Raw genomic sequence first — 121896 nt, forward strand, 5'->3', positions numbered from 1 at the left:
CTAGAAAGTTAAAAGGAGAGATGTTTTTCCCTCCCCTATTCAGTCCACTTCCTGAGCACTGCCATGGGCCAGTGCTGTACTAGGTGCTCCACACATACGCTCATTTAGCCCCGACACCATGCCGTGGGGAGCTACTGCCGCTCCCCCAACTTTGCAAGGTTAAGAAACAGAAGCCCTGACTGGGTGCGGTGGCTCACGCCTGTAATCCCAGCACTTTGGGAGGCCGAGGTGGGCGATCACCTGAGGTCGGGAGTTGGAGACTAGCCTGACACAATATGGTGAAATCCCATCTCTACTAAAAATACAAAATTAGCCTGGTGTGGTGGCGCATGCCTGTAATCCCAGCTACTCGGGAGGCTGAGGCAGGAGAATCCCTTGAACCCAGGAGGCAGAGGTTGCAGTGAGCTGAGATAGCGCCATTGCACTCCAGCCTGGGCAACAAGAGTGAAACTCCGTCTCAAAAAAAAAAAGAAAAGAAAAGAAAGAAGAGAAATGGAAGCCCCAAATACCATAGTGAGTAACTGAGCAGAGTTTGAACTCAGATCGGACTGACTCCAAACCCAGGCCCTGGTAACACCACCTTCTTTTTAAATGAGGAAAATGAAGCATGGAGTGGCCATGCCACTTGCCTGGTCACCTAGCAAGTCAGCAAAAAGATGGCTTTCAGTTCCTTCTGAAAAGCCCCCCATTCTACAAACAATCCCCTTCCAACCCGCACCCACCATGCCTGGGGTTACCCTGCATTTTGTCAGTTTGCTGTGGGTCAATGGACCCATTGCCCAACCCTCCACCACTGTCTAGGGCTCCTGTGAGCCATGCCAGGGGCAGGCACCAGGGAGGAGGATCCTGCAAGAGGAAGCACTGAGCGCAGCCTGCATGGAGTCAGACCTGGAGGACCTCGCCCCAGGGCAGCTGATCTGGGAGGAAGCCTGGGGAGAAACAGAACAGGTTATGGATACCCCATCCTGTCCCTGTCAGCCACATTCCAGGTCATTCCACATTGCATGGGTGGCACTTTCTCTCCAGCCCCCACTTTGCTGGGCAACTTACTCAGCATCTCTGTGCTACCCAGTCAGGGCAGCCCACCCATACAGCAGACAGTCAACCAGCACCTGCCCTCACCTAGGAAAGATGCCTTTTTCCCTAAACCACAAGTCAACAAGTCAGAAACAGGGCTTCTTTCCATTCTTTATCTTTATGGTGGATTCCTCCCAGAGCTGGCATTTACTCCTACTCATTAAAAATGCAAAGAACCAAGTACAGCAACAGGGAAGTCTTACGTTATGACTTCCTGTGGGTTACAGGCCAGAGGAGGAAACAATCAGCTCCTTTGTTGTGCGAGTTGCTGTTTGTCACTGACAACGGCATTCTTAAGGAATTATGATATTAAGGATTTAATAACCATTTGGTATATGCAGTAAAACATTTCAATTATGGTGTTTCTGGAAAGTACTGTCCTCATCTGTTGCAGGAATTTACAAAGTGTCTTTTAATTAAGTCGGTTCTAAACGAGGCACCTTCTCAGTTTTTGAATGAAACTGCCCTGAAGTACTAAGTAGTTTGTTTTTAATGCTTGATTTACTCTGCCAGCGTGGTGGCTAGGGCGGGGCTGCCCTGCTGGAACTGGATGAATCTCACAGGCAGGAACAAGGTGCAGCGGCTCAGGGCTCTCCTGGCTGGAGAAATGGAGGTAGTTCATTTCACCCTGGCAAGCTTCTAGACTCTCCCTGTTGAGAACTGACCATAGTCTGTCTTTCTTTTCTTTCTTTCCTTCCTTCTTCCTTCCTTTCCTTCCTTCCTTCCTTCCTTCCTTCCTCCTTCCTTTCCTTCCTTCCTTCCCTCCTTCCCTCCTTTTTTTTGTGATGGAGTCTCGCTCTGGGCAATAGCAGTGGCGCCATCTCAGGTCATTGCAACCTCTGCCTCCCTGGTTCAAGTGATTCTCCTCCTCAGCCTCCGGAGTAGCTGGGATTACAGGCACCCACCATTATGCCCAGCTAATTTTTTTGTATTTTTGTAGAGACAGGATTTCACCATGTTGGCCAGGCTGGTCTTGAACTCCTGACCTCAGGTGATCCGCCCACCTTGGCCTCCCAACATGCTGAGATTACAGGTGTGAGCCACCTCACCTGACCAGAACACAGTCTTTCAACCAAACTGGGAAGTGCCTCAGTTACTGGCCCTCCTCCTGATTAACCCAACGAACCACTTACCACAGGAAGCTGGGACAGAGCTGCCTGGGAAGGTAGTGACTGCCCCATTGCTAGAGGTGGTGAGCAGAGGGCATCTGGGCATCGGGTAGGCAAGTGGGCTAGGTGACCTCAGAGGTCCGTCCCCACCCAGTGTCACACTGGTGGTTCCTTTATTATTCAGTCATATGTCGATCACCAGACATTGATTGAGGCCCCTCTCTGTGCACATAAATGGAAAGCAAAGAAGGGCAGGATGGCTGCCCTGGTGGTGCCCACAGCTCAGCTGCATGGGGTGGGGATGCTGGATAGACAGAGTGGGAAGCAGCCAAAAAGAAGACAGGCTGGCAGCTCTGGGAGATGGGGTGGGTGGCCCCCAGGAAGCCATAGGAGCACGATGGAGGGTGGACATGGGATGTCTGTTGCTTAGGAATGGCAGTTGGACCCCGCTGTGGTGGCTATGGGGTGATTTGATCTGAGGAAGGGTGGCATGGGAACAGTTTTCAGCCTTGGGGGAGACTCCCCCGTGTCTCAGGCATGCACAAATACATGTACATGCATTCTGGTCGTCATGACACGTGAGGATGCCTGAGCTGCTTTTAATTGTCTTTTTTCTTTAAAAAGATGTAAACTATTTAGATTAAAAAGTGAAAGTCTCCCATTATCTCCATTATTATCAGCCCCTCCCAGAGACAAGCACCATTAACATCCTTCCAGACCTTTCCTATGGGTGTGCAAGCACACATGCATGCACACACAGAGAGAACTAGCTTACCTAAATACATCATATTAAATTTGGTCACAGACCGGCTCACTTGCAATCCTTCAAAGTACTTTGGGAGGCAGACGCTGGTGGGTCACCTGATGTCAAGAGCTGGAGGACCAGCCTGGCCACACACGGCACAGAACTCCCCATCTCTACCACAAAGATACAAAAATTAGCTGGACGTAGCTAGGAGCCTGTAATCCCAGCCACTGGGGAGGCCGGGAGGTAGGAGAAGCAAGAACCTGGGAGGCAGAGAGGTTGCAGTGAGCGAGATCGAGTGCCATTGCACTGCTTAGGTAACAATGCAGCAAAACTCCATCCCAAAAAAAAAAAAAAAAAGATCTCGGGGTCTGTGATTTATTTTCACATTACAATATATGATTTTTGTATAAGTCAGTACAAAGATATGCAGCTGTGAGTAGCCTAGTGTTTACATCACTATATTGATGAACATTAAAGCTGTTGCCTTTTTAAATTTTTTACAATTGCCAACAAAGTTGCTGAGACAGGGTTTCTCTCTCTGCTGCTCCAGGTTGAGTACAGTGTGGTGTAATCATGGCTCACTGCAGCCTCCACCTCCTGGGCTCAAGTGATACTCCAGGCTCGGCCTCCTGAAGTGCTAGGATTACAGGCATGAGCCACTGCACCAGCTCCAGTGAACATTCTTGAACATAACTTTTTGTGTTTTCTGTTATTCTTGGAATTGCAAAATGGTGTTTTGTTTTGTTTTTGAGACGGAGTCTCGTTCTGTCGCCAGGCTGGAGTGCAGTGGCGATCTTGGCTCACTGAAACCTCCAACTCCCAGGTTCAAGCAATTCTCCTGCCTCAGCCTCCCAAGTAGCTGGGATTACAGGCGTGCGCCACCACACCCAGCTAATTTTTGTGTTTTTAGTAGAGATGGGATTTCACCATGTTGGCCAGGATGGTCTCGATTTCCTGACCTCGTGATCTGCCTGCCTCAGCCTCCCAAAGTGCTGGGATTATAGGCGTGAGCCACCACACCGGGCCGTTTTTGTATTATTATGTAAGTTTTTCTATATGAAGTGTTCTCAGAAGTTTCCTGCTGGGTCTAAAGTATATGTGTCTTTTGGCTGGGCACAGTGGCTCACGACTGTAAAATTCCAGCACTTTAGTAGGCCGAGGCAGGTGGATCACCTGACATCAGGATTTCAAGACCAGCCTGACCAACAAGGTGAAACCCTGTCTCTACTAAAAATATAAAATTAGCCAAGTGAAGGCTGGGAACAGTGGCTCATGCTTGTAATTCCAGCACTTTGGGAGGCTGAAGTGGGCATATCACTTGAAGTCAGGAGTTCGAGACCAACCTGGCCAATATGGTGAAACCCCATCTCTACTAAAAATACAAAAATTAGCCAGCCGTGGTGGCACAATGCCTGTAATCTCAGCTACTTGGGAGGCTGAGTCTGGAGAATTGCTAGAACCTGGGAGACAGAGGTGGCAGTGAGCCGAGATCATGCCACTGCACTCCAGCCTGGGCGACAGAGCAAGATTCCATCTCAAAATAAATAAATATATATATATTTATATGCCAAGTGTGGTGGTACCTGCCTGTAATCTCAGCTACTTGGGAGACTGAGGCACAAGAATTGCTTGAACCCAGGAGGCAGAGGTTACAGTGAGCTGAGATTGCACTGTTGCACTGCAGCCTGGGTAACAAGAGCGAAACTCCGTCTCAAAAAAAAAAAAAAAAAGGATATGTGTCTTTTGAATTTTAACAGATACTGCCAAATGGCCCTTCAGAAACAGGGTTGACCCCTTTGCCCCTGCCATATTGCAGTACCCATTTCCCTACATTCATTTCAACATTGGATATTTTTAGTACTTTAAATTTTTTGCCAGTCTGATGGGCAGAAAAAAACAAAAGGTGCTTCTCACTGTTTTTTTTGTTCTGTTTTCTTTTAGACAAGGTCTTGCTCTGTCGCCCAGGCTGGAGTGCAGTGGCATGATCTTGGCTCAATGCAACCTCCGCCTCCTGGGCTCAAGCAATCCTCCCACCTCAGCCTCCCAAGTAGCTGGAATTACAGGCACCCGCGACCAAGGTCGGCTAATTTTTGTATTTTTAGTAGAGATGGGGCTTCACCATGTTGACCAGGCTGGTCTCAGACCTTAAATAATCTGCCCGCTTCAGCCTCCCAAAGTGTTGAGATTACAGGCGTGAGCCACCACGCCTGGCCGCTTCTCACTGTTTTGACTTCTGTCCTTGTTTTGTAAGCTAATAATGAAAAAAGGCTGAGTGAGTGGCCAGTGGGCCCAGGTCAGTAACCGGGCTGTCCCTGGCCAGCCAGGGACTCTGACTCCTAAGGTCACCTGAGAGACCTTAGGCAGACCATGCACTGCACCAGCCTTGATCATGCAAACTGCATTCTAATCAGGGCCAGCTAGGGAACAGAGCAAAGAAGGAGCCTGTCATTGCCAGGGACTGAGGGGACCTGAGCAAGCAAGGCCTTCCTGAGGCAGAGGGTGTCTGAACCTGACACAGCAACGTGACCTGCGCTCCAAGGCCTCTCCACAAGCCTCTGCAGGGAGCTGCAGCCCCAGCAGACAGCCCCTGGCCCCACGTTGCCCTCTCCCCAGGAGCTGAGCCCAACTCCACCCAGCCATCAAGGGTGGGCTTTACAATACCCGCCTCCTCATGCCCGCGTGCCAGTGCAGAGGCTATGCACCCTGCATGCCAGCAGAACAGGCAAGCCAGAGTGATTCAGCACTGCCTGGAGTGTGGCTTGCCAACCCATGGTCGGCGACAGGCCATGAGTCACAAATTACAGGCCTTCCGTCCTAGCAGGCTTTGCCAGCCTATGGGGCGGCAACACTGGCAAGCAGTTCCACAGCTCCAGGCTTAGGGCTGTAAGGAAAGAAAGGCCCAGACAGGAGCAGCAGACTGGGCACTCTTACAGCTTCCCTCCCCACCAGCCACCGTGAGGCTCCCAGGCTCCCAGGACAAAGCCAAGGCACAGTTTCAGTGATGTGATCCCAGGAGAGAGGCCTGGACATGCCCTGACCCAGGTATTCCTTGGCTCCTGACCAAGAGGAAGCGGCTGGCATCAGAGCCTAGCGCACTTTCAAAGTCTGCATTTTTCAAGTGAAACTATGGGAGAGCCTCCCACATGCTGAAGGCAGTATCCCCAGGGAAGTGGTTCTCTGCCCTCTAAGACATCCCCACACCCAGGGAGGGCCTGGAGCAGCCTTGTTCATAGGGCCAGGAAGCTAGAAGCCTGTCGCACGGTTTCATGAGCTCCCACCAAACAGGAGCTGACCCCACAGGCTTCTGAGCATCAGCACACCCCCGAGCTATTTTGGCATCCTTCTCCATGACAGCAGGGTTTCCAGAATTTTCAGAGAACTGGGTCATTATTTTGTGCTAGTATAATGAAGCCAACCACACCCTATACCCTCCACCTCAATCCTACCCCCAACAAAATTCCTTTTGGTTCAAGAACTGATTCTCAGTAAAAGCAAACTTAAATGCTACCCGAATTTGATGTCTTGTTTGGGTTTCTTTGTTATACATGTTTGATTGTGTGGCTGAAGGTGACGCAGAGAGGCCCAAACAGCAAGGAATGAGAGCCAAAGCCAGGCCTGGGCAGAGGCCCAGGGAGACTGTGTGTCTCCTTCAGGAGCAATCACACCCACCCCCAGGACTCTGAGCATCTCTAAAATCCACAGGCCTTCTGCACCCTGCACGCCCTCCAGGGCTGCTCCACAGAGGGCCTCTCCCACACCCCAGGTCCCCTGCTAGTGATGCTGGCTTCATCAAGTGCGTGGAACAAGCCAGATGCAGACTCTAATGAACACATGTTGGGCACAGTAAAGCCAAGGGTCAGAAACTGATCCTGATTTTAGCAGCTGGAAACTTTGTGCCATTCCTTAGGAGCTAATAATAATAATACTGGTCACCATTGAGTGCAACTGTGCTCCAGCTACCACGTTGATGCACTGCACACACCTTATCCCAGCCGGGGATCAACCAATGCAGGTGACTGCATCCCCGGCACCTGGCACAATGCCTGGCACCAAGAATGTGCTCAGGAAATATGAATGACTGAATAGTAAGGTCAGTACATGTTAGGAAACCAAGAAGCTCTCCCTAGTCAACCTACTCTTTCCAAACATTTCTTTTCCAATAATCGTGTTTCCTCTTAGAGATATATGATACACTTGTGACTAGACATATTTTGCAATTTTTAAAATTTGGAAGCATTTCAAACACATTGAAAAGTACAGAAAATAATATGATAGCTCAAGCCCTATTTTAAAATATCAAATAATTTATAACTGCGACATTCAGAATAGAGCTTGCCTGTAGGCTGGAAGATGAAGGATGGGGAAGGAGGACACAATAGTAAAATGGTCTTCGTAAAATTCTAGTTTTTAAGTTAGTTGTAAGGGTCATGAGGCTCATTTTGAAATTATACCTTATAAATCATATATATGTTGCATATATCATTCTATATGTATTATGTATATTACATAGAAACAGTCAACAAATGAAAAAATATAGTAGATATACTTGTGCTTTATTTGTTGCAGATCTCTTCTTCTTCTTCTTTTTTTTTTTTTTTTTTTTTTTTGAGACAGGGTCTCACTCTGTCACCCAGGCTGAAGTGCAGTGGTGCGATCTCAGCTCACTGCAACCTCCAGCCAGGTTCCAGCAATTCTCCCACCTCAGCTTCCCAAGTAGCTGGGATTGCAGGCACGCACCACCACACCTGATTCATTTTTTGTATTTTTAGTGGAGACAGGGTTTCACCATGTTGGTCTCGAACTCCTGACCTTAAGTGATCTGCCCACCTGGGCCTCCCAAAGTGCTGGGATTACAGACATGAGCCACCACACCTAGTCTCCTTTTTTTTTTTTTTAATTTAATAAACAAACTACACCTATGGCTAAAGCCCTGTCCTCCATCCTGTTCTTCCTGTTCCTCATCTTCCCTCCTGGATATAATTGTTAAATTTTTTTATTTCACATTTGTATATTGACTTTATATCCAGTCACCTAACTAAACTCTTCTTAGTTTAAACAGCTCACTTGTAAATGTCCCTGATTTGTTGTTGTTGTTGTGTGGAATAAGTCTCACTCTGTTGCCCAGGCTGGAGTGCAGTGGTAAGATCACAGTTCACTGCAGCCTCAACTTCCCAGACTCAAGCAATCCTCTCACCTCCACCTCCCAAGTAGCTGGGACTACAGGACCACCATACCTAGCTAGTTTTAAAATTTTTTTGTAGAGATGGGGTCTCCCTATGTTGCCCAGGCTGGTCTTGAACTCCTGGGCTCAAGGGATCCTCCTGCCTCAGCCTCCCAGAATGCTGGGATTATAAGCGAGAGTCACCGCACAGAGCCCCTGAATTTTTTATGAAGACCATCATGTCATCTTACATATAAAATTGCAATTTTTTCTTCCATTGTAATGTTTATTCTTTGAATGTATTTTTCCCATCTTACTATGCTAGCTAAAACATCTAGCACAATGTTGAGTGGCATCAGTGGTAGCAGGTAGATTTTCCTCATGTCAGATTTTAACGGAAATGCTTCAGATATTTTGCCATCAAGGATATTGTTCGCTGTAGGTATTTGGTAGATACCTTTTCTCAGGTTTGGGAAGTTTCCTTCAATTCTGGATTGGTCAAGAGTTGTTTTGTTTTGTTTTGTTTTTTGAGACAGAGTCTTGCTCTGTCGTCCAGGCTAGAGTGCAGTGATATGATCTTGGCTCACTGCAACCTCTGCCTCCCAGGTTCCCGGGTTCAAGCGATTCTCCTGCCTCAGCCTCTTGAGTAGCTGGGACTACAGGAGCCCACCACCATGCCTGGCTAATTTTTGTATTTTTAGTAGAGATGGGATTTCACCATGTTGGCTAGGATGGTCTCGATCTCCTGACCTCATCATCCACCCACCTCAGCCTCCCAAAGTGCTGGGATTACAGGCGTGAGCCACTGCACCTGGCTAGTCAAGAGGTTTTACAATGAGTGATACGAAATTTTTATCAAATGTTTTTTCTACTTGCATCTATTGAGATGATTGTTCTTCTTTACTCTGTTAATTTGGCAAATTACTTTAGGTTTTCTACTTTTAAACTGTTCTTCTATCCCTGGTGTGTGCATGTGTATTTGTATATGTGTATCTATATACAGTTTGCTAATACTTCATTTAGGAAGTTTGCCTTTCTCTTCATAAGTTAGATTGCCTATAATATTCTCATATTGCCCTTGACCAAACAAGATTATACTAACCTCATAAAGTTAATTAAGAAGAATTCCTTCTTTTCCAATTTTCTGAAACAGCTTTTGTTTGTTTTTTTTGTTTTGTTTTTGTTTGTTTGCAATGGAGTCTTGCTCTGTTGCCCAGGCTGGAGTGCAGTGGCTTGGCACAATCTCGGCTCACTGCAACCTCCAACTCCCAGGTTCAAGCGATTCTCCCACCTCAGCCTCCTGAGTAGCTGGGAGTACAGGCGCCCACCACCATGCTCAGCTAATTTTTGTATTTTTGGTAGAAATGGGGTTTCACCATGTTAGCCAGGCTGGTCTCGAACCCCTGACCTGAAATGATCCACCCTCCTCGGCCTCCCAAAGTGCTGAGATTACAGACATGAGCCACTGCACCCGGCCTAAATTTTCTGAAACAGTTTAAATAAGAGAGGGATATCTGTTCCTTGAATAATTTGGCAAAAATCACCCATAAAATTACCTAGGCCTATAGTTTCCCAGTATGTTGGAAAGTTGTTGCTTTTTTTACAATAAACTTTTAGCTCTGGAATAATTTTAGACTTACCAAAAAGTTTCAAAGACGGTAAACAGAGTTTCCCTATACCTCTCATCTAGTGTCCCCTCAAGTTAATATATGAATATATAACCATGGTATATTTGTCTAAAGAAGTTAACATTGATATATTACTATTAACTAAACTCCAGTCTTTGTTTGGATTTCACCACCACCATTAGTTTTCCCACTAATGTCCTTTTCCTGTTCCAACATCCAGTGTGGACTACCACATTGTATTTAGGGAGGGTTGATTTATATGTTTACTTAACAGTCTTGGTTGATTGTTACAGTAACAGCCTCCCTACCCCCCTTGAATCTCTATCCCTGTATCCTTACCTATGCATAATCCCTCCCACATTGATTCTGTGACTTGCTTTGGCCAAGATTTGTTATAATTTGGCCAATGAGACATTAGCAAGTGTGACGCAGAGGCTTGAAAAACTCCTGTGCACTGGGGCTTGCTCTATTTTGCTGCTTGCTGGGAATCCTTCTGCTAACACAAGAAGTCTGGAATAACCTCATGGAGACAGGTGACTCAGCTGACAGCCAGCACCAACTGCTAGACATGTGAGGGAGGGCATCCTGGATTGTCCGGACCCAGAAGAGCTGCCAGATGGCTGTCACTGCCAGAGTGACCCTAGGTAAGACCAGCAGAACAACTGTCTAGATGTGCCTGGCCTGAACTGCTAACCACAGAATCATGAGCAAATAAAATGATTGTTGTCTTATTTTTATTTATTTATTTACTTAGTTATCTATTTTTAGAGACATGGTCTTTCTCTGTCACCAGGCTGAAGTGCAGTAGCACAATTGCAGCTCACTGCAGCCTCAAAGCCCTGGGCTCAAGCGATTCCCCTTCCTCGGCCTCCCCAGTTGCTGAGACTACTGGCGCATACTACCTGTACTAATTTTTTTTTTTTTTTTTTTGGTAGAGACAGGTTCTCCCTGTGTTGCCCAGGCTGGTCACAAACGCCTGGGCTCAAGTGATCCTCCTGCCTCAGCTTCTCAAAGTGCTGGGATTACAGGCAAGAGCCACTGTGCCCAGTCCATGAATTTTTTATGTAGACAATCACATCATCTTGAATATAAAATTGCAATTTTTTTCTTCCACTGTAATTTTGGGCAAGCGATTCTCCTGCCTCAACCTCCCAAAGTGCTGGGATTACAGGTGTGAGCCATCATACCCAGCTGACTGATTATTGGTTTTTTGTTTTTTGTTTGAGAGAAAGAGAGTCTTACTCTGTCACCCAGGCTGGAGTGCAGTAGCGTGATCTCAGCTCACTGCAACCTCTGCCTCCTGGTGCAAGTGATTTTCACGTCTCAGCCTCCCGAGTAGCTGGGATTACAGGCATTTGCCACCGCACCTGACTAATTTTTGTATTTTAGTAGAGATGGGGTTTCACCATGTTGGCCAGACTAGTCTCGAACTTCTGACCTCAGATGATCTGCCCACCTCGGCCTCCAAAGTGCTGGGATTACAGGTGTGAGCCACCAGGCCTGGCCTGATTATTGTTTTAAGATACTATGTTTTGGGGTGATTTGTTACTCAGCAATAGATAACTGATACAAGGGATATAGAACTAACATAGAACTATTCAGTTTTTCTGTAACTTCTTTTTTTTTTTTTTTTTTTCTTTTTTGAGACAAGGTCCGGCTCTATCACCCAGGCTTGAGTACAATGGCGTGCTCTCGGCTCACTGTGACCTCTGCTCCCTGGGTTCAAGTGATCCTTCCACCTCAGCCTCCCAAGTAGCTGGGACCACAGGCGTGCAACACCATGCCCAGCTATTTTTTTGTATTTTTAGTAGAGACGGGGTCTTGCCATATTGCCCAGGTTGGTCTTGAACTTGTGAGCTCAAGCAATCTGCCTGCCTCAGCCTCCCAAAGTGCTGGGATTATAGGCATGAGCCACCATGCCCGGCTTTAGTTTCCTTTTTTATTTCCTTTCTTAATACTTTCTTCAGGCTATCCTGTTACTCTTTTTCTAATTCTTAAACTGGATACATCGGCTTATTAATTTTTAGTCTTTTTCTTTCTCTAATATGTTCTTTAAAGGATATAAATTTCTCTCTAATCATTGTTCTAGCTGATTCCAAAAAAATTTTATATGATGTTTTAAGGACCTTCACTTCCAAATGTTTTGTAATTTTCTTTGTGGTTTCTTCTTTTCCCTATGAATTATTTAGACACACATCCAAATATAATGGGGTTATTTTGGTTATCTCTTTGGTTTTAATTTTATTTATTTATTTATTTATTTATTTATTTATTTATTTATTTTTTGAGACAGAGTCTCACTCCACCATCCAGGCTGGAGTTCAGTGGCACATCTCGGCTCACTGCAACCTCTCTGCCTCCTGGGTTCAAGTAATTCACATGCTTCAGCCTCCTGAGTAGCTGGGACTACAGGCGTGCTCCACCACACCCGGCCAATTTTTGTATTTTTCGTAGAGACAGGGTTTTGCCATATTGGCCAGGCTGGTCTCAAACTCCTGGCCTCAAGTTATCTACCTGTCTCAGTCTCTCAAAATGCTGGAACTACAGACATGAGCCACTATGCCCTGCCTCTTCAGTTTTAACTTCTAGTTTTATTTCATTAGGATGAAATAATATAGTCAGTATGATAGCTATTCTTTGATATTTGTTAAAATTGCTTTATGAATTAGTACAGGGGTCATCAAACTTACTTTTTCTGTAAAGGGCCAGATAGTAAATTTTTATTTTTATTTTTATTTTTTGAGACAGAGTTTCATTCTTTCATCCAGGCTGGAGTACAGTGGTGCCATCTTGGCTCATTGCAACCTCCGCCTTCTGGTTTCAAGCGATTCCCCTGCCTCAGCCTCCCGAGTAGCTGGGATTACAGGCGCCCGCCATCACACCTGGCTAATTTAGTATTTTTAGTAGAGATGGGGTTTCACCATGTTGGGCAGGCTGGTCTCGAACTGCTGACCTCATGATCCACCTGCCTCAGCCTCCCAAAGTGCTGGGATTATAGTAGTGAGCCACCGTGCCTGGCCGATAGTAAATATTTTTATCTATTTATTTTTTTGAGACAGAGTCTCGCTCTGTCGCCCAGGCTGGAGAGTGCTGGCTAATTTTTGAAGTTTTAATAGAGATGGAGTTTCACCATATTGGCCAGGCTGGTCTCAAACTCCTGACCTTGTGATCCACCCACTTCAGCCTCCCAAAGTGCTGAGATTACAGGTGTGAGCCACTGCACCCAGCCAGATCAAATGTTGTTATCTTTATATTCCCTAGCAGGTTAGAAGTTATATATTCTGTTTTTTATACCTTTAGCAGTTGTCTTTACATTTTTAACTTATAGAACTGTCTTAATAAAGGCCAAATATAAAATATTAATGGTACCTCAGAGACAGATCCAGGTTTTATGGGATCTGAAGCTTATTCAATTTGGAGGCTCTCTTTTTTTTTTTTTAAAGAAGAAGGAGAGGGAGAGGGAGAAGGAGAGGGAGAAGGAGGAGACAGAAATTACTCTTGCAGCTTATACTTCCCTAGCTTCATGATCAATTCACTTTCTGTTACACTGTCTTTCAAAACAACGAAATGCTTCACTTCGGCTGGGCATGATACCTCAGGCCTGTAATCCCAGCACTTTGGGAGGCCGAGGAAGGTGGATCACTTGAGGTCAGGAGTTCAGGACCAGCCTGGCCAATATGGTGAAACCCTGTCTCTACTAAAAATACAAAAATTAGTCGGTCATGGTGGTGTAAGCCTGTAATACCAGCTACGTGGGAGGCTGAGGCAGGAGAATCACTTGGACCTGGGCAGTGGAAGTTGCAGTAAGCAGAGATCATGCCACTGCACTCTAGCCTGGGCGACAGAGGGAGACTCCATCTCAAAAAACAAAAACAAAAACAAAAACAAAAGCAGAATGCTTCACTTCAATTACTCTACTCCATCTTCTTAATTACTGTTACCTATCACTTTATTTTTTTTCTCATTTTAAACCCTCCCAATTAGTTGCTGTCATTATTGTTGTTGTTTTATACACAAGGATTATGAGATTTACCCAACATATTCTTTTTCCCCTTAGTATTGTGTCTTCCCTTCCATTCCTATCAGAGTTTTTTTTTTTTTTTTTTTTTTCTTTTGAGGAATACTCTTCAGCAATGTTTTCAATGAGGGGACGTATGTGAAAATGTTTCTCAGTGTTTTTTTTTTTTTTTTTGTCTGAAATGTCATTATTTTGCATTCATTCTTGAACAACATGTATTTTAGTTTAGAATTTGGGGATAACAGTTATTTTCCCCCAGTCCTTTGAAGATATTATTCTGATCTCTTTTGTTGTTAATGAGAAGGCTGTTTACTTATGATTTCTTTGTAGGTAATTTTTCTTTTTTCTGTGGTTTCTTTTAGGATTTTCTCATTGTCTTTGGTGTCAAGAAGTTTCACTACAACGTGGCTAGGTATAAAGTGATTTATATTTTCTCTGTTCGGAAACCACTGTGCGTCTTCAGCCTGAGGAGTCACAGACCCAACAGTTCTGGAAAATTATTAGCTGTCAGCTCTTTGCATATTGCTTCTTCCCCATTCTCTCCATTGTCTTCTGCCGAAATTAATAGTAGAGGTGTTTCTTCTACTTACTCTGTCCTCTGTGCATCTTGCTTTTCTTTTCACATTTCTTTTCAGTCTTTTAAAAACCTCTAGGCCGAATCGGTACACTTACCTAAAGTGAATTTAGAACAGAAAAAGACTTCTCTGGGAGGTGACTCGTGTGTGTGTGTGTGTGTGTGTGTGTTCACACGCCCATTTTAGTAAAAGCAAATTTTACTTAGTAGCAGCCCTCTCTGGGAGTCCCAGCAAGACTCCCACCCACACAGCCACCCCCAATGTTTTACTGTGCTTTCAGAAGAAAAAAAATGAATGTTAAAGAAATCAGAAGCACAAAATGACTTACAGTAATAATCTGCCAAATTAGAAACAAAATCTTCAAAGGATCACCAGAGTTGACTAGAGATAAGGGAAATTTTTTTAGTGCTCTCTAAACCTTATGGTGCAGGATGGAGGGGCCCGTTTCAATGGGCTGTAGCCCAAACCCTCTGAATAAATCCTGGGAGAATGTAGTTCTCAATACTTCTCCACCAGCCATCCGCTAATAATTCAGGACTGTTCTTAACCACAGGAACGTATGAAGGTGGGGCAGGGCAGGAGGAAGGAATGATGACCCCCGCAGAGGTGAGGGGTCTCTCCCATAGCCAACTGATTACCACCTATTAGGAAGGAAGCTGAATGTCTGACAAGTCCTGGAAGCTTCCTCTACCACCCAGGCCTCCTGAGTGGCATCGAAGAAAGGATGAATCATCAGACCCAGAACCTCTGGGAGACCACACTATGGCCTTTGGGGAGTGAGGGGGTCTCACTCCTGCTTCTCAGCGTTTCTCTTTATTTCTCTACCTTTGAGGGTTCGGGTTGGGTTAGGGCTGGTTTGCATGCTGATGGGTGTGTCAAAAGTGTTCGGACCAGAGCAACTCCATCTTGAGGAAAATGAGGCTGAGACCTACTGGGTTGGATTGCCAGATGGTTAAGGCATTCTAAGTCACAGGATGAGACAGGAGGTCGGGACAAGATACAGGTCATAGAGACCTTGCTGATAAAATAGTTTGCAAAAAGAAGCTGGCCAAAACCCACCAAAACCAAGCTTGGTGACAAGAGTGACCTATCTTCATCCTCACTGCTACTCTCCTACCAGCACCCTGACAGTTTACAAATGCCATGGCAACATCAGAAAGTTACCCTATATGGTCTAAAAAGGGGAGGCATGAATAATCCATCCCTTGTTTAGCATGTAATAAAAAAATAACTGTACAAATGGGCAACCAGCAGCCCTCTGCTCTGTCTATGGAGCAGTCGTTCTTTTATTCCTTTACTTTCTTATTTTTTTTTTTGGAGGTGGAGCCTCACTCTGTTGCCCAGGCTGGAGTGCAATGGCGTGATCTCGGCTCACTGCAACCTTTGCCTCCCAGGTTCAAGCAATTCTCCTGCCTCAACCTCCTGAGTAGCTGGGATTACAGGTGCCTCCTACCATGCTCGGTTAATTTTTTTATTTTTGGTAGAGATGGGGTTTCACCACATTGGCTAGGCTGCTCTCGAACTCTTGACCTCAAGTGGTCTGCCGGCCTCAGCCTCCCAAAGTGCTAGGATTAGAGGCTTGAGCCACCACGCCTGGCTGAACTAAGGTTTTATCTAAATAACATTTATTTTTAAATACATGATTATGGCATAGAGTATTAAACATTTCAGAAACGCCTAAGATAATTACAGTCATCCTTTAATCCCAGCACCCAGAGAGAACCACTACTAAGAATGTGTTGTCTTATTTCCCTCCAGTCTTTTTTCCATACAGGCTTATATAGTTATTGGATAACAATGTCAAGAGCATTTTTTTTGTTCATAGTAAATATTCTATGTCATCATTACTCACGATTTGAAGTCTAGGATTTTCTCCAATGCTGTCTGGCTGTGGTAAACTATTAGTTAATTAGTGAATGTAACAGTCTCTACTGCTGAATATTCCCATGGTTTCCCAGTTCTAAGCAATGCTCCAATGTGTCATAGCACACACCTTTTTGCACGTATCTGCGATTATTTTCTAGGCAGCAAGGAGGTGCTGGATCAGAGGTCGGCACAGTTTTAAAGAACTTGTACAAATTTATTGCCAAAATGGCTCTTAGGATTTTCACAGGAAATTGGTCTCCAGCCGCTTCCCAGGGGCGTAAACCCCGCCCAGCAGAGGAACCTAGCGGTGGGGGCTCTGCCGTCCCACCCTGAGTCCCGAGGGCTGACCAGTCTTTCAGGAAGTGTTAGGGGTTAACCCAACACCCCTCGACCCCGCGACCCCGAGGCGGATTCCCCCGAGGGACTCCTCAGCCCAGCCTTCCTGGGGGATGACTTTACAAAGAGTGCCCAGCGGGTGCCACCCGCCCCTTCCCTTGGACAGCGCTCAGCCACTGCCAAGGTGCGGACGCAGCGGGGGCGGCGCCGCGCGGGAGGGGGCAGCCAGCGCGGCCACTTCAAAGCGCTGTGTGTGGGGCGGCAGGGGACTGGCTGGACTTGGAGGCCCACAAAGGGACTCGCCCCTTCCCCCCAACCCCGGGCCCAGCCGCGCCAGCTGTGCAGGTGGCGACATCCTCCTCGCCCAGCCTCGAGGGAGCGCCCTTCTCCACGCCCCTACCCACCCTGTCATTCCCACCTAGAGACCCTCAGCCTCAGGGCTCAGCCTCAGGCACTTTTGGCTGAGGTAAATGCGGATGACCAGCCTCACCCAGACCAAAAGTAACACCTTGAGCTTTTCCACCACGCAGAATTCCCCTTAGCCTTGACTTTCGTTTTTTGGGTGAGGGGTGAGTGTCTTGAAAGAAATGAGAAGTTAAGTTTTGAGTCTGAAAGAATTAAAATTCTCTGCCCCCACCCCCACCCAGTTCCAGTATTAGTGCGGCGTTGGAGGGTGGCCGAGGGTTGAGAGGCGGGGTGATGGATCCTGGACACAGCATGGCCTTGCCCTTAGCCCGTGTGGGTGGACCTGGGGTCTGCGAAATGCTGACATAATGGTCACAGATCCACTCCACCCCTCCTCCTTGGGAAGGGAGAAGCCAGTCTCCCCTCTCTGTACACTCTCCTCTCTGGTGGGCCTGTCCCAGGGTAACCCCTGCATAGGAGGCTGGAGTTTCCCCCCAGGGCTCCTTTGGCATCTGAGGTTGTGTGGAAGTTGATTCTGGCAGTGGAACCCAGTCCCCTACAGCAGCAGCCATGTAAAGGGGTTCTCAAGCAGCTGAGCAGCTCACCCTAGGGTCTGGCCCACCGATTCCAGGGAATGTAAAGGCTAGTCCATCTTGCAGACACCTTCTAAGAACTTCATCTCGGCCGGGCGCGGTGGCTCAAGCCTGTAATCCCAGCACTTTGGGAGGCCGAGACGGGCGGATCACGAGGTCAGGAGATCGAGACCATCCTGGCTAATACGGTGAAACCCCGTCTCTACTAAAAATACAAAAAACTAGCCGGGCGAGGTGGCGGGCGCCTGTAGTCCCAGCTACTCGGGAGGCTGAGGCAGGAGAATGGCGTGAACCCGGGAGGTGGAGCTTGCAGTGAGCTGAGATCCGGCCACTGCATTCCAGCCTGGGTGACAGAGCGAGACTCCGTCTCAAAAAAAAAAAAAAAAAAAAAAAAAAAAAAAAAGAACTTCATCTCATCATTTATTCAACAGGAGCTGTTAGGCACCTACTATATATTAGGTGTTGGGCTTACAACCATGAACAACAGCCAGTCAAGGCAGACAAGAATTTATATATTACCCAACCAGAGAGAGAGGGTAACCCAAACATTACTGCCCAGGATTATAACTGGAGCCAGACTCTGTCCCACTGAAGGGGCAGGACCTGCTGCAGCTCTCAGGAGCTCCAAAGGAGCTCCCATCCATCTCACAGGATTTGTGGTCGCTTTGTGGTAGGTAACAGAGCCTCCTTCCCACCTCCCTTCGCTACCTGCATCAAACAGAGGAGCCTGCAGTTGACAGGAATCCTCTTTCTCATGATCAAGATGGCTGATGTTCATGGACAGCACACTGGAGAGAAAGGACCAGGAGTTCTGTGAACTGCAGGGTGACAGCTCTGCTCTGGGCAGAAACACCGGACAAATGCCCATTGGGTCTGACCCTCAGCCTGCAACTGGACCATCCTCAGGTGCAGAAGTGTCCAAGCCACCAAGTAAGCCCAGGAAGGGCAGTAAGTCTTTCTGATGGTCTTTAGTTCCAAGGGTCCAAGCTCCAGTTTCCTCCCATCTCTGTCCCAGTGATAGTCTCCTCCAACCCCATTGTGACCTCCTCCAGTCCAGCTGAGAACAAAGAGAACATCAAGATCTTGAAACCTCAAGACCTTTAGAAGACCTTCTCTGGGGATGTGGTCTCCTATTGTTTCTGTTATGAAAACCCTAGAGCACTTCCCAATCATGTTGTGTAAACAGCTCGCCGCCAATCTCAGAACCCTTCATTTGGCTCCAAAGGGAAGAACGGGGAGAGTCGCTCACTGCACAGGGGTGAGCGGTTGTGTGCCTAGAAAAGGATGGTCCTGCAGGCTATGTCAAGAGTCAAGAGGTCCTAGGCTTTTAGGCCTAGCTGGAACATCTGACGTGACAGCCCTGCTAACCAGACCTCTGGACCCATCACCAGTGCCCTGAAGGCCCTGCCTCCCAAAGGGATGCCAGCTAGGGTGCCTACCTCTTAGTAGAGGGAGGGGCACAAGATTAATTCTCCTTGAATATTGCCTTCCTAGGATGATGCGACTCTTCAAACAAGTAGAGGCTGAGCAGCTAACACCCTGAAGCAGCGATTCCCAAAGTCAGGTCCTTAAACCAGGGGCATCACATGGGAACTTGCTAGAAACGCAGATTCTCAGGCCTCATCCCAGTCCTTCTGAATTAGAAATTCCAGGGGTCTGGCCCACCAATGTGTAGCTTAAAAAGCTCTCCAGGTAGTCTCCATACCCAACAAAGTTTGAGCATCACTGCTGTGGGTTGAGGAAGACATATTATTTCACCTTTTACTTGAATACCTCCTCTGATGCACACCTCATCACCAAACAAAACAGCCATCCTTGAGTTGAGCTAGGCTGAGTTACATACAAGAATGTTTGCTACAGTGTTGCTTGTGATGGTGACAATCTGGAAACAATGTGAATGTTAATCAGAGAGAGAATGGTAAATAACCCATGGAATACACACTGGAGAATACTAAGCAGTCATTTAAAAAGAAGGAAGTAGGTTTACATACATTGATGTGCAAAGATCTCCAACATGTACCAGTAGCTGAAAAAGGAAGCTGCTGAATAATACGTATACCTCAGACTTGTGTGTGTGTATGTGTATCCCAAACAAAATTCTTTTTGTATCTACACACTTGTCCGTGAAAATGCATTTTAAAAAGACTGGAAGAAGACACATCCAACAGATAACCCTAAGTGGGGGACAGAGATGGAAGAACTCTAACTTTAATCACGCTATTTTTTCCCCATTATTTGTATTTATATGTCATCGAAAGTCAACATAAAAATGAATAAAAGCTGACTAGGCACGGTGGCGCATGCCTGTAATCCCAGCACTTTGGGAGGCCGAGGTGGGTGGATTACGAGGTCAGGAGATCGAGACCAGCCTGGCTAACATGGTGAAACCCCATCTCTCCTAAAAATGCAAAAATTAGCTGGACGTGGTGGCAGGTGCCTGTAGTCCCAGCTACTCAAGAGGCTGAGGCAGGAGAATGGCATGAACCCGGGAGGCAGAGCTTGCAATGAGCCGAGATCCCGCCACTGCACTGGGTCGCAGAGCCAGACTCTGTCTCACAAAGAAAAAAAAAAAAGAATGAATAAAAGCTTTGAAAGTACATCTACTTTGAAAAAGGACATTAAACTTGGGAGCAAGCATGCTAGCATGGGGGTGTTCTGTAACCTCATGTCAGACACAGAGCCTGGGTGGAGCTGGGCCCCAGGGATCTGACCCTGACTCACCAATGCGAGATCACCCTGAGAAGAGGGAAGAGGGGCTCACAGTGCAAGTCCAGAGCAGAGGTTTTGTTGCCAGATAGCAGCCTTACCAGTCAGGCCTGGTCAACCAACCTATGAGGTGCCTGTGGCAGCCTCACCCTTCCCGGGCCTCTTCTCCTCCAGGTTTAGCCCACCCAGCCCCAGTCACTTGGTGGTGGGAGGACCATTGGCTTCCCTTTCCCAATAGCGCTTAGAGTTTTAAAAAGAAACCTGAAGAACAATGCTTACCCTGCCCAATAAGGAATCATGGACCCATGCAGGGAACTCCAAACAGATGAAGGGAGATTTGGTAATGATGGTCCTCACATGTGCCATGAAGACATCCACCATCAAAGGCTCCTTTCCCAGGAAAACCTAGACAGAGCAAATGGCACAGTCAAATGCCACAGTGACTGCCCCAGACCCCAGACCTGGGTCCTAGCCCTCCTCTCTGCTCATAACTTTGCTCAGTGGTGCAGCTCCTCCAGCCATTTGGCCTCTCAGCAGGCCACAGAGCTTTTTCATACACTATGTACACAGTCTGGATACACTATTCACACTACGATTTGCACACAATTCACATGCGATTCATACTACCATTCATAATTCTCTTCACACTACCATCGCTGCTACTATTCACAGTACTGGCCACACACTAGTTACACTGCTATGCACATGCTATTTATATGCCATTTGCACACAGTTCACACCACCATTCACACTTCTATTTGCACTGTTTGCACACTTTTCAGGCTATTACTATTCACACGATTCACACTGCTATCTGCATACTACTCACACTGCAATTAACTGTGCTATCCACACTGCCTTTCCCACTACTTTCACACTGCTATTTACAATACTATCCACACACTACTCACACTCCTGTTTGCACACTACTCACACTACTATTCAGACTACTATTCACACACTATTTACACTGCTATTCACTGTTTTTTGTTTTTTGTTTTTTGTTTTGAGGTGGAGTCTTGCACTGTTGCCCAGGCTGGAGTGCAGTGGTACGATCTTGGCTCACTGCAAGCTCCGCCCCCTGGGTTCACGCCATTCTCTTGTCTCAGCCTCCCGAGTAACTGGGACTACAGATGCCTGCCACCACACCTGGCTAATTTTTTGTATTTGTAGTAGAGACGGGTTTTCACTGTGTTAGCTAGGATGGTCTCAATCTCCTGACCTCGTGATCCACCTGCCTTGGCCTCCCAAAGTGCTGGGATTACAGACATGAGCCACTGCGCCCGGCCTTTGCATTGTTATTTACACTACATTCACAATGCTTTCATACTGTTATTCACGCTGCTATTCACACTACTATTCATACACTACTCACTACTATTCACACACTATACATGCTACTGTTTCCATACTATTAACAGTACTCTTTACAACACTACTCATGCACTACTGAGCTTGCAACCCTCTCTCTCAACCCCTCTCATGGTTTTATTGGGTTTTTTTGTTTTGTTTTGGTTTTTGCTTTTGAGATGGAGTCTCCCTCTGTCACCCAGGATGGAGTGCAATGGCATGATCTTGCTCACTGCAACCTTTGCCTCCTAGGTTCAAGTAATTCTCCTGCCTCAGCCTCTCAAGTAGCTGGGATTATAGGCACATGCCACCTTGTCTGGCTAATTTTGTATTTTTAGTAGAGACAAGATTTCACCATGTTGGTCAGGCTGGTCTCGAACTCCTGACCTCAGGTGATCCACCCGCCTCAGCCTCCCAAAGTGCTGGGATTACAGGCATGAGCCACCGCGCCCAGCCCTCTCTTACCTTGGTAACTCCTATGCACCCTTCAGATCTCTGCTGAATCCTCACATTTTGTGGAAGCCTTCCCGAGTCCCCCAGACTCACAGGTCACTTTCTGCAAGGTCAGCCTTCACTGTTACCTCAGACATTTCCTTTGTTGCCATATGTGTTTTGGTGTGTCTAAAGTTTGTGCATGTCTGTCTCCCCATCTCCCCTCCCAGACCCTGAGTCCCGTACTGGCAAGGCTGAGTCTGCTTAGCTCACTGCTCTCACCCCAGCACCCAGCATAGCCCGGTACCCAGTGGATTCAGGTCCCAGGAAGATCTATGGTGTGTGTGAGGGACTCCATACCCAGGGAGGCTCATCCTTGGCTGAGAGTTCTTATACCACACAGCCTTCAAAGGGCTCAAGACACGGCCCTCCTCCCAATGGCTGTGTGCATCTGGTTGTAAGGCAGGAGGCTGGATCAGATAGAATATCATCCCATCCAAAGACTCCAGAGGCCTTAGGTACAGGAGGCTGAAGAGGCAGGAGAGACAACCACCTGGCTCTCTGGGAGCGGATCAGGTTATTTTAAACATGTACAGTTTGCCTGCTCTTTACCTGACATGGGCCTCTGTGGGTACCTAACAGGAGATCCGGAGGCAGGTCTAATTTAATGGCCAGATAATAATTATTACTAATTAGCACTACTCTGGTAAATAAGCACTTTAAGTATTTGTTCTTTTAAGAAGGCCAAGCACGGTAGCTCACACCTGTAATCTCAGCACTTTGGGAGGCCGAGGCGGCCAGATCACTTGAGGCCGGGAGTTCAAGACCAGTCTGGCCAACAGGACGAAACCCCGTCTCTATTAAAAATACAAAAATTAGCCAGGCGTGACGGCGTGCACCTATAATCCCAGTTACTCGAGAGGCTGAGGCACAGGAATTGCTTGAACCCAGGAGGTGGAGGCTGCAGTGAGCCAAGATTGCAGTGAGCCGAGATTGCACCGCTGCACTCCAGTCTGGGTAACAGAGCAAGACTCTGTCTCAAAAAAAAAAAAAAAAGCGGGGGGAGGGGAATTAAACATTCATCTTTAAACCTCTTTACTCTCCCAATTGCCTACTAAAGCCTTTCTTCCCTGGCACAGGAAAAAAAAACTTCAGCTCAGCCTGGTCTGAAAATCATTCAACAAACTCTTACTAAGGACCTACCATATGCCAGATGCAGCCTCTGCCCTCATGGAGCCTACTCCTCAGGAGAAAGGGATCTATGAATTGGTCTCATATGCCTGGGACCTGACCTTCCCAAACTGTGACTTGCACAGTTCCCATCATGCTGGGATGCCCCATAAACCATCATCATCAGAACTATCGTGTGTCCAGCTCTGTTTCAGAGCTTCGTGCATACTCGCTCATTTAATCGTCATCATAACCCTATGAGACAGGTACTTTCCATTGTACAGAATGAGAAAACTGAGGCACAGAGAAGAGCTGGGCCTCCCTTTTGCCCTGCAAGCACCTACCTAGCCCGGGGTGGGGAGGGCGTTGCTCTAGGAGTAATATGTTCTTCACAGCTCCACAAAAATGGAATGTGGTTGCTTGAGTGTTCCAGCCTTGGCCACAGGTCAGCTCTCCTACTAAAACTAGAGAAGCATATGAAAGGTATTCCATATTCAGAGAAATTCCCCGAGAAAAGACCCTTCCCTTGGCCCTGCCCACTAATTATCAATGCCACGGGACTTTTTCCTTATTACAGCAAGACACATCAGGGAGCCTAGGACGCAGGGGAGAGGTGGAGTCTGTCACATGCTCCAAGCTGCTTCCAGGCCCAGTCTGATCCCTTGAGGTTATGAAAGGCACAGAGAGGTGGCCATCCAACACACACTGCCCAACATCTGCTGTATGCCAGACCCTCCTTGCCTGAGCAAGGCCGGGCTGGGCTGGCCTGCAGACACAGAGCCAAATTGGACCCCTGCCCTCAGAGAGGCTAGAGATGCCCGTGGGAGATGCATGCAAAACTGAGCTGCACACACAGACAGAGGAGGGAGACCCACTCCAGCTGTGGTCAGGAAAAGTGAACTGGGTGAGGCAGGACAGGGGAGAGGCGAGGGATTCAGTTGAAAGGTGAGAGTTGGTACACTGTGAGGTCCAGGGGCAGGCAGCAGCTGGGAGCAGGTGCCTATTCAGAGCACTGCACAAAGCCCAGGAGGACAGGAAGACTTGGGGCTTGTTTAGGGACCCCCTACCGCAAGGCACCTGGGTGTTCGCAGAATGAGCAAAGAGAGCACACTGGGGAGCAAGGATGAGTTCTGACACATGGAAGGCCACCCTGGGGCCAGCAGGGCCTTTACATTTGCCACATAGCAGGTGTGTAAGATAGTAAGAAGGTCCATTTGTGATGTCATCCCTCAAGCATCTTTTTTTTTTTTTTTTTTTCTGAGACGGAGTTTTGCTTTTGTCACCCAGGCTGGAGTGCGATGGCACAATCTCGGCTCACTGCCTCCCGGGTTCAAGCAATTCTCCTGCCTCAGCCTCCCGAGTAGCTGGGATTACAGGTGCCCACCACCACATTCAGTTAGTTTTTGTATTTTTAGTAGAGATAGGGTTTCACCATGTTGGCCAGGCTGCTCTTAAACTCCTGACCTCAGGTGAATCGCCCACCTCGGCCTCCCAAAGTGCTGGGATTACAGGCATGAGCCACTGCACCCGGTCTATTTTTTTTTTTAACCTTTTTTTTTTCTTCTTCTTTTTTTGAGACAGGGTTTCAGTCTGTGGCCCAGGCTGGAGTGCAGTGGTGCCATCTCGGCTCACTGTAGCCTCTGCCTCCCAGGCTCAATTGATTCTCCTGCCTCTGCCTCCAGAGTAGCCAGGATTACAGATACATGCCACCATGCCCCGGTAATTTTGTTAATCTTTTTGTAGAGAAAGGTCTCACTATGTGTGCCCAGGCTGATCTCCAACTCCTGTGCTCAAGGGATCCTCCCGCCTCAGCCTACCAAAGTGCTGTGATTACAGGTATGAGCCACCATGCCTGGCCCCTTCAAGCATCCAGGAGAGATGCTCTGGCCACTGTGTGGCCCATACATAGAATGGGACCAGGTGACACAGTGAGGAGAGAGTGGCATCACCATCTGAGGGGGACCAGGGGTCTGGACTGAAACCATCACAGAGAGCAGGGGGAGGAGGGGAGGATTTGGGAAACACTGAGGGAGAAGGACAGATGGACTTAGTCTCCACTTGGGGTGGAGAATGAGGGAGCAAAATAGCCTGGGAGGTGCCTTCAGGGTGTCCGGCTCAAGGGAGCAGGTGGAGGTGGTATGTGCTGAGCCAGGAATCTGGGAGAAGTGGTATTTGTTTTGGGACATGTTGCATTTCAATCTAAATCAGTTGGAGCCCTACTATGCGCCCAGCCAGATCCCCCCTTTGTTTGCAAAGCCTTAGATTGCTAGATCATTTCCAAGACTTGGTAGCACAAAGCCCCCAGGCCTTCCCAGGTGAGTTGCTTTTGGCAGAGGCATCTGCTGGTGGGGCCTCAAGGGCCACTGATACCCTAACTTTCACCCCAAGAAACCCACTCCATGAGGGAGCTCAGCAGCCAGAACAGAGAATACAGGCTGTTGTTGACATAAGAGGAAAAACCGGGCTTCCTGTTTGAACTTATGCAGGTACTGGAAGCTCTGAGTAATGCTGAATCTTGGCCTGCCCCAAAGGCGGCCTGCGGTGGGGGCTTCTCACAGTTGCTGTCAAGAGTGGCTTTCAAGCATTTGCTTACAGGGGATGTGAGGCCTGGCCAGTGAGTGCTGCATAGAGGAACGCTGCATCCATGTAGAGAGGCCACAAGATGTGTGACATCAAAGCCGGCCGAGCATCGGCCTGTCTCAGGCCACTCATTGTGGTCAATTGTCCTTGATAAGAACCCATCATCAGACACCAAGGATTTCTCACACAGCCGATGGCCACTTTCACAGTCTCCAGTGGCCTTTACTCCCACAAAACAGACTATTTCTAGGCCCCTGGACACTGGGATTGTCTCCTTTTGCCCAGCCTGGGGTCAAGCCAGTGAGAGGTGCCACGGGGCCCAGGACTCATCTGGGCCAGAAAAGCTGACATGAACTCCCTGTGGGACCTGGGGCACAGCCCTTGGTCTCTCCCAGCCCCAGACCCCTGTCTGTAATGGGACCTTGTAGTGGAAGTGGAACAAAAACTGCAAGACTCCACAGAGGTACAGTACCACGGGCAGGCTGAGCCGCGGCGGTGCGGTACCACGGGCGGCTGAGTGTTGGGGCACTAACAACATGAGTTGACATTTGTGGTGCTCTTACCACCCACCAGACTGGGCTAGTGCTGGATCTCATTTAAGTCCCACAACAATATTCCTGGATATGGTTCTATTCTAAAACAAACATTTGTTCATATTTTTCAACTTTGTTGAGGTATCATTGAAGTCTACTGAGCTGTACATATTTAAAGTGTATACTGATAAGAGGTTTTTTCTCTAGATATTAATTTTAATTATTTTAAAACTACATAAATTTTTAATTTTATTTATTTATTTATTTTGAGACAGAGTCTCACTGTTGCCCAGTGCAATGGCGTGATCTTGGCTCACTGCAACCTCCGCTTCCCAGGCTCAAGCGATCTTCCCACCTCAGCCTCCCAAGCAGCTTGGATTACAGTGTGCACCACTATGCCTAGCTAACTTTTTTTTTTTTTTTTTTTTTTTGAGACAGAGTTTTGCTCTTGTTGCCCAGGCTGGAGTGCAATGGCGCGATCTCAGCTCACTGCAACCTCTGCCTCCCAGGTTCAAATGATTCCCCTGCCTCAGCCTCCCGAGTAGTCGGGATTACAGGCATGCGCCACCACACCTGGCTACTTTTTTGTATTTTTAGTAGAGACGGGGTTTCACCATGTCAGCCAGGCTGGTCTCGAACTCTCGACCAGTTGATCCCCCTGCCTCAGCCTCCCAAAGTGCTGGGATTACAGGCGTGAGCCACCACACCTGGCCCTAGATAACTTTTTGTATTTTTGGTAGAGACAGAGTTTCACCATGTTGCCCAGGCTGGTCTCAAACTCCTGATCTCAGGCAATCTACCCACCTCAGCTTCCCAAGGTAATGGGATTACAAGTGTGACCACCCTGTCCAGCCAAAACAACACAATTTAGTACCAAATGTTTAACAAGCACCTATTTTAATTGCTAAAATCTGTGAAATAAGTATTATTTGTATTTGACCTGCTATACAAAACTCCTCCATTTTTCTTTTGACAAAAGGTAGTAGAAATCCCAAACAAATAAGAGACTACTCATTAAAGGTCATGTTTACTAATCTAGCACCGTAATTCCAGTCTTAGAACCTCCCACTCAGCTGGAAGAAGGAGATAGCAAGAGGTGAGATATCAGAAACCTAATGATAGTTCTCAACTTGGGGCCTCATTTTGCTTCCTCTAAGGCAAAAAACACAGGGTCTAGCAAGGAAGAAAATCACTGAGGCTGGAGATAAAAACAAAAGACTTTGGTTGAGATGGTAAAGGAGGCCCTCAAGAGTGGTGGAATCAGTGTATCCAGAAGGCAGTGCTAGAGTCGGCCTCATCGACTAGGGGGTTTCTTTCTTCCTGGCTTCAAGTCCTTTTTTTTTTAGCCAGGTTTGGTACATCATAGTTCTGAGCCAGATACATTCCAACCACGTTGGCCAAAGTGAATCCAAGTAGGAACTGGAGCATGATTGTTAGCAGGGAGGTTAGGGAGGGCATGAAGGGTGGCTGCAGCTCTGCAGGCTGGTCTGAGCCTCCATTCGGTAAGTTTGAACATGTTTACACCCGTGCAGCTATTACTACAATCGATATGACAGACATCTCCAGCACTCCCAACAGTTTTCTTGTGCTTCTTTGTAATCCATTCCTCCTTCCTTCTACCCCAATCCTCAGCAACCACTGATCTGCTTTCTGTCAATAGAGATTCCTTTACATTTTGTAGAGTCTTATATAAATCAAATTATATAGTATGAACTCTCTTTTGTCTGGATTTTTTCACTCAACATAATTATTGTGAGATTTATCCATGTTGTTGCACATACCAATAGTGAATTCCTTTTGATCGCTGAATACTACTCCATTGCATGGATATACCACCATATCTTTATCCATTCACTTATTGGTAGACCTTATGGTTGTTTCTAGCTTTGGGCTATTATAAATAAAGTTGCTATAAACATTTGTGTAGAAATCTTTGGGTGGACATGTTTTAATTTCCGTTGGGTAAATATCTAGGACTAGAATGTCTGGATCATATAATAGATACATGTTTATCTTTTGAAGGAGCTGCCAAACTGTTATCCAAATTGGTTTTATATTCATATCAGCAATATAACTGCTTCACCTCCTTGCCAACCTGGTGTGGTCAGTTTAGGTTTTGTTTTGTTTCGTTTCATTTTGTTTTTCAGCTATTCTAATGGATGCAGTAGTGGTACCTCATTGTGGTTTTAATCTGCATTTCCCTGATGACTTGACTAATGATGTTGAGTATCTTTTCATGTGCTTCTCAGCCATTCATATATATATATATATCTCATCAGGGAAATGCAAATTAATATTATATCTATATATATTAAAAAATTTTTTGGTGAATGTCTGTATAAATCTTAGCTTCTCTGAAACTGAGACGCATCTTACAATCGATGGCTTTTATAGCTAAACTGGCAAGGAGTGCTTTACCTTTTGTGGTACAACATAAAATATGATATACCTTACAATGGATGCAGATTTAGATTTATGAAATCCATAAGATTCAGATTTATGAAATATATAAAGTCACTTGCCTTGGGTCACACAGTGATGGAAAACAGTGTCAAACCCTGAGCCTGTGTTTTTTTGTTTTTTTTGAGATGGAGTCTCACTCTGTTGCCCAAGCTGGAGTGCAGTGGCACGATCTCATCTCACTGCAACCTCCACCTCCTGGGTTCAAGCAATTCTCATGCCTCAGCCTCCCAAGTAGCTGAGATTACAGGCACCTGCCACCATGCCCAGCTAATTTTTGTATTTTTAGCAGAGATGGGGGTTTCACCATGTTGGCCAGGCTGGTCTCAGACTCCTGACCTCAAGTGATCCGCCTTCCTCGGCCTCCCAAAGTGCTGGGGTTACAGGCATGAGCCACTGTGCCCAGCCAAGCCTGTGCTTTTAAATGTCGTATTATCCTGCACGGTTAGAAGAATCATGACCAAGTTTGTGGTCAGTGGGGAAAACTGTACTTCTGTGTTCTAAGTGCTATGTCAAAGAGTTCTGGAATGTCCAGGCTCCAGGCTTCCAGGTCTCAGCTGGCCTTGGTATCCCTCTGCACGGCAGATGTGTCCACTATGAGCCTTCAACTAGCAAGGACTTACCAAGAGCAACTATATGACAGGCTAGGGTGTGGAGCAGACAGGATGCAGTCTCTGGCCTGTAGGACTCAGAGTTCACAGAGGGAGACAAGAGAGACCCAGAGGACAGACACTTAGCAGAGGCTGGGAATGCTCCAGTGGCCACGGGCCCGAGCAGTCCTCCAGTGCTTTGTGACCTGGATGAAGAATTCAAAGTGGAGTGGTGCAGAGGTCCCAGGTTTTTTAAGCCCTGAGGCTCAATCCTGGCTCCATCCTTTATGAATTGTGTGACCTCAGGCACGTGGCATGAGCCTCATTTTCCTCCTTGGTAAAATAGGGGGCAAATTATGCTATCACGAGTATTTTTATTCTTACTTTAGAGATGAGAAAACAGACTTAGAGATGATTAAATAACAAAATGTACGTAGAGCACTTGGCTCAAACACAGGGTCCTTGGACTTTAAAGGATAGCTAGGAATCAGGTTGGCAGGGAGGAGGAATGAGAGGATCCCAAGAAAGGAAACCTGTGTGATCCAAGGCAGGGAGTGTGGACACAGAGGGGAGTTGCCGAGGTAGGAAGAGTCTGCTGGAGTAGTGATTCCAGGGCCTCCTCCTCTGAAAGGACTTTGCAGGGGCCTCCGGGAGCAGCTCCTGAATCCTGCCCAGTGTTCTATGTTGGGCCGAGAGCCGAGCAACTGGAGCTGCGTGGGGTAAGGAGGCCCAGAGGGCCAGACACTGCAAGCCAGACCCTGAAACTGGCCCAAACTTTGGTCTCAGCAGCTGTCATGGCCATGACAATGCTTGGCCCTCCAGGGTGTCATGGTGGGGATCCCTGTTGATGAGGTTGCCCGCAAGACAGTGGTCCAGAGGCCCCCACATGCCTGCTCAGGTCCTGGCTACCCCCAGCCTGCTGTGGTTCCCATGGATAGCCACTTCAACTCTCTGTGCCTCAGTTTCCCCATCTCTCAAACGGGAATGGGAAAACATGGCAGGCCTGCCTGCCTCCCCAACCCACAGAGCTGTGGTGGGGACTGAATGAGCTGCTAAAAGCGCGTGAATGGGCTTCAAAACCTGCCAGGTGTTAGGATGATGCAAATCCAGGGCAATCCAGGGAATAACAGAACCATCAACTGTCACACCTGGCAGGGACCCTAAAGAGATTTTACTGTGACACTGGCATTTTCCTGATGAAGAAATTGAGGCCCAGAGATCTGAAGTAGCTCACCTAGTGTCACACAGCTAGTAGGCCAGGATTCAACCCACGGTTTGACTAATGTAAGCCAGCTCTCACCTCTCTACCTCACAGGCCTGGGATCTCTGGGGTCCTTGGGCACAAGACAAAGTGAAAAATAAAATCAAGAGCCAAGATGGTCTCTCTTAAGAAACCTGGAAGCCACTGATTTCAGTACAAAGCTTGGACGTCTTTGAACATGCCTGGTCTCTTCAGACACAATTATGGGACCTCCCCGAGAAGCCTCCTTTGGCTTCAGAGTTCTTTCTGCAGCTGCTGCTCAAACTGTTCTTGCCTTATCTGTAAAATGGGCATAGAACACCTCAGGGGTTTGCATGGGCTGCCATATTGGTCAACCTTCTCCACAGGGCCAGGCGCAGTGGCTCACGCCTGTAATCCCAGCCCTCTGGAAGGCAAAGGTAGGAGGATCACTTGAGGTTAGGAGTTTGAGACCAGCCTGTGCAACATAGCAAGACCCCATTTCTAAAAAAACCCAAACATTTAATTAGCTGAGTATGGTGGCACATACCTCTAGTCCTAACTACTTGAGAGGCTGAGGTGGGAGGATTGCTTGAGCTCAGGAATTTGAGGTTACTATGAGCTATGATCGGCCTGGGTAACAGAATAAGATCCTATCTCTGAAAAATAGAATAAAAAATAAGGCTGGGTGCAGTGGCTCACACCTGTAATCCCACCACTTTTAGAGTCCAAGGCGGGCGGATCACTTGAGGTCAGGAGTTCAAGACCAGCCTGGACAATATGGTGAAACCCTGTCTCTACTAAAAATACAAAAAAATGTAGCCGGGTGTGATGGTATGTGCCTGTAATCGCAGCCACTTGGGAGGCTGAGGCAGGAGAATCACTTGAACCTGGGAGGCAGAGGTTGCAGTGAGCCAAGATTGCTCCACTGCACTCCAGCCTGGGCAACAGAGCAAGACTCCATCTCAAATAATAATAATAATAAATAAAAACTTTCTCTATAGGAAGGGAGATAATAGACATGAAAGTGCTTTAGAATGAAAAAACAATCATTGCTTACACAAAGCAACACAGGGTCTATTCCTATTGTGATATAATGGCTCCAAGGGTAGTCAGCCCTTGGGAGATTGCAAATATTGATGAACAAAGGGAAGAGCTTAAACATGACTACAGGAGATGCAACAGCTGAGGAACCTGGAACCTGGGCGGCCTCCCCAAGAGTACTCGGATATTCACAAGCTCTTAGAGGCTCTGGGCCACTTAGCATCAATTTTGCAGTCTTTTTAATTAAGGAAAACAGATGGGCACGGACATGTAGATTCTTGACAGCTTTTGCCAAAGGAAAAACAGCTGTTTCTAGGACGTTTCACACCATTTTCCTCCCGTCCCAGGACCTCCTTCTGGTCAGTGCCTGGTGCTTTATTTCTTCTCCTTCTTTTTCTTCCTTCTTCTTTCTTCTTTCTTTCTTCCCCTTCCCCTTCTCCTCCTTCTTCTTCTCCTTTTCTTGGGGGTTGGGGGATGGCAAAATCTCCAATACGGGCAGCACAGAGGAGAATTTCACAGATTCAGCACATTCCCATCCCACTACTCAAAAATTCAGGTGCCTGATTTTCCCTTGTGACGTGCATCTTAATGGTGAGCACGAGGTACAGTGAGTGGTTTTGAAGGCAGGTTCCTTATCATGGAGCGTTATCTTCACCATCAAAGTACACTTGAAGAAAAAAGCAGTTTCAACATCAAACCTGAAGGTTTGACTGTTAAAAGGAAGAGCCGGGACAAAGCGACCACAGCTTTTATCACAAATTCATGAGGGCGGCGTGCGGTGGGAATACTACATTTTGGGCCTGCTGCTGAGAATGCCTCCATGGCCTTTGAACAAAAAACAAACCATGCTGTGGAAATTGCCGGTAATTGTCTTTACCTACAGTTTCAGAGGGCGCACACCGGGCCTTGTGGTTGTGGGCGCCGTTTCATGCTGGGGTTCGCGTCCCTCCTCTGTTTGGCATAAAGAGAGTGGAACAGATCAGGGCCTCAGATCTGTGTGCACCTGCGGTCGCTGCAAGGAAGAGAGGCGGATTGCTGAGATAAGGCAACAATGGAAAGTTTCTCACCTGAAAGGTCCGGGGAAGAGCCAGGAGGCCTGGGCGCTGGGGAGATTCATCTACCCCAGAAAAATAGGGAGTGGGGAGGAAGCCAGCCCACAGCCCAGCCCCCTCCACCCAGGAACCCCAACCCCACAAGCCTCACTTTCTCAAATGGTTTCTTCAACATCAACACCCAGGGATTCCTTGCACCCACCGAAAGGCAGTACTCGCCTTCATGTATCCATAGTTCTTCTCAAAAACAAAAAGAGCGGCTGGGCATGGTGGCTCACACTTGTAATCCCAGCACTTCGGGAGGCTGAGGCGGGCAGATTACCTGAGGTCAGGAGTTTAAGACCAGCCTGGCCAACATGGTGAAACCTCGTCTCTACTAAAAATACAAAAATTAGCTGGGCATGGTGGTGGGTGCCTGTAATCCCAGCTACTCAGGAGGCTGAGGCAGGAGAATGACTTGAACTCGGAAGGCGGAGGTTGCAGTGAGCCGAGATTGCTCCACTGCACTCCAGTCTGGGAGACAGAGTGAGAGAGACTGTGTCTCAAAAACAAAACAAAACAAAACAAAAAAACAAGGAGCTCTGACAATGACTTGATGAGGGAAAAAGCAGAAAATCTCTGAGCAAGGGAACCCATCCCCAGAGCCCCCAACGAAACCCATCACAGGTCCCAGTGCTGGGCTAGGCACAGGGCGGGCCAAGTGCTACTAAAAAGGGGCCCCCAAGGCCTGCTGAGCTTCCAAGCTCTCTGGGGGTCAGGAAGCCCCACTAGCCTGTGGCTCCATCAGTCAGGGCAGGCCTAGGCCTGAGCCAGGATGGGAGAGACAGCTGGAGGGGGGCTGACCACAGGCATGGAGGAGTCAAGGGAGAGCATTCCAGGGGTACCAGCAGGCAAAAAAGAGAGAAGGAGGCAAACTGGGGAAGGTGCCAGGCTCAATCATTCAATGCTTCCGTTTTTGTTTTCTTAACCCTTTTTATTGTGAAAAGTAAAACACTCAGGAAAAGTACATAAAGCATAAATGTATAACTTAATGAATTATGACAAAGTGAACACTCATGTGGCCACCTCCAGGATCAAGAAATAGAGCATGGCCTATCCCCTGGAAATGTCCCACCTACATCTTTCCCCTCGCTCCTCACTGAAGGTTACCACTATTACCACTATTCCAACTTAGGGTGATCGCTTGCAACGTTCAAAGTTTTCCCCAAGCTTGCCTCTCCCCAAACACCACGGAATAGCTTGTCCAGTTGTGAACTTCATACAGATAGGCTCAATCACACACATCCTTTCAGCTTTTGCTCCACACGTTGTACTCAAAGTTCATCCACACTGTTGCATGCAGCCATGGTTCCTTCATCATCATGGCAGCTGGCCCCTTTGCCTACTTTGGTGCCCTAATTCTCAGTTTGCAAGAAGCCAAGACTGCGGGAGCCCAGAGTTCTTGCTTGCCTGCACCAGCCAGGGGTGCCCAGCCTGCCACAGGCTCTGGGGCTTTGCCTGGACTCGCTTTTCTCCAGATGGCCACTTGCAGGGATAGGCGAGGACAAAGAGCAGAGTGCTCCCAACTGTCTCTGCAAAGCTTTGCGTGGGGGCGCACCCCAGGCTCTGAGCTGCTTGCCCCAGCCTCAATGCAGATGACTGATGAGGACAGTAATCTATGACTGCTCTGCCAGCTCCGAAACCAGCTGGGCACTGGGACCAAGCAATAAACCGGGCACATCCCAAATGAGAAGCAGGTGGCTTCTTAGGACCATATTTCTCAACATCCTGCCCTTATTGTTTGCCCTTTATCCAATGTGGTTCCCATTTGAAGGAGCCTATAACCCATATGAAAAATGATAGAAATTACAGCTCGCCATCCCAGCCTAGCTGTTTAGGATACTGGAAGAAACATTAAGGCAGGGCTGCCATGATTATAAGGTAGAGGCACTAGGGAGAGGTGGGGGGAGCCAGGCAACCCCCCAACATGCCTTTCCCTGCTCCCTTCTGCATGCAGAGTAGCCAGTTCACTTCTCCGAGGTACCTTTGAAAACGTGGCTCATGACCAGCTGCAGTGGCTCATGCCTGTAACCCCAGCACTTTGGGAGGCCAAGGGGGGCAGATCACTTGAGGTCAGGAGATCGACACCAGCCTGACCAACGTGGTGAAACCCTGTCTCTACTAAAAATACAAAAAAATTAGCCAGGCTTGTTGGCGCATGCCTGTAATCCAAGCTACTCGGGAGGCTGAGGCAGAATGGCTTGAACGTGAAGGCAGAGTTTGCAGTGAGCTGAGATTGTGCCACTGCACTCCAGCCTGGGTGACAGAGTGAGACTCTGTCTCAAAAAAAAAAAAAAAAAAAAAAGGAAAGAAAATGTGGCTCAGTAGGAATTAGTGAGGTGGGCGCCAAAGTGCTCATCCAGTCTGAGGAGGACCCAAATTTCTGCCCCATTTTTTCCTTCCATCAGTCCCCACATTCAGGCCAAGCTAGGTCCCACCTCCAAGTACTACCCATGCTGCCTGAATATCCTCTCACCTACCCAAGGTTTGCCCTTCCCAGGCCCCAGGAGCTGCTCTAATTCTTCGTGGACTATTCCTGGGTGGTTGGTTCAGAGACCCACTGATGTCCTGCCCCCAAACGCCTGGCATTTCTCCTCTTCTGAACCACACCAATTAGCCTTGATTACAGAATGCACGCATTGTTCTCTAACAGTTTCATATGTGCAAGCCCCAAATCCCCAGATGGGGAGGGTGCGTGGATGGTGGGGGTGGAGCTAAGCCAAGCCTCTGCTCCTCTCTGGGCCTCAGTTTTTCCATCTCTGAAAGAAGGAGATGGCACAGAGACTCCATAAGCCCCCTTCCCCACAACCTGAAATGCTTTGGCCTGGTTCTCTGGTCTTCAGGAAAGATAAGTGATGATTGGCTGTCCTCCCACCCTCAGCCTCCACCCTTGGGCCCCGTGCCAGGAAACCTGCTCCCACCAACCTCCGCTCAAGGTCGCAGCCCTTGGCCTCCACCCCCAGCCCTACCCCCTGCCACTGAAAGGCAGCATTGGGGCAAACATCCTAAACCACCGAATGCTTCTAAAAATACGATGTTTTTGTCAGAGAGCAACCTTCTACTTCCTTCAGGCTTTGATCTCCATGCAACCCACAGAGGAGAAGACACACTTACAATAACAGTTGAAAGCCTTCATCTTCCTTTGGGGTCTACCTCTCAAGGATTCTGAATCCCCAGCTGGGTGGTGGTAACCTGTGGTCCTTCTGAGCATGCTCAGATCCAACTGCAGTGGCTCAGAGACTTCACACAGCTGGTCCCACCCCAATCTATGGTCAGGAAGAAAAGTCCAAAACAGAGAGGCTGCCAGGGCACAAACTGGCCACGGAACACTATGCAAGTTTATAAGGCCCTTTACTATCTGCACTCTAAGGAGAAAAATTAATGCTATAGGGTAGGGCAGAATAAAATCAGTGCTCAAGCACAGAAATGGGCTGTGAAAAGGAACGGAGGGTCTAACTCTAGCACAGTCCCTGGACAGCACAGACAACAAGTATTTGTTGAAGTTTTCATAAAGATTAAGAAATAGAGCATGTCTTGTCCCCTGGAAATGCTCCCTGTCCCACCCACATCCTTCCCCCTTCCTCACTGAAGGTTACCACTATTCCAACGTAGGGTAACCACTTAGAACTTTCCAAGTTTTCCCCCACCTTGCCTCTCCCCTGACACCACAGAATCTTTATGCATGGTCAGATCAGATCTGACTGGGCAGATGGGGAAAGTTCTTCACACAGCCTTGTGAACTGGACATTGGAAGGATGTCGATCAATGGGGACAGAGAAGTAAAGGGAGGTCCTGGCAAAGGGAACCGCATGGGCAAAGACCGGGCCACACTGAACAAGAAAAGCACAAATGCACACCATATTTGGCAGAAATAGAAGTATGGAAACTCTCCCACTAGGTCTGCAGACACACGAGCTCTTGTTGCCCTGCTGGAAACACAGGTACAAGCAGAAAAAACAGAGACAGTGATAAAAGGATCATCTATAAACACCGACTGTGTACCAGGCACCGTTCTAAGCACTGACCACATGGGTCCTGGCAACAGAACTGAGTTGTCATTGTCCACATTTTTCCTGGAGGGAAACAGAGCCTCAGAGAGGGGACGTTCTTTGGCCCCAGATTAGTGACAGAGCCAGATCTGAAACCATGCAACCCAGCTCCTGATGAATAAGCCCACGCAGGCTGCACTCAAGCCTTCATGCAGGCTGGGTGTGTGCTTGATAAGTCAGATCCTGGCCTTCCTGCTTCAGCAGGTGTCCAGGGAATAACCCCAGTGCCATGTACTCAGGTCTCCTTTGCACCATTCTCTGCTCATTGCTTCATTTAGTCTCCCAGCAACCCTTGAACTAAGTCCTGGTGTTTGTTATCAAAACCAGATGAGGAACCAAGACTCATTGTGATTAACTCACATAGTTACTAAGTGGTAGAGTGGGGATCTGAACCCAGATCCCTCTAATCCCAAATCCTGTGCCCCTAACTTCTGTATTCTAAGGCCTCTCTAAATATCACCCCCTGCCTGGGAATTCCAGACTGTGAGTAATTCAAACATGTCTGAAAAAGTCAAAATCACTATAATTTCCTAAAGACTTTAATAGAGGCAGAACATCTCACTTCAAAACAAAAAAATTATCAGCAAAACTGCCAAGGGGGCTCTGAGTCACCGTCTTGGGTTTCTCCTTGTTTTGGAGAGGGAGGTGTGTGGAAGAGCTCCAGGGCACAGGCCAGCCTTGAAAGAATAAGGGTGGGGTCCTGGCTTTGTCCTTCATGTGCTGTTGAATCCTGGGGTAATGTCTTGACATTTCTGGATTCATTAAATTAGCCGGGCGTGGTGGTGGACACCTGTAATCCCAGCTACTCCGGAGGCTGAGGCAGGAGAATCGCTTGAACCTGGGAGGCAGAGGTTTGCCGTGAGCTGAGATCGTGCCACTGCACTCCAGCCCAGGCAACAGTGCAAGACTCCGTCTCAAAAAAAAAAAAAGATGTGTTGGTTTCCCTGGGTGACCTCTGATACTGATTCTGAAATCACTGGTGTCAGATTACCCCAAAACCCCAGCGATCCCCTATACAGAAGGAACAAAAGTACTATACTTATAGGATTGACACACAGTTCAGTAAATTCACTGCTAGGGCTTAGGTTACTATAGATTTGCACGCAAGTCTTCCCTCTCCATTGCACCCCTTGCCACTTCTCAGGGACCAGTGGAGTTGCTAGAATTTCCTTGTCTGGTGGTTCACAGCTTTGACCAAGGTTTGCCAAAGACACCTGCAGCAAAGGCCTCTTTCAAGCTAATGCACAACCATCCTTCCAGGGGGATAAAGGTGATTTATGGATTCATGACCCTGAGTCATAAATCTACCAGCAATCTGCTATAGTTGGGAACAGCAGCTTTCTGGCCCTTGGCAACCCTGCATGTACTTGTGAGTCATCTAAGCACAGGTGCATTTCAATTGATAGAGCTGGATATGGGTCCTGAAAGGTTAGATGTAAAAAGAACCTCATTTCAAATGCCCTGGGGGAAGCCCTTGGCTTTCTATAATGGATAATACCACTGCCTGGCTTTTGAATGCAGTTATATACTGATGTATTGGGAGTATGAGGTATGGTGAGGAAGGTGTGTACAGTGGCAAGATTGACACACACGCATTTAAGTGTGTGTGTGTGTCCAGAATGGCCCAGGTTGTGTTCCTTTAGAGCGGTGTCCCAGAGTTGTGCAACATGGTAGCCATGCATATGTTTATAGCGTGTCCACAGGAAAACAGACCAGGCCATGCACTCCAGGCCAGGGCAGGCTGTCCCCTCATGATGCAAAGCTGAGAATCCCATCTCCAGCCAAGCCCAACAAACCTGTAATTGCCTAGCTGGCTGGTGATGTCTTTCCACAGGGTCTGACCAGGCTTCCCAGATGTGACTTCAGATGTGCACTGGTGTTAAGAGCGTGAGTCGGCAGAGAAGCATTCCAGTTCTTCCGTCCAGGCTCTTCGATCAGGCCCAAAGCAGTGGGCTGGGTACAGGAGAATGGGCCTCCTGGGTCAGCCCTGAGCATACATGGCTCCACCTGTACCCACAGAGTTCTGGGGGTGGTGGGGATGAGGGTAACACTCTCTGCTGCCCAGAGAGGACTGAACCCAGGAAGAAACAGGCTGCTGAGCTGATACTCCCCAGACAGGGATAGAAAGTGGCAAAGGCAGCCCCTCTCTTGTGGGCCTTTCCCTGTTCTGGGAAGCACTGTGGATACCTCTGAATGTCCCCCAGCTGTGAGTATCCCGTCTACCTCATCTGAGAGTAATTGTTACTTTCCTGCAATCTGTAGCACCAACCCCACTGAAATACCCAAGAGATAAGAGCTGTGTGATCCTGGACTCCATGAGGTCAGTGAGGGGGTGGGTGGAAGGCAGGTGCCCTGCTTCCTAGCTTAATGCAAAGTCAACAGGCTTGAGCACTGCCTCATCCAAGCAAGCACGAAGCTATTCCAGCCGGAGCACTTGGATCCTTCCTGCAGGTGCAGGTCGTTCACATTCCAGGCAGCTCTGGGCCCTGGCCTCCACACTGTGTACCTGGACAGTCAGAGGGAGTGCCTGATGGATATCTGCCCTGCCTTGTCTGTCTTCCCATCAGGGTCCAGCCCAGGTACTGGAACGACGACAGAGTTTCTTCCAGATCAAACCCTGGTCAGTTAGAGGAGCGACGGATTGAAAAGACATGAAATGGCCGGGTGCGGTGGCTCACGCCTGTAATCCCATAACTTTGGGAGGCTGTGGTGGGCAGATCAATGAGGTCAGGAGATCGAGACCATCCTGGCTAACATGTTGAAACCCCCGTCTCTACTAAAAATTTTTTTAAAAATTAGCCAGGTGTGGTGGCGGGCGCCTGTAGTCCCAGCTCAACTCGGGAGGCTGAGGCAGGAGAATGGCATAAACCCAGCGGGTGGAGCTTGCAGTGAGCTAAGATGGCGCCACTGCACTCCAGCCTGGGTGAAGAGCGAGACTCCATCTCAAAAAAAAAAAAGAAAAAAGAAAAAAGAAAAGAAATGGGGCAGCTGCCTTTGTGCTCCCCAGTGAGAGGCCCTAATGCCAACAGGCAGCCTGCAGAGTAGGGAGGAGCTGCCCTGGGCCCCACAGCTGCCATGTCCAGGGCAGAGTACACAGTGATGGGGCTGCCAGGGCCACTGCTGGGCTCCTGCCCAGGCTGCAAAGGCCTGGGGAAACCCAAGGAAATGTCTTCAATTTAACCAAGAGCTCTGAGTTTCCCACGTACACGCTGCAGAACCCAGGAGTCACCCCACTTAGGAGCATCAGTTCCTCCACATGTCCAGTTTCCTTTTCTAGCATTTCCCAAGGGGAACTCCACAAAACGCCAATAGATGTGCCATGTAAAAAAGGTGGTGTAGTCAAATACATTTGGAAAATTTGAGATTAATTAAAGTGATTGTTTTCTGAGCAGAATATCTCAGTGCCTTTATTTAACATGCAAATATGCATCTCAAAACTCCAAGAGGAGGCCGGGCACAATAACACACACCTATAATCCCAGCAGTTTGATAGGCTGAGGCAGGAGGCTCATCTGATGCCAGGAGTTCGAGACCAGCCTGTGCACTACAGCAAGACCCCATCTCTACAAAAAATTTTAAAATTAACCAGTGTGGTGGTACGTGCCTATAGTCCCTGCTACTCAGGAGGCTGAGGTGGGGTGATTGCTTGAGCCCAGGAGATTGAGGCTGCAGTGAGCTATGATTGCATCACTGCACCCCAGTCTGGGTAGCAGAGTGAGACTCTGTCTCAAAAAATAAATAAATAAATAAATAAATCCAAGAGGAAGACAGAGTGGACTGTTTGCCAGATGCGATCTAACTTTTTCTCATAGACTATCACAAGACTGGGATTTATTGGAATCCTTGGTGGCCTTCTTCTATACCTAATGCTACCATCCCCTCCCACTGCCCAAGGATCCTAGTGAGCTGGGAGAGGTGAGCTGAGGCACAGCACTCTAGCACTGCACTGCCCAGTTTAGCAGCCACCAGCCACACATGGCTATTTACATTTAAATTAATTGCAACTAAATCAAATGTAAAGTGCAGTTCCTTGGTCACACCAGCCCCACTGTAAGCGCTCAATGGCCACATGTGGCTAGTGGCTACTGTACCGGACAACACAGAGAACATTTCTGTCACTGCAGAAAGTTATGGAGGAACGGTGCTCATCTAGCTTCTAGAGAGGCTGGGAGACAAGCCCAGAGCCACAGAAAAATTCTAGGAAAGAGCCAAACCGGCTTCACCCTCCCGCTCTTGGCCTCAGAATCTGAGAACCAAGCTCCCTTGAGACCGATAAGCCATGGATGCCAGCCACTGAGTCAGACTCTACCCAGTGCGCCAGAGGAGTTTCACTGAAACTGCAAGGAGGTGCGTGTTTCCTTTCCCCAGGGCCCGGGATTGTGCGGGGCAGCCCCTGACTCCCACGCCTCGGTTCCCTCCTAGGGGCTTCCTCCTCAGCCCTTCCCAGGCCCCACTGACACTGCCGAGAACAGTGAGTCCTGAAGAGGGAAGGGAGGGGTTGCGCTCCTCTCTCCAGTGTTCCTCTGAGGACTCCCAGTCCCAGAGTGTCCTCACCCTCCATGCCAGGTGACAAGGCATCTAAAAGATTGCCTCTGCCCCCAGCCAGGGACTGGGCCCACAGCTTGACTGAGCAGCCCTGGCTGCAGGATTTGGGCCAGGTTCTAGGAGCTGTCTCTGCCGGGGCTCTCGGCATGATCCAATCCCAGTCTAGGGGAGGGGGCTGTGGGCCACCCAATCTCTCCTTTATCTAGTCTACTAAGGATGAGCTGCTCCCACACCCCTGCCTTCCTCCTTTCTATGCTTATCTGTATTTTCTTTTCTCTTCTTCTTCTTTTTTTTTTTTTTTTTTTTTTTTTTAACAGGGTCTTACTCTGTCACCCAGGCTGGAGTGTAGTGGTGTGATCAACCTTCACCTCCTGGGCTCAAGCGATCCTCCCACCTCAGCCTCCCAAGTAGCTGGGATTACAGGCGTGTGCTACCACACCTGGCTACTTTTTGTATTTTAGAGAGAGGGTTTTGCCATGTTGCCCAGGCTGGTTTTGAACTCCTGAGTTCAATCTGTCTGCCTCCTAAAGTGCTGGAATTACAGGCATGCGCCACTGCACCAGCCCCATCTTTAGACAGACAGTTATGGGCTCTCCAGCAGGCAAACTAAGGCCTAGCTAAGGGGCTTGCAGCCCCCTCTGGGGAAGCCGTGGATTTCCTGGGACTCAGCCCATTGCTGGAGACTCGTGGTCCCGGCGCACATCCCCACCAGCGTCTCCAGTGTTGCCCTTCTCAAAGCACAAGCCCGTCTCATAAAAAGATATCAGCATTAGTGCTGTCAGGACCCTTCACATCACTGCAATTAATGAACCCCCACAGTCTCAAACATCCTGTTTCCAACATTTTGATAATGGCATCCTGTTTTCTTCTGGAAGGAAACCCAGGTTGGATTGATTAACAAATACAATCATTATTTAACCTCAGAACTTGGTTTTGAAATTAATTTACAATAAAAGAAAAAGTCCTCACTAAATAACCTCTCTAATTACATGTTAAGGGCTCAGAATGGAAAACATTCAGGAACACAAAAGACCCAACCAAGCTCATTAGCTCTGTTTGCCTCTAACTTATCTCTATGGCAACTCACAGAGGGTCCAGGGAAAAAAAGGTTTTTAAAATTAGATCATCAAGAACTTCATCCAGAACAGCCACAACACATAACTCTTTCAAAAAGCCTTTGGTTGATGAAATGGTGAGGGTATGTTTCCTGATCACAGATGAGCACAGGCATAGGGAAGCCTCTTCCTGGAAGCCCTCGGCCACCTCGGTTCACCCTGTAGAGGTCATTTCAATGGCTGGAAGGTGCTCAGCCCCGCAGCCCACATCCACAGTGGAAGGGCCACTGGTGAAGGTGGTGAAAACGCTCCTCTGGGTGTGGCGGGGAGAATAGGAGACTGTGTATTTTCTCAAAATGAGGCCCACAGACATAGAAGGAGCCAGACATCTAATTTTTCCTGCAACTGCAGCTCAAGATTCTGCAGGTTTTTACACTGGGACCCTCACAGGACAAGTCTTGCCAACACAAGGATTCCTTTCTTTTTCTTCTTCTTCTTTTTTTTTTTTTTTTTTTTTTTTTGCGAGTTTTACTCTAGTTGCCCAGGCTGGAGTGCAATGGCAAGATCTTGGCTCATGGCAACCTCTGCCTCCCGGGTTCAAGTGACTCTCCAGCCTCAACTCTCCTGGAATAGCTGGATTGTGCCTGCCAGGACTTGACTAATTTTTAGGCCTTTTTAGCAGAGATGGGTTTGACCTTCATCTTTTGTAGTTCAGGCTGGTCTCTTTAAACTCCTGACCTCAGGTGATCTCGGGCTAGCCTGGCCTCCCAAAGCGCTTGATTTCAGGGTGTGGAGCCACATGCCCTGCTTCTTCCTTCCTTTGTCTCTCTTCTTCTTCTTCTTCTTTCTTTGAGACGGAGGTCTCGGCTTGTCGCCCCAGGCTGGAGTGTGGCCGGATCCTCAGCTCACTGCAGCTCCGGCCCCTGGTTTGCGCATTCCCTCCTGCCCCTCAGCCCTCCCAGGCAGCTGGGACTACAGGCCTCGGGCTTACTCACCAAGCAGTTTTTGTATTTTAGTAGAGACGGGTTTCACTGTTAGCTTGTGATGGTCTCGACCTCCTGACCTCGTGATCCGGCCTGCCTCGCCTCCCAGTTGGATTATAGGTTTGAGCCACCAAGGCCTGCCTCTTCTCTTCTTTCTTTCTTTCTCTTATTATTTGAGACAGAGTCTTGTTCTGTCACCCAGCTGCATGCAGTGGTTCGCTCCAGTTCTCCACTGCAACCCTCCATTGCCTCCTGGTTCGCAATTCCTCCTGCCTCAGCCTCCCAAGTAGCTGGGATTACAGGTGCCCACCATCATGCTGAGATTGCAGGCACCCACCACCATGACCGGCTAATTTTTGTATTTTTGTAGAGATAGAGCCACCATGTTGGCTGGGTTGGTTCAAACTCCTGACCTGGTGATCCGCCTGCCTCAGCCTCCCAAAGTGCTGGATTAGCAGGCATGAGCCTCACCGCTACTCCGTCAAGGATTGATTCCTTTCTTTTGGACCAGTCCTCTGCTAACCTCTGACAATGCTGGACAGGTGGTGGTGTCCTGGTGGCCCTGACCACCAGCTCCATCTTCTGGGTGACAGAGCAAGATCCTGTCTCAAAACGTAAAAGTTAAAAAAGAAGGTGGTTGAGAGAGGTGAGAGAGTCCGCCTCCGGGAAGCCGTGCAGCATGTTCAACATGACTCCGCAGACATGATGCCCTGACCCTCTGCAGCTGTGCCAGACTATGCCAGGCTGGTCAGATAAGGAGCATGAGCCAGAGGAGGAAGTGGAAAAGAAGGGGATGAGAGGGACCCCATAGGCTCCAGCCTCCTCTAGCATCCCCAAACAGCACATTTAGGGCCCTGAGAAGCAGAGGGGCTTTCTGGGAATGTAAAAGGCTGGTCCCATTGAGGGGCAATTCTGTAGCGACAGAGGGTAAGCCGGAGCCACCCTCCCCAAGCCAGACCCAACCAGAAGCTGGCTTTTTCTGATGGCCTAAATCACAGTCCACCCAAAGCCCTACTTCTAAGAGGCTGCGCTGGACCTGAAGTACACAGGCTGTGAGCTGGTAAGTTTCGATGAGTTCTGCCTTTCTTGCCTGTCCACCTCTCTGCCTGCCTTCTTTCTCTCCTGCAGGGTCTCTATGGGTCTCCATTTCTCCTCTGTGTCAGGATTTTACCCATTATTTGTGCAGCCCCCGTGGCGCCTGGTCTCCCTGTTCATTGCTTCTTCAGGATCGGAGCCTGGAGTCCAGCCTGGCTTGCCCACTTCTCTTGAACAGGTTCGGCCTTCGAAATTACAGGCCTTCAAACATGACTTTGAATCTAGTGCAGCTGAGCTTGTTTGTTTTCCTACCCATTGTGGACTAGAACTTGGACCCTTTGCACTTTGCTTCCTCCCCAAGTGACTCAGCCCTCTGGGAGAGCCCCTCAGGTTAAGAGTAGGAGCTGCGTGGGCCCTGGTCACGGTGGCCTTAGCCCCCTACCTGTGCAGGCTGCTCTGTCACCCAGTCTGGAGGGCAGTGGTGCAATCACAACACGAAGCAGCCTTGACCTCTTTGGCTTAAGCAATCCTCCCAGCTCAGCCTCCCAAGTAGCTGGGACTACAGGCGCATGCCATCATCCCAGCTAATTTTGTTTTTATTTTTTGTGGAGACAGGGCCTCCCTAAGTTGCCCAGGCTGGTCTCAAACTCCTGGGCTCAAGTCATCCTCCAGTCTCAGCCTCCCAAAGTGCTGGGATTGTGGGTGTGAACCACCATATCTGGCCCCAACTACCTTCTTTATCTCCCCAGAATCCATTGTCCAGGCCCAGGGTTGAGGCAGAGTGGGAAGGGGTCTGTCCCACATTCCCCAGGCCTCGCTGGTACAGCCTGGCCCCTTGGCTGGTGTGGGGTGAATCCAAACATGCCCTGTGAGCCCAGCCTCGGGTGCATAGGCACAGGCAGCGAAAACAGAAGCAGCAGGATGCTTTTTATTTGTTAATCTAGCTTGATGCCCTACCTCCTTCTCACAAGAAGTGGAGGCCCCTCACCGAGTACTAAGTGCCAGGAGTATAGACTCTAGCAGTGGCCTGGGCTGGTCTCCAGGAGTCAGGGATCTCCCTGAAAGCAAGCTGGGGTTAAATATTTTTAGGGCAGAGGAGGCACAAACCAGCCAGAACTACCTTCCTTTCAAATCTTACCCAGCCACTAAGCTTTGAGAGTATCCCCTCATTTACATACATTTACATTTGATTTGCATACGATATAAAGAATGGAAAACTCCCCCGTGCTTAGCTCCAAGATTACAGTCTCTAATACTTTATTCCCACAGCTGCAGCACCCTGTGACAGGGAGTCCTGCCTGTGATCTGGATCTCAGCTCCCTGCAGCCTGGGAGCCAGCCTGTGGCCTCCTGCCTAGAGGTAGCAGCTCCTGTGAAGGGGGTGGCAGCTGCAGACACAAGCCTAGCAAAACAAGGTACTTTCACATGTGACTCACACCAAGGACCAGAAGCAGAATTACAGTGTGAAAAACCAGTGCCGACTGAGACTCCATCGGGGAATCCCCTCCAGCTCCCTCTCTGTTTCACTCCTTTAAAAAGCCCTGGCCATGCCCCAGCACTCTAGAACCCTCCAAGAAAGTGCTGTGCCTCCCATCCAGGATGGGCAGGGGCCATGGCACCTCAGCCAGGCCCCTTGACTTTCTCTCTGGGTTCTTGGGCTCAGAAATTACATCTAAGCAGAGAAAGAGGCAGAAATGGATTCATCCCAGGGGCAGAGCTGGAACTGGACCTGGGAGCAGTTGCTGCCTTGCAGGCCCCAGGGCTCCATGCTCATATTTTTCTTGGCCTGGCTTCCTCCTTCTGATCCATTCTCTGAGCTACCCATACACATGTAGCAAACTATTCTGCAAGACCACCAGAGCTGATTTCTGTTGCTTGCAAGGAGTAATCCCAACAGAAACCAGACATTCTCTGTGAAGGCAGGATGCCCCGAAGTCCTTGTCAAAGGCCACGTTCAGCTCCTGACACATGTCTGGATTTTCTGCCACCCTCAAGGGACCAGCATGGCTTCAAGTCCTGCTCCTCTCAGTTTCCAGGGGCCTGACCTCGGGCACTTCCTTCCTCCAAGCCCCTAATTCTCTCACCTGGAAGATGATGCTGTTAATTAAGAAACACAGGATTGGCAGGGCGCGGTGGCTCATGCCTATAATCCCAGCACTTTGGGAGGCCGAGGCAGGCGGATCACCCGAGATCAGTAGTTCAAGACCAGCCTGGCCAACATGGTGAAACTCCATGTCTATTAAAACTACAAAAAAATTAGCCGGGCGTGGTGGTGCATGCCTGTGGTCCCAACTACTCGGGAGGCTGAGGTTGCAGTGAGCCGAGATCCACCATTGCACTCCAGCCTGGGCGTGCAATTTGAGACTCCTCTGTCTCAAAAAAAAACAAAGAGTCCTGGACTGTGAGCTGTTGTGAGCTTCACCAGTGTCGGCACAGGAGGTATTCCATAAATGTGAGTTAACGTTGTTCCTGTCACCGTTGTTATTGCTATTGTCCTACCAGCCTGAGTAGCTGAGCCACAGTAGGGTCGAGACTCCTGACCGCTGCATCACTCTCAGGGACACCTTGTGCCATCCCTCACTGGGGTCCTCGCCAGCTGTGTGTCACACTGAGGTAGGGCTCCAGCAGGAGTCTCAGAACTGCTGAGCAGCTGCCAGGGCTCAGATGCAGCCTGGCCCTCCCATTAGGCCCCGTGTTAGCAACTTCATTCCAAGAGACACCCTTCTAGGAGTCATGGGAACCAATATGCGGGCAACCAGGCCAACTTCGGAGCCCAGGCGAGAACGCTGTCGCAACTCCCTGGTGACTGGAACGAGACCGCGTGCCCATCCTCCACTATTCAGCGGCAGCAGCTGTGACGGTAGGCACCGGGGAGCGGTTTCCTTTTGAGGGTCCCGGGGTCCAAACATCACCCTGGTTACTTCCCACTCCTGCAGTTCAGAGGCACGGCCCCTTCCAAATCCAGCCACCAGGGGGAGTCTGTGAGCAGCCCCCGCCACTCTGCGGGGGACTCCAGGCCTCCCCTGGGCTGAGAAGGGAGGAGGCTGCGGAACCAGCCACCCCACCGGGTAATCCGGGGCCAGGGCAGTGAGTGCACTGGTGGTGTGAATGGAGCAGACTCCCCAGCTTCCCCCGCGGACCCCCTACCCCAAAGATTTTATTTCCACCTGTATTTTAAAAATAATATTAGGCTTGGCGCGGCAGCTCACACCTGTAATCCCAGCACTTTGGGAGGCCGAGGCGGGCGGATCACCTGAGATCGGGAGTTCGAGACCAGCCTGACCAACGTGGAGAAACCCCGTGTCTACTAGAAATGCAAAATTAGCCAAGTGTGGTGGCGCATGCCTGTAATCCCAGCTACCTGGGAGGCTGAGGCAGGAGAATCGCTTGAACCCGGGAGGTGAAGGTTGCAGAGAGCCGAGATCATGCCATTGCACTCTAGCTTGGGCAACAAAAGTAAAACTCTGTCTCAAAAAAATAAAATAAAATAAAAACATTAAATATATATATATTTTTAATTACAAAAGCAACTCATGGTCAATTCATGACGTGGGTGTTCTGGGTTTTCTGGCTTGTTTTACTTTGCTGTATGTTTCAAGATTTCCTGAGTTTGGGCTATGGGGCCGAGGAGGGTCCCTGCCTCTGGGTTTCAGTTTCCCCTGGGTGCTTGTCTGGAGGTCCTAGTGTTCTCTTGAGTCTCCCTGAGTTCTCAGGGAGTTGTTAGAGTCTCTTTCTTTGATGCTCAAGGCTGGTTCCAGGAAAGGTGGGACAGAGAGGACCAAACCCCAGCCTCTGCTCCCAAGGCCTCTGCCCCTCCCGCAGGAGCCCTCACTGTCCTCCCTCCCCTCTGAGGGCAGGCTCAGCTCAGAGTCTCTGCTATTCCGGGCACATCATGACCCCACGCCCTGTCCAGACGGTATGATTCTTTTATTTATTGATTGATTGATTTGAAACAGGGTCTGGCTCTGTCATCCAGGCTGGAGTGCAGTGGTGCAATCTCAGCTAACTGTAGCCTCCACCTCCCAGGCTCAAGCCATCCTCCCACCTCAGCCTCCCGAGTAGCTGGGACTACAGGCATGTACCACCATGCCTGGCTAACTTTTGTATTTTTTGTAGAGATGGGGTTTTGTCATGTTGCCCAGGCTGGTCTCAAACTCCTGGGCTCAAAGTGATCCACCCACCTCAGCCTCCCAAAGTGCTGGTATGACAAGCATAAGCCACTGTGCCAGGCTGGTGTCATCCTTTTTTTTTTTTTCTTTTTTTTTTTGAGATAGAGTCTCGCTCTGTTGTCCAGGCTGGAGTGCAGTGGCCGGATCTCAGCTCACTGCAAGCTCCGCCTCCCGGGTTCATGCCATTCTCCTGCCTCAGCCTCCCGAGTAGCTGGGACTACAGGCGCCCGCCACCTCGCCCGGCTAATTTTTTTTGTATTTTTTAGTGGAGACGGGGTTTCACCGTGTTAGCCAGGATGGTCTCGATCTCCTGACCTTGTGATCCGCCAGCCTCAGCCTCCCAAAGTGCTGGGATTACAGGCATGAACCACCGCGCCTGGCCTGGTGTCATTTTTTAACTTCACACCAACTGACACCTTTGGTTCTCTGGATGCTCTGGCACCTGCCGTGGCAAGAGAGGTCTACTCCCCTCTGCACGAGCCTCACAGTTCAGCTCCCCGCCAGCCTTCGAGCTGGTGCCCTGAGTACTTCGAGACTTTCTGTGGGCGCAAAGGAAAGGCCCAGACAGCATTTCTCACGCTTGAAAATGCAGACAAACTGTGAGCTTGTCTCAGGTATAAGTCCCAGCAGCTAAAGGGTTGTTTTTAAGTGCTTCCCCCCTGCAGATTTGAATCTCATCCTCAAACATAAAATGAAATGTTTACCAGCGCGCCGCCACACAAGCGTGAGTAGTTCAGGCACAGGTCAGAATACCACACTATCTTGTAGCAAGAGGAGCCGAGGCAAAAAGCCTTGGGACTTCTGTCCCTCCCCAGTTTGAGGTCCTAGGAGCAGGGCTGAGCAAGAGGCACTAGGAGCACTGCTCAGCTCCTAGGTAGAGGTAGAAAGGCAGGCTCATCTCTGAGGGCCTGGGGCTTCCTCAGGTCCTCAGTTCCCACCTTCTCAGAACCAGGCACCAGGCACCAGCCCCAGGGGTAGATTGGAGGGACCCTCCCGGCCCACCGTGAGTCCTGGCCTGGGTCCCGAAATCCACCACAACGGGCAAGTTACGTCACTAGGGCCCAGCCTGCTGCAACTGAGGAAACCCCCGCCCCAACCAAGGGGCTGTGAATTTCAGAAGGGGAGTTTTTGGCCACAGAACCAGTCCCACAATGAATCAGGGATGAGGAGAGAGGCCCCATGAAAGCCCTTCCCCTCATCCCTCATCTGTCTCTGCCAATATGCCAATTTTCCCAGGCCACTACAAGCCCCAAGAAGGGAGGTGACTTGCTTACAGTCAACGGGTGCAGGGGTGCTGGCAGCTGCCCACAGTGGGCGCGCATCCCTGAGCGGGTGAGAATCCTGGAGGGAAGGAGAATGGATGGATCACCGCACAAAGGGTCTTGTACATGCAGGGCGAGAAGCACCAAAGCTCCACATAGAACATGAACAAGAATCTCCAGTTTATAAGGGTGCCCTCTCCCCAAGATGCTGCCCTCCGAGCTAGGTCCACCCTGGGGGCCCCTCAGGCCTGTTGGGGATAGGGACAGGGAGGCAAGGGATGCAGGGTGGGATTGCTTTTAACACCCCCGTCCCCACCTACCTCCTGCTTCAGCTTTTTCCAAAACCATGGACCAGGAGGAGAAAGAGGAGAAAAGGAGAGAAATTCTAAAATTCTAAAAACAAAAGACCAACTTGACCACGACGGGGAAACCCTTTAAGATGTCGGTAATAACAGAGCAGTGAACAAAGACTAAAAACAGCAAAACTGACAAGGAAAACCGCAGGGGCCCACCAGTGACCCCAAAGCGAGGAGATATACTTTCACCACTTACAACGGATGCACTCGGAGGAGCTGCCCTGCCACGCCCGATCCCAGACAGCTCTGAAGTCTGCAGGCATGGGGGCAGGGGTCCCAAGCGCTTCCTTGATGCTGTCTCCCATAAACAGCATGCTATTCCCCGCAAGTGAGGCAGCACTCTGATGCCCCCACCTTGGGACAGTGACTTGGACCCATCTAGCCTACCTCCCGAGAGCTCCTGAGAGCATGGCCCTGTCTAGCCCTGGCACCCAGCAGAGGCTGGGAAATAACTCGCTCCATGAATGGATGACCATCAGCAACCCTGAGATGCCCCACCTCCACCAGAAGCTCTGCAGCCCCAGGCTCTGTCCCCCTGCTGGCTGATAACACCACCCCCAGTGATCTCCTAGGAGCTCCTCTGTGTTAAATGAGGCCAGGGGAGGCCTCCAATAACTTGGGGTTCCTGCTGCTCCCCACTATCCTCACAAAAGGAACAGGGCGAGCTCTCTGTAGGTTGCAGAACTAGAGTCAGTTTGGAGCCCCAAAACTTTGGAGCCCAAAAGTTTGAGTTGTATGACCTAGGCGAGTCACTTCCGCTCTCTGAGCCGCAGTTTCCACGTCTGTAAAATGGGGTTAAAAGACCTACCTCTCTGGGCTGCTGTGAGGATGAGATGCGATAACACACAGGAAGGTGTTCCCACTGCGTGAGTGTTCCCAGTCATTCTTAGGGCCAAGAGGTATTTACTGGACATCTGCTCTCTGCCAGGCCCTGGCTCTGCCCAGGGGACCCAATCATGAGTAAGACGGCGGAGTCCTGTTGGGACAAAACAGAAAATGAGAGTGAGCAAAACACCCTAGGCTGCAGCCACCACCCACACCCAGGGAAGCTGCACGGGGACCCGGGTCTCCCAGCTCCTGTGCCTTGGTCCTGGAGGCCATCTGGGGTGGCCCTGCTCCCTTGGCAGTGCCCCTACCCAGGCAAACACAGTCAAGCCCTGATCTGGCTTTGGGAGCTGCCCACACCAGAAACCCCCTCTCTCTAGAACCCCACAACGGAGCTTACTCAGCTGGAGGGAACAGGGCTGCAGTTTGCCATCGGAGTCACCCAGTAAATTAGTCAGAGGAATCTCTCCGGCCTGAGGGGGAAGGGGCCCTTCTTGGTTCACCCCTCATCCCTCTGCCGGCTGATGCGCTGTTGGTCAAAAGTGATCCAGTAGACGCTTCACCTCCGTAGAGAGGTTGCAGCCCTGGAATAGGCAGAGCTGAGTGGTGGAGAGCCCCAGTCCTGGAGACAGACCATCCTGAGTTTCAACCTTCGCTCTGTCTTTTACCAGCTGTGTGACCTCAGGCAAGGAACTTGACCTTCTTGGGTCCACTTTCCCTAATAATAGTCATTCTAAGCTCATGAGGATGTGGTAAAGACCAAACAAGGTAACTGATGTGAAGCCTCTTGCATAATACCAGGCATAGGTGAGCTGGGCAGTTAATTTGTATACATTTAACAAACACAGGACCACAAACTCTTCCAAGTACGTTAAAAACAGTAACCAGTTTAATCCTCACAAGAATCCAGTGAGACAGGCAGTGTTGTCATCCTATCTTTTTTTTTTTTTGAGACAGAGTCTCGTCCTGTCGCCCAGGCTGGAGTGCAACGGCGTGATCTCGGCTCACTGCAACCTCTGCCTCCTGGGTTCAAGCAATTCTCCTGCCTCAGCCTCCCGAGTAGCTGGGATTACAGGCATATGCCTCCACGCCCAGCTAATTTTTGTATTTTTAGTAGAGACGGAGTTTCACCATGTTGGCCAGGCTGGTCTCGAACTCCCGACCTCGTGATCCACTAGCCTCGGCCTCCCAAAGTGCTGGGATTACAGGCGTGAGCCACCATGCCCGGCCCGTCATCCTATCTTACAGATGATACCGAAGAGGGTAAGTGACAAATAGGGTAAGTGACTTACAAACAAAAAAAGGGTGACCTGCCAAAGCCACAGAGCTACCAAGTGGTGGGAGCAAAATGGAAACCCAGGCTCTCTTCTCTTCTGTTTCTTCCCATCCTTCTCCTTCCAGTTCCTGGTTTTAGAAAAAGTTGAAGCCCGTGAGGGGCATCTGGCTTAAGAATAACCCCTCCCTCCGGTCTCTGTCCTCCCTGGCCCCAGAAGGCCTAAGGCTACCAGCCACTACACTAGGCTGCCTCTCCAAAAAGAAGGTGATGTTGTCGGTATGAGGCCCCCCTGAGATCAGACTCTTACAGTGACCACCCCTGCTCCAACCTCCTGCCCCAGTTTGGAGCCAGAGGTGTCCAAACCTTTGCCCTCACACTCACCTCAGAGCCTGCAGCTGGTCAGATGCCTGCAGTAGGCTCAACTGGGCCAAGCGATGGGCAGAGCCACACAGGAAGTAGAAGGGACTGCCCACAGCCTCAGAGGGGCGAGGAGGGCAGACAGCCCCTCTGCAACTTCCCTCCCTAGAGAGCCCCCAGCCTCTGCTCACACACCTCTGGTGACAGGGAGCTCACTGCCTCTGCTGCAGCCCGGGCGGGCCATGGCTGGCCAGCTCTGACTGCTAGACGTGCTTCCTCAAGCCGAGATGAAATCTCTCTGTGTAATTTCCTCCCATTAGTCCTGTCTCTGCCCCCAGGCCCCCACATGGCCAGCCGGCTCCTCCGGCCTGCAGACATCTGGGGATGGCCATCTCTTGGCAAGAGGAGTCACCACTCAGGCTGAACGTCCTGGCAGCCTCAGCCTGGCCTCAGAAAGCAAGATTCCTGGTGCCCTCCCACCCTGGTCCCCACTCTCCACCCATGACCCTTGCAAGATTGCAGGATTGCAAAGGCAGCTGCTTGCTCAGGCAACAGATGCTAAGCACCATAACAGGCCTGGTTCTGAGCTTCAGCCCTGCTGCCTGGGAACAATAATAATAAGTGACAACAGTCACCACTCAGCAAGTATCTACTCTGCCCTAGACATTGGGCTAAGTACTCTACAAGCAGGAACTCATCCCATCTTCCCAGCTATTTGAGACAAGTATCACTCTTACCCCCACTCAACAGATGAGAAAAAGAAGGCTCCAAGAAGGAGGTGGCTTGCTCAAGGTCCTGCTCACACTGAGTAAGTGGAGAAGCTGAGTTCACACCCAGGCTGTGAGTTTCAAGCTCAGCTCTTGACCAACAGAAAACAAAGACACAGCAGCAGAGGGACAGGAGACTCACTCACAGGAAACAGAGGCCAACAGCTCAGGATATGATGGTGGCTTCAATTCTAAAGGCAATGAGGTTCCTGAAAGGAGAAAGGATCTCTGTGGACCTGGGGAGGCAGGGAGGCTTCCTGGATTAGGGAGAGACCAGGGATGGGCCTTAAAAAGACAAAGACGCCTCTGACTGCAGAATGCCCAGCTAACAAATGAACTGGAAACCCGTCCGTCCCCACTCCCAACCCCCACACAGTGAACCATTATGCAACAGCCCTATCCCCTGGGCAGAAAGCATTTATTAAGTGCCACAGTATGCTTGGCCCATGTTAGTATTCAGCAAGGGCACAGATGAAGGTGCCATGATCCCAAGAAGTGAGAATCCATTTGGGCAGGAGGGAGGCCTGGTTAGAGGTGTGGTAAGCAGTGACTACAGGATCTGGTATAGGTCCTCGTCAAATTTATCCTGCCCACCACATCCTGTTGCTCCTTCCCCTACTATGGTTGTCCTGGGCTGGAGAGGGGTGAATATGGAATAAGAGGGTGAGCTTTCCTTGGGGCACTGAGCCAAGAAAGTCTTGAAGCCCCATGCAAGGCTGTGGGTCACATACTGGGAGGTAGTCTATTCTAGGAGAGGGGGCAGACAGGGAGAGCCAGTGTCCTGGGGAGGGAATGCTTGGAGGAATTGTCCCAGGTGGCAGGGATTGGAGGACTGCAGGAACTGAAAAGGTGCCACTCTAGGCAAGGTTCATTGGATGGCCACACTCTCCCCCAGGACCTAGTTCACCTAGGTCCCAGGGACCCTATGGGGTCAAAGTCCACCATCACCCAGAGTGTGGCTTACTGCCCCACCTGAAAAAGGCCACATCATCTTTAATCCCTCTTCTCTCCTAGGCTGACCTAGGACCTCCTTCCTCCAGGAAGTCCTCCCTAACTGCCATGTTGTGTGCCATGACATGCATAAAACAGCCAGGAGGGTTTCTGAACCCCTGGCTCTCAAAGCCTCTTTTGGGCCTGATGTCTTCCACAAGATGGTGAGTTGCCTGACGGCAGGTAGGGGGCCTGCTAACTACTCCCTGGATTCTAAGTGATCACTGCTATGGATGATCCATCCTTCCATTCAGCCATCCATCCAAAAACTTCTGAGCACTGCAGGTTGCCAGTTCTGTGCCAGGCCCTAGGGATAAGCAACAAAGCCCTGTATAGCCCTGTCTCAAAAAGCAATATTGATAGTTCTTTCTCAATAAGACATTCCTCTCTCAATGTGTCTGAGGCTGTCTCCCCAGCCCGCATAGGATTTAGTGCGGGCGCATCCCTCTGTGAAACTGCAGGCGACTCCCATGTGAACACTGGGCTTTGGTGTGCTCCACCTCCTGCTGCATTTGTGACGCCTCTTGTCTCTCACCTCCAGTTTCAAAGCCGTAAGCTCTTCATGGCATCCTTAGAACTTAGAGGCACCTGGCCAGACACAGTGGCTCACGCCTATAATCCCAGCATTTTGGGAGTCCAAGACAGGTGGATCACCTGAGGTCAGGAGTTTGAGACCAGCATGGTCAACATGGGCAAAACCCTGTCTCTACTAAAAATACAAAAATTAGCCAAGCGTGGTGGCGGGCGCCTGTAATCCCAGCTACTGGGAAGGCTGAGGCAGGAGAATCACTTGAACCTGGGAAGCAGAGGTTGCAGTGAGCTGAGATGGTGCCACTGCCCTCCAGCCTGGGCAATAAGAGCGAGGCTCCATCATCTCAAAAATAAAAAATAAATTAAAAAAAATAAATAAATAAAAAGAACTTAGAGGTATCTGCAGTTTCCAGGTGAATTTGGGCCCAAAGAAGGCAGAGGACTGACTTGAGTTCACTCGGCAAGCCAGTGTTGGGTCAGGGACCAGGACATAGGCTGGCACTCCCAACCCCTAAGACAACGGGTACACCTGGCAGCCTAGGACCTGGCACACAGTGGCCACTCCACGCTTGCCTTTGCTGTCGCCACCTTGGTGTCTCTGACTCTAGACCCCTTCCTGGGGAAATTCAAGCCTAATTTTTCCTTCTGGTGAGGGAACCCCAATCCCATTCATCAGGAACAATGGCTGGCACAATGCGGGAAAAATAACCCATGGGAAATAGTCCTAACAAGCCCTGTGAACCTCTGGGGCAGCTCTTCTCATAATTTGCCCGTCACCTCTCAAGCCAATTTGGCCAAATTTCCTTAGGATTTCATCAGGAAATATGAACTGCCAATTTTGTTATTAAGTCTTTATTTTAATAACAATTCTTGGTTATTGCATGAAGTCCGAGGGATGGAGCAGGAGGGGAGAACCCACAGAAGAGTCCTTCCTTCCTTACGAAGAAAGAACTGACCCCAAAGCCCAGTTGCTTCATTTTTTTTTTTTTTTTGAGACAGAGTCTCGCTCTGTCGCCCATGCTGGAGTGCAGTGGCGATCTCGGCTCACTGCAAGCTCCGCCTCCCGGGTTCACACCATTCTCCTGCCTCAACCTCCAGAGTAGCTGGGACTACAGGCGCCCGCCACCATGCCCGGCTAATTTTTTTTGTATTTTTTAGTAGAGACGGGGTTTCACCATGTTAGCCAGGATGGTCTCGATCTCCTGACCTTGTGATCCGCCCGTCTCGGCCTCCCAAAGTGCTGGGATTACAGGCTTGAGCCACCGCGCCTGGCCCTCTTTGCTTCATTTTAAGGGCAGCTGCCTGGTACCTGATGCAGAGTAGCAGCATCCCAGCAATTGTGTGTGCTTGCTTTTCTGTAGGTCACAACCACCTACATGCACACACACGGACACATACGCCTCAACAAACAGTGAAAGTACACAAAGTTTCCAGAAAGCAAACTGTGTTTCTAGTAACAAACCACAGTCTACCTCTAGGACCTGTGACCGGGTTTTGCCCTGAGAGGATGCTCCATGGGAAGTGCTCCTGCCCAGAGCCAGCAGCCCAACCTCCAGGCGGCTTTGGGCAAGCCCCAACAGGATGCCAGGTGGGCTGGTGAGACGCCGCTCACAACCTCTCCTTGCTGTAATTTACTAAATCCATCTGGGGCTCCTTTGAGCCGTTTTCTGGAAATGCCACATTTCAAGGGTCTCCCTGTTAGAAAAGGTCAGAGAGTTTATGCGAGCCTTTCATGTTAAAGGAGCTTGGAAGAAAAGGAAAGGAAATGTATATTTTCAGCTTTAGCCATGATTAAGTAGGCTCAGGCCATGAGAACATTCAGATGATTTACATGATGTTACATGAAGAGCCAATTAGCCTAACAACTTCCAAAAAATATCTCCTTCAAGAGCACCCATTAGACACTTGGAATGCACCACGCGCTGTGCTAAGCTCTTCACTAGGGTACAGTGATTCATCTCAACTGCACTCCAACAGAGCAGGGCAGGCCCGCATATGATACCCATTTAACCTATGGGGAGACTGAGGCTCAGAAAGGGTCAGCAATCTGCTGGGGGTCCCACAGCTAGTAAGTGGCAGGGCAGAGATGGAAACTTAAGACTGCCCAAATCTAAAGCTGGAGCTCTTTTGCTCCAACAGCCCTCAAGCCTTGGGAGTCCTGACTTAGTCCTGTTCCCAGCATCTGAGTAGTGCAAGTTCATTAGAATGAAGATGAAGCCTTATTAAATCACCAGCTCTGGCCTGGTCTGGATGAATCCAGAAGACTTTGGGGCCTCCTTGCAGCTGGTCCTGGTCCTGAAACTCCCTGGTCACCTCCAGGGGGGCAACTACAGCAGATTCCACTCACTACCCTGTGGAAGAACCCCAGTGTCTATCATCTCTGTATGTGATCTGAGTCAATTCCCAGAACAGGTGGCCTCGGGTGGACTCAGGAGAGAGACGGTACACACTGAGATCTGTCTGGCTCAGGGGAGAGATTCTAGGCCCTCTCTGCCAGCAAAGGTCTTGGGCCACCCTATACAGACCACCAAGATGATTCCCTAATCTTGTAGATGGCCCCCCTCATGCAACATGAGCCACCCAGAAAGTCAGGGTTCCAGATTAGTGACAGCTTATTTGTCAGCATTTATCTGCCAAGACCACAAAGCAAATAAGGACTCCCTCTGGAATTTTAGGGATCATAATGGAACGCTGGAGTGACAGGGTGTGGGCTCAGGAGTCAGACTGCCTGGGTTTCGAATTCTGACACCTTTATTTTCAAGCTGTGAGAACTTAGGTGACTTAACCTCTCTGATCTTCAGTTTCCTCATTAGTCAAATGGGGATACGAGTCCCTATGTCATAGGGTTGGTGTAATGACTAAATGAGATAATGTGTGTGAAGCTCTTGACAGGATGCCTGGCACATAGCAATCACTCAGTATATGAGGTTGGTCATTGTGCAGATGATGGCGAAGGAATCAGTGCTGCCTGGACAAGGGGCTCCTGCGGGACTGCACCAACTTCTGGGGAACAAGTCAGAGCTCTTGTTCCTTCCCAGCTTTCCAAACCCTCCTAAGCCATCCAGGCCCACATGAAATCTACCTCCTTCGGGAAGCCACCCTGACTACTCCAGTCCACGCTGATCTCACCATATCTGAGCTCTTTCTGTGCACTATCTGTATAGACTACTCTAGCACCTAAATTGGCTCTAATAACTCTTTAGCTTCTCAAAGCAACCAAAGGCTCCTGGAAGGCAGACACCTCTAGTCCTTCCCTCTCCACAGCCCAAGCCAGGGCTAGGTACACAGTAGATGATCCCTTAGCAAGCCTTCAGACTGATTTCAGTGTGGCTGTGGATGCCTGTGACTCAGCCTTTCTCTCCCTCACTCCTCCTCACAGCCCTACTCTCCCTACTCACCCACCCTCTCCTCTGGTTCCAGCCAGCAGGGTGGGGAGTTGGAGCTATGACCCCATAGGACAGTTGTTCCCAGACTATAAAATGTCCAAAGAAACTTGAGGGTGGGGGAGTTAACAGATGGGGAAAAAAATGTTCCTTATTTTCTTTTGCCAAATAAGGACATGAAAAAATAAACTTGTCCCACCATCATTTTAGTAAAGAAAGGATGTTTTCACACCAATAAATAAGGGCATAATCCTTGATTAAAGGCTAATATCAGGCTGGAAAGTTTTAACTTTATTGAGAAAACAAAACAAAACAAAAAGAACCTCACTGTTGTTCTGAATTCTCTCCTTTCTCCAAGGACTGGGGAACACGTCAGCCTCCACTGGTCTGTGTCGGGGGAACTCATGGGTCTGGGGACAGCTATTCTGGAGAAGGTTCCTGCAGAACCAGGGTTCCCTACAAACACAGGACTCCTAAAGCCATTGGGTTGGGCAGATCCGGATTCCCTTTCAGCTGTCCCAGAGGAGGCTCACCCCAAGCCAGACCCTACCTATAACCTTAGGAGCTGAGGTGGGGGAGGCTCTGAGACCCTGTCCCTGTGCCTCTCCCCTCCGGGCAGGGCCGAGCCCCCCCTTCCCTGCCAATCCGGAGCAGATGAGGCGAGACTGAGCGGCAAGACCACCCTGGGAGGAGGCTGGGGAGACCTCTCCCCCTCATCTCCATCACCAAACTGAGCACTCGTGCCCATGCCACCCCCCAGCCCCGGCCTGGGGAAAGGAGGAAAAGTGGGCACCCTAGCCCGGAGGTGGCGGGGGAGGGGGTTGTGGTGTCCGAGGTACCCCGCTGGGCGGGCACAGATAGGATCTGAACACAGGGAAGCATGCCCTGGCTCTTTGATCCGCAGCCAGCCACGCCTGGCCTGGACCCGGAGGGAGGCACGGCTGTCTTCCGGCCCGGCTTTGCACCGCTGCCAGGGGTCCTGTGGGGCCCTCAGCGGGAGAGGCGTCCAATACCCCGCCCTGCCGCAAATACCCTCTATTCCAACTGCTCTCAGAAGAGGCGTGAGCGTCTACACTGAATTCAGCACAGAAACCTGCTAGGGGGGCTGCGGTTGACTGCATCGCGATCCAAAGGACCAGCGTCTTTTGTAGATTCAGTGGCTGAGCCAGGCCAAGTGTGCCGTGGAGGCCCGCGTGGACGCAGACCCGGGTGCTATGCAGATGCGCTGGAATCCAGGCACTTTCCGGCGCTCCGCAAATCTAGATGTTTCAGCCTGGATCGAGCGAGGGTTAGAGGATTAGTCAGGCCAGGGTCAACTTGAGAGTCATGTGCTCCCTAAATGCGACTTCTAGGGTGGAGTTGCTGTGGACGAGGGATCCACGTCGGAATCCCGCGCCCACGTGGCTGCCCAAAGCTCTGAGTCTCCGGGATGCAGGTTCTAGTCATGGAACCGAGTTGGGAGAGTAGCAGGGGCTGGGACTTGGAGGATCGGCTGAGGTCTGATGCTCTTGGCTGTGTTCGCGGCTCAGAGCCGTCGCCTGCCCGAGGGGCCCGTCACAGATGTGTGATGTACAAGCTCTGCATGCAACAGGAGCTCAATAAATGTGCGAAGGGGGGTATGCTTGTGTTCGCGCTGTATGCAGGCAGCCTAGAGGGAAGTCTCTGATTGGCACAGGGATGGAGGATGGGGCAAGAGCCGCGACAGCGCCGCGGAGTCCCAACACTGCCGGTTCCCTGGGGTCCGAGCACAGCCTCAAGCAGCCCCAAGCCCTAGGAAGCCCCCAGTTCAAAGCACAGGGCGCACTGGAGGCTGAGCACCATACAGTTCAAACCAAGGCTGCAGTGGTAAGCCACGCCCAAGTCCCAAGGGCCTAGGGGACTCCCGCCCACGGCAGCTGGAGGAGAAACCTGGGCGCAGGAAGCAGGGGGAATATCGGTTGTAGCTGAGTAAGGGGGGCGTCAGGAGTTCCCTTTAGAGTCTCTGCGTTTCGGAAGAAAGGTGATCATTCTCAGGCTCGTCCGACTTCTCGCTCTGGGTGCGCTCCGGGAGAGAGAGCCCTTTAAGGCTACGCCCAGTGGGCGCGTCCCGGCCTCACCCGGGAGAGGAGGGGCGGGGCGGACCTGTGTCCCGCCCCCGGCCGGGCCCGCCCCCACCGCCCGCCCCGCCCCCGGCACTCGGCCGGCGGCGCCTTTGATGTTCGGACCCGCCAGCTCTCGGAGCCGCTCTGCCCAGCGCCCTAGCCCGCGCCTGCAGCCCGCCCAGGCGGAGTCAGCCCGCGCTCCGCCCGCCACGATCCGGGCTCGGAGGTTCGGACTCCGGGCTCGCCGCCCCCCGGGCCGGCTGCGCGCCCCGCACTCCCCGCGCCCAGCGCCCCGCGCCACGGCGAGCGGAGCGCACCATGCCGCAGCTGGACTCAGGCGGGGGCGGCGCGGGCGGCGGCGACGACCTCGGCGCACCGGACGAGCTGCTGGCCTTCCAGGATGAGGGCGAGGAGCAGGACGACAAGATCCGCGACAGCGCCGCCGGTCCCGAGCGTGACCTCGCCGAGCTCAAGTCGTCGCTCGTGAACGAGTCCGAGGGCGCGGCCGGCGGCGCAGGGATCCCGGGGGTCCCGGGAGCCGGCGCCGGGGCCCGCGGCGAGGCCGAGGTCGGGGCCGAGGTGAGCCCCCGCCGGCGCCGGCTCCTCCCCCGCGGTCGCCGCGCCCCGCCGCCCCAGCTGCGCGCGGCCCTCGGGGTCTCCAGCGCGCAGGGCGTCGCTGCCCCGGCGTCTGCCCCGATCCCCGCGGTCCCACCGCCCCTCACTCCCCTCCGGTTCTCCCTCCAGGCTCTCGGGCGGGAACACGCTGCGCAGAGACTCTTCCCGGACAAACTTCCAGAGCCCCTGGAGGACGGTGAGTTTCGGCCCGGCCCGGCCCCCCTTCCTCGCTCTCAGGCCCTGGCCTCGGTGGGACGGGGACGCCGAGGACCGCGGGAAGCCGGGTGCCTCCTCCACGGCTGCTCGGGAGGCGGCAAAACCCAGGGGTGGGGAGTGGGGGGCGGGCTTCCCGGGCGCCGCCGGGTCGAGTCACTTCCGGTGCCCTGACCTTTATAGGAGTAAACAGACCCCCGCCATCCCCGCCTCCCCTCCTGCCCAGGTGACTGACTAATCCGCCGTCTTCAGGAGACAGAACTGGCCAAGGTTTCTTGGTTGGAGGGCGAGGGGGGCGGGGGGAGGTCAAGTAGTGGCCGCCTCGGGGAGGCCTGCACTCCAGGTCCTTCCCCTACAACTTGGCACTGCGGATACTCCCAACCCGTACCTTCCCAAGTCAGGAACTTGAAGGGGGCCCCTTGGCAATTGTTTTTCTCTCAAGAGCAGACAGCCTTCAGTCCCAGCCGCCACCAGGGCTGGTGTGTCTGACCCAGCTGTGGTTTTTCCAGGCCTGAAGGCCCCGGAGTGTACCAGCGGCATGTACAAAGAGACCGTCTACTCCGCCTTCAATCTGCTCATGCACTACCCACCCCCCTCGGGAGCAGGGCAGCACCCCCAGCCGCAGCCCCCGCTGGTAAGTGGACCCCGCAGCCAGTGCCGCCCTGTGCTTGCAGCCTCCTTGACCAGGTAGGTGAGGCACCGGCAAGAGACTTCTACCTGGAACGAAATAGACGAGACTCCTGTGCTGGTCTTTCTTCCCATACACACCCAGTGGGATCTGAACCAAAAGGAGAACTTTGCTGAAGGAAGGAGAGGCCGCCCTGGGGCACCCCCTTGCCCTCTGGCTCTTGGCTTTTGTGTTCCCAGCTTGCTCATAAGCGGGTGCAGTCTCTGTCCTGGTGCTGGGTGATGCCAGGGTGGGGTCTTCTTAGAGAATTTTTGAGTCGAGACCACCGTCGCTCCTGGCTGCTCTGATCTGATCTCAGAGCTTTGCAATTAACTTTCTAACTAGCCCAGGAAACCCTGAGCCTCCTTGGCGCTTGGAGGAGTGGGCAGGAAAGCTGATCTGTTCAGGTGCCCTGGTTGTGCAGGAGAAACGTGCTGTACTCGGCTGTGTCCTTACTGGCGTGAGTGCACCCTTGCCAAAGAAGGACCCTGAACACCATGTGTGGAAAGTGGGTTCTTAGGAAACTGGCTTGGTCTCAGACACACCAGGAAGGGTTGGCAAAGGTGCTACAAATCAGGGATGTTGAGAAGGGACCAGTTTAATGAATTCGGGAATTAAGTATTTTTAAGTCCCAGTGCTTTGAAAACATTTCATGATCATTACAAACCATGCCCATTGGTGCAGATGACCTAAAGTGCGAAGAGCCTATTCTGAGTGCTTTGGAGCAGTACAGCTGTGCTTTTAAAGAAATTCCTATTCGTGTTTCACACTCTTCTCAGTTGGTCCAAGTTGGGGTGAAGGTACGTGGAAGGTTTGGAGACTGTGGTAAGCGAGTGTTGGGTGTGAATGTAAGCCCAGTGCAGGTGGGGCTGGCAGGCTGGAGGCTCACATGGCTACAGTGGGGTCACCAGAGGGAGGAGAGTAACTGCTAGGCTGTTTCAGACCAGGAGTGAAGAGGGTGGTTCTGAGAGCTGCTGGATGCCAAGTCAGTGGGAGTGAGAAGACATACAGGCTTTCCAGAAGCCCAGGCTGGAAAACCTGTTATATGGCCAGCTCTAGAAATGAACTCCTTGCCCTTTGGGCCCCTATTTCCTCATCTGTAAAATGAGCATGTTTTCCAAGTAGTCTCTGTATCCGACTTTCTGCTCTGGAGTGGCTTGGTATATGAGGTGGTTCACTTCCTTCCAAGTCTGTGAGGTGAGGGGCGTGCCCCCCAGCATTCCCGCCCGATACAGTGACTATACCCAGAGAACTCACCCTGCATGAGCCCATGCTTAACGAAGATGCATTTTGGATCCCTACAAGATGTAAACCCTTAGATTTGGGACCAGGTTAACATAACTTACCAGTGCCAGACTTCTGACAGGTGAGCCACTTGCATGGGGGCCGGGGTCACCTTGGAACCATGATTAGACAAAAGGCCTAGGCCCAAGGCTCCACTCCAGCCTCCTGGGGCTCCACAGCAGCGCAGGGAAAAGGCCTCCTTTCGGAGGTCATCTAGTGGTGTGGGCAAGTGCTGGGGGAGTATCTGGAGCAGGGAAGGCCTTGTTCTGCTGTCAGGGTATGGGTGATGGAACCATTTGGTGTCCTTTGGCCCACATGGGTCAAGAGTGGGCTCTAAAAGTCAGGACAGTGGGGGAGGCACACCACCACTGACCTGGGTCATTCATTTTTCACCTTTCAGTCTTTCTCAAGCTACAGCAGATACATTTCTATGTATCGCACCTGCTCCTATAGGTACATATCCCCTTGCCCTCCTCCCCACGCAGCCACAGTCCCCACTGTGTGGCTTCTGGGCACACATGAGGAGAAGAAGGACGGGCTCTGACACTGGCTCTCTGTGCCCTGGCCTCAGCTGCTCTGTGGGGCTGCAGAAAAGGACAGAGGCAAAGGTGTAAGCTGGAGTGACACTGGGTGAGGAAGATGTATGTGAATGTAGGGGAACCTCTTTTAAGCAAACCTGACAGTTATAAACACATAGCAAGTCAGAGTATTTGCTTGCATTACCTGAAGACGTGTGGGCATTTAAAATGTGATTGGGTTTTACCAAGCAAAGTGGATCCACCCCCACATTTTAGAAGCACATTTATCATTGGATTCAAGGTTCATGTGTCTGGAACCCGGAAGGATCCTCTTATCTTGGGTCAGGAGCCCCTTGCAAGGGCCCTGAGGAAAAATTGCCTTTGGAAGATTTTTCCAAAGCTGGTCACTTTCCCAAGCCCATCTTTAAAGGACAGACAGCTTGCTGCTCGGGTCCTGCCACAGGCCTTAGATCCAGGCCCCCATGCCCTTTGCCTGGTCTTCTCTGAGGGCACCCATGTGGTCAACACTTAGCTGAGAGGCTTGAGGCCAGTCATTGGACCTCCCTTGGGAGCGGGGAAAGCCTGTACCGGGGACCTGCTCTGCCCATGTGGGTGGGATGCCCATGCGGCTGCTGTGTTAAGAGACCTCGAAACAGGCCAGCTCGAACCTTGCCGGGAGCAATGGGCTGAATGACCACCCCACAGCCAACTGCCACGGGGCATACTTTTTTTTTTTCTTCCGAAAAGGTTCCTTCTTTTTGGTAGTTGGCTTCTCTTAAGCTTGTTAGAGGAAGAAAAAATTAGGTCAAAGTTTATTCCATGAACACTGTCAAGCACCTAATGTAGGCTTGCAGGCAGTTACTGGCCTAGACCAGTAACCAGGGTTTTTTTGTTTTGTTTTGTGTTTGTGTTTGTGTTTTTTTAGAGACAGGGTCTCACTCTGGTGCCCAGGCTGGAGTGCAGTGGTGTGATCTTGGCTCACTGCAGCCTCGAACTCCTGGGCTCAAGCGATCCTCCCACCTCAGCCTCCTGAGTAGCTGGGACAACAGGTATGCACCACCATACCCAGCTAAGTTTGTTTTTGTTTCTGTAGCGATGGGTCTCACTGTGTTGCCTGGGCTTTGGTTTGGTTTTGTTTTCTCTTCTCTGCTTTGAGACCTGAGAGTAGGTGGAGGTGGTGAGTGGGAGGATAGTGAGCTGATCTTAGGCTCTGGGATGAGTAAGGCATCGTTCCTTAGGCAAACTCAGGTTCCTGGATGCATACAGCAGTGTAGTCAGTCTTGTCATATCCAAAAATGATGTGAGGCCGCGTTGCGCTGTGGCTTCTTCTATGAGCTCCACTTGGAGTCTGTAGCTTGGACAGATGCCGAGCCTTTTGCCATTTTGATGAAATATCCAGAATAGACACATCCATAGAGACAGAAAGAGGATTCGTGCTTGCTAAGGGGCTGACGGAAGAGGGGCCCAGGGAGCAACTGCGCATGGGTATGGGGATACTTTCTGGGGTGATGAATAGGTTCTGGAATTAGATAGTGGTGGCAGCTGCACAATCTTATGAATATACTAAAAGCCACTGAATTATATACCTTTAAAACAGCGTATTTTACGATATGTGAATTACATCTCAATTTAAATAAGAAGGCTGAAGCCTTTGGCTGTTGCAGGCTTGGGGCCATGTGTCCCTGTCCCTGATCTCCACAGCCATCCAGATGCCTAGGGATGCCCCAAGCCAGGGGGTCAGGCGTCAGGTGTCAGGTCCAGCAGAAGGAGCCTCACTGAGGCAGTGGACTCATGTTGGGACTCCCGGCAGGTCCAGAGCGTGCCCGGGGGAACAGGAGGTGAGGGTATGAGCAAGGCTCCAGCAGAGGAAGGAAGTGCTGCTGACGCATGGCCAGCCTGTCCGAGGAGCTCTGCAGAGATGAGTAGGTGCAGGAGCACCCACCGGCTTCCACATGCTGCAAAGCGAGCCATGGGCCTTGCTGAAAAGTGTTAGTTATTGGTGTTGAGCGCCAGTCCTGGTTGGAGTGAAGCCTATTAGGTGGGAATTTGGCACCAGGCTGGGTACCAGGTACTGGACCCCCAGACTGGAACCAGGCTCTTCCCCTGGGAGTGCCCGGCTGAGCAGAGGAGACAGATAGAGACCTGAAGCAGAGCTGGCCAGAGGAGTGCTGTCACTGAGGTGTCCCGGGCAGAGCCAGCCCCAGCCCCGGCTGTGAGGGAGGGCCCACTGAGCAGCACTCTGAAGGCCACAGGGTTTGGATGAAGACAGAGGAGGGACTGGCAGGCCCCAGGCTTCCCTCTGAACACATCCCAAACCTCCCTACTTCTCTGCAGTCAGCACCCGAAGTCCCAGCCATCGCCATCTCTCACCCAGACAGCAGCAACAGCCTCCAGAGGACCCCTCCCTCACCCCCTAACCCCCATCCTAACCCACAGTCCAGGCTTCATGTAGCAGCCAAAGGGGTCCTTTAAAAACAGAATCAGATCACATCTCTTACCTGATTAAACCCTGCATTAGCTTCCCATTGCTCTTGGAGTAAGGTCCAAGCCACTCACCACAGCTGAGCGCCTGGGTGGTCCCCACCAGCCGCCCCTCATCACCTGCACCAGCCTCTTGCTGTCTCCCTGACGGCAGTCCCCTCCCTGTCCTAGGGGGTCTTACAGCCAGGAACTTCTTTCCACCCCAGGACTCCTACACTGCTTCCCTCCGCTTGGAAGTCTCTGCCGCAGCCCTGCACATAGCCGCCACCTTTTCATTCCTCACTCAGGGCTCAATTCAGATGTCTCCACCTCAGGGAGCCGCCTCTGACCATTCCCAGTGGGACCCTCCTCATCCCTCGACTCTGGCTGCCTTGCCCGCCCTGGCAACTCTTTAGGCTCAGACGGTTGGCACTGCTTTACAATGCACTCACCACGCTTAACCCAAAGAAAGCCCGGCTGTTCGTTTCCTCCTCTGCACAATGGGAGTGGTGAGCCCTCCTCCCAGAGTTGGAGTGAGGACCAGCAGCAGTGCCAGGGAGGGGCCCAGAGAGGTGCCAGTGCAGCCTGGCCAGGGGGAGTCAGCCATGACTGAACCCTTGTCCCTTGCTGGCCTGGCTCCCAGGGGGCCAGTGGTGGCTCACTCATGGGCCCCACATGGACTTGGGCACGGAGGGGTCTGGAGGTCTGAACCCGGGGACTGGGGACTCAGGTGTACAGGCCACCTACTCGCTACCCTGCCTGACCCAGAATTCTTAGGAGGGAAAGTGCTATCCCTGGGGCCACCAGGGAGCCACAGCCACTCATTCCTTCCTCAGAATTCTCTCCTGCCACCACAAAGATTGATCTGAAAGAGACTCCCCTTCCTTGTCATGTAAAAGTCCTTTACATGAGACATTAGAAGCTTAAGCTGTTTTGTTTAAAAAAAAAAAAAAAATGGCGCGGTGGCTCATGCCTGTAATCCCAGCACTTTGGGAGGTCAAGGTAGGTGGATCACTTGAGGCCAGGAGTTCAAGACCAGCCTGGCCAACATGGTGAAACCCAGTCTCTACTAAAAATACAAAAATTAGCTGGGCATGGTGGCACACGCCTATAATCCCAACTCCTCTACTCGGGAGGCTGAGGCAGGAGAATCGCTTGAACCTGGGAGGTGGAGGTTGCAGTGAGCCCAGATCAGCCACTACACTCCAGCCTGGGCAACAGAGCCAGACTCGTCAAAAAAAAAAAACCAAAAAACTTTCATGGCCATCAGCCTGGGAAGCCATGGCCACTCTGTGCGTGCCCCTCATTCTTGCCATGATGCCACAGGTGTGGGCAGCCTCCTTGCTCGCAGCCTCCCCTGTGGCTCTCGCTTGCTCCCGGGCTGCCATCTTTCCCAGGGTGAGTGATGTTCTGTACACATCACTCCTTCGTTTCCACCTTGACTTTTTCCTGAAGCATAATACCCACACAGAATTATGGGGTCAAGGGGCAGGAAGAGTCAAGGCGTTTGCTTCCCTGGTGCCCCAGTTCGCTGTAGGTTCTGAGCTGTGAGTGTCCCGTGCTTACAGTGGCTCAGCACAGCTGACATGGAGTTCTGCCTTGTTTGCTCTGCATTGAATAGGTTTGTGGTGGGCAGTGCGACTGTGAGCTATTTTGAATTACATTTCTTTCCTTGGAAGGCTGCCTGCGTAGTATTGGCTATCACATTTGAAAAATCTGCAGCCTCTTCTCCGCTGCTCCCAAGGTGGGACTTTGAGGGTGGCTCCCTCAAAGCCTTGATGCCTTTCAAAGCCAGGAGAGCACCATGAAGGGGGCCGATGCTGCAGACCCCTGGTTAGAGCCAGGCTTCCTGCCCCACCCTGTCCTGGGAGCAGGGAGGGATGGCTGGGAATTCAGGGTGGCTTGCCCCTCCTCTGGAAAGTTAGGGTGAGTACCAGCTCAGCAGGGCAGAAAAGACCTTCCCAAGACCCAGGGCTGGCAAAGAGCCGTGGATTGGTTGCTGAGACCTGGGATCCTTCCCCCAGCTCTACCAGGTTCCACCAAGCCAGTTTCCACAGCAGCACTCGGGAATATTCATACCAGCACTGCCACCTCCTCAGCTGCTCTGAGACTCAAGTGAGCGGGGCTGAAGCAGATGAGGATGGGCCCCTTTCTGGGTCTGTGGAGACCATACCCCATCCCCTGCCCCTCCAAGGAGGGAGGTTTAGCTGAGCTTAAGCAGGGCTCTGGGGGTGCTGGTTTAAAGTCACATAACTGCTGAGGTCAGGTGGGTCAGGGGTGGGCCCAGAGCCTCCTGGAGGTGCAAGGCAAGCCACAGCCCCTCTGAGCCTCCACAGGCTGTTGCGGTCCCAAAGCCATACAGTCACACCCCTCACACCTTGTGACTGGTGCTTCCTGCTGCTGTGTACAAACAAGGCTCCGTTGGAGGAAACAGGTGTTTTATCAGGTCACAGGGGCCCCCACCCCCAATGGTACAGTGCACAGATCCTCCTGCTGCAGGTGGGGACAAGGAGGCCAGATCAGGGAAGGGACTTATCCAAGGCCCCTTAGAGGAGTGGACAGAGGGAAGGTGTTGAGTCTGCGCGATGCACCCTCTGATACTGTATCTGCCATTCTTTGGGTGGCCCTGGGTGAGTTACTTAGCCCTCTGGGCCTTAGTTTTCTTATCGAAAACTGAGGATAATGAGGGTTCTCACCTGTTTGGGTCAGTATGGAATGGAAAGAGACAGTGTATGTGAAACCCAGCACACAGTAGGTGCCTCCTGAGTGGCAGTGGTGGTGGAGGGAAGGCCTCTACTAGGAGTGTGAGTGCTCCGAAAGCTGAGGTGGGACTGGGGCCTTGGCTGCACTTTCCTTTCCCAGCTCCCCCGGGACAGTGTCCTCTGGCCTACCCTACCCTTGGGCCCTCAGCCTGTCAATAGACTACACTTTCTCCGCTGTAATCTGGGGTCCACACCCCGACTGAGTCCCTTCTCTATACTTGGCCTGGGTTAGCACGTGGCGGGCTCCCTCTGCCCTTCCAGAGCTCAATCCTGGGAGACAAAGAGACTTTCACTGGGAGCCTCTAAGTTGGCTTTGAGGTTCTGCTGGAGTTGGAAAAAGGGCACAGGGGAGGGAGAGGCCAGTGGGGGCAGCAGGGGAGGCTCCTGAGAGAGGGGCCTGCACAGGTGAGAGGGGGAGAACACTCTGGGCGGGGGCCCTGCTGGAACAAAGGAGGAGAGAGGCAGAGGCTGGCATGCTCCACCAGCAGAGGGGCAGACAGAGGCCCAGGATCTGTGAGGGATGTGCGGTGACGCTGGAGAAGAAGGGCTCAGCCTGTGACCTTGGTGCTGGGGCAGCACAGGTTCCAGAGCCTGGGAGAGGCTGATGGGCACATGCAGCATGTTGGCGTCATGGTAGGGCAAGGCGGTGCCCACCTGCAATGGTGTGAATTGGACACGGAGGACAAAGGCGGGGAGAGCCAGCTGCTGGGGCAGGGTGCATGCTAGGAGGCATGGGGATCATGGGAGGAACTTGAGCAGAGCCAAGAGAGGGGTAGGCTTTGGGCGGAGAAGACCCAAGGGTGTTGGGCAGTGCAAGGCAGGGCTACCTCAGAGGTGAGAAGGTTCCATTTTCCCGTCCTTCCATTTGACTCTCATGCTGTCTCGGGGTTCGGGAGCCTAGGGTCTGGCCCCCTGATTACTGAGGGGAACTCTGCCCCACAGGTCAGTGGCTTGCTCAGGTCCCAAGGCCCATTGGTGACTTAGCCATGGTGTGGAGAGCATCTCTGACCAGCACTGTCTCTAGCAGAGCTCCAGGGTCCCTGGGGCTTTGGCAGGGGTGGAGGGCGGGTGTCTCTGAGAAACCAGGATGTTGTCAGCTTCTTCATTCAGACAGTTTGCTGCCCTGTTTCGCCAACCTGTCATGCTTGGGGTCTGGACCTGGGAAACCGCCTCCCTCCCTTAAAAACGTGTGGCGCGCTTCCGCTGCTGCATGCAAGCTGTCTGCCGCCTGGGTGGGCTTGTCCTCCGCAGAGGTGCCCCCTTCCCCTGCTTTCTGCTGGAACATGGGGCTCCTCTTGGCCAGTTCCCCAGGGAGCAGAGGGCCTCCGTCCCTTGCTGGTTAGGGATTCTGGCCTAGGGCGTAGCTGGGATGAGCCTGAGTCTGGCCCTCTTCTGGGAGGAGGCCACCTGCTTGGGTTCTGCTAGCAGACTACCCTAGTGCCAGAGCAAGCCTGGGGACACACAGCCCTCACTCCGCAGCCCCGACTCCACAGCTAGAACTCCCTGGAGATCAGAGGAGCAGACTCTGTGAAATAAGCTTCCTCCTAACCCCCCCACCCTGCCCCCCATTAAAACCACCAGCTTTCTCTTCAAGGGCAGGAAAGCTGTCTGGGCCCCACACCATGTGCTTCCAAATGATGAGTGTGCGGCAGAGGCTCCAGGCATGGATGGACGTGGCCCCAGGGAACAGTGGGTGTGGGCTTTGGGAGTTTACATGGTTAGGGCTGCCCCCACTCCATGTCTGAGCTGGTTTGGGTGCCAGTGGTGGCAAATCATCTCCTCCCAGGAAACCCAGTTTTCCCATAAGGGCAGGGAGCTGTGATGGGAAGGAAGCCATCCCTTCCCCTGCTGTGTGACCTCACGCAAATCTGTGAACCTCTCTAGGTCTCAGTTTCTTCCTCTAAAACGGGGTGGGAATCCCTGGCCATGGAGAGGCCTGTGTGCTGGGTGGGCCTCAGCCGGGGTCTGCTGGGCAGCTCCCTGCAAGTACTGCTCCAGAGCCAGCCTCCCCATCAGGCAAGAAGGGGTCGTGGGGAGGGAGGGACAGGTGATGGGAGTCTAGGCCGAGGGATTCTGACTAACTCTGACCTGGCTCTGGTGGCAGCGGGCCCAGCCTCCTGGCCTGCTGGGCCGCCATCTGAAACGCATTACTGATGCTTTGTAAACTGCACATCATTTGGCCACATGAAAGCCTGGGACCTAAAAATAGCTGCTCCCAGAGGACGCCCCGCATTGGTGGGGCTCAGCTGACCTCTGCACGCACACCCACCCACCACCAGGCCACCTCCCTTGCCAGGGAGCCCCGACTGGCAGGGCCCCACCCACTCACCCTCGCAGTGTGGGCAGCCACTGCCTGGGGCCAATTTATCTGGGCACAGGTCTCACTTAGCTGGTCAAAGCTTCAGGCCCTGTGGCTGTACCCAGGGCAGAATGTCTGGGAGAGCCAGGAGGAGGCTGCTGAGGGTGAAGTGGTGGTCTCAGGACCCTTCCCCAGACTTGTCATGCCTGGAATGCTGGTGGGAAGCTTATTGGAAAGCTAGTGGAACCATCTTACAGAAGAGGACACAGCAGCCCCAAGGAGGGGGAGCACTGGGAGGGCAGTAGTCTGATGTTTATTTGGCCACTGTCCAATGTTGGACGAAAGAGTCACTGCCAACGTGCTTGTGAGAGTAGGGCACGGCCTGCCTGGGAGACCCCAGTGTCCAGTGGAAAACCCACTAAGTAGGAGGCAGGGCAGCACAGGCCTCCGAGCTGCTAGGGTTGACTCTTTGCCCTGCTGTCTGTGGGTTCCCTCTTCTTATGGTCTCTATGACCAACTGCAAACCACTCTTTTCCCTAAAAATAAACATGCTTATGGGATTGGGGGAAGCTTTGTAGCTATCAAAGGAAATAATAGGGTGTTTTAGAAAATTACATTGTGTTTTAAATAACCAGCATGAAAGTCATTAAGTTTGAAGTTTCATTCAAATCAGATGGCTCTGTGGCTGGCCCGGTGGCCAGGCAGGCAGAGGTGGGTGGGCCCTCTGAGATGCTGAGAGGCAGCCTGTGGAGAGCCTTGCGGCGGTGGCAGCAGTGAGGTCTCTGCTGGCTGGGTACAGCCAGGGTCCAGGCTGGCTGGCCACTGAGTGCGTGCCTGGCTGCAGCAGCCACCCCAGAGCTCGCTGGCAGCCTTTGAAGCAGTGGGCAGCCCCATGGGTGGGGGTGTGGGGACAGATGAACCTGGAAGAGCCAAGGCCACAGGGTTGATGGCCATGTTGTGGGGGGTGGTGTCAGGGATGGAGTTGGGATCAGAAAGGGCTGGAGAGGATCTGTGGGGCCCAGGCCACATCTGTTCATTTCACCACTGGATTCTCAGCGCCCACCCTAGGGCCTGGCACACAGTAGGTGCTCAGTAAGCAGTTGTTGAAAGAATAACAACAACTACAGTAGTTCATGTGTCAAGCACTTCCCAAGCACCAGACCTGTGCCAGGGGCTTTTACTCATGATGGTATCAAGATGGTACAGGTCGACAGGGCGTGGTGCCTCACGCCTGTAATCCCAGCACTTTGGGAGGCCGAGGCGGGCGGATCACAAGGTCAGGAGTTCGAGACCAGCTTGACCAACATGATGAATCCCCCCTCTACTAAAAATACAAAAATTAGCCCGGCATGGTGGCGCACGCCTGTAATCCCACTACTCAGGAGGCTGAGGCAGGAGAATCGCGTGAACCCAGGAGGCAGAGGTTGCAGTGAGCCGAGATTGTGCCACTGCACTCCAGCCTGGGCAACAGAGCTAGACTCTGTCTCTAAAAACACACAAAAAAAGATTATACAAGCCAAGAAAGCAGGTACTACTGTGGCCTCCCTTTTGCAGATGAGGAAACTGGGGCTCAGAGAGGATAAGGAATGCGCTAATACCTGGCAGGGTCAGGATTTGAACTTTGGTTTGTTTTACCCTGAAACCCATGCTCCTCCCTGCTCTGTCCCACTTGCTGTAGAATGTGTGGAGATGGGGGCACGGTGGGCCAGGAAGCTGGGTGGTACCCCCAGCACACTGCCAGATTCATAAGCTGGACCCAGCTGGATTCCTCTGGCCCCAGAGAAAGGCCATTGCTCTCACTGCCTCCCCAGGGGTACCTCATAGCTCTGGGCCTGGGTCGGGGATGACCCCTTTTCTCCCCAAACACCTGGCAAGTTCAGGGCTCCCAGGGCCAAAAGGGCTGTCTTTCTTACTTGAAAGGCAGATGCCCAGGGCTTCCAGAAGAAATGCTACGTGGAAAAGTATCCGCAAATGACATTAGGATTGATTCTGATTTGGTGCGTGATGGAAGGACAGTTAAGGCCTGTCTATAGGTGGATCACTTTCTCTTTCTAGTGTTGGTCCTGATGCAGCTCAGGGCCTGCTGTTGGACTCCTGGGCCAGGCACCCTCCTCTGTATGGTCCCGGGCTGGGCTAGGGGATTTCCTAGGCTGAGTCGTGCAAAATGCTGGATTGAGGCAGCTGAGGGAGTCCCAGCGTATGGGTGCGCCCGCCCACCTTATTCCCCCATGGGAAAGCTGCTTAGGAACCAGAGCTGCTGCCAGCCCCACTGGGGCACTTTGAGGGCAGTTTCTTCTCTCGCTGCCCCACCGCCTCCCACCCTCTCACTCTGGTCATTGTGGGCCAGCCAGGAGCTCAGTGATCTGGCCTGACAGGAATCAGGCAGTGGTCCAGAGGAAATCAAGGGCTGGCGGCCCCAACCTGGCACAGTGCTGGCGTTCCTGAAAAGCCTTTTTCTTGGGACATACTTGCTTTTGATTTTTCTCCTTTTGTTTCACTTTGTTCTTAAGTAAAAAAGGAATATTAAGAAAAAAGCACAAATATTAATCTAATCCTCACAGCAACCCCATGAGACCTGGATGTTTTACAGATGGGGACCCCCAGGCATGGAGAGACTTGCGCCTAGTGGGTACTGGAGGAGGGATTTGAACCCAGACATCTGACTCGGCATTCGCTGTCCCTCCCATTACACTCCGTTGCATCTTTGGCCGCGCACATGTGTGTTGCAGCCGCAGCTGGGTGCCTGGCTCACCCGTCGCATCCCTTCCCACTCCTCAACCCCAGGAGTTTGGTATTTCGTCCTCTGCCCTGGTTGCGTAATGCTACACCCAGGTGTGTTTCTGAGAGCTGTCTGGGGCAGTTTTGTGTGACCCTCCCCTACTCGCTTCATGAAGGGCTCTCCTGAGGCTCCCATGCAGCTGGCACAGCCCAGCCTCCTCCCTCTGCTCACACTGGGTGTGAGGGCTCGGGCAGCAGCACACAAGGGCCTGGCACCTCCAGGACCTCCTTTCCATGCCTTGTTTCCCTTTGGATAAATGGCTAGACAGTCCAGACAGAGCCCCAGGGGCCTTGACTGGCTGTAGCTGGGGGAGTGAGCGCTTCATGACCATGGCCTCAGGGCAGGACTGTCCTCCTAGGGCTGGTGCAGGCTGCAGGACAGAACACATGACTTGGAGACCCTTGTTTTGTCTTTGCTCCTCAGAGGCTGCTAGATTAAATTGGGGCAAGAATGCAGGGCCGAGGCTGGGGAGGCGATCTCCAAGGCTCTGTCCCTCCGCCCTTGAGCCCCTGCCTTTTTGGGCCTTGCCTGGACTCTGTCACTCCTGGGCTTGGAGCTAGACAAGCCGCGGTGAGAGTACCCCAGCCTCCGGGGGCTGTCCCACCCCTCCTCACACGTGGGGCCAGGGAGCACCAGCCAGACCCTGTGGGAGGGATGACCTCTTGCTTTTCTTTTGGTCATTTATGACTGAGAATCAAAATCACTTCCTTCAAGGACAGAGTGCCCTCACCTAGGGCTGGGGGGAGGTCAGAGCCACACTACTAGCCAATTGATTTCAAGGAAGATGCTTGGCAGGCTGCTGCCAGCAGAAGTGCTGCCTGTTGAGGCCTGTCACTGAATGGTAAAGATCTGTGGCCAGAAACCCCAATGGGCCAGATTCCAATCCAGATCCATCACTGCTTGCTGTGAGACCTTGGGCAAGATTCTTAGCTTCTCTGTGCTTCACTTTCCTCGTCTGCAAAGTCCGTATGCACAGCACAACGTGGTTGGGAAGACGTGGGATTCCGGCAGGGGTGGAGCTCTGCAGACTGCGAGACACTCAGTTGGCTGTTACTAGTGGGGGCTGCCATCTCTAAATCTGCACCTCTGGTATTTTCCTGCCTTTTCTGGAAAACAGCCTGAGAACTCCTCAAACACCTGCATCCCCAGATCCCTGTTTTCCATTCCCTACTGCCAAAGACAGCGTAGCTATGAGGTTGTGCTCGGTCCACAGTCCATGCTGGGCTTCTGGACGGCTGGGCACTGATGAGGAGCTGCATGAGTAACTGCCTGGGCTGGGGGTTGCCCAGCCTCAGGGCTGCTGTGCAGTCTCCAGGCTGTGTTGGTAGCATCAACTAGCAGCTCAGTTGCAGCAGCTCCCGGAAGCTTATATTTTCCTCTAAAAACATCCTGTCCTGAGGGGCGTTCACCTCAAAGTGGAGGAAGGAAAACGCAAGTAAACGAATGCATAGAAACCACTGGAGGCCATGGGCCAGGCCACTCGGCTAAGTGGGGCTCAGTGAGTTCCGAGGGTGCCTTGGGCCGGGCTGGGCTAGAGCAGGCCTGTGGTTTGCCAAGGCTGCATGCAGGGACTCCAGTCCCCACCTCCGCTGTGGCAGGCCCCTTTATCTGATGTCAAGGTCAGGCGGTGGGTGAACTGGCCACACGCACCTAGCAGAGCTCTGTGCAACTGTGGCAACAGCCTTGTGCCAGCAGGTGAGACTGAAGCCTCTTGGTCCAGGAGGGTGTGGCCTTGCCATCTCCCACCCCTTCCAGCTCAGCTGGCCACGCAGCCACACTCTGTGCTTTTTTCTGTGCTTTGTGGTGGGCGTCTGGCACAGGGCATCCAGCACGCTGTGGGCAGGGAGCTTGCGGGCCGTCCTTTGGAGAGCACTGTGTCCTGGGCAGTGGTGCCTGGAGCGGGGGCTAGGGATAAAAGGGCATGAGCAGGGGCGCCTCCAGCCTGGCTGGCATTCTCGGCCCTACTGGAGTATTATCTGCAGAGATGGGGTCTGTGAAAGCCCACAAATCGAGGCCTGGTCCATATGCAGGCAAGCCTCGTCCCACCCCCCGGGCAGTTGATTCTTATAGTCTGAGGCCTTGAGGGGCATCCTGCTCAGCAACTGGACAGACAGACTCCTTGGCACTAAAGTGCCACTGGTGCTGGACAGTGGGGCTCCAGCTCTAGACACAGACTCCTGGGGAGCTGTAGGGCTGACTGGTGGGCCCTAACAGTGCAAAGAAGGAAAGTGAGAACTGGAGGGGCTGTGCCAGGGGAGCTGGGCCAAGGGCTGAGACCAGCCTGCACTGTGCTTCCCAAGCCACTGCCCTGGCATGGCATGGCCCGCGTGTCTGTACAAAAGAAGGAGTGCTTTTTCTAATTAGCACAAATGCCCTATGTAAATTAATGGCAGCCCTGATATTGACTGGTCATTCTGACTCCCAAAGTATTGCAGGCAGGAGAGGACAGGGGTAGGAGGAGGCCAAAGGGTCTTAGGTACCAGGTAGGATGTCCTGAGTCCAAGTAGTGGCTCTAGCTCTTCCCAGCTTCCTAACCTGTATGCTGCAGTGACCCTGTGCCCAGCCCCAGCCAGGGTGCCTTATTTAGTGCAGCCACATTCTCCCTAAACACTGGCTCACACACACCTCCCACCCTACACTGGACTCAACTTCAAGGGCCCTGTTCTAATACATTCCATATAAATAACTTAGGGCACAATCCCAGACCACAGGAAGGACAGGACAGATGAACAGTCAACTATAGCATAGTGGATCGGTGCTACAGAAGGAGCTGGGGATGAGGGAATGGCAAGGGACCCCTCCTCAGATAAGGAGGGTAGGATAGACTTCTAGGAGGAAGTCTCATTCATATGAGTCCCGAAAGATGGATAGGAGTTTGCCAAGCCAAGTAGTAGAAGAGTGCTCCAAACAGAGGGAATCATGGCCCTCAGAGCCAGTGTCCCCACGTGGCTATAGCACAGAGTGAGAAGGGGAGAATGAGGCTGGCACCACTGAAGACCTGGAGAGCCCATAAAGGGCCCTGGCACTGACCTGGTAGAGGAAGGGCTGTGGGGCCACGGCTGACTTTCTCACCTCACTGAGCCCTGCTTCCCACATGTGTGAAATGGGAAGAATACATCATGCCTGCCTCAAGTGGGTTGTCACACGTGGCATTTATGTTAGTCAGTGTCACCTCTGTGTGCTTGGCAAACAGAAGAGTAACCATAGCAATAGCCCACCTTTCTGTCTGGTCAGCCTTTGCCCTGGAGGCAACACAAGGCTCAAGGTGGGGATCTGCCCTTCCTTCCATCGGCTTTTCCCCAAGGCCTCTCCCAGCTCCGGACCAGGCTTCAGGAGCAGCCTTCCGCTTGAGGGACCTGAGGGAAGAAGTCACAGCCCACAGCCCTGTGGCTGAGGACAGGGGCATGCACAGGTTCTGGAGGCACCGGGATTCTAGAGGTCTTCATGCAACAAGCCTGCTGAGTGCAGAGCCCAGACAGACAAAGAGATGCTAACAAGCAGACCCTGCCTTCCAGGACCCCCAGGCTAACCTCTGCTGGCTAGGCTGGTGGCACCCCAAGCCAGGTCACAGGCCTTTCCACAAGGTGACCCTTAGACTGAAGTCAGGATGAGAGTGGGCCAGCCTGGCCCAGAGCAGGAGGAAGTATGGAACATTGCAGGAGGAAGGCACCTGGGCCAGAGGAGCAGGCCGGCATGGCTGTGCCGTGGTGAGCAGGGGCCATGGCTGGGGCCTTGGGGCCATGCTCAACTACTGCCACCAGACAGGCTGCCAGTGTAGGCAGAACCCCCATCCCAGGGGTCCTAAAACTTGTTGGAGCATTTTTTGGGTGAGGGAAGCACTGGTTCCGGTCACCCTGACCAGCCAGGCTGGGAATGGGAGAGACTGAGTTTAGAACTGGGACAGTGTCCTGGGCACAATAATCATAGGCCCTTTGCACTGTCATGGGTGTCCTTTGCAGTGTCGTGGGTGTCGTCCCAGCTCTGCCACTTACTAGCTGTGTGACCTCATGCCTCAGCTTCCCCATCTGTCAGGTGGGCATATTAGTTGTACCTAAATATCAAAGGTCTGTGTTAGGAGTATCTGAGTTCAACTCTGCACGGTGCTCAGAACTCTGCCTCACACATGGGAAATGCTCCGCTCACATTAGCACATGCTTTTCTCTAGGCCTGAAGCATTTTTTTGCCTGGCACATAATAGGAGCTCATAAATACACCCTGACCGAATGGTACCAATAGTGACCAGCTGAGCATCCTGATCTTCTGGGGGGCTGTTTCTGCTGGCACAGTCCCCTGCCACTGGGAGGCGTTCTTGGGAGGGCCTTAACAGGCCTCACCTATCCCCTACCCCCACAGGCTTGAGGCCAGAGGAAACAGCAACTTTCTTCGCTGGGAAAGTGTTGTGGGGCTCAAGCATTTGGGGGTTTTCAGAGTCAACCGTCAGAGGCGAGGGAGTTTCTCTGCTGGCGGTGGCAAGGGCTGTCAGCGTGCGCACAGCCTGCGAGCAGACCGCTGCGGTCTGCAGGGAAAATGCCGACTGTGTTTATTTTTCACCTGAGCCTGCAGGAAGTTGGGGGGGTTGGGGGTGGTGGTGAAGGGGGATGCCAAGCCAGGCCCAAGCTCGACTTCAGAACAGAGGAGAACTACCTCAGGAGTCTCCCGTTTCCACTTCCTCCTGCCTGGCCCTGCCTGGCTCTCTTCTGGACTCCCGCCTGGCAAACAAGAGGGCATGCTGGAGCACCTGAATGAGGAATTCCTAGCCATGGGCTAAGGAAATAGTTCAAAAGGGTGAGGAGCCCCTGTGGGACAGTGGACTGGAGTGGCCTGAGGAAGTCTTGGAGCAGTAAGAGCAATGCAGTGGCAGGAAGGACCACCTTTGCTGGGAGTGAGCCCTGTCACCAGGCATCCAGTAGAAGGCTGGACAGGCACTGGTGGGACAGAGATGACTCTCAGGGTAGCCCTGGGGTGTCTGGGATGGTGGGGGAGACAGAGGGGCAAAGGCAAAAAGCAGGAGTCTGGGGTTTGCTGATCAAGCAGTATGGACTGCTGGTGAGGCATCAACACATTTAAACATCCCAGCATGCTTTGAGCACTTACTGTGCACCCAGCTCTATGTTTGGTACTCTGCCCTCAGAGGGTGAGGGCAAGATGAAGGTGTGCCATTGAGATGCTCAGGGCCTGGTGGGGACAATCACCCTAGGCCTGCCTCCTTCCATTGAGGGCTGGGCACAGTCACCATCAGGGGGAGCAGGGGAGGGGGCCTCCAGTCACCGGGTTTCCCATATACACGCCAGGCCCCAGGTGACCCCACCCTGTAGTCTAGGCAGCCTGGCCCTGAGACAGCCTTGTGCTGGGGCCCTGGAGTGGGACGTTCCACTGGGTGAGGGGGGACATGGGTGCCAGGCCATGTGCTGGACGGCTTCCCCTGGCTCCTACCACCAGGCACAAAGAGGGCTGGAGATGGAGGCTAAGAGACAGCCTGCATGAATGTGGGAGGGACTGGCCAGGCCCTTGATGCTCTGCCCCACCCCTGCCCATCCAGCACTTCTCCTGTGGTCTGACAGCAGACTTCTGTTTAGTGCATTTTTTCCCAGTTCCCAAGGAAGGCTGGTAGACAGAATGAGACCACAGCCTGCCAGGCAACACCCCGTAACACTGCCCATCACATGCATATGTACTAGGCCAGTAGCTGTAGACTGGTCTGGATTCTCTTGGAGGTTTCCTAGGCCCAGCCTGAGCTGTGCTGCAACCTGGGGCTCAGGTGGCAAAGCTGGACCTGAGCCAGGCCCAGCATGGCCAAGGAGGGTCAGCTCTGGCCTGCCCGCTCCTGGCAGGAGGGCTCTCCATGGCTTCCTGGCCAAAACTCCTGCGGGTAGTTTCTCGGTAAACCACCCACTCACAGGGGAAGGGGAGTTTACTGAGAAACTTGCCATGGAGCCATGCTCTCACTACCTTGGATCAGAGCCCCAACTCTGGGCAGAGCAGAGACTCTGGGACTGTCTTCCAAGAGCTGGCACCATAGACCCCTGGCTCAGCTCCTTAGGCTTCCGTGCCTATTCTGCTAGCCAGGCGTTTGGTCCATCCCAAGGGTCAAAGAGCCAGAGCCAAGGCTGGATGGCAAGGCCTCCTCTGAAGCAGGAGCTTAGACTCGAAAGCCCCCCATACTCCAGGCATTTGTGCCCTAAGGTGGTGAATGGTGGAATGCTTTCTGGCAGGATCCAATGTTCCTGAAGGAGTAGGCCCTGAGGCTCAGTCTCCGTGCCCTCAGCTGTCACGAGGCCTGGTCAGGGCTGATGCTGTCTGGCTGGCTGGTGCTATTCTAGGAACCTGTTAGGATAAAAACACTCCAGGGGTTTCCAGGAAACTTCCTACTTTAACAGGCCCTTGGCTCCTTCTCCCTGGAACTTTAGGACAGAGCAGAACTTTTGCATCTGTGACCAATGAGGTGAGTAGGACTGGTATTCTCATCTCCATTTTACAAGGAGAGAAAATGCAGCTCCAGAGAAGGGATGAGACTGGCCCAGGACCCTCTAGTAAAAGGTCAGTGAAAAGGTCAACAAGCCTAGAGCTGGGCTTCCCAACCTACCTCACATCATGGCACACTTTCAAAATTATCACTGGAGTAAATGAAGAAGGATGCTGGAGACTAAAGCACCCATGGGAAGTCCCAGGCATTGTGAACAAGGAAGAGAGTAGAAGGTGCTGGGGTTACAGAGGCAGCAGGGGCCAGATCATGTAGAGCTTTATTTATTTGAGACAGCATCTCGCTCTGTCACCCAGGCTGGAGTGTAGTGGCACAATCACGGCTCACTGCAGCCTCGATCTCCAGGGCTCAAACGATCCTCCTGCTTCAGCCTTCTGAGTAGCTGGGGCTACAAGCATGTACCACCATGCCCAGGTTAGTTATTTTTATTTTATTTTCAGTAGAGACAGGGTCTGCTATGTTGCTCAGGCTGGTCTTGAACTCCTGACCTAAAGCAATCCTCCTGCCTCAGCCTCCCAAAGTGCTGGAATTACAGGCATGAAGCCACGGTGCCCAGCCCACAGAGAACTTTGTAGGCTCCAGGTCAGGAGATACTGTGGGAAGCCACTGGAAGCTTCAGGCAGAATTGACACGATCTCATTCCTGTTGCTGCTGGATTGAGGACTGGCGGAGGGACAGGAGAGAAGCAGGGGTCTAGGGAGGGGGCTGCCGCAGTCATCCAGGTGCAAAGTGATGGTGGCTTAGACTGGGTGGGGGACAAGGAAGAAGGAAGAAGTGCTGGGATTCTAGATACATTTAGAAGGTAGAGCATTAGGATTTGCTGACAAATTGGATATAGAGTATCAGAGAAGAAGAAGTCAAGGATGACTCCAAGGTCTTTAGTCTGAGCAGCTGAAAGGATGGAGTTGCCATTAACTGAGGAAGACAGGGAGGAGTGTTTGGGGCAGGAAGTCAGAGGTTCTGATCTGGATATGTTGAGTTTAGGGGGCATTTCAGACCACCAAGTAGAGTTGAGTAAGCATTTGGAAAGTAGAATTCCCAGAAGTGGGGCTGGAGAAGAAATGTGGAGTCATCACATGAAGATGTTTAAAGCTGTAAACCCAGATGAGAGGAAGATGGGAGCCAGAAACAAGGTCAGGAAGGAGTGGTCCATGAAGCTGGAGGAATACCAGGCAGTGTGGCATTCTGCAAGCCAAGTGAAGAAACTCTTTCAAGGAAGTGGGAGAAACCATTGTGTCTGATGCTGCAGAGAGGTCGCGTAAAATGAAGACTAAGAACTGACCATTGAGTTCAGGATTGTGGAAGTCACTGGGACTTTGACAAGAGTCATCTGGTGGAGGGATGGGGGAAGAGACTGGCTGGGTTGAAGGCAGAATGAGGGCTGAGAACTAGGGGCAGTGAATGGGGACAGGTCTGCTGAGGTTTCTGTAAAAGGGAGGAGGTGGTAGCTGGGGGAGGATTTAGAGATGGGAGAAATGGCAGCCTGTTTGTACCCTGATGGGAAAGATAGGGTTTACAAAATGCATGACACAGTCCCTGGCATGTGGCAGGTACCAGATGCCTGAAGGAGTTCACATGTGTTCACACACCTGCAGCTGCCCCAGCCTCTCCTCTTCCTTGCTAGCCATCTATAGGGACATCCGCCCCTGTCTGCCTGAGGAAAGGAGGAAGCCTGGGAAGCCCTGTTATGTAAGGCTCCTCCTGGTGGGCAGATGGATGAGCAGGGCCCTGACAGGTGGCAGTGTCAGCACCTTCCCCAAGACCTGAAGGGAAGGGTGAAGCCTGTAGCCCGGAGGCAGGAATGTGAGGAAAGATGCCAGCAACAGGGCTGTTGCAGGCAGGTGTGGGAGCCTGTGCCCAGCTGGGAGCTTCATTCCTTGGCTACAGTGGGGCTCATACCCAGCCTTCCATCTAGGCTTGCCCTGGGCTTCTAATAACCAAGTGCCAAGGGACTGTGCCAGGCCCCCTCACCATGAGCCACCCTTCTCCAGGCCTGGTAATAAAGGGGCCATGAACCCTATTCACTACTAGGAGAGATGCCTGAAGCTCTTAAGGAGTCTGGCTAAATTCACCCAGTCAGGAATTGCACCCACAGAGTGGGGAGGAAACCAGGCCACAGCCCCTTATTACTGACTTGCCCCAAAGACGTCTTGTTTCCTCTGTGCCAGGGGTCAGTGATCACTCATCCATGCTCCCAGCCAACAGCAGCCCTGCAGATGGGCTTTTCAAAGTGGGAAGTTGAGCCTTGGTTGCAGAAGATGTCTCCAGGGCCCTGACCGGTGCAGATGTACACTGAGAATACTGTAGAGCTGGGCCTTGGCCCTGGCAGCGACTCCCTGCAGCCAGGTCTCCCTGGGGAGCCCCTCCTTCTCAGTCTGCTGACTGAGTCATCTCTTGATAGAGCAATGCAACTAGTGTTAAGAGTCTTGGCCAGGCGCAGTGGCTCACGCCTGTAATCCCAGCACTTTGGGAGACCGAGGCGGGTGGATCACTTGAGGTCAGGAGTTTGAGACCAGCCTGGCCAATGTGGCGAAACCCCATCTCTACTAAAAATACAAAAATTAGCTGGGCATGGTGGTGGGTGCCTGTAATCCCAGCTATTCGGGAGGCTGAGGCAGGAGAATTGCTTAAATCCCCAGGAGGCGGAGGCTGCAGTGAGCTGAGATCGTGCCAGTGTACTCCAGCCTGGGCCACAGAGCGAGACTCTGTCTCAAAAAAAAAAAAAAAAAAAAAAAAAAGAGAAAAGAAAAGAGTCCTGCGGTGCTGAGGAAGCAGGAAGTATGGGGGCTGGGCAAGGTTGGCCCTGGAGGAAGCCAGGCCCCATCTCCCCTGAGTTAGGCGATTGAAGAGGGCCCTTCCCTGTGTCAGAAAATCCTGTTAGGCCTGAGCTAAGACAAATGGTCAGACTCAGAATCCCCAGATTGGGGGCTAGAGGAGGAGGAAAAGAAAGCTCCAGGCTGTGCTGGGGTAGGCCTGGGTCCTCAGGCCATGCCCTGCTTTAGAGGGCTGGAGGCTGTAAGCAACCCCCAGACAAGCCAAACCTGAGATGAGGAGGCCAATAAGGGTTTTCTGGACAGAGGAGATGCACCTCCAGGAACTGAGTGCCCAGAAAGACCAAGAGGCTTTCTAGGGGGTGGGACTGCTTGGGCAAAGTCTTAGGGGCTAGTGGGCAGGGGCACTGGACATGGTGACTTGAGTGGTATCCCCTTCCCTGAGGCTTGTGGTTTTGGCCACCACTACTTTTCTTTGACAGCTGGGCTTTCTGCACACCCTCACCCCAGTGCCTTCCCTCCCTCAGGACTCTCCACACTCACCCACTCTCCTTCTCATTTTTCAGCACAAGGCCAATCAGCCCCCCCATGGTGTCCCCCAACTCTCTCTCTACGACCATTTCAACAGCCCACACCCCACCCCTGCACCTGCGGACATCAGCCAGAAGCAAGGTACAAGCCTGGGATGGGGAGGGGCCCAGTGAAACCAGAGCCTAAGGGCCAAGACCCCGGCTTCTGAGATCAGGTAGCTGGGTCCATTTTATAACTGGAGAACCTGGGGCTGTGCAAACTAAGAGCCCAAAGAAAATTCCAGAAAGGTGGACTGGGGGTATGAGGGCACCAGAAGACTGGAAAAGGGGGTGCTAGGTCAAACTGTGAAGGCTTCAGGTTGAACTACAAGCCTAAATCTCATGGGTGACCTCGCTGCCAGTATTGCAGCATTGCTGAGAACTGTAAAACTGTAGCCTTTCCTCCCCTCAGTGAGAAAATGGAAAGTGGTGGTTGTGACGGCTGATTCACCTCAGCCTCAGGCAAAGTCATTCTGAAATCCCTCATTGTCAGCTGTGGGAAACCTGCTGACTCAACCCTGGGGGGCAGGTGGAGCCTTGGCTCCCCAGGCTGGGTTCCCCTAGACCAGGGGCCTGCCTCCTGCCCAGAAAGCCAGGCTGGAGTCCCCCAAGCAGAGATGCCCCAATGCCTCCATGCCTGAGTGACTTCAGCTCTGCCTACTGGCCCCCTAACGTCTTAGGCAAGTCACCCCAGCCCTCTGCCCTGGGTTCCCTTGTCTGTCAAAGGGGCACTATTATCACACTGGGATCCTCCTGAATAAACCAGTTTATGTCCGGTCCTCTAGCAAAGCTGGTGGGATCTTAAAGGCCCCTGTAGGAGGCTCTAGGTTGCAGTAACTGCTGATGTGGCCTGCCGGGTCAGGCTAGCCCACTCACTCAGCCTCTCTCCTCTGCAGTTCACAGGCCTCTGCAGACCCCTGACCTCTCCGGCTTCTACTCCCTGACCTCAGGCAGCATGGGGCAGCTCCCCCACACTGTGAGCTGGTGAGTGGGGGTCCAATGGGAAAGGGGCACCGTGTGCTGGTCAGACCAAGACCTGCCTGCCCTTCCATTTCCTCCTCCATCCCTCTTGGCTGGCCACCCTGCTGCCAGCTCTGTTTAGATGCCAGAGGCTGGCCAGCAACTCTGTCCTAACCTGGCTCCGAGCTAGGGGTCTTCATGTACCCCTGGCCTGCATTCCCCAGGTAGCCTGACATACTCCCTTTGGGGAGGCAGGAGAGCTGCTCCCTGGTCCCACCCAGCCCTGTCTCCCTCAGTGTCCAAGAGGTCCCCTTGGATGGGAGAACTCTGGGCTGCTAAGGGACCTCCAGGGCCATATGCATATGTGAAGAAGAAAGTTGGGCCCGAGCAGGGCGGGGACAGCATGAGTGGCCACCAGAGAGGCTGCTGCTTCTCAGCTCACTGTCCTCAGTGCCTACTGCTTTTGGTCCTTTCCTTGGCTGGGCTGGTTGAGGGGCAGTGTCCCTCCCTGTGGTGCCTGCTTGAGCCCAAGCCTCTGACCAGCCTGCTTGGAGAGTCTTAAGGCTGGGCCAGGAAAAGAAAGCCTGGCCTCCTCAGCCAGTAGGCCTGACTATGGGCCAAAGGACCTGTCCTCAGCTGGAGCTGGGCCTTGGCAGGCTACTTGGCCCTTTACTCATCAACGATAGTGTGAGCTGTGCAGGTCTATAGCCTATTTCAGAGAGCTGGACTGCGGCAGTCACCCAACAGCAGGAAAACTTGACTTCCCAGGGAGATCATGCAGGCCAAAGGCCCAACCTGCGGCCCACTTGCCCTTCACCCATGGTCAGCACCCTCCTCTGTTCCAGATTCTCCTTGGACAATCCATTCTGAATACAAATCAAGACTACTCCCATGAATACCCCTAGGATCAAGGTGTAGCAAGATGCTCAAGAGCCCAGCCTTACTGGACTAGACCAGAGTTCCGTGGATGCAAATCTTTAGGCCAGCCTTTCCAAAACATCCCCTAGGCCAGCAGTGCTAAAGTCTAAGAGACTTGAGTAGATTTTACCTACCAAGGCTGTAAGGAGGCGACTTTAGGCAGCCCTGTGCTCTCGCTTCCACCCGGTAGCACTTGGCTGTGAGGAAAGAAGTGGGGGTATTTTCGCCATCTTTCCACTGAGCCCTACTGTGTGCCAGGCAGGGTTCTGGGCACCAGGGAAGTCGGCACTGCTGAAGCTGACTGATCCTTAGGTCCCTGCCCTCTCAGAACTCAGTCTACCTAGTGGGCAACCCAGGCAAAAAACCACACAGTTATAGGGCACTCTTGGTAGTGCTCTGGTTAGGGACTGTAGGAGCCCAGAGGGGTACCTCATCCAGCTTGGAATCTCAGGGATTTCAGGAGAAAGGGTCACTTAGCCATGGAAGACCTGAAGGATGACCAGGAGTTGAAGCAGGCAAAGTGGTGCAAAACAATCCAGTGTTAACAGTGGCTGCAATGGCCCCAGGACAGGTGTCAGCCCTATACCGTCAAAGAAACAGAAGCAGGCTGGAGGGGCCCAGGGGCCTGCTAAGGTGGGCCCCAGAAGGATACCGTTTCCATTCCTCAAGCACCCATACAAGTTCACAGAGGGAAACAGGTGCAGCACAAGCTGCCCTCTGGTGGCAGATGCTTGAAATTCCAGCAGAGGCCCATCTGTCTCACAGGATGGGTCAAGGCCTGCCTAGCAAGGTAGGGAAGTCCTTCCCTGTGTCTGGCCAGCAGCCAGACTGCTAACAGCTGTCTCTCCCAACCACAGGCCCAGCCCTCCTCTCTACCCCTTGTCCCCTTCCTGCGGATATAGACAGCACTTCCCTGCCCCCACTGCAGCCCCTGGCGCCCCCTACCCCAGGTGAGTCCCCTACACTGCAGCCAGGCTCCTGCTTCCTGTTGCCCAGGCTTCAGTGCCCACACAAGGCCATGCCCGGGCCAGTGCTTGCCCTGTGTTAGTCGTTTGTCCATCTGTCCGTCTGTCATTTTGTAGCCCCCTGCTGTCCTGTGCCTGAGAATGAAGCTAGTGCAAGTGCCAAGAGGCCTCAGCCCGGGCCACACCATGCAGCAGAGCCCCAGAGGCCAGGACAGTACATGCATACGTGGCTCACCCCTTGTGCAGATGTGTGTGCACTCACCTCTGTTCATCCCTACTTAGGACTCTCCTGGGAATCCCCTTAGCTCTGCCCCAAGCTGAGACAGCACCTTTTACATAAGTCCCCAACCTCTGACCCTTAGGGGCTGCTGGCTCAGGGATAACACCTGTGCAAGCAGTAAGGGGCAGAATAGTCTCCACAGAACAGCAAGAAAGTGAAGTGGGAGGTGTGTGTACATGGATCCCTTCACTTAGGTCGCTCCCTCAGTGACAGACTCAGGGCCAGATATGCAATGGCAGGGCATTCCACAGACATTTCTAGCCCACTGGAGCTCACAGCCCAGTATAGCAAGTGTAGACGTGGCACCAGCAGCTTAATGGGCCAGCTGAGTGATGGGGAAGCAGGCCTGATGGGTCAGGGAGAGCTTCATGGAAAGAGTAATACATCTTTTGCAAGAGGAAGACAAGGGAACAGCCATTATTGGGGCTGACCGGGAGTGGAAAGGGACAGGAAGCAGAGGGGAAGAGAAGGGGCTAGAAACAGCAGCAGGATGCTCATGCAGGGCTGTGCAGGCCCTTGGGAGCAGCCTGGGTTCTATTGTGTGGATGCTGGGGGAATTTCAGCAGGAGCAGGTCAGGAACATTCAGGTGTTTTTAATGGTCACTCTGGCTATTGGGTGGAGAGAGGCCTGGAAGGGTCAAGCAGGAGAGGGATGAGGCCTCCCAGGGCAGCCACAGGCTCCTGAGGCTGGGTTGGTGGGGGAAGGATGTGAGAAGGGGACAGATTCCAAAGCTACTTGGGACCTATGTAGTAACCACCTGAATGGCAATCTATGTAGATTTTTACAGTGTGTCTGTGTAGTGTGCTGGGAGCAGGTATTTGTATTTATCTCTGTGTACTTATGTCTAGGCCAGTAGGGGTAGAGTATCTGTTCACCTGTGTCCTCCAGTCATGTACTATGCAGGGGCCTCCGTGTGTGTCCAAAGGTCTGGCCCATAATTCTTGGCTCAGTGTTAACTTTCTTCCTGCCTCCAGGTTCACCCACCCGTCCTTGATGCTAGGTTCTAGTGTACCTGGTCACCCAGCAGCCATCCCCCACCCGGCCATTGTGCCCCCCTCAGGGAAGCAGGAGCTTCAGTCCTTCGACCGCAACCTGTGAGTGAAAAGACAATGATGGCAGGGGGTGTCGTCAGTCAGGATACACATGCCTCCCCATCAGGCCTGAGGACTGCCGCCAGCTCACTGGCCAAGCTGTTTGTGCCTCTGGCTACATGTTTTTGATCCTCAGAAGTAGGAGGGGGTGGGTGGGATGGGGAACAAGGATTTTTCTGAGCCAACAGAGGAGGGGCTCAGAAGTCCTTAACACATGCTTTTCCCACTTGGCTGTAGTATTCCTATAAGGAACAGTTACTTAGCTGTCTGCTCACCCATTTGGGGGCAGCTAGAAAAGATTCCACTTAGAAAACTCTGGTATCATACACTTATGCACACACTAGGCCCACACTAGAGGAGGAGGCTGCCATTAGGTGGGCACTCAGGGGGCTCCTCAGCAATCTGGATTTGTGCTCCTCAGGAAGACACAAGCAGAGTCCAAGGCAGAGAAGGAGGCCAAGAAGCCAACCATCAAGAAGCCCCTCAATGCCTTCATGCTGTACATGAAGGAGATGAGAGCCAAGGTCATCGCAGAGTGCACACTTAAGGAGAGTGCTGCCATCAACCAGATCCTGGGCCGCAGGGTAAGACCATGGGCAGGTGGGCTGGCAGGGATGCTCCCTGACCCTCTTCAGCCTGGTGCAGCCTGCTGCCTCCCTGATGCACCCCACCTGTCCCCCTTCCCTGTTGCAGTGGCATGCGCTGTCGCGAGAAGAGCAGGCCAAGTACTATGAGCTGGCCCGCAAGGAGAGACAGCTGCACATGCAGCTATACCCAGGCTGGTCAGCGCGGGACAACTATGTGAGTGGCCAGTGACACACAGCAGGGGTGGGCAGGGGACCCTTCCAGATACCATGCCCCAGGCCACAATCTCAGCAAGGAATGCAGAACTACTGTCCTGAAGGCACTGATGAGGAAGGGCATGGAGGGTCTAAGGCCTCCCATGGCTGCCTCAGAAGAGGACAAGCCCACATCCTATTCTCCACTCCAGTATATGCTCACACATGGGCTGTTACCCAACATTTGATTGGGCCACATGGGCAGAAGGGGAGAAAAGGGTCTGGAAGTCACCTCACCTCCCTCCATTCAAATTGGAGACCAGAATGGGGTACGGGAAGAGCTTCTAAATGCACTCCATAGCAGCCTAGCAAGAACAGCAATCGAGAAACACCAGCATCCCCAAGGTAGGAGGGGCCTGTATGCCCAGAATCCCAGAGGTACCAATGCTAGGCAGCAGGCTGTGGGTATCCCAGTGTCTGCCTCCCAGATCTGAGCATCCCTCCTTTTGTTCCCTGCAGGGGAAGAAGAAGAGGCGGTCGAGGGAAAAGCACCAAGAATCCACCACAGGTGAGACCTTCCCTCAGCAGTAGTGGAGGCTCCTCTCCATGTCCCCATTTTAAGAGCAGCCCTCCTCTGACCCAAAGGGAGGAGCACGGTACCCAGCCAGGAGCCTTCAGGGCCTGGGGCCTATGAAAATAAGACCTGCATCTCACAAGTCAAATTCCCATGCAAGAAACAGCTATATTATACTAAGTCCCAGGGAAACTCAGCAGAACTGGCTTCTGCTGGGTAGAATTGGGTAGACGGTGTATTCCTCTGCCTTGCACCCATGACCTTTGCTAGCTCCACTCACCAGAGAAACTAGCAAGGAACTGACTATGGTTTGATGCTTAGCCCAAACAATGTCCTGGCTAGTTCTGCTGAGATTGGGAGAGGCTGAGCTAGGCCCCATGACTAGGCCCAGTAATCACACAGCCTACTGGCTGGAGCCTGGCAATTTATCACCCCTACTTCAACATTTTTCATGGCAGTGCAAAGTGCTCTATGTAGAGAAGCCCACACACTGCTGCAGGCCTCCTTCCTGTGGGTGAATTCCTGCCCCTCTGGTAACTTAGACTCTACATCCCTGACCTTCTCAGATGTGCTGTCCCCATACAGGGAAGCTGGAGGCTAGGACTGGGATAGAGCAGGGCAGAGTTCCTAGCCCTTTTTCCAAGGTCAAGAATGGGCCCTTCCTTCCATCTGCAAGTGAACAGGCATAAGGTATAGCCTTCAGCCTTATCTCTTGAAGGAATGTAGGTCAAGAATGAAGCAAAACTGGATAAAATGGGTAGGGGGTTGGGGAGGAGGTGGGTGGCCCTAGGGCAGAAGAGGCTGGATCTCCATGGTCTTCCTTGGGCTCCTCTGCAGCCTCCATGCTGCAAGGGCCCCATAAGCCACAGAGATAAGCCAGACTGACAGGACTCCCTCCCTCCCATTCTTCCCACTGCCTCTACTGCGTAGCTGGGTGCCCACTTTTCCTGATATCTTGGCTCCGGGCTCTTGGGCTCCCACTGGGGCTGGCTGTGCCATGGAGAGGCCCACTCTGCCTATGGGGGCTGTAGGGTGTCTATAACTGGCTAACACTGATGTCACTCTTCTTTCTGGGCCCTGCTCTGCCCCGCTGCCTGCTCGCCCTCTGCCCTGCTCTGCCCCTCTGGCATGGCTGTGAGCAGACCCTGGCTCGCCTAAGAAATGCCGTGCTCGCTTTGGCCTCAACCAGCAGACGGATTGGTGTGGTCCGTGCAGGTGGGTTTGTCCCCACCATCGTTCTCCCTTTGCTTTAAGCTGCTTCCCTGACTCTGCACAATTTCCACTGGGCCTGCAGCCCACTCCTTTGGCCCCTCAGCCCACTAGCATACTCAGCAGACTGGGGAGCCCAGGCCTCCTGAGAATAGTAGTAAATACTGAACACAGTGTGTGGAGAAGGCGGCTTGGGTCTAAGTGCAGGAGGAGTGGAAAGAAAGAATGTTCCAGAAAGGAAGGACAGACTCAAGAAGGTAGCTCTGATGCCAGCGGGCCTAGCAGGTCCTCAGCAAACAGACAGCTCAAACACCACTAAGGGGACCTGGAGCCCATTCTCCCAGGCCTCAAAGTCATGGCCCATCGGCTCCCTCACTTCCTCTTCAAGATGGGATCCCTGCCTGTACCATCCTGAGCCCTTAATCTGAAAAAACAAGGTGACAACACAGAACCATCTGGTTGCCAGGCAACCATGTGACTTGCTATCTTGTACCTACTGAGACCAAAGGGCTGAAGAGGCTGGGGGAGAGAAGCCAGGGTACCCTGGGCTGTCTGAGGGAAAGGGCCCATGTGTTTCACCATACAACAGAGAAATACTTGTGGTTGTGACAAAGTTTACCCAACAAGTGGTTAAAGTTTCCTCAGTTTCAGGCCAGGCCTGGCAGGGCTAATACGGAGGGTACTCCAGGCAGTAAGGCCAGTGGCTCTAAGGAACACTTATCCAGCCCCTCAGTGTATCCACCACACTCCCTGTCTAAGGGTAAGGAGGAGTGGAGTTTGGAGTGTGTCTGTGTACCCACATATATATGCACAGTGGGAAACAACCCTGTCTTCAGAGGAAGTTCTATTCCATTCATTCCATCAGAGACAAACTGGCCCAGAGAACTCAAGGATGGTAATGGACAAGAAGAGTCACTGTCCATGTCTTCTTCTCTAGCCCAACCTGAGGACTGGGATGGCTGGGCAAGGAAGCCATAGGCATTGCTGCCCCTTGCCTTGGTGCAGATCTGAGTCCCACAAACACACCTGGAGAAGCTCAAAGGCTGGGACTGGGAGATGACTCCCTTGGAAGACAGGTGACGGCCCACAGGCCTAGTGACAGAAGGCCCCTGTGCCACCTTGTGGCTTTTCTGGGAACTGCACCTGTCCTAGGTCTGGGCCAGGCCAAGCAGAGTGGTAGTCTGAGGACACTGACTTACCACCCAAGTCACGGGAAGAGAGGACAAGAAATCAGCCAGGCCTGTGCAAAGGCAGCACTTTTTGGTTGTGGTGTATGACTATGAATTCACCCTCTGTTTACAGATAACTCTCTTCACTATTCCTAGGAGGAAAAAGAAATGCATTCGGTACTTACCCGGAGAAGGCCGCTGCCCCAGCCCCGTTCCTTCCGATGACAGTGCTCTAGGCTGCCCTGGGTCCCCAGCTCCCCAGGACTCACCCTCTTACCATCTGCTGCCCCGCTTCCCCACAGAACTGCTTGCTAGCCCTGCGGAGCCGGCACCTACATCCCCAGGTCTCTCCACTGCTCTCAGCCTCCCAACCCCAGGGCCCCCACAGGCCCCCCGCAGCACCCTGCAGAGTACACAGGTACAGCAACAGGAATCTCAGAGACAGGCAGCCTAGCAGGCACAGGACACCTGGCCTCCTCCAGGAGCCTACCCCCTGAGAGAAAGCAACAGAGACCCAGATTGCATGAAAACCAGCCAGGGGTCCTGTTAACTCCGTCTTAGGGTTCAGACCCTGAAGATTCCAGAGGCTGCAAAATTTCCACCTGAACCTGAGGCCATCGATTCAAACTGCTCCAAGTGGTGGGAATCAGATCTGTGTTGTTGTGTCATCTAATTAAGGGAATCCCTTGTACCTGTGGCTGCCTGCATCTATTCTTTGTACCATCTGTCTTGCCAGCCAGAAGCCTCTGCCTCTCTAGCTTTTCTGCTCTAGGTTAGAGATGGGCTGAACTGAGCCTAGCTACCTTCTCTATCCATCTCCCCCATCCCCCACTGCCACACCCTCCCCATTCATGGACCAAGAATGACCTGGTTTGTCAAACAGCCACAAAGCTCAAGATGACAGCTCTTTTAAGGAAATGGAGAAGCTCTGTTTATAAAACAAAACCAGCTGCTACTCATAAGTTGGACCAGAGGAAGCCTCTTACCATGTTCTCAGGAGCTTGCGAGAAGCAGGGAGGGGAATGGAATAGGTTGTTTAGGCCTATCAACCTAAGCAACAGAAATAACCTGACACTACCTTATCAGGCAAGTTGGGGAGCGGGGGTGTATCTAGCTCTATTTCAAATTATTTGGAAGTGTTTCCTGAGAAACTCACCGGCCTAAGAAGCTCTGATACCAAGGCCCCAGGCTTGTCACTAGCAGCGCAGTCAACAGTTCAAAGAAGTCATGGCCCAAATCCAGTGTGCACCTCTCCCCACTCACAGAGCCTTTTTCACAGTTCCATTTCCAGTTTATCTATGGCAGTCCAGCCAGCTCCTGGGCAGCTGTGAGATGGCAAACCCAAAACCTCACGACAGCCAGAGCCTGTTTTCCAGCATTCAGTCCAGACCAGCTCCAGTTTCCCCATGGGGCTGCGGGACAGAGGACCATTACAACTAGATCAAGGAGCCCAGAAAACCTCCAGTAGTCCAAACAGGTTTTCACCATAGCCTACTTTAACCCATTTTTGAGCCAAGCTTCAACCCTGAGCCTTGAAAAACAAGTCTTTTTTTAATTTAATTTTTGTTTTTTGCCTCCTCATCGTACGTAGCCTGAATCCAAAGAAAAAGGGCTGCCTGGCCGGGTGCGGTGGCTCACGCCTGTAATCCCAGCACTTTGGCAGGCCGAGACAGGTGGATCACCTGAGGTCAGTAGTTTGAGACTAGCCTGGCCAACATGGTGAAACCCTGTACCTACTAAAAATACAAAAATTAGCCGGATGTGGTGGTGTGCATGTGTAATCCCAGCTACTCAAGAGGCTGAGGTGGGAGAATTGCTTCAATCCGGGAGGTGGAGGTTACAGTGAGCCAAGATGGCGCTACTGCACTCCAGCCTGGGTAACAGGGAGAGTGTGTCTCAAAAAACAAAAAAAAGAGGGCTGTCCATGTACTCACACACCCCTCAAAAAAAGCCTTTAGTTCCTACTTTAGCCACTGGTTTCTCAGAATCCAAAGATCACATATTCTAGTGTAACACTGCAAGAAGTCTTGAGAAAAAGATTATTGTAGTGTTCAAAATATTTTTGCATTGTTAATACATCATCATAGAAAAACTTTTTTAAACATGAGAATAAAGATACTTTTTACTGGATTTGTTTTTCAAAGCCTGACCCTGAGGAATAAGTTGTTTCAGTAACAGAGCACGATATTATTTCCTTTTCTTCTCCACAGTTAGGAAACTTGGAGTTTGTTCCCTATGGTGCATATGTTCCCAAACCTCCAGCCTGCAGAAACCAGGGATTACACTTGTCATCTCCCCTAAAGGGGTGTGGGCCCTGCCTGCCTCACCCCTGAGAGCTAGGCCTATACTCCTAAGCTTTGCTCTCTTAGCCCCCAATCCCCCCAGTGATGCAGACCCCACAATGATGCAGGCCAGCCTGCTCCCCAGTGCTCATATAAAATAGATCAGTTGGTAACTGCTGTCCATAAAGGCTGAAAAGAGAATCCAACCTGAAATGACCCAGCTAGGCTCCATTTGATCACACGTGACCACTAGGCTCCATTTTCCTCTGAGGGCAGAGAAAAAACATTCCACAAGTGCATATCCTATTTCAAGGAAAACAAGAGCAAACAGGAGTCTTTTATAACCTATTAGCACCACAAAATCCTAAAGAAGGATTTTTTAATAGCACCCTCTAAGACACAAAGTATTTTTCATATTTTCACACAAGCCTTTCAGTTTGATAAATCTATAACCCACTTTTTAAAAAGTCATACACACTGTTGGTGGACACGAGAACCACCATATCCACTTTATTTTTACATTATTTGTATACATTTAGGGGGTACAAGTGCAGCTGTGTTACATGGATATATTGTGTAGCGGTGAGATCTGGGCTTTTAGTGTGCCCCCCCACCCAGAGAGTGTACTGTGCACGTAAGTAGTGTACGTTGTACTCAACAGGATTTCATACCTCATCCCCTTTCATCTCCCACCTTTTGAAGTCGCCAGTGTCTATTATTCCATTCCGTATCCATATACCATGTGTACTCACTGTGTAGCTCCCTACAACTCACTTTTTACATGAGTTTCCACCAAGCACACTACTGTCTTCCAGAGACCCATCATGAATGTAAAAGGTGTCATGAAGACACCTCAATGAGTCAGTCAACAAGTAGATGATGAATGTCAGGCAAGAGGTATTTCACATGGGAGAGCCAGTGGGGCACCATCATGCATTGTCATTGTCATTCACTGAGTTCTATTTTTTGGATTTTGTATTTAAAGATACTTATAAAGAAAGTCATCTTTCAGAGCAATGTCTGTTTAAAGTAGGCCACTGGAAGTTGTAACCGCAGACTTGCTGCTTTTGCTTCTTTCTGAGAGAGTGCTAGAGGACACTAGCCATTCTCTGGACATCTGTCCCATTTTAAATAATTCTGTTCTGGCTACTGGCCTAGTTGTTTTTAAAAAAAAAAAAAAAAACCTACATTCTAACCAGGGCTTATGCAAATGCAAGACCAGGTTGCTGCATCTGATTTGGTGTCTCACTTAGAGTACACAGGGTACATGAACAATGCAGTCTTTGTGTATTGGCGGGGAAGCCTTTGGCAACTCTGTTTAAATCAGATCAGCTTTTTTTTTTTCTTTTCAGTCTGACTTCATAAACTCAGATCCTCCCAAATCACCCTGGTGCATTCCTATGAGGCCAGAGGGTGATTTGAGATTGCAACCTCAAGTTCAACTTCTAATACCACACCAGGCCCCCTTCACTGCCAGCTGAGAACCAACCCTGTTTCCTGAGACACTGTAAGACAAGATACCTTAGCCTCCCTTCAACATTTCCAGACAACTAGCAGACCTGCAACTTGGGTGAAAAATGTTCGTCCCTCCTTTGGTACAGCTGCTCCCCATTTTGTGCTCAGTGGATATGGTGAGGGTTCAGCCCAGCAAGCAGACAAAAAGCTTATGTCTCCCAACCTGAAGGTGTCTACTTTAACAGAACCCCATGGCTGGACTCTCTTCTGACATGTAATTTCTTTTGAATGGCTCCTGTGGTCTCCCGTTCCTTCTGGCTGTGGACCCCCAACAGCTGGCTCAGAAGCACTGCTCCCTAGCTTTGTTCAGTGTACAGTAAGCCTGGCCAGGAAGGCCACAAGTAAAGGGAAGCGCAATAGTTCTTTATATCCCGTTCCAGAGAGGAAGAAAGGGAATCAGTTTCTGCATCTGCTTCTCAGAAAACAGCACAAAAGGGGCAAGGGTAACAAGGCCATGTTAAACAACTACTTAGGACTGTATGTCAAAGTAGAAGAATTTAAGACCCAAATCTAGTTAATTGTATAAAAAGGCTAAGTTGGCTTTTCTTCGATGTTAGAAAGCCTGCTTTAAGTGTGACTCTCAGATCTCTTCAGAGCTTTTTTTAAGCTCTTCAGGGCTTTAAGAGTTCACCAAGGGTTTTTGAAACAGCTGCCCACCCAAGCAGACCCTGGTTGTGTCAACTCCCCCAATCCCAACTTACTGTGATAACCTTGTTCCAAATCTCAAATCACCCTGTGGGCATCTTTCAAATTCAGTCTCCTGAGCTCTTCTCTAATGGTTTGGAGCTACTAACAAACCATTACTGGCAGTGAGCATCTGAATATACTCAAACAGCAGGGAGTTTGAAAACAGGGAACACAGATGGTGGGGATGTTCTCATACAGTCCCCTAGAATAAAAGCCTAGCTCAGGCCAGGAAGGATTTTCAAGCTCTTAAAGATAGCATGGGATTAGGCATGTTAATTGGAAAGGGAAAACTTACGTCCTGGGGGTGGAACTATCCTATCACAAGCAGTCCTCACAAGGTAGGTCACTATTGGTAAGGGATGTTTCACTTGTGAAGACAAGATAGCAGCTGTGAATTATGTGGGAGATAGCCCAGGCCAGCTGTGAATTATGTGGGAGATAGCCCAGGCCGACACTTCTTTCATATTCACCAGGGGCTTTGGACCAAGTCTTCCTTTTTCATTCAAGTGTTCTCATTCTTTTATCTGAAGCCTTGTTCTTTCGGGCATGTGCAATGTCAGGAAGCAGGGTGGGGGGCTTGGGGAGGGAAGAGAAAAAGCCAGGTTCCACTCACCAAAAAAGAAAAAAGCCACTCTGGAAACCCTGCTTAAGTACCTCAGGATATAGAGTACAGCTTCTCTATTTTCCCACCCCTTTCCGTAAGCTTCCTGGAACAGAAAAGTCTGCAAACCAATTGAAGAAGGCAAAGAATTAGAGGTTGTGAAATGGTATACTCAGGAAAGGACAAATATGAATTTTCACCAAATAGGTGGGAAGTATTCAAAGTGAGAGCACTTTAATGAAATAAGCTGATCCTCAGTGTGCAATAAGAGGCTGCTATACAGCAGGTTGAAAATTTAAAGTTAAGACATATCAGAAGGTCTGAATATACTTAAATACTTCCAGAAAATTTAAAGTTGAGAGATATCAGAGGTCACAAGAACTAGATGTGGAAGCAGACACTGTTGTGAGCAACTACATTCCTCCCATAGAATGCTGCTCAATACTGGCACACAGACCAGAGGTAGCCAGCAGTACACAAGACTGCAAGGCAACAAGTACATTATCAGTGAATTAGCCATCTATCACTTAAACCATGTTCCGCATTGGAAGTGTGTCAAGCAAGAGCACCTTTGACAATACTTTTCTGCCACCACCAATGATCATCTCCACTGACACATACTTCATCTTGATATGCACAGCCAGTTCTCTTACTCATTCTCTTTGACCATTGGAGGTAGTGATTTTTAACAACAGTAAACAAGAAAAAGTCATCAGGACTCTAACTGTAAAACCCCCAACATTCAAAAGACTAGTTTAGTTCAAGAGCAAAAAAAAAAAAAAAAAAAAATTAGAATTTAGCTCACACACTCAAAATTGCCCTGCCTAATGTGGGTCTGATGAATAAATGCTGATAAAATACTACCGAGTGTCAGCAAAGTACTATCACTAATCCTGCCCTAATTTCTCTTTACAGTCTATATTCTCAGGGAAATGTACCAACACTCAACCTTCTGCTGTTAGTTCCTAACTGAGCACTGCTTTTTCCTCACTTTGGCATCTCTCCATCCCCAAACAAATCCAACTTGATTGTTAAAACCAAGTTAGTTTCACTTTACAGAACCTTTCCTAGCAACTTTCAGCTCTGTAGCCCCTCATTGGCTCATTAATCTTGTTCTGTCCAGAAACACTTTTTTTTTGAGACGGAGTCTCACTCTATCGCCAGGCTGGAGTGAAGTCAGTGGCGCGATCTCGGCTCACTGCAACCTCCGCCTCCCAGGTTCAAGCGGTTCTCCTGCCTCAGCCTCCCGGGTAGCTCGAACTACAGGTGTGTGCCACCACGCCCAGCTAATTTTTGTATTTTTAGTAGAGATGGGGTTTCACCATGTTGGCCAGGCTGGTCTCAATCTCTTGACCTCGTGATCCGCCCACCTCAGCCTCTGAAAATGTTGGGATTACAAGCGTGAGCCACCGAGCCTGGCCCAGGAACATTTTTATTAGAGTTATCCACTCCCTCCCAGCAGTATTTATGCCTTGTCGCCTGAACTACACCAAAAGCTCCCAGCTCCCAACAGGGAAACCATGTCTAATGCTTCCTATCAAGGAGAAGCCAGGAGCTACACTTTAAGGATTCAGCCATTTTGTAAGCTTTCCCTTTGCTTGCAGTCTTCTTATTCTTGACTTCTTCCTAGCTTAAAAAGTTATACACTGGTTTCAAATCCAGATAATTAAAGATTAACTTTTCAAATCCTCAAACAACTTTGTAGGGAGAACATTTACTTGGTTGAGTCTTTCCTACCAGAATGTACACTGAGCTTTAGAAAAGGAAAAATTGGTGGGTGCTGTGGCTCACATCTATAATCCCAGCACTTTGGGAGGCTGAGGCAGGAGGATCTCGAGCCCAGGAATTAGAAAACAGCCTGGGCAACATGGGGAGACCTCATCTCTATAAAAACAGTTTAAGCCGGGCGCGGTGGCTCACGCCTGTAATCCCAGCACTTTGGGAGGCCAAGGCCGGCGGATTACGAGGTCAGGAGATCGAGACCATCCATGCTAACACGGTGAAACTCCGTCTCTACTAAAAATACAAAAAATTAGCCGGGCGCGGTGGCGGGCGCCTGTAGTCCCAGCTGCTCCGGAGGCTGAGGCAGGAGAATGGCGTGAACCCAGGAGGCGGAGCTTGCAGTGAGCCGAGATCGCGCCACCGCACTCCAGCCTGGGCGACAGAGCAAGACTCCGTCTCAAAAAAAAAAAAAACCCGTTTAAAAATACCAAAACTAGCAAGGCATGGTACTGCACACATGTAGTCCTAGCTATTCAGGAGGCTGAGGCAGGAGGACTGTTGCAGCCCAAGAGTTCGAGGCTGCAGTGAGCTGTGATCACACCACTGCACTCCAGCCTGGGCGGCAGAGGTGAGACCTTGTGTCTTAGAAGAATCAAAAGGCTCTTCAGGCTACTCTGGGCACACTGCCTATGGGGTAGTCCTACTCTGCAAGGAGCAGTTAAAAAAAATCTTCAAAAGGTAATGGTGGCAAGCAAAAGTTAAGCTTGTAAAGGGTGCTTAGAGAAAGAGGTCTGCTGCTCTCTCAATTATCTCTTTTCTGGTGGAAACCACTTCATATTCCCAAACTGCCTTATTAACAGCCTAGGCAAATTAATTTAAACAAAATTTATGTTGGGATCAGAACACAGCCCATAGGATTGGCCAATTTTTAAGTAAACTGAAAGATCATGTGATTTGGAATATCTGCCTGCCCTAAGTCAGATGCCCACAGTGACTCACTGTTACCATCCTCCCTCCCCAGCTAGTTTTAAGCTCAGCATTACTATGATGTCATGTTACAGGGCTGCAGTTACCTGTCCAACCAAGTCACAATACAGCTCTTGCTTAATTCCAGCAGCTGGTGTATTCTGACAGCTGTAGAGTAAAAAGTCACAGCTATAATCCCACATAGGGAGCTACAGGATGATTTTGTGAATCTTTGAGAAAACATAAGAACTGTAAAGCAGTATCTATTTTGTATATCAAGAATAGATTAAGGCAAGCTAACACATGGCACTTCAAAAGAGGAACTTGCTTCTGCAACTTAAGAATTATTAGGGCTGTGTGCGGTGATTCACGCCTGTAATCCCAGCACTTTGGGAGGCTAAGGCGGGCAGATCACAAGGTCAGGAGTTTGAGACCAGCCTGGCCAATATGGTAAAACTCCATCTCTAATAAAAATACAAAAAAATTAGCCAGGCATGTTGGCATGTGCTTGTAATCCCAGCTACTCGGGAGTCTGAGGCAGGAGAATCACTTGAACCCGGGAGGTAGAGGTTGCAGTGAGCTGAGATTGCACCACTGCAGTCCAGCCTAGGCGACAGAGTGAGACTGTCTCAAAAAAAAAAAAAAAAAAAAAAAAATTGAGGGGGCACATCTTTATGACAATGTTAAGGAGAAAGTAATAAGCTAACATTCAGGAAGGTTTTGGTTTACTTTTAGATCACAAGTGACATAATCAATGAAAAGGTGAGAAGCCAAAGGACTGTGATGGAGTCCTTGAAAGGACTTCATCATTAAAAGCAGCACACTGCAGAAAGCAGCACGCATTTTGTTTACAGAGGAAACTGAAAAATATTCTTCAATCACCCAAATCTGCCAAATACCTTCTTCCTCTCATTCTCTTTCCTGGTGAAATAAAGGGCATTTCCTAATTAATCCCTAAGGTTACTTTATCAAGAAGGGTTTTCTTTCCTTTACTACTATAACAGTAATTAGAGAAAGTCTTCATAATTCATCAGTAACCACTCTCCAAACCAAGGCTATTACCAGCTATTACGAAGCTCTCCCCTCTCATGCATTAAAACTGCTTTTCTTGTTTTCATTATACCCTGTACCTGCATTTCACAAGGACCTTTCGCTTATGTTACCCATATTGAAATTCATGGAGTAGTGCTACTAAATACAAGTTAAATCCTGCTGTCAAGTGACTTCCAATTAAGTCTTGGAACTAATATAAAACAGACTGCACTAGATCTATAAAACCATAGTACCTACTATTTCCAACTTGCCCAAGGCCATGCAGACACTAAAATGCCAACCTCAAGGTATGACTTAATGCCACAGTATTAGTTTAGAAGAATGGTTGAGAAGAGAGTAGCCAGAAGTGAGTGGAGTTTTGAAGATTGAGGGTTGGCTGCTGTGATAATGAGAAAGGACCACTCACTCCAGGTGAGAGCCTAGAAAAGTTCTAGTAGATATATTAAAGGAATAGTGGGCATACAGCAGGGAACAGGAAAAAGGTACGAAAAGAATACTGCAACCAGACTGAAAAGGGCTTCTTAATACCATGTCTATGATTTACTTGGGTCCATAATGGTCACAAATGGACTATTTTCTCTTGGATCTCTATTAATGTAAAAATTTAAGATTACCAGGATTTTCTGTTGTTTGTTTAGGGACTACAGAAAGTCAAGAAGGAAACAAAAATTTAAATTACTACTATATTGTCTGTCCATCCAATCTTTCTGAAAGATCCCAGTATCCTTTAAATATGGATAGTGACATTATTTACTTATATAATTCTAACAACTCCTAAGTATTATACAGATCAAGTGGTAATAATAGCAAGCTCCAGTTTCTTAGAAGGTGATACTTCCTTTACAAGTTAAACATGGCATATAGCAGTAATCCTGGACCTTCAGTGAAGATTTGTTATAATACTGCTAAGGATACTTTTGGTTTGTTTTTGAGACAAGGTCTTACTCTACCGCCTAGGCTGGAGTGCAGTGGTGCAATGCCAGCTCACTGTAGCCTCGACCTCTCAGGCTCAAACAATCTTCCCACCTCAGCCTCCCAAGTAGTTGGGATCACAGGCATGCACCAAATGACTGCTTTTTACTTATTTATTTTTTTTGGAGAGACAGGGACTTCCTGTGTTGCCCAGGCTGGTCTCGAACTCCTGGGCTCAAATGATCCTCCTGCCTTGTCCTCCCAAAATGTTGAGATTACAGGCATAAGCCACCATGCCCAACTGCTAAGGATACTTGAGGTGGATAAGGTTTTTGCAGAAGTTGATCTTATAGCAGGAATTGGTAGATGAGACAATTCAGCTAGGACTGTACACTGCTACCTTTCCCACTAAAGCCAGGACAAAGAGAAAACAAGCTTATCTCCTAAGAGTAATGGGAACCAGGAATCCAAAAGTATGTTACTTTGGTTGGTCAAATACAGTTTCTGTGTGTGTGTGTGTATGTTACTTTTTGGTCAAATACAGTTTCTGTGTGTGTGTGTGTGTGTGTGTGTGTGTGTGTGTGTGTGTGTATGTTACTTTTTGGTCAAATACAGTTTCTGTGTGTGTGTGTGTGTGTGTATGTTACTTTTTGGTCAAATACAGTTTGTGTGTGTGTGTGTGTGTGTGTGTGTGTGTGTATTTTAAACAACCCTTTACAATGCAAAAACCATTTTTAGCTCAAAGACTACAAAAACAGGCTATGGGCCTGATTTGACCCACACACATAGTTTCCTATCTCTTGTACAGACAACAAATTGGAATTAAGTGAGACAACATATGGGACTTAGGTGAATCTGGGACAAATGAAAGGTGAGATGAAGGCAAACTACTGTCAAGGGATGATCTGAGCCTCAACAATTCAGTGAATGTGAAGAGAAAACAAGATTACATACGAATATAGATGTCAACTGGAAAAGGAAGGAGAAAAAAAGGGAGCACAAGGAAGAAAAAAAAAATCAAAATTTGTGAGCCATCTCAAGCCATAAAAAAACTTCATTCTATTGTAGGAGAGAAGCTGGAAACAATGACAGAGTAATGTGTTAAGAATTAAAGTACGGCTGGGCGCGGTGACTCAAGCCTGTAATCCCAGCACTTTGGGAGGCTGAGATGGGCGGATCACGAGGTCAGGAGATCGAGACCATCCTGGCGAACACGGTGAAACCCCGTCTCTACTAAAAAATACAAAAACTAGCCGGGCGAGGTGGCGGGCGCCTGTAGTCCCAGCTACTCGGGAGGCTGAGGCAGGAGAATGGCGGGAACCTGGGAGGCGGAGCTTGCAGTGAACTGAGATCGTGCCACTGCACTCCAGCCTGGGCGACAGAGTGAGACTCCGTCTCAAAAAAAAAAAAAAAAATTAAAGTACTAGCTCCAGTTAGGCATATAAATGACAATTAGAAGGGACAGAAGTTATGGTTATGTCAGCAGCCTCCAGTGAGCTAGGATATGAACTCTTTTCAAGCTAAACAAATATATATACACATTCAACCCATTTAAGTGAAGAGACACATTTAAGTCCACAAAAGCAAACTTAACTACCTACTATATAACTTACTTTTTATTGAAAGTATCTTGCATTCATGATGGATGCTTTCTGGGTTTTACCACATATTTTAATGATAAAAGTTAAATTATTTTTTACATGCAAGTAGTGTGAATAATTTTCCCCACATGGGAACACTGATTATAAAAAGATGACATCCCACATGGGTTAAGTGTCTTTTTTAATTGAAAAGCTAACAAACTGTCCAGTTACATTTCTCCCAAAAACCCACAAACTAGGTAGTAACTGAGTCTCTGGGCAATATATTTAAAACTAAGAGGATTAAAAATAAAATTAAAGAAAAAGAAAACAAGTCCTCGGATGCAATGAAGGGAGCCCTGCTACATACAGGCTAATCAATACAGTGGTACTCCTTGACTGCAGGAGGCTGGAAGACATCCTAGTAATTCCACTCAGAACATTTACCTCAAGAAGCCTTTTTCCAGTTTCCAACTCATGAATAAAGAGAATATTTTGTTAATTCTATTCCAAAAAACTTTTTTGCAACTTGTTTTATTTACAATGCCAACTTTCAAAAGGTCACTAAAGTTAACTGGACAATAAACTAGGCAGAAATTGCTTTACAAAAAAGAGGGAAAGCCCAAAATGCCACTTATAGAGAACCCACAGTTCAGTTTTATTCAGAGCAAAGAAAAAAGAAACTTTCGATCATACTAGAAGAAACTCAGCCATAGGTTTGGAATCTATACTCAAACTACACATGCAATGAGGACAATAGTCTGCTAATACAATTGACTTGCTGCTGCATTTGTCTACTGTTTGTCTAATATTAACAATTATAAACAGAGCAGTGCAACTAGTATTTGGAACAATCCTTACAGTGTTATAGTGTCAGGCACAACATTTCACTTCTCTTCACACCACTGGTTCTCTTTGCGTACCTAAAAGAGATGAATATAAGGAAGTACCTTAACTTGAGTAGTCTTTCCTAAGACTTAAAATACTACCTACTGATTCATCAATAGCCAGTGAGTTGAGTCAGAACTGAGAACCCATGGAAAATTAGAATAACATCAGATTAAGACTATATTTCCGGATATCCTTTTTTTGCCTCCCACGGTTTTTATTCTGCCCTGCTGAAATTATGAACAAAGCAAAGGCAATGGGCAATTTACTAAAGTTGACAGAGCAAATTCAGTTAATTCAGTCACATAATTTCAGTCTGTAGTCATGTCAACAAAATCATTCTGATCTATTATTTCATTTCCTCCCCTCATTAAGTTACTCTAAAGTACCCTAGCATATACTTCTCTATAGGGCTTGCTTTTCTGAAGTCAGATATGTATGGTCTATACAGAAAGTTGCAGGTGCCAAAACTAGTAACTGTTAATACAGTAACAAGAGCTCTTCTCATTGAAAACTAATTGTTCTTATGCTTAAAATGCAGTATCACCTAAGTGTTCAGATTCATAAAGACAGACCAGTAAGAATATGTTTAAGACACATAAAGTACATATTATCCCTGAAGTATCAAGACTACTTGATACAGTCACCTCTTTTCCTGGCATGTTATAGGTGTTAGTCCCTTTTTAAGAGCATGTGATCAAAGACAAAACTTTGTGCTACCTACCTGGGCTTCCTCCTCTTCAGTAAAGTCATTTTTGATATTGAAGGTCTTGCGAATCTCCTCAGGAGTCTTCCCCTTGATCATATTGGCAACAGTCTTGCATGTAACATCAAGCAAACCTTTGATGTCTAAGTAGTTTGCAGCCTGTAAAGAGACAGTTGTTTTCCTTAAAGTATACTTGATGTTTTAAACTAAATCCAAAGTTAATGATTGACATTCCATATCTAATAAAGCTGAAAATGCTAATTTTAACTTAAAGGGAGAATAAATCACTCTTAAGTTCTTCTGTGAAAGACTTTTATGTGACCTTCTTTGTTACACCTCTATAATGTTGCGTCCCTATGCTTCCTTAACCAAACTATACTAGCTCAAATGTTAAATAACAGCCACTACTGTTGTGTATGTGTGTACACATGCACACAAATACCACATCAGGTCTTGGCAAAAATATTTGTCCACGCTTAAAGAGTTCAAACATAAGCAGTTAAAGCACTACACTTTATTGATCTCTTTTTAAAAAACAGGTTTTGGTTTCATTGACTTTATTGTTTACCTGTTTTCTATTTCATTGATTTCTGCCCTTTAATATTCTCATTTTTCTGTTTAATTTCATCCTTTACTAGTTTAAGGTGGAAGCTTAGATCACCAATCTGAAACTTTTTTCCTTTCTAATAATATAGGTATTTCATTCCATCAGTTTCCTTCTAAGTAATTCTTTAGCAGCATCTCACAGATTTTTCATATGTTTTATTTCCATTCAGCTCAAAATACTTTCTATTTCTTCTTTGACCCGTAGCTTACCTGCAAATGTGTTAGTTTAAAAGTAGTTGCAGATTTTTCCAGATATCTTTCTGTTTGTGATTTCTAATTCCATTGCAGTCAGAAGACAAACTTTGTATGACTTGAATCCTTTTACGATAGACTTTTTTTTTTTTGAGACACCATCTCACTCTGTCACCCAGGCTGGAATTCAGTGGCATGATCTCAGCTTACTGCAACCTGCACCTCCCAGGTTCAGCCGATTCTCTTGCCTCAGTCTCCCAAGTAGGTGGGATTACAGGTGCGTGCCTCCACACCCAGCTAATTTATTTTATTTTTGAGACGGGACTCTGGCTCTGTCACTGGAGGGCGGTGGAGCGATCTTGGCTCACTGCAAGCTCCACCTCCCGGGTTCACGCCATTCTCCACAGCCTCCAAGCAGCTGAGACTACAGAAGCCTGCCACCACGCCCGGCTAATTTTTTGTATTTTTAGTAGAGACGGGATTTCACCATGTTAGCCAAGATGGTCTCGATTTCCTGACCTCGTGATCCTCCCGCCTCGGCCTCCTAAAGTGCTGGGATTACAGGTGTGAGCCACTGTGCCCAGCCTAAAACATTATATGTAATGATAGCAGAATACATATTCTTTTCAAGTGTATATTACCAAGACAGACCATGTCCTGGGCCATAAAACAAGTCTCAGCCAGGCGCAGTGGCTCACACCTATAATCCCGACACTTGGGAGGGCGAGGCGGGTGGATCACTTGAGGCTAGGAGCTCGAGACCAGCCTGGCCAGCATGATGAAACCCCATCTCTACTAAAAATATAAAAAATTAGCTAGGTGTGATGGCTCATGCCTGTAATCTCAGCTACTCATAAGGCTAAGGCAGGAGAATCGCTTGAACCCGGGAGGTGGAGGTTGCAGTGAGCCAAAATCACACCACTGCAACACAGCCTGTGTGACAAGAGTGAAACTCTGTCTCAAAAAAATATATATATATATATAATGTTTTATAAATGTCCATTAAGACAATTTGGTCAATAGTGTTATATCAAGTTATCCTGATTTCTGTCTAGTTATATTAACTGAGAGAGGTGCTGAAATCTCTATGATTGTCACTTTGTGGACTTCTTTGAGTTCTACTGGGTTTTGTTTCACTTGGAAGTTCCGCTTCTAGGCAGATAAACATTTATAACTGTTACGTCTTTTTAAAAAACTGATCCCCTTATCAATATGAAATAATCCTCTTTAACCCTGGTAATATTCTTTCCCTCCAAACCTATTTTAATATAGTTACTCCACCTTTCTTTTGACTTGTGTTAGTGTAGTGTATCTTCTTCCATTCTTTAAACCTAGTTGTGTCTATATATTTAAAGTGGGTTTCTTTTTTTTTTTTTTTGAGACGGAGTCTCGCTCTGTCGTCCAGGTTGGAGTGCAGTGACCAGATCTCAGCTCACTGCAAGCTCCGCCTCCCGGGTTTACGCCATTCTCCTGCCTCAGCCTCCCGAGTAGCTGGGACTACAGGCGCCCGCCACCTCGCCCGGCTAGTTTTTTGTATTTTTTAGTAGAGACGGGGTTTCACCGTGTAGGCCAGGATGGTCTCGATCTCCTGACCTCATGATCCGCCCGTCTCAGCCTCCCAAAATGCTGGGATTACAGGCTTGAGCCACCGCGCCCGGCCTAAAGTGGGTTTCTTATAGACAGCATAGCTAAGCTTGCTTTTCTGATCTGGTAATTTCTGCCTTTTAGCTGTGTTGAGACCATTTACATTTAGTGTGTTACTGACATGTGGATTTAAATATGGCATTACATTTGAATTTAGAGAGTATTAAAATTCAGTGTCAATGAAGTTAGCAAATTTTAAATCTATAAGAAGTGTTTAAAGGCTCTGGAATAGAGCTATCTTACACGTTAAAAACTTACCAGAATGAGTTCAAAAAGTGTTCCTTGGTCAACTTTCAGGAATTCTTGGTCCCAAACAGGGATATCGTCTGTTCGCTTTTCTTTGTTCTCATCATCTTCAGGAGGAGGAGGGTCATCCTTGTGGTGGGTACACCACTGAATGACCTACAACAACAAAAAAGTTTTATTCCTCTGTGGCATTTTGTCACAAGGTACTCATTCGAATCACTGCTGGGACAACTTATCCCTATACTGGAATAATAACTAGCTAGAGGTTGACTTGAGCCATTAACAGCCAAGCTTGAAAAGCAAAAATGAAGAATCTTTATAACCCTAGAAGGGAAAAGATCTTATTAGATAAAAGCAAGCCATGCTGACAGAGTACTGTACTTGACTACATTAAAAAGCTTCTATGCAAAAAGAAAAGTTAGACAGGACAATGACTGGAAGACACCTGCAGTATGTACAATGATTAGCCGAGAATATAAAATGTTTAAAAAATCATTATAGAGGCCGGGCGCGGTGGCTCAAGCCTGTAATCCCAGCACTTTGGGAGGCCGAGACGGGCGGATCACGAGCTCAGGAGATGGAGACCATCCTGGCTAACACGGTGAAACCCTGTCTCTACTAAAAAAAAAAAAATACAAAAAACTAGCCGGGCAAGGTGGTAGGCGCCTATAGTCCCAGCTACTCGGGAGGCTGAGGCAGGAGAATGGCGTAAACCCGGGAGGCGGAGCCTGCAGTGAGCTGAGATCCGGCCACTGCACTCCAGCCTGGGCGACAGAGCCAGACTCTGTCTCAAAAAAAAAAAAAAAAAATCATTATAGAGAAATGGGTTAATAATATGTACAGGCAATAAATGAAATCTGAAAGGCCAAACATAAGGAACACTCAACTTTACCAGAAGCAAAACTAACACTATGGATACTTCTCTAGATTGAAAAAAATCAAGAAACTGATACTAATTGTTGGGCAACAGTGGAAAGGAAACACGAACTCTATAGAGAGTATAAACTGGTATAACCCCTTTGAAAGCTAATCCAGCACTCCTCAGTTAAAACTGAATATGTATATATATTGTAACCAGGAAATTCCAAATACCCCAGACACATGTGTAAGACTATTTGGTGTAGGAACAAAGCAGGAAAAGCCCCCAAAATTCCCTTAATAGGAGAATAATTACTTCATAAAGTTTCAGGAAGCTGATTACCTAGACTATACATACCAGCATAAAGACCAAAATCAATACTGAAAGTGTTTTCAGTTGTAGAATCTAGGCAGTGGCTACATGGGTGTCTACTGTGACAAAAATTCTTTCAATTTTTCTGTATGGTTAAAACTTTTTCATAGCAAAATATTGGAGGAATAAACAATGCTGAGAGAAAATGACAGGGTCAAGAAATTATACTGCCAGGATACAAAAAAAAAAAAAAAAAGAAAACAATTTCAATAAGGAAAAGCCAAGCAATGGGTTTTTTGTTTGTTTTTGAGACAAGGTCTCACTGTGTCACCCAGGCTGGAATGCAGTGCCCTGATCATGGCTCACTCGACCTCCTGTGCTTGAGCGATCCTCCCACCTCAGCCTCCCGAGTAGCCTGGCTCATTTTTGTATTTTGTTTCTGTAGACATAACGTTTCATCATGTTGCAAACTCCTGAACTCAAGCAATTCACCCACCTTGCTCTCCCAAAGTGTTGGGATTACAAGTATGAGCCACCGTGCCTGGCCAGCAAAAGGTTTTTGTTTTTGTTTTAATTTTGAGACGGAGTTTCACTCTTGTTGCCCAGGCTGGAGTGCAATGGCGCTATCTTGGCTCACCGCAACCTCCACCTCTTGGGTTCGAGCAATTCTGCCTCGGCCTCCTCAGTAGCTGGGATTACAGGTACCTGCCACAATGCCCAGCTAATTTTTTTTAATATTTTTAGTTGGCCAGGTTGGTCTCGAACTCCTGACCTCAGATGATCCACCCGCCTTGGCCTCCCAAGTGCTGGGATTACAGGCATGAGCCACCGCGACCAGCTAAGGGTTTTTAATGAAATAAATAATAGCTTCTTAAGTAGCATTCCACTTATATAAGAAAAGAAACAAATGTCAATTAATATTTGCTTATCCAGGCATTTAAAACACTCTAAACTTGGGTGCAGTGGCTCATACTTGTAATCCCAGCACTTTTGGAGGCTGAGGCAGGATGACTGCTTAAGGCCAGAAGTTCAAGACTAGCCTCCTGGGCAATATAGAGAGACCCCATCTCTACAAAAAATGATGATGGTAGTAATAATAGGCTGGACACTGTGGCTCACACCTGTAATCCTAGCACTTTGGGAGGCCGAGGTGGGTGACTTAGTTGAGCCCAGAAGTTCAAGACCAGCCTGGGTAACATGGTGAAACCCTGTCTCTATAAAAAATACAAAAATGAGATAGGAGTGGTTGTGCACACCGATGATCCCAGCTACTCAGAAGGTTGAGGCAAGAGAATCACTTGAGCCCAGGAGGTTAACGCTGTAGTGAGCCATGACTGTGCCACTGCACTCCAACCTGGGCAAGAGTGTGACATTCTGTCAAAAAAAAAAAAAAAAAAAAATCACTACCACTACTAACAAAAAATAAAAATTTAAACATAAAAAACTCTTAAAAGGATATATAAGAAACTAATGCCTAGGTTCACAATGGGTGGCGCCAGGAAGTCTCTACAAAAATAAAAAAATTAGCTGGGCATGGTAGCGGGTGCCTGTAATCCCAGCTACTCGAGGGGATGAGGCAGGAAAATCACTTGAACCCAAGAGGCAGAGGTTGCAGTAAGCTGAGATCGTGCCACTGCACTCCAGCCTGGGCGACAAAGTGAGACTCTGTCTCAGAAAAAAAAAAAAGGCCAGGTGCAATGGCTCACGCCTATAATCCCAGCACTTTGGGAGGCCAAGGTGGGCAGATCACAAGGTCAGGAATTCACTGACCAACACAGTGAAACCCCATCTCTACTAAAAAATACAAAAATTAGCCGGGCATGGTGGCAAGTGCCTGTAATCCCAGCTACTTGGGAGGCTGAGGCAGGAGAATTGCTTGAACCTGGAAGGTGGAGGTTGTAGTGAGCCGAAATTGTGCCACTGCTCTCCTGCATGGGCAACAGAGTGAGATCAAAAAAAAAAAAAAAAAAAAAAACCAAACAAACAAAAAAATTCAGGTTGGCTGGGCATGGTGGCTCCACCTGTAATCCCAGCACTTTGGGAGGCCAAGGCAGGGAGATCACCTGAGGTCAGGAGTTGGAGACCAACCTGGCAACATGGTGAAAACCTGTCTCTACTAAAAAAAAACAAAAATTAGCTGGCGTGGTGGTGGGTGTCTGTAATCCCAGCTATTCAGGAGGCTGAGGCAGGGAGAATTACTTGAACCCAGAAGGCAGAGGCTGCAGTGAGCTGAGATCACACCACTGCACTCCAGCCTGGGCCACAGGGCGAGACTCCATCTCAAACCAAAAAAAAAAAAAACACACAAACCACCTTTCATTTTGTTATATGGAAAAAAAACAAATGAACAAACATAGAAATGTATAGTTTGCTACCTTAAGAATGGGGGAAAAGGCTGGGTGCGGTGGCTCACGCCTGTAATCCCAGCACTTTGGGAGGCCGAGGGGGGCAGATCACGAGGTCAAGAGATCAAAACCATCCTGGCCAACATGGTGAAACCCCGTCTCTACTAAAAATACAAAAATTAGCTGGGCATGGTGGTGTGCACCTGTAGTCCCAGCTACTCAGGAGGCAGAGGTTGCAGTGAGCCGAGATCACGTCACTGCACTCCAACCTGGCAACAGAGCAAGACTCTGGTCTCAAAAAAAAAAAAAAAAAAAGGGGGGGGGGGGTGCGGGGAGAAACACACTTACTTGTTAATACCTGTATTACAAATACTAAAAGGATAAACTGCTACCGGAAAGGGGACTGGAATAGATAAGGACAGAAATGGGAACAAAGTGTTACATATTCCTTTCTTACGACTTTAGCCATTTCAAAATTATAAATCTAAGAAAGATAGTCACGATTCAATTCCACCATGCTCTAGAAGTGGTATCTTTACAGAAGACTATTTAACAATATCTACCAAAATTTAGGTATATAAGCCAACCTGTGATCCAGATATTCTACATGTAGATCATCCTTCCTAGAGAAGTGTTTGCATAGGTATATACAGTACAGATGCCCAATAAATGACAATAGTCAACTGGCAAGAAAGCAGATAGAACTTTTTTCTGTATATTTTAAGAACATATAAACATCACTCAAGTAAGTGTTTAAGAACATTCAAATTTAAAAGTAATTTTAAGCAGTAAATTCTAACATAGATTGTTGAATTACTTATATTAATCAATTAGTGTTATATATTAAGCAGAAGAAACTTAAACTCTTTAAAGACCTTACCTTTTTTAATATTGCTGCATTCACATTTGGTAGAGGAACTGGGTCATCATCTCCTTCATCATCCATTCCCAAATCTAAGAAAACCAGAAGAAAATTTCTATTTCCTAATTCCATTATAATACTTATACCAACCAAGCTATGTCTCAAAACATAAGAGTCAGCCCCCATATCCATGAGTTCTACATCTGTGGATTCAACCAACCACAGATCGAACATATTGGGAAAAAAAATGGATGGCTGTGTCTGCACTAAACATGTAGACTTGTTTCCTTGTCATTATTCCCTAAATACAGTATAAAAACTACTTACATAGCATTTACATTGTATTTGGTATTGTAAGTAATCTAGAGAGGATTTTAAGTATACAAGGTGATGTGCATATGTTATATGGCAACACTATACTATTATAAGGGACTTGAGTATTGGTGGATTTTGGTATCCACAGGGGTGTCCTAAAACCAATCCCCCATGGATACCAAGGGACGACTGTAACTTTTAAGACATGTCTGAAAGAATATAAAAAGGACTTTACTTAGAACAGCTCTCTTAGGAGCATTTAAAAATCGGTGGCTCCTAAAGATGGAGTCCATAAAACCACCCAAAACTACATAAACTTGTGTGAGTAGACAAATAAAGGAATATTACATTTTTAAAAGTTCTTAATTAGGAGGAAAAGTGATTTAGTAAGTTGGGCTTGAATGACTGGGCAGCCATCTGAAAAAATTAAAGATGGATCCTTTCCTTACCCCTTTACATCAAATTCTCCAGATGAACTGTATTTTAAAAAGTAAAATAATGAAAACTATTACAGTTAATAAAATGTCGATCTATTCAAATCTGAAACCCACAGATGTGTGTATACATACACACACTAAAAACACTAAAAATACACACACACACATATACACACACACACACACAATCATGCAGCCACTGACAAAAACAAGGCAGGCAGCTCCAAACATAATGGTATGATCCCAAGATTAAAGTTTTTAAACTAGGTTAAAAAAAAATTATCCGAATAAAAATAGAAATCGCTTTTTTTCAACAGGATATATGAGAAAGAGTTAATATTATGTGTAAGGAAGTTAAAGAACATCAGTTAAGGGACACAATTATGGGGCTATCAATAATCCAGGCACAAGATGATAGCCTGGACAAGGTTTGTAGCTAAGGAGGTGGTAAGAAATGACCTAATTCTGTCTGCATTTTGAAAGTAGAGACAATAGAATTTGCCAACAGAAGGCAAGTAGAATGTGAAAAGAGTTAACACTAAGGTTTATGGCATGAAAAGGATGAAGTTGCCACCAATTGATAAGGGGAAGGCTGTCAGAGGAACTATTATTTTTAGGAAGAGAGGAGCAAGAGCTCTAGTTTCCTAAACGTAAAATATTAGATATCCAAGGGCAGTTGTATGTTCAAGTCCAGAAATCAAGAGAAGAAATCAGAACTGTAAGTAAGTTTGGGAATTGGTGTATAGATGGTTTATAATGCTATGACACTATGCTCAAGCAAATGGATGTGTATAGATATAGTGAAGAGGTCCAAAGATGAAGCCCTGAGGCTTTAAAGACTGGAAGACAGAAGGGTGTGAGGTAAGTACTAAGTGGAATTTTAGGAACCAAGTGAAGAGGGGAATAATCAAGCATCAAATAATGTCAACAGGTCTAGATAAGAACTGAAAACAGACAATGCACTTGATGACATGGGGTTCACTGAGCTTTATTTACAAGCAGTTCCAGTGGAGCGGTAAAGATGAGAGTAGATTCAAAAATAATTCATGTCATCTTGCATGGATGGATTCACTCATCTCCCCTCTCTTCTTCCTCCCACCAATGCCTATCCCTGATCCTATCTCAGCTTAGAGTGAAACTGTAAAATGACAATGTCTCATGTAAAGCTCTGTGTGGAACAAGTCGCTTATGTCTTTCCTGAACAAGTATGAAATCTTTTTCATCAGCTGAGAGAAAGAAGTTATAAAATGTAAAATACTTTGGTCTTGAGAACTAAGATATCAGAGGAAACATACAGACCAGCTTGTTTAGATCCAAATGTAATTTGGAACGAGGCTTAACTCACACTAAAAATAACGCTTTTGGCCAGGCATGGTGCCTCACGCATGTAATCCCAGTACTTTGGGAGGCCAAGGTGGGTGGATCACCTGAAGTCAGGAGTTCGAGACCAGCCTGGCTAACATGGTGAAACCCCATTTCTACTAAAAATACAAACAAATTGGCCAGGCGTGGTGGCTCACGCCTGTAATCTTAGCACTTTGGGAGACAGAGGCAGGCAGATCACGAGGTCAGGAGTTCAAGACCAGCCTGACCAACACGGTGAAACTCCGTCTCTACTAAAAATACAAAAAACTAGCCGGGTGTGGTGCTGCACGCCTGTAATCCCAGCTAGTCAGGAGGCTGAGGCAGAAGAACGACTTGAACCCAGGAGGCGGAGGTTGCAGTGAGCCGAGATTGTGCCACTGCACTCTAGCCTGGGTGACAGAGTGAGACTCCGTCTCAAAAAAAAAAAAAAGCTGGGCATGGTGGCACGTGCCTGTAATCCCAGCTACTTGGGAGGCTGAGTCAGCAGAACTGCTCGAACCCATGAGGCAGAGATTGCAGTGAGCCGCGATTGTGCCACTGCACTCCAGCCTGGGCAACAAGAGTGAAACTCCATCTCAAAAAATAATAATAATAAAAAAATAAGGCTTTTATGACTGTAAAGGATCATAAAGCTAATTTTTTATTTTTTGTAAAGACAGGGTCTTGCTATGTTGTCCAGGCTGGTTTTGAACTCCTGGGCTCAAGCAATCCTCTTTAAATCCTCCAGCATGTAAACTAAGGATGTACAGTATTTTTTGCTTTCAGACTAAAAGCACAAATAGCAACAGTCATTCCTTTAAGCTATTCAGTTTCAGGGACTTCTGAAAGATATCTGTATCCTGATACTGTACCCTGGACCTAAACTAATCATCTAATCCACATGTAAATGTGCCAGGAGTCTCACTTCTGATTGTCCTGTGGATTAAAAGGTTTTATTTTTGTTTTCTAAGTCACATAAAACCCATAACCAGAGATACTGCAGATGGAAAACAAGAAAAGCAGTAAGTTGCCAAATTCAAAAGACTCCAGTCCTCAAGAGGCTAAAATCTTATGTAAGCCATTGGTACTTAAGATAAAACCATTCACTTGATTCCCAAAGGCAATGGAGTAAAAGAATAATTTAATTGTTGCTAACTGCCTATCAGTCCACTTACTTCATTGATCAAAGTTGGCATGCTAAGTCTTCAAGATGCCCTACGTTTTTAAACTTGGCAAATGCTTCTTTGAAGCAGCACAGGACAGATTAGTGTCAGGCACCAAGATAAAATAAAGAACACTTTCAATGCCAAAGTATTCAGGCAGCAATTCAGGTATCGGTTTCTACATCTTCTGGATAAAACCTTACTCACCTGGCCTTTTAGGGACACTTGGATTACTTTCACTTTTTTTTAGTGAGCATAACATACTTCTTCATTCAATAGGTACTTGATGAACAGTGACTGTGAGATGTACCAAGCAGTTTACAACTTAGTAGAAGTTATCTTAAGTTACCAGAATACAGGACTTTAAGGGCCACCATGATTGGTACCAGTTACTAAAGAGAATTCTAAGCTTTTATCAGAAAACAGATGTCACCCACTTAAAAAACAAAACGGAAGACACATCTCTGTAATTCAGCTTCTGCCTCTACCACACCTAAGTATCTGCAGCTAGAAGTCCTCTAACTTATTAACTATGAAATTCTAAGGACCAGTATACAGTATATAAATCTGGCAATCACTCTAGTCACCTAGAAATGTTCCCTTTTCCCTTAACTTACACAAATGCTACTTTACTAATTCTCTACTACTGACTTCTATACTCTTTAGCACCCCAGCTCCAACATCATCATCTTCCAGAGTTAAACTCCCATAACCCAATATATAAAACAAGTCTCCTTATCTCTAGCAGTCTAACTCTGGGGCCAATATTCACAAACTCAATCACCTAGTAGACTGCTACATAGATCTTCTGAAGGAATCTCAAACATGGTTTAAGCTTAAAGTCATTTTCTTCTCCATTCCTCTCAAACCCATTTTCAGCTCTACCAACTACAGTATCGCAATTCCATCCCACCCCAACTGAAAACCTTATTTTTACTTTCCCTAGCACACCCTGTCTACTTTACTTCAGAATGATCTCCCAAAACATCCTAATTTTACTGGATTTAAATATCACCTCGGCTGGGCTTAATGGCTCACGCCTGTAATTCCAACATATTGGGAGGCTGAGGTGGGAGGATCACCTGAGGTCAGGAGTTTGAGACCAGCCTAACATGGAGAAACCTCGTCTCTACTAAAAATACAAAATGAGCTGGGCATGGTGGCGCATGCCTGTAATCCCAGCTACCTGGGAGGCTGAGGCAGAAGAAGTGCTTGAACCCCGGAGGCAGAGGTGGCAGTGAGCTGAGATCGCACCACTGCACACCAAGCTGGGCAACAAGAGCAAAACTCGGCCTCAAAAAAATAAATAAATAGAAGAAATATCCTCACCAGTACTACATACTGCAATCTCTTCAAGACTGAAGCATAACACTAGCCAAGATGTTCCCACGGCGCCACTTGGCACGCAACTTTATTAATGCGCTAATTACACCATGTGACAAGTTTGCCTTGTGTCTGGCTTCCCTCCTAGTTTATAAGTTCTTCAAGGGCAAAGGCCATGTCTCACTTACCTTCTTTTCACCAGCACCAATGTTGGCATATAACCCTTCTCTTCGTTTAAGTATTTATAAGCTACTGATCTTCCCTACATAAAAAACCTCTGACATTTAAGTACTAAAGAACACTCAATACTACTGAGTTTTTTTCATCAATTCCAGACACTGATTTGTATCACCCCACTGGTAATACTTAAAAGAGATCTACATTAACTAGTGAGTTTCAAGAACTGTTTTCTAACTCACTTCCTCATGCTGCATATATACTTTGTAGCAGTTTCAGGGGAATGACAAAAAGAGAAAGCTTGTTTTAAAAAAAAAAAAAAAATTCTGCCTGGCACAGTGGCTCATGCCTGTAATGTGGCTCTTCCCAGTACTTTGGGGTGCTGAGGTGGGAGGATGGCTTGAGTCCAAAAGTGTGAGAACAGCCGGGGTAACATTTAGGCTGGGCATGGTGGCTCACGCCTGTAATCCCAGCACTTTGGGAGGCTCAGGCAGGCAGATCATGAGGTCACGAGTTCGAGACCAGCCTGACCAACATGGTGAAATCCTGTCTCTACTAAAAATACAAAAATTAGCCAGGCATGGTGGCGTGCACCTGTAATCCCAGCTACTTGGGAGGCTAAGGCAGGAGAATCACTTGAACCCGGAAGGCAGAGGTTGCAGTGAGCTGAGATCATGCCACTTGCACTCCAGCCTGGGCAACAGAGCAAGACTCCGTCTCAAAAAAAAAAAAAAAAAAAATTAAAAACTCAGCTGGGGCTGGGCACAGTGGCTCACGCCTGTGATCCCAACACTTTGGGAGGCCAAGGCGGGCGGATGACCTGAGGTTGGGAGTTCGACACCAGCCTGACCAACATGGAGAAACCTCGTCTCTAAAGAAAATACAAAATTAGTTGGGCTTGCTGGCGCAAGCCTCTAATTCCAGCTATTCGGGAGGCTGAGGCAGGAGAATCGCTTGAACCAGGGAGACGGAGGTTACAGTGAGTCAAGATTACACCATCGCACTTCAGGCTGGGCAACAAGAGCAAAAATCTGTCTCAAAAAAAATCAGCTAGATGTGGTGGCACATGCCTGTACTCCCAGTTATTCAGGAGGCTGAAGTGAGAGGATTGCTTGAGCCCAGAAGGTTGAGGCTGCAGTGAGCCGTGACTGCACCACTGCACTCCAGCCTGGGCAAGAGTGAGACTCCGTCTCGAATGAATGAATGAATGAATGAATAAATAAATAAATAAAATCTACACAGCAATCCACAGAGCTCACTCCCTTCACTGAAATAAGGTGTTCTATTCAGCTACCATTATAGGACGGTATCTCTTTTCCAAAGACTTTAATTTCTGTCACTGGAACTTATGAATTCAAATTTACTTGAACAGAAATTAACCATTGCCTAAGGCTTGGCAATCACTTCAATGTTTATTACCTTATGATTTTATCCATTTAATTACAGAACAACCCTCACTAATTCAGACAATGCAGAAAGGATGACTTGTATCAGAAAAATGTAAGTTATAAAGAAAAAAATGTAAACTTTACCTCTTTATACTCTCAAGCACCTTACGACAGCCTGCTGCTCATATAAACTTGATATTCACAAATTATCTCAAATTACACATTTCTCCCCATCCAGGTTTTCCAATCAACTTACCTTCCAACATGGTCTTAATAGTCACAGATTGTTTGGCAATTTCCACATCAACTTCAAATATCTCTCCATCAGAACTCTGCAACTTAATTGAAGGCATCTAAAAACAAGTACATTAGATGTAAAATTTGAGAGAGAGTTCTACATGATATTTCATCAACTACAGTCCGTCAGAAGGCTATAACTTATTGACCACAAAGTTCTAAGGACCTACAATACATAATCCTGTAAAACACTGTTGAAAGTAGTTATTCACAGGTTAGCCTGCAAGTATTTCTATTAACTTTTTTCAAAGTATAACTACTAGGAACAGAAGCTTTTAAGGCCTGCCCTACTGAACTCACTATTGGTATAAATTTAATAAAACATACATATTTGTATTTGCTTTCTTCCTGCCTTTCGTCTCCCAATGAATACTGGACTACTCCATTTGAGCAGTTAACTGCCACAATTAACTACATGCAAACCTAAGGAAGGTCAGTCCAAAATAAACAAGGCTACCAAATAAGACAGAAATTTTCCCCACAGTGAGACCTACCTGTGAAGATGAGTTCAGATCCAGAGAGTAAATCAGAATATGCTGATTTATGTCTGAGGTAATGCAAGACCATATACACGAGAATAAAATGATTTAAAGATAAGCAGATGTGAGTACAATTCCCTAAATCTAGTAAGAAGCTTCATTTCAGAGCGCTTTTTATCTTTCAGTACTGACTGTCCAACTGACCAACTTTGAGATCTCTTGTCAAGAGCTCCATAATAATAACCTATTACTTGCTCTGAAAATGCATTTATTAACTCAGATTAATTATGAGTCACTAGGAAAAAGATAATCTTACATAAAAAGTTAGGCAATTAGGCCAGGCGCGGTGGCTCACGCCTATAATCCCAGCACTTTGGGAGGCCGAGGCAGGTGGATCACGAGGTCAGGAGATCGAGACCATCCTGGCTAACATGGTGAAACCCCGTCTCTACCAAAAATACAAAAAATTAGCCGGGCGTGGTGGTGGGCGCCTGTAGTCCCAGCTACTTGGGAGGCTGAGGCAGGAGAATGGCATGAACCCAGGAGGCAGAGCTTGCAGTGAGCCGAGACCGCGCCGCTGTACTCCAGCCTGGGTAGCAGAGCGAGACTCCGTGTCAAAAAAAAAGTTAAGCAATTAATTTCAAAGGACTTGAGTTCTGGCAAAAAAAAAAAAAAAAAGGAATTTAAAATTAAAAGTCCAACAATTTCTTACCATCTTCAAATTCTTTTTTTAAAAAAGAAAACATACATAAAAGAAAAACAACAAAAGAGTAGCAATACCTGGTACAGATTAATTCAAGGCCTCTTAAAATTCACATACAACTTTTAAAAGGCCCATGCTTCTCAAATATTCATAATCCAATGATGTCACTATTAACTTATGGTACCTCTGAAGTTTTCTAGGTGTGTTGTATTAAAAATCGCATATATTTTCACAAAAGTGTATCATTTGGCATTTAAAACATGCATCACACCCATTTTATGTTCAAAGACTTATGACCCATTACATCGGTTAAAATATTCATTCAGCTTCTCTGAGACAATTGTCCCCAATCCCAAAGCAAACAGGTTCTTAGGCAAAGGAAGCAAAAAAGTAAAGCGTGTTTTAAAACCAGCCACTGAAATATCCTACTCTCACTCATCCATGGTTGGAGAGAATCAGATTTCACTTTGCAATTCACAAACATGTCTGCTTCTCCATGTTGCTTAGCGCTTGCCAATAATGCCGTTGTCCCTGCTCAATGAAGAAGGACCCAGAGTAGAGGACCCTTCCTGTGACAAGACAACAACAAAAGGTATCTCCAAATGAAAATATTTTAACGTGAGTCCAATTTTTAATTATAAAACATTTAAACATGTAATTTTTATATCAGATAGTACTGAAATGAACAGTGCAGAATCACAAGTCTAACAATGCAGTTGATAAAATTACTCTAAAAGCAAGACGACCGTTTCATATTTCTTTCAAATAACTCAAGTGCTTAGTCATAGTCAAATTCGTGGATTGGGTTACTCTTAAGGGAGTTGAGATCTTACTAAATAGCAGGTAGGTAATCGGTTAAATCTGTAATTCGATGCACTTGGTAATACTAAACTAAAAGATAAGTTTTAGTGTTACAGTAGAATAAAGTGCAAAATTTTTAAGTAATAATGGATGAAATTTTGATTTGAAATGTTTTCAAAACAATTCCATTCTAAAGAAAGAGGCCTAAAGGCTCCTGCACTTGTAAATAATTCTCCATGGCCAGCATAAAGTGGGTTCTATCACATCATAAAGGGAAAAAAACCCTGCGTTTTAAGTGACCCGAAATTCTGACACTGCTTTTTAGACTGCACAGTGGAGGAGACTATTGTTCTATGACACAGATACATTCTATTGTGACGCTCTAATGGAAAAATGCATGTTCCTAAAACCCAAACGTGAAGTTCCCATTAAAAGTGAACCAAAGCAGCTGGACATCCTATTTGTTTAAAAGCCAGACACTTCGAGTTAAGTTATACACAGCTCTTACAAGTCACACCACTCTGAAGATGGTATCTGCTATCACAATAGTTATTTCAACGACTCCAAGTCATAGCAAAACAACGCGAAGAAATATTTAGAAGGAACAGGCGGCTATGTGCAGAAACTCGGCGCCCGCACACAGTTAGCCAGGACCGACGGGTAGCTAGTGACGCCAGACACGGGGGAGAAAGGATGGCAGCCAGGAACCGGGCGGCCTCAGACCACCACCGCAGCTCTCCCTCCCGACCACAACAAAAGCCAGACACCGACACACGCCCATGCTCACGACAGCCAAGGGACCCCCATTCACAACCCCGCCGCCACCCCCGCCCTGGTCCCCGGGACAGCAGGCTTAAGGCCAAGAGAGGCCCCCGGCCATAGCCTGGGCCTTGCAGCCGAGCCTGCGCCGGCTGACGCTCGGCCGGTGCAGAGAAAGCCCAGCCCGGGGTTCGGCTCACACTTATGGAGCGCTGTGAGGACGCGCGGCCAGAGCAGGCCTCGCTGAATCGGGGGCGGAGAGGGTGAACGAGACCTGATGGTGTCTCCCGAAGAACGGGGGCGACAACACGATCCACCGGGCCCGAAAGAAGGCCAGGCCCAGTCACCGCCCGCCGCGGGCAGGCCCAAACCGCAGCAGTGAGGCCAGCCTGCATGCAATCCGGGCGCCACGACCCTTTCCAGCTCAGTGGGCGGCTACTCACGGTGTTCGGTGTTAAGGAGACTGCCGGCGGGAGGCTGACGAGAGCTAGGAGACGTCAGCGGAGGAACAGAAAAGCGGAGGACGAAACCACTACAGCCTCTCGGCGCGGCGCGGCGTCTGCTTTATAGGAGAGAGCGCAGGCGCCGAGGACCCCGGGGCGCGCGGCGTCACACAGCGGCTGGGCTGGCCGCCGAGATCGCCTGACAGCAGGCCGAAGACGGCGGGGCGGGCCCAGGCCGGGAGGCGACGAGGAGCTGCCGGGGCGGCTGGCCGGGGGGTTGGGGAACGGGAGAGCTTTCGCCTTTCCCTAGCTCTGAAAGCGCCGCGCTCTCTCATCAACTGGGTGCCGAACCCTGACTGGCCTAGAAAGGTCTTTCAGGCAGGGGCGCCCTAAGCCGAGTAAAATACCCCAGCTAAACGGCCTGGAAAAAACAGAACGGGGCGTGTGTGCGCCTATGTGTGTGTTCCTGGGAACAACAGAACGGGGCGCGCGCGTGTGTGTGTGTGTGTTCATTCCTGGGAGGGGCTGCGTGTGTGTGTACGCGCGTGTGTTCATTCCTGAGGTGTATGTG

General features: G+C 49.5%; 3 protein-coding genes and 1 long non-coding RNA gene across 4 annotated transcripts; 1 reads left to right on the forward strand and 3 right to left on the reverse strand.

The window, feature by feature from the left end:
• Window positions 1-27040: 27040 nt before the first annotated feature.
• LOC103885424 (short transmembrane mitochondrial protein 1) lies at window positions 27041-28944 on the reverse strand. The gene is given in 2 exon segments (XM_009209073.4): window positions 27041-27628; window positions 27631-28944. Coding segments are annotated over 2 exon segments (162 nt in total). The 5' UTR covers window positions 27746-28944; the 3' UTR covers window positions 27041-27581.
• A 2528-nt stretch (window positions 28945-31472) lies between these two features.
• Window positions 31473-55048, reverse strand: LOC108586425. The gene is made up of 3 exons (XR_002522736.2): window positions 51370-55048; window positions 50953-51120; window positions 31473-32612 (listed from the first exon to the last, which is right to left on the reverse strand). It is a non-coding gene; the product is annotated as an uncharacterized LOC108586425 (long non-coding RNA).
• A 5420-nt stretch (window positions 55049-60468) lies between these two features.
• On the forward strand, window positions 60469-93848 carry TCF7 (transcription factor 7). The gene is given in 12 exon segments (XM_031666457.1): window positions 60469-60933; window positions 61099-61165; window positions 61692-61816; window positions 83770-83875; window positions 84669-84756; window positions 87871-87990; window positions 88409-88571; window positions 88681-88788; window positions 89286-89334; window positions 90483-90555; window positions 91875-92043; window positions 92045-93848. Coding segments are annotated over 12 exon segments (1500 nt in total). The 5' UTR covers window positions 60469-60672; the 3' UTR covers window positions 92216-93848.
• A 9211-nt stretch (window positions 93849-103059) lies between these two features.
• On the reverse strand, window positions 103060-121504 carry SKP1 (S-phase kinase associated protein 1). Its single transcript, XM_003900102.3, has 6 exons — window positions 121326-121504; window positions 118100-118196; window positions 111715-111788; window positions 107331-107474; window positions 104649-104789; window positions 103060-103959 (listed from the first exon to the last, which is right to left on the reverse strand). The coding sequence occupies exons 2-6, from the start codon at window positions 118194-118196 to the stop codon at window positions 103924-103926; spliced, it is 492 nt and encodes a 163-aa protein (XP_003900151.1). The 5' UTR covers window positions 121326-121504; the 3' UTR covers window positions 103060-103923.
• Window positions 121505-121896: the final 392 nt, after the last annotated feature.

Source organism: Papio anubis, chromosome 5 (assembly GCF_008728515.1).
Source record: "Papio anubis isolate 15944 chromosome 5, Panubis1.0, whole genome shotgun sequence".
Taxonomy (NCBI): Eukaryota; Metazoa; Chordata; class Mammalia; order Primates; family Cercopithecidae; genus Papio; species Papio anubis.

Excerpts from the sequence above, each read along its gene's own strand:
- SKP1 (XM_003900102.3), bottom strand. The coding sequence starts at position 118,196 with ATGCCTTCAATTAAGTTGCAGAGTTCTGATGGAGAGATATTTGAAGTT. Across the intron at positions 107,475-111,714 it reads ATGCAGCAATATTAAAAAAG|GTCATTCAGTGGTGTACCCA; the intron begins GTAAGGTCTTTA and ends TTGTTGTTGTAG. Across the intron at positions 103,960-104,648 it reads CTGAAGAGGAGGAAGCCCAG|GTACGCAAAGAGAACCAGTG; the intron begins GTAGGTAGCACA and ends CATCTCTTTTAG.